Source organism: Dama dama, chromosome 19 (genome assembly GCF_033118175.1).
Source record: "Dama dama isolate Ldn47 chromosome 19, ASM3311817v1, whole genome shotgun sequence".
Classification (NCBI taxonomy): Eukaryota; Metazoa; Chordata; class Mammalia; order Artiodactyla; family Cervidae; genus Dama; species Dama dama.
In genome coordinates, this window is record NC_083699.1 from 19,419,495 (window position 1) to 19,563,673 (window position 144,179).

Here is a 144,179-nt window from a genome sequence, read left to right on the forward strand (position 1 = left end):
GATGGTGACTGCAGCCATGAAATTAAAAGACTCTTGCTCCTTGGAAGAAAAGTTATGACCCACCTAGACAGTATATTAAAAAGCAGAGACATTACTTTGTCAACAAAGGTCCATCTAGTCAAGGCTATGGTTTTTCCAGTAGTCATCTGTGGATGTGAGAGTTGGACTATAGAGAAAGCTGACCGCCAAAAAATTGATGCTTTTGAACTGTGGTGTTGGAGAAGACTCTTGAGAGTGCCTTGGACAGCAAGGAGAGCCAACCAGTCCATACTAGAGGAGATCAGTCCTGGGTGTTCATTGTAAAGACTGATGTTGAAGCTGCAACTCTAATCCTTTGGCCAACTGATGCGAAGAGCTGACTCATTGGAAGAGATCCTGATGCTGGGAAAGATTGAGGACAGGAGGAGAAGGGGACGACAGAGGATGAGATGGTTGGATGGCATCACTGACTCAACGGACATGAGTTTGGGTAAGCTCCAGGAGTTGGTGATGGACAGGGAGGCCTGGCGTGTTGTGGTTCATGGGGTCGCGTCGCAAAGAGTCTGACACGACTGAGCGACTGAACTAAACTGATGATGGTTAATTTCATATGTCAAGATGAGCGGCCTAAGAGATGCCTCAAATCTGAAAAGATAGCATTTGATTCAGGAGACTGAGAAAAGAGATCCGCCCTTACAAATGCAGACAGGCATCGTCTAATTTAAGGGCTCGAATAAAACAAAACACCTGGGGAAGGGGAAATAGATAATCTTTCTCTCTTCTTGACATCCTTCTTTGGTTGTCCAAGATCAAAGCTCATGTTTCATGGGCCTTTAGACTCCAAGACTTACACCAGCAGCATTCTGCTTCTCAGGCTTTGGGACTCAGACTGAATTATACCACCTGCTTTCATGGTTCTTCAGTTTGTAGATGGCAGACTGTGGACTTCTTGGCCTCTGTAACTGCATGAGTTAATTCCTATAATAAATCTCTTCATATATGCATATATATATATATATAATCTAAGTTATTTTAATCATTCTTGCCTAAGAGGAAAATGAAGTTTATAGAGATATATAAAATTGCAAAAAAGAAAATAGAAATATGTGAGCAACAACTAAGCAATAAATTAAACAAAAAACATTTCAGTACAAAGCATGTACATTAATTGTGAAAAGCAAAATGCAGTAGTAAAGTGTAACTTCCAAATGTTTATCGGTATGCATATCTATAGCCTATTTGTTTTTATGTTTTCAAAAATTATGTATATAGGTTTATAATATACTAATGCAGATTGTTCCTCCACAATACATTATGGAATCCTCTTAGATCAGTATATATAGAATTGACTCATTTGTTTACTTTTTAAAAAGTTCTATTAATGTTTAAGTTTAAAATATATACAGAAAACTTCACATGTAATTGCATAGTGAGATAAATGGTCACAAAGCAAACTTTCCAATAGAATCAGATCCCAGATCAAGAAACAGAAAATTAACAGTGCTCTAGAAGTCCCACCTAGAGTTTCTTTAAGGTCTAAGTTGTAAGATTTTGAAATTTAATTGTATCTGGCTCCTTTTGCTCAACTTTATGCTTATGAAGCTTATTTGTAATATTATGTATCACTGTAGAACCTTCTCATTACTGTTTTAATATTATTTTGTGTGATTATACCATAATTTATTCATACAATTTACTGTTAATGACCAGTGTTTCAGTGTTTCAGTTTGGAAATAGTAGTAGCTCTGCTGCTATGAATACATTTGTTCATGTCTGACACACATGCATAGATACATATATAAATACACACATTTCTATTTCTGTTGGAATAGAATTACTGGACCTTGGTATATTCATTTATTCAGCTTCAAGTTACTGCCAGACTGTTTTCAGAAATGTTTATACAATGGAATCACCCCACCAAAAAAGTGTGAAAGTGCTAGTTGATTCACTGCCACTTTAACACTTTATTTCTTCTGTCTCTTTTACTTGACATCTTCCAGTGAGATTGTGAAACTATTTTGGATTTATTTTGCATCTACCTGTTGGCTTATAAGATTGAGTACTATTTCCTATGTTTATTACCATTTGATTATTCTCTTTTAAAGTTTGAACATATCCCGTGAAATTTTTTTTTTAAATTAGCTCACTTGCCTTTTACTTGCTGAAAAGTATTGTAACAGTACTTTACATATTTGCATATGGTACCAATATTAAATATACTGTACAGTGAAAATTTTTCTTTAACTCTGTACCTTGCCTTTTTACTTTAAGTTGTGTGTGTGTGTGTGTGTTTGGAATTGAGTGGCTATTGCCTAAAAGGTTTCTGACTTGCTAGGCTTTCCTGGTAATTTTGCTAGAGAGGCCAAAGTTTGGTTGGATCTTGGTTTGTCTGAGTCTCTTGGCATTTGTGGGATCTAGGAGGCAAAAAGAAAATACATGGAACACTACTACATTGTTCTTACATCCTGAGGTCCCTAACCTGTCTGTCTTCTCATCATTTTTCAAAGTCTTCTTATGTTCATTTTATGTATACTGTACACATTTGACAATTGTACTAAATGGAAAGAATAGGGAAAAAGTGTCTACGCCATTATCCAGAAAAGAGAGTGCAAAGTGAATACCTATTTTTAAATTAGCAGCTTTCAAGGAATTTAATATTAATAATATGTCTTTTATTTTTAAAAGATCTGTTTTTAGAAGAATGTGGATGACTTGTCTTTTTCAAGAAAATTCAACCACTGTATATCACATCCTCACCCTGGAGACCACAGGTTTGGAAGAATGATTTCAGCAAATATATGCTGTTATTTATCCATCTGTAGCAGCTTAATAAATCCAAGGAAAGAATTCCCATATACTTGAATCAACTGAGATGCTGAGGGAGTTTTTATTAATTTGTCGGCTCTAAAGCACTTCAATAACCCAAAATATTTGTTTATGAAGATTTTGTGCATTTACTAATTTTATCTTACTTTTCTTCAAATGTAGCTTTATATAGAATAATTATCGATCTCATTTAAAAGTGGATTTTAGGCTTACTATTATACAAATTCAACCTAGATATATTTAACTCTCACAATTTAAGAAACCATTGACAAGATATTGTATTTTTACAATTTGAAATTTGTAGATAAAATTGAATACTCTTTTGATTTGCTAACACTAAATATTTTTGCCATCATCTTTTATAACATTCCAAATCTTGCTTAGCAGTATCTTGTACATAGTTGATACTCAAAAGTTTGCTGATTTTTATTTCTATACATTAAGGATTTCACTCATGTTTTACTAATACACTTGTTTTGCTGTCAAACTGTGTGGTATTTTTGTTATACTTTATTTTAAGCTACACTTTTTAAAATTTATTTTAATTGGAGGCTAATTACTTTACAATATTACAGTGGTTTTGGCCATACATTGACACGAATCAGCCATGGGTGTACATGGGTTCCCCATCCTGAACCCTCCTCCCACATCCCTCCCCATCTCATCCCTCAGGGTCATCTCAGTGCACCAGCCCTGTTTTTTATAGAGTCAGACTTTTCAGTGTATTTTTAACACAAATGATATGACAATTCCACAGCTGACCCTTCAGCAGAGGGCTGGGTGTATAACTATTTTTATATAAAACAGTAACCCATTTGGGTAAACAGTTTTCATCAAGCATTATTTTCTAAAAATTCACGATATATATTGTAACTCATATATACAAGTTTTATGTAATTAAATGCTTATTAATGTGAAGGCAATAACCATTTAAATGCAAAGGAGATAATTCTTTCCTTACACATTTGGGAAGATAACAGCAGCTATTTTCCAAACCCATATACCTTTAATTCTATAGACACAGACTTTTAGACTGATAGACTCAGTCTCTTTTAAAACTGAGTGTGATGATTTAACTAAGCTCTCAAAATAGAAAGTGAATGAAAGTGACGTGGGCCAGATTCAGGTCTGGTCAAAATATCTTGTTTGTGATATTCACTGCTCTTTTCTTTCTTGGATGTGCAGTTATGATAACCAAGCAGCTTTATAAGTCATCCCTTGGAAATGACATAATCTTTTTTGATCCTTCAGCCTCTGTGTGAAACAATCATTCTTTTCCTTGTTTACATTGTTGAAAACCCATCCTGGAAAGTTACATCAGAGAAAAAATAAACTTTTATTGAGGTCTATTTATTAGAGCAGATCAGTTTAACTTAACAGAATATTTAATTCAAAATTGGATTAGATTCTAAATAAATGCAAAGGACAGTTATGTTTTTGCATTGCTGTTTATATAATACAACTACTTAAAAAGGGAATTCTAGAGATGTTACCATGGTATAGTGTAATAATTCCTTTCACATATGCAGATTTTTGAACTTTGCTTAAAATGGTAGATGGCATTGAGAGATAATGGAAAGTCCTATACAGATGTGAATGGATCTGCTAAATGATCTTTTTCATTGCAGCAGGATTATGAAATTTTATTTTTTCTTCTTTTTCAGATTTAACACAATGCACATTTTATATTTTGTAAACCAAAATATAAACAAACTTACATTTAAAACTAAATATGTCCATCATATCTTTAAGAGAAAGCCTGCTGCTTTTCCTTCTACATACATATTTGTTGATGCCCTCCTGTCAAAAACAGGTAAGGGTTGAATAAAACTGGACTTATTGGCTTATTTCTGAGAGAGAAAAATGGGTAACTATGGGGCTTCTCACTAAGAGATATCCACAAAGTCTATTACATATATGACTTGTGCTTCTGTTAGGTAATTTGGGGAAAGGGTAAGTGATGCAGAATTTTGCTCCATACTAGACACACTTAGAAAATAGGGGTGATTTTGTGTTTGAGTATCTTAAAAACTTTTACTTAGAATATGAGAGTAACAAAGTGGGGTAAAGCTACAACTTTTAAAAAGGCAGCAGTTATATATATTAGTAAGGAAGTTGGTGTCTAGCTGTTGTTTCAGGTTATAAAATGTTATTGTTTTTCTTTATGCTTAGACATGATTACACTTTTGTTCTTTTTCCAACATGATCACAAGTGACTTTGCCTGATGTTTTTGTTTGGTACAGTATCTTAAATGGTTTGGTCTCAAAGAGTCAGAAACAGCTTAGCAACACCATGGACTTAGTAGCCTGCCAGACTTCTGTGCTCATGGGATTTCCCAGGTAAGAATACTGGAGTGTGTTGTCATTTCCTTCTCCAGCAGATCTTCCCAACCCAAGGATCCAACTTAGGCCTTCCTGCATTGTAGGCAAACTCTTTATGGACTGAACCACCACAGAAACCCAAACAGGAAGTCATCAGGGCGTATCTGTATCACATCAACTTTTAGGAACATCAAAGCTTAATCGTCCGGGCTGAGCCAGCTACTTACTGTCAGGAGTTGCTTTTCTACTTCTCAGGCCCTGCTTTTGTCCAAGGGTAGATGAAATGAGGATTCAGGATATTAATCTTTGACCAAGATATTCACTCTTGCCAAGATTTTGCTCCTTGGGAGGTTGTTCAAAGCACATTGTCTTTTGTTCAAATAGAAGTAGTTTTTTCCATTCATTTTTGGTGGATTTGAAATGATAGTAGAATTTAAAAGATTGAACAAGATACTTTAGTGAGCTTCAAGAAAATAGTTTTTAGTCTTTGTGATAGTCTTTGAAGATAGAGGCCTGAATTATCCAACTAAAGCAGTAAAAACCTGTCATAAATCCAGCTGTGCCATTTCTAAAGATCCAGTAAGCTTTCCTTTTGGCTTAATCACAGTTTATTCTATGTGACCTGTGGTATTTACATATGCACAGCAAGAAATTTTTATTATAGTATTTTTTTGTTGTAGTATGATTTCTTCCTTGGTTGTTGACCTAGGTCATATCTGACTCTTTTTCAACCTCACTGGACTACAGCATGCCAGACTCCTCTGTCTATGGGATTTTCCAGGTAAGAATACTAGAGTGGGTGGTCATTTCCTTTTCCCAGCAGTCTCCCTGAACCAGGAATCAAACTTGCATCTCCTGTTTGGGTAGGTGCATTCTTTACCACTGAGCCATCAGGGAAGACCCTCCCTTGGTTATGTAAATAGAAATCAAGGTTATGTATTTGTTCATGACAACTTTGACTAATAAATTCAAATTTAAATTGGTTTATTAAACTTCCAGAGCTTAAATTATATTTTTAAAAGAAGACTAATGGGCACATAATATTTATCTCATTCGTAGATAACCAATTACTGATTATTTTTCTGAGAAGATTCTTTGAATAAAATTAAGCAGTTCCTGCAGGGTAGCCTGGAATGTCTCCAAAGAGAATAATATAACTGGTGTAACAAAGGTAATCCCAATACTACTGTTAGATAGTTAGAATAGGAAACAGGAGTCCAGAATGGCTGTGGCTAAAAAACAAGGAAGGAAAAAACCTGCAAAAATAGAACAAAGGAAGGTCTAAGGACCAGAGTGAAGACCTCAGGTAGAACACTCTTCCCTTCATGTCTTCTGAGTCAGCATGCCCTCACGCCTCAAGGATGTATTTTCCTTTTATTTTCTAAATAAAACTGAGCTGTAACACTGATCTGTCCGAAAGCCGAGAGCTATAAAATAGTCTGTCTGAGAGCTGTGACATGCAGAGGGTCTTAATGTACATCGTCTCAAATTTTTGTTGAGATGAGACAGAACTGAGGAAATTACCCACTCCCCTGACATCTATGGTGCCATGACTCTGATTTAACCTGGCTGAAACAACCTCAACGCAGCCACTGCAAGGAGGAGGCCACGCACAGCAGGAGCCCAACTCGGCAAAAGCTCCTGCGGTAGAAGTGGAACATGAAGAAAACCCAGCGCAGGAGAAGTGACAAGAAGCCTAGTGTGCTGGAAACCGGGACAGCGAGAAATGAACTCAGCAGAAAACTCATGCCCTCAGCCTCAGATTCAAGAAGACCTTCAGTTAAGGTAGGAGGTCCTCGCTCCTATGGCTGGAGGGACATATGCCTAACAAAATCTTAATTCCTTTGCAATCTCTCTTTTCTTGTTTCCTCAAACCCCCCGCGAACAGGTGAGCAGCAGTGGGTGTGACTGTCATGTGTCACTCAGTGTGACTCTGGAGAGGCTACTCCTCAGTATGTCCCAAAGGCACTATCTGCTGAGCCCCAGTAGCTGCCTAGGGATCTGGTCCTTGAAAGGTTGTCACACCTCAACCTGCTCAGAGATCCACCAGTCCAGGGTTCCCAGGAGGTCATCACACCCCGCCCTTCCTGGGGGTGCAATTTCCAAGAGGCTGTCATGCCTCAGCCTGCCTGGGGATGATCTACACCCTGACCCAGGGATGCCTGGCTCTCAGGTTGCAACAGTACTGGGTAGGATAAGCTTCAGCAAGACTCACCCCTAAGGAAGTCCCCCCATAGAGATTGAAGGAGTCCTATTAGTCTTTTCCTTTTCTTTTCCTCCCTGTCATGACTGTCTTTCAGATGGCAAATAACCAATCCACTTCTTGGCTGATGCCCTTGAGATGCATCCTTGATAACTGGAAGCTGTTTGATCCTCTAACTAAGGAGAAGTCGCTTAAAATTCTTTTGTGCCACTGCATGGCCACAGAATCCTCTGGGGGATGAGGAACACTGGCCTGAGGATGGGAGCTTAAGTTACAATACCATCCTGCAGCTAGAATTATTCTGCAAAAGACAAAGGAAATGTCCAAATATTTTTTCCAAATAAGAGATATGAAGAAACTCTGTCTGAAGTATGGGATTGTTGTGTGCCCTAAAAGTGAGCTTACTAGGCAAATTGTGTTAGACACAGACAACCAAGAGAAGGAACCCCTCCAGAAAGGCTCACCTCCCACACCCCAGAAGAGACTGGAGCCTCCCACAGCTCCTGAGTTGCCTGGTGCTCCTTCCTTGTATCCAAATGTGCCCCCATGTCTGGGAGCATCCCCTCCACAAAAGCCAGCTTGAGTACATCCCTTAGCTGAAACTGGAGGAGAATTCAGACCAAACTGGGTCCATGAGCCCTTCTCCCTTTTACAACTAAGACAGATCAAACAAGACCTGGGAAGCTATACAGATGACCCAGGCAAATATATAGATACATTCTAACACATTACCTTGGCCCTTGGCTTGACGTGGAAGGACATCATGGTCATATTTAGTCAAACTTTGTCTAACCCTGAGCATTCTAGGGTCATAAAGGAAGTCTGAAGGTATGCAACAGTGCTTCACATGTCAAGTGATAAATACACAGTAGGGGAACTGCAGCCCCCTCCTCAGATCTTAATTGGAATTATGATGACCCTGAGAACATCTGGGAAAGTGATCATTTTCTAATCTGTGTGAAGGCAGGACTGAAAGCAGCCCAGCAAAAAGTAATCAGCTATGCCTGGGTCTCAGCAATAACTCAAGAGCCCAATGAGCATCCCATTTTCTTTCTGGAAAGCCTAAAAGAGGCCCCCCAAAAGTTTACCAATCTGGACTTAGAGTCTTATGAGGGACAGGTGATTTTAAAGGACAAATTCCTGTCCCATTGTGCATCAGATATCAGAATAAAGTTGCAACAGCTATGGCAGCAGGACCTTGCTTCCTCTTTAGATGAGATGGTCCAGACAGCCACCAATACCTTTTGTAACACAGAACAGGAGAAGGAGGCCAAGGACTAGGAGAGGGAGAAAGGGAAAGAGATAAGGCATGCCCAGATGCTGGCTGTCCTCCAGGGAAGCCCTCTGGCAAACCCGAGTCCTTGAAGGACAAGGCATGAGGCAAATGCCTAATCTATAGACAGGCAGGGCATTGGACCAAGAGGGTCCAAACCATGACAAGTCTCCTAAAACAGCTTGCTATAAATGACATCAACTGGGACATTGGGTAGCACTCTGCCCTCAGGAGCCAAGAGCCTCAAGGTCAGCACCAAGCCTTCCCTCACGATGGTTCAACAGGACTGAAGCAGCCTGCTCCAAGCAGCCTGCCTGTCGCAGATAGCCATCACGGGGCTAGAGCCAAGGGTGCAACTGGATGTGGCAGGTAGGTCTGAGAATTTCTTGGTTGACACAGGGGCTACCTAGTCTGTCTTGATCTCCTACTCCGGAGCCTTCTCCTCCCAAACCTGTACCATTTTGGGTGCTATAGGGAAAACAATTACTAAAAGATTCACCCGAGCACTTATTTGTTGCTGAGATGGATAAATATTTTCTCACAAGTTTCTGGTGGTCCCTGAGTGTCCTACTTTATTGGGAAGAGATATGCTCACTAAACTGGGGCCCATCCTTGTGATGGGAAGCTTTTCAGCCCCTAGAGCCCTATAGCTTCCGGTTACTACTGAAGAACCCATAACACCCTCTCCAATAGAAAGGGACCAAAAACTATGGGAGGACAAAATTGACCCCCAGGTGTGGGACCAGGGGACTCCTGGACGAACCCACCAAGCTGAACCGGTCAACATTGTCCTCCAAGATCCCACTCGGTTTCCTAATGGGAAACAATATCCCCTCAGAAGAGAGGCTCGGGAGGGACTACAGCCTTTAATAAATAAATTACTTGCTTGTGGGCTATTGGTCCCCACCAATTCGCCATGTAACACACCGATCCTCTCAGTAAAGAAAAAGGATGGAACCTGGTGAATGGTTCAAGATCTCTGGATCATAAATGAAGCTGTAGTCTCCCTCCATCCCACAGTACCCAATCCCTATATAATCTTGGGAGAAACCCCACCCTGTGCCAAGTGGTTTACAGTCTTGGATCTCAAAGATGCATGTTTTTGCATACCACTGACTAAAAAATCACAATATCTTTTTGCCTTCGAATGGGAGGTCCCAGGAGAAAAACACCAATAGATGACTTGGGCAGTATTACCTCAGGGGTTCAGAGATAGCCCCCACCTGTTTGGACAGGCCCTTAGCCAGGATCTCCTAGATCTGCACCTGGGACCTAATGGGAAAATATTACAGTACATAGATGACCTACCGATCTGCTCTCCAGATGATAAAAATGCCCAACAACAAGCAATTCAGGTTCTAAACTTTTTGGCAGAGAGGGGATATAAAGTCTCCTGTGCTAAGGCACAGATGGTCGAGACAAAGGTCACTTACCTGGGAGTTCAGATTACACATGGGTCCAGGAGGCTGTCCTCTGATTGGGTACAAGGAATCCTCCAGTTGCCCTCCCCCACGACTGGAAATCAATTGCAAGCTTTCATGGGGCTAATTGGGTACTGTAGAATCTGGTTACCCAACTATGGTCTAACTGCCCAGCCCTTATATGAAGGCTTAAAGGGACAGGATGATTCAATCCCACGGACGTTGAGAACTTCTCAAAAGATGGCAGAGGCTACACTGAAACAAGCCTTAACTCAAGCAACCACCTTGAGGTTGCCAGACCCAGAAAAAGCATTCCAGCTTTATGTCCAAGAAAGAGAGGGAATAGCCTTGGGAATGTTAACTCAAAGGTTGGGATCTGAGCCCTAGCCTGTCACTTACTTATACAAGAGGCTCGATCCAGCTGCCCGAGGCTGGCCTCCTTGTCTTCGAAATCTTGTGGCTATTGCAATCATGATAGAAGATACTTTAAAACTCTCTTTTGGGGGTAGACTATTTTTACAAGTCACCAAGTGAAACAACTCCTGAATGGGAGAGACCATTTATGGATGTCTGATCAAAGGATCCTCAGATATCAAGTAGTGCTGATGGAAAATCCAGGCCTCAATATACAAGGGGCCTGGGATACCCTTGTGAGGTTCTTAACCCAGCCACCCTCCAGCCTACTCCTGAGGGCTCTCTCCCTTTTCACTCTTGCCTAGAAACCTTGGACCACTGGACAAAACCCCAAGAGAGATTGTCAGAAGATCCTCTGACCAATCCTAAGGAAATCTGGTACACTGATGGAAGCAGCTTTGTCTTGGATGGAAAAGGAAGAGCTGAATATGCAGTAGTCTCCAATTTTGAGACCATAGAGGCTAAACCTTTGCCACCAGGTAATCCAGCCCAATTACTTGAGCTCATAGCCCTGATTCGAGCTTTAGATCTGGGAAAAGGTAAAAGAGTAGCCATTTACACTGACTCCAAGTATGCCTTTGTGATGCTACATGCGCATGATGCTATTTGGAATAAAAGGGGCCACTTGACCACCCGAGGGTCCCCAATCAAATATGGTGATCAAATTCTTAGACTCTTGGAGGCAGTCCATCTGCCCACTGAGATTTCAGTCTCCCGCTGTAAAGGACGCCAAAAAGGGAACACGGAAGTGGCACGAGGGAACCAAGCAGCTGATCAGACAGCTAAGAGAGCAGCATTACAGAACAGTGACCTAATAGGGGTTGCCACCTTAGTTCCACAGACTAATTTGCCAGAAACTCCTTCATATACTGAAGGTGAGACCCTTAAAGCTAAGAGTGAAGGCTCTCAAGAAGATCATATCTGTGATTCCAAAAAGAGAGACTCCTTTTTCTGCCTGGGAACCTCCAATGGAAGTTTATTAACTCCTTGCATGCCACCACTCATTTAGGGGAAAAGGCCCTCCAAAGATTACTAGAAAGGTCTTTCAGAGGAACAGACTTCCAAACAACTATAAGGCAAGTGGTGTCCTCTTGTCCCACTTGCCAATTAAATAACCCCCAAGGAACTCGAAGACCCCAGCTGGCCCAGCCCGTCCAACATGGAACCTACCCAGGAGAGGACTGGCAGATGGACTTCACCCAGATGCCAGTTTCTCAAGTGTATAAATACCTATTAATCATGATAGATACATTCACAGGATGGATTTAAGGCTTTCCTACCCAGACTGAGAAGCCTGAGGAGGTGATTAAAAAATTGTTCCATGAAATCATCCCAAGATATTGTCTTCCCAAGTCATTACAAAGTGACAATGGGACATCATTTACTTCTAAGGTCACCCAAGGGGTCTCTAAAGCATTGGGAATTACTAATTATCTCCATTGTGCCTGGGGGCCTCAGTCTTCAGGAAAAGTAGAAAGAGCCAACCAATTCTTAAAATCAATGACAGAAGTAATAACCCAGGAGACCTCCCTGGGATGCAAGGAGGCTTTACCAATAGCTCTCCTCCACACCCATATTTCCCTGAAGGAACAGGTTGGTCTTAGTCCTTATGAGATGTTGTATGGGAAGCCTTTTGTTTATGTCAATGACCTCTTCCTAGATCCAGAGGCTCAGACCCTCCAGTCTTATACCATGGCCATTGGGCAATTTCAGCAGGATATACACTTGTGGGGTGTGAACCAGGACCCAAAAGATTCTAAGGAGTCACCACTATATGCTCCAGGGACTCAAGTCCTAATTAAAGTCTGGAAATATGGGTCCCCAAAAATTCAACTCCAGCCCACATGGAAGGGCCCCTACCTTGTAATACTTTCTACCCCCACAGCAGTCAATGTACCAGGACATGACTCCTGCATTCACTACTCATGAGTCAAGCCATGGAAGAAAAGAAAAGAGGACACTCAATACACCTGTGAGCCCTTTGGAGATCTCAGATACTTATTCAACACTATAAATAAATGCCAGTCTAATGAACACCCCCAAAATCTAGTTTCTGGGGATAAGATTTCTCAGGACGGCTCTAAAGAGCCTACACAGCTTGGCAGGTGTTGTACTCCAAAACAGACCAGAGATATCTGGTCTTCTTATATCTTGATATAAGATATAAGATAAGATATCTTCTTATCCCTGAACAAGGACGGTCTTGAGCCATTCTTGGGATGGAGATTTGGAGTTGACTGATGCCCCTAGTAGTTCTTGTTATGCCACATTGATGCTCTTTATGATTGCTTCATGTATTATCAATTGTCTAACCCATTTTGTCTCTCTCCATGTCAACAAACTACAACATGCAGCACCAGTTCAACAAGGATGTATAAAATTATAGCCGATCATGGAAAATATCACTCATCCTCAGATGGACACCACTATAAGGACTCTGAGGCCTGAGACTAGCAAGAGGGGGAGGCCCAATACCCCTTGATGTCCCAGTTCAGCAGGAAGTAGCCAGAAAGACCTCAACACCCCTATTCCCAGAGAATTGGGCATCCCATCTCTTGAGGGGGAAATGTTAGATAGTTAGAATAAGAAACAGGAGTCCAGAATGACAGTGGCTAAAAGACAATGAAGGGAAAAGCCTGTGAAGATAGAATAAAGGAAGGCCCAAGGACCAGAGTGAGGACCTCAGGTAGAGCAAACAGCACTTCTGTCTAGCCCAGTTTACATAGGGCAGGCCCAGGGGGAGTAAAAGACATATAAAAAGAGGAGCCAAAAGGACAGGGCTCTCTTCTCTTCACATCTTTGAGTTGGCATGCCCTCACACCTCAAAGATGTATTTTCCTTGTATTTTCTACATAAAACTGAGCTGTAACATGGAGCTGTAACACGGATCTGTCCAAGAGCTATAACACAGTCTGTCTGAGAACTGTGACACATCGAGGGCTTTAATGTCCATCACCTCAAATTTTTGTTGAGATGAGACAGAACCAAGAAAATTACCCACTCCCCTGGAACTACTTTATATTCCTGGTGGTGGGCTAGATTTTGCTGGTAGGATTGTAATTCTTCAGCACAACTATCTGTTGATATGGACCCAAAGTTCAATATTAATAAGATGGAAGTTTGGGATTATGTGAGAAAAATTTAAGTATCTAAAGAGATGTTTTATAGATATTTATCTCCTAAAATGTTTAAACGAACAGCTATTAAAATTTTAGTCAGTAAGATTAGGTAGAGCATGAAATATCCATTATTTGGTTAATTTCAGAGCAATCACAGAAAATCATAGTGTTTAAAAGCAACAAGGTGAAGGTAACAAAGAGTACATTGATAAAACTTTGTTAATTAAGAGAGCATGTCAAATGTAATAATATGTAAGATTAATGATAGAATAAAAAGAAAGAGGCTACTGAAGACTTAGAAAATTAATCTTGTTATCTTATTTTGCTCAGAAGCTGCCCACTTTTGCAATCGTTAACCTGTTCTGTCGTCTTCAGTGAAAGCAGATAACTTTTACAGCTACTTTCCAGTGAATTTCTAATAATCTTCAATTTGAGGTTTCCTAATGCAATCGTCATATAATAGTCATGAAAAAATTACTTATGTCTTGTTAGCTGGAAATCATAAGTCAAAGGATAAATATGATGGAGTTTTACTGTTATATCAGTTATTAATAACAGATAGTCTTATCCATTGTATTCAAGATCGATTTTTCTTGATATTTTGATTGAAAGAGCAAATCTCCATGATTTAGACCATGTAAGGGCTATTTTGGTGATAATTTTGGATAAGCAATTTGAATAAATTTGTACAAAAACTAGAGGTATCATAGGGGTTTCTGGCAGTATTTAGTCATGTTGGCCAGTAAAACAGGAGAATCTTACAATTCTAAAATTCTTGTGTATCTAAAATTCTTGCCATGTCTGACTTTTTGCTACCCCATGGACTGTAGCCCACCAGACTCCTCTGTCCATGAACGTTTCAAGGCAAGAATATTGGAGTGGGTTGTCATTTCCTACTCCAGGGGGATCTTCCCAATCCAGGGATCACTCCCACATCACTTATGTCTCCTGCACTAGCAGGCAGGTTCTTGACCACTAGCTCCACTACAAATGAAGGTTATTATGCAAAAATATTTTTCAAAATCATAAAAAGATACAAAAATGTTTAATTACCAGTCTTTCATTCTTTTAGGCATTATTGACTGCTTTGCCAGATTAGATAATCCTAGTGTGCCTATAGGGCTTCCCAGGTAGCTTTAGTGGTAAAGACACATGAAATTATCATTTAATTATCATATGAAATTATCATTGAAAAGCACCAGTGTTCTTTCTTCTGCCAGTAAAAGGCAGAAAATTTAGATGTAGTAAAAGGCATTCTAATATGTAAACACAAAAAAGAAAAAGTGTGCTTGAATTAATACATTGAACTCTTAAAATTTTAACAAGCTGCATACTTAAGAAATAATAATATTTATTATTCCCTAAACAGACACATGATTGGAGTATTTCATATGCTAAGCAAAATATTTTTCTTCCTTCAAGGCTGTACTTTGCTTGCACCTCTCAGTAAAACAATTCTGTTAACCTCAAAATTCTAAGAAGTGAGCATTGCAAGTTCAAATTATTCTAATTAAATTGTGCCAGTCTGAGAAATAAACATAATTTAACATTGTAGTGAAGAAATAGGAATAAAGAAATTGTTTGGCCTGGAAGAGCTATATTTTATATTAAGCAGGCAACATGAGAACAGCAATGACCAGTTTAATTGATGTTTATGTACTCTTGTGTCTCTAGAAATCAACAAAGGACCAATTGACAAAACTTTTGATCCTGAACAGATAAAATTGAACAAAGTTCTTGGAAACATTAAGACAAGACTGAGAAAGAAGTTCCATGTAAGGTTTCAAATGATGAGCAGAGGATATATTTCTCAAAAATCTGGTCTGAGAAGACTTAAGAATGCCTCGACCTCAGGGTTAATTCAAGGAAGCTGATCATGCTATCATTCTTTCACTTTTTCCCTTCAAAGATTACAAAATAAAACACTCAAAGGACAAATAAAAAACCATGGGAGCAGAAATTAGAAGACTAAGAAAAAAAAATCATTAACAAACAATAGAAATTCAATAAGATAATCAAACTCCCCAGAGGACTCTATTCCTTGGCAAAGAAACAAAACAAAATAAACCCAACAACAAAGGCCTCAGCAAAATACTGGTGCTGCATTAAGCATAAGCTTACCATCCAACTATGGACCTGGCCTCATTTCAGTCTATCCCCAGGGATTGCCCATGCACACAATATTGATGTCTTCATTGATGGCAATGAGGAATTTAGCTGGATCTTGGAAGAACCATCATTTCTCTCAGAAACCTCAAGAGACACATCTATAGTCAGACAAAATTGGGATTATGGCATCACTGCAAAGGGGGAGACTGTACATCCTGGGGAACCATAAGGTGTTTCAGGGAGAGAACTTACTATGAGTTTGTTAGGTGATTTTTCAAACTGATTTCTGCACAGGGGATGGATTCTTTACCAGCTGAGCTACCAGAGAAGCCCAAGAATACTGGAGTGGGTAGCCTATCCTTTTGCCAGGATATCTTCCTGACCCAGGATTCAAACTGGAGTCTTCTGCCTTGCGGATGGATTCTTTACCAGCTGAGGAACCAGGGAAGCCCTAGATTGCAATGGGGCTGTAATAGTCTCTTGACAGGTTGTGGAAAACCACAAAATCCTAGAAAGAAAACAGAATGATGCCTTATTTTAACAGTTACAGATAAGGCACTTCCTTTAATTACAGGAGGAAATAGGTTAAAAAATAGATGCTGATAAGAAATACGTTGCTGAATGTTTCATGGGTTGCTCATCACCAATGTGTATATTCCATTTTTAAAAGTTAAATTCATGTGTACAGAAAATATTTAGAGCAATATACTTCCTTTAAAATATCATAATGTATATATCTATCCTAATTTTGCTTTATACCTTGGCCACTATTTTGGGTGCATATTTTTAGTTGGACTATTTGTATATTCATATATATATATATATATCTTAATACAAATGTAGTTTATTCCTTTTTAACTCAAATTTTACTTAGGAGAGTTTTGTTTTTTTTTAACTCCAAGCATGTAGATTTTTAAGTGCTTAAACTTTTGTGCTTTCAAATCAGTTTCTATGATTTATAAAATTAGCAAAATATTTCATGTCTTAAAACTCAGCATTGCTTATAATATTCTAAAACCAGATTTTTATTTTTTATTCCTATGAAAGTCTTTGTTTTAGTGGCACATTTCCCTGGAGAACTTTGGTTAATTGACCTTTAAAAATTTCGGGCTCAACAATATCTTCCCTCAAAAATTAAATAGTCTCCATTAGTAGAACTAGAAGAGACCTTAAAGTTCCTCTAATTCTCATCTTTCCTTTCATGTGCATGTGCCATGTGCTCAGTTGTCTCCAGCTCTTTGTGACTCCAAGGACTATAGTCCACCAGGCTCCTCTATCTATGGGGTTTTCCAGGCAAAAATACTGGAGTGGTTTGCCATTCCCTCCTGCAGGGGATCTTCCTGACCCAGGGATTGAATTTGCATCTCTTGTGTCTCCAGCACTGGCAGGAAGATTCCTTATCTCTGTACTATCTGGGTAGCCCTACTTTCATAGGTGGGTTTAATTTACATTTTCAAAGACACATGGCTAGTAAATGTTCAGTAAGGACCAGAATTTACGTCTCATAATTCTCAGAACACACTCTTTTTCTATTCATTTTTCTTTCAAATCGCCAAGCTTTTCTTCTGTGTGGGTATGCATATCTGTATGTGTGTGTCTTTGGACATTTACTCCAACCCAAACCAATGTCTTAATTCAATAATACTGCTGTATCCTTCTATCTGCTTCTTCTTTATTCAACAGAACCTTTCTATCCCAACTTTTTTCCACCTAGTAGTTGGATGGAAAACCTCAAAGTGAAAATTAGATGTTATAATCCATTCCCAGGCTCATAACACATCATTTTCTATTGTACTTGAGATAAAATGTAAAAAAAAAAAAAAAAACAACTTAATACTATTTTCAAGATGCTGTTGAGTTTGATTCTTGTCCTGTTCTCCAGCCCCCTCTGGTACCATTCTTATTCTGTCAGTGTTTTCCAGGCTCAGTCACTAGTCTTTCTCCCATCATCAAGAACATCTACCTCTTTCTTGTCCTCTCTGCCTGGAATGCATTTCCCCAACACTATTTTTTTTTTTTTTTTACCAAAGTAACTCCCCCTCCATTTACTTGCTCAGTTACTCATTTATCAGTTACTTATTGGACATCAGTTCTGTACCAGACCTAGGCACTGGGGGTAATTTGATAAGTGAAATTCACAAAATCTGTGTTATTTCACTATTGACCCTCCACTGAGTGCTGTTGTATCACTTGCTCTGTGTTTCATGGGGTGTAAATTACAATCTTTACCTGTATAAAAGGAACATGTTGCATAATCTGTGTCTTTGGCATGTGCCTGTGTGTGTGTGTGCTTGGTAGTGTCTGACTCTGCGACCCCATGGACTGTAGCATGGTAGGTTCCTCTGTCCATGTGATTCTCCAGGCAAGAATACTCGAGTGGGTTGGCATTTCCTTCTGCAGGGAACTTCCCAACACAGGGATTGAACCTACACAGTCTTCTGTGTTTCTGGCAATGGTAGGTGGATTCTTCAACACTGAGCCACCTCGGAAATTCCTATCTTTGGCATATTTCCATCAATTATTTTCACACTTGTTCAGTTAAGTTCAGTTCAGTCGCTCAGTCATGTCTGACTCTGCAATCCTGTCAACTGTACCACACCAGGCCTCCTTGTCCATCACCAACTCCTGGAGTCCACCCAAACCCATGTCCATCGAGTCAGTGATACCATCCAACCATCTCATCCTCTGTCGTCCCCTTTTCCTCCTGCCCTCAATCTTTCCCAGCATCAAGGTCTTTTCCAATGAGTCAGCTCTTTGCATCAGGTGGCCTAAGTATTGGAGTTTCAGCTTCAACATCAGTCCTTCCAATGAACACCCAGGACTGATCTCCTCTAGTATGGACTGGTTGGCTGTCCTTGCATTCCAAGGGATTCTCAAGAGTCTTCTCCAACACCACAGTTCAGAAACATCAACTCTTTGGTGCTCAGTTTTCTTTATAGTCCAGCTCTCACATCCATACATGACCACTGGAAAAACCATAGCCTTGACTAGACAGACCTTTGTTGGCAAAGTAATGTCTCTGCTTTTTGATATGCTGTCTAGCTTGGTCATAACTTTCCTTCCAAGGAGTAAGTGTCTTTTAATTTCATGGCTGCAATCACAATCTGCAGTGATTTTGGAGCCTCCCAAAAATAAAGTCAGCCACTGTTTCCACTGTTTCCCCATCTATTTGCCATGAAGTGATGGGACCAGATGCCATGATCTTAGTTTTCTGAATGTTGAACTTTAAGCCAACTCTTTCACTCTCCTCTTTCACTTTCATCAATAGGCTGTTTAGTTCTTCTTCACTTTCTGCCATAAGGGTGGTGTCATCTGCATATCTGAGGTTATTGATATTTCTCCCGGCAATCTTGATTCCAGCTTGCAATTCATCCAGCCCAGTGTTTCTCATGATGTACTCTGCATATAATTAAAGAAGCAGGGTGACAATATACAGCCTTGACATACTCCTTTTCCTATTTGGAACCACTCTGTTCCATGTCCAGTTCTAACTGTTGCTTCCTGACCTGCACACGGATTTCTCAAGAGGCAGGTTAGGTGGTCTGGTATTCCCATCTCTTTCAGGATTTTCCACAGTTTATTGGGCTCCACACAGTCAAAGGCTTTGGCATAGTCAGTAAAGCAGAAATAGATGTTTTTCTGGAATTCTTTTGTTTTTTTGGTGATTCAGCGGATGTTGGCAATTTGATCTCTAGCTCCTCTGCCTATTCTAAAACCAGGTTGAACATCTGGAAGTTCACGGTTCACATATTGCTGAAGCCTGGCTTGGAGAATTATGAGCATTACTTTACTAGCGTGTGAGATGAGTGCAATTGTGCGGTAGTTTGAGCATCCTTTAGCAGCAGTATTATACTTCTGTTGGATATTTCACATATTCTTAAAGACAATTTATAAAAGATTACTTCTAATTTTATTTTATATCACTAGTGTTTACCTAATATTCATTTCTTCTATGAAACTTAACAACTGTAGTCTTTTGTTAAGCAGCATTGTTTTTTCTCCTGCTTTTTTTTTTTTAATTTCCTGTCTTGTGGTGTTTAATAACACTGACCACAATATAGATTTATTAAATGAGTTAATATGTATTCATTTTCCTCTATATTGAAATAAATTATTTATTTGACAGTAGTAAGGAAATATTATGGATACATCTAAATAAAATTAACTTATTTCCTTTTATTATTTAGGATACATAATAATTATATTAACTCTAGAACATGAATTGGTTAGTGTCCAATATATTTTATCACTGAAAGCAGATAAATATAGATAGTTACATTTGGCTTCAGTTCAAGTAATAGTGACATTTTATGCAAAATGATGTGCTTTTAATCAATACAAGCAACTTTAGATAATTTGTATCTTTGTCTTTTTTTTTTTCATTTATTTTTATTAGTTGGAGGCTAATTACTTTACAATATTGTAATGGGTTTTGTCATACATTGACATGAATCAGCCATGGAGTTACATGTATTCCCCATCCCTATCCTCCCCCCCACCCCACCCGATTCCTCTGGGTCTTCCCAGTGCACCAGGCCCGAGCATTTGTCTCATGCATCCAACCTGGGCTGGTGATCTGTTTCACCATAGATAATATACATGTTTCGATGCTGTTCTCTCGAAACATCCCACCCTCACCTTCTCCCACAGAGTCCAAAAGTCTGTTCTGTATATCTGTGTCTCTTTGTCTTTTTTAAAAATAAATATCAGTATGCTCCAATAATTAGAAGTGAGTACTATAGGCTTCCTACCCATACCCTTCTGTCAGGACACATTCATCTCCACAGATGCTACAAAGAAGCAAAGAAAAGGAGAGAGAATTAATATCTTTAATCTGCTCACCATTTGCTAGCTCCATCATTCATGAACAGTGTTTAGTTTGGTCAAACCCTAGCACAGGAATTTGGGAAATCTTATTTGCATACTTCTGGCTCCAGCAATTCAGAGAAGGGCATATTTAAGATCAATATGTTATTGGTACATAACTGGACTACTGGAAGTTAACAACATGAAAAGGTTGTTAAGATATTTATGAGGATGATTCTAAAAAATTTCTAGTCAATACCACAAATGTCACCAGTAAGAGTTTATTTTTGACTCTCATTACGCTAATGATACAGAGAGCTGAAGGGTATTTGCTGCCTCTGGTACCTGGTCTTTGAACCCCTTAGTGTTATATTCTTCATTAGGGAACAGGCTTCCCCAGATGCATAGATTACAACTCACCTCTACTGATATCACACTGCCTTTACTAAAAGAATTTTAAAATAAATTAGAAAATATTAGCATTATAATTTTTTTTTCTTGTTCTCTTGGTATTTCATTCTAAATTTGCTTTTTTACCATAGGGGTAAGATTATATATACAGCAAAACCAATTGAATCATGGAATCACTTAATTCTGTTTCTATAGATGTTAGCAAGACTTCAATGTACTTGTCTTCTACTTTACTGATATTTCACTGACTTCCTTCTGAGAAAATGTGAAGAGATAGCTCATGTTAACTCTAAAACTTCTTCAGGCTACAATGTGTTCCTTTGCTGGTTCCTGCTTTGTGTTATCTGCACCAAAGATAGCAATATCACTTTTATGCTGAAATAAATATATGTCAAGTGACTTCTTACCTTGGTAATTTGTTCAGCTCCATGTGGCTAAAACTGCCAATGTTGATTATTTATTATTAATACCCAGTGGAACTATTACCAAAAAAACAGCATTACTCATTTTTTTTTTTTTTTTTTTTTTACATCTCATCTTTCTAGAACATCAGTTAAGAGTTCATGAGAGGAAATGTGAGGAGTCTGGGCATCTTCACTCACGACTGAATCCCTAGTTAGACTGAATTTTGAGTCTCTAACATATTTACATAGTTTAATATCCCATAAAAGCCCAAAGTGGAAACCTGAGTTTAGTTGTTTTCAGAAGTAGCCTACTCCAGTTTTTATGTGAAAATGTTATAATAATCAGATAGTGAGCAACGTGTGCTGTGAAGAATAAAGAAGAAAGTGTTAATATAATTGCTAGTGGAGAAGTAGAAGGGACAAGGGCATTGGATGGAATTTTACATCTTCTCTCCCACCTGGCCAAAATAATAATTCTTTATTTTACTTTTTCATGTGGAGGATGAATAAAGCCATTAGTGGAGGGAACCTGTATTTATGAGAGATTTAGTGTGTTTCTTTAGGGTCCAGGTGACAAACGCCATGGCAGAGTTGAGGAAGGATTATTAAGCCACTTCACATTCCCCCACTTCCAGTAAGACAGGGAATAATTGTGGCACTTTGACCTCAGGGTTGTGGCTTTCCCTTAGGTTTTGTTGTTTTCACACAGGACACTGATACTGACTTTATAAACAGTTGAGAGCTTTTTACTGAGGAAAACAAGATGGAAGATGGAATAAAATAACTCAAAATCACTTGTAAGACATTTAGTATTGGATAGGGTTGGGGTACTAATACACCACAGACATCAACATTACTGTTATATTGTTTTTCTTCCTTTGCAGGTAAATCACAATGAATGGATTTCCAAGATTTAGATAGGTCACAGACATAAACTATAGTAATTCTAAGTGTCCTATATCAATCTTACTGTTTTGCTGGTGTCTTAAAATAGAGTGCTTTACCAGTTTCATAATTTGTATGCACAGAGTGCCTCCTTCTGGAATCAAATCAATGAAATTAATTTTTTCTAGACTGTGTTTGTGGAAAAAAGAATTAGAAATTCCATGTAAGTCCTCTAAAAAAAAGAAAAACATCATTGATGTGCAATGAGGCAAGAAACAAACAATAGTTATTGAAGAAAATTAAGTCAATCATTATGCCATAAATATATAATAAGATTTTTATTTCTAACCAATGTACTAATCAAATTACCCAATTAAAAGCTTCTGTAGGAAGATATTAGACTATTTTTGGAAAGGCTGTAGCAATGTTTAAGGAAAATCCACTTTATAAGGCAATTTAGCAAGAAATGCTGTCCTTTCCCTGGATATAATCAGGGTCTGTTATTAACTTCTTTCTTTCTTTAGACTATTTGCAAGATATGAAACTGTTTTACATGTCTCTTAGGTTGGCGTTAACACAAAAACATGATCTATACAAATTTCCCCTAAAATAGCATTGTCTCTTCCCTTTAGAAACTCGTCTTTCAAAGATAATACAAATACAATTAAATAAAATAACTGTGGTCCACAGGGCATTTTACCTGAGAAGCCAGATTATGTTGGATCAAATTAGGCAAAAGTGATTCTTATTCAACCCAGAATTCTTTTTAGATCTGTGAGTGTGTGTATGTGTGTTTTTGCACATGAGGTGAATTTCCATGTAATTGAGCAGCTTTAATGGACCTAACAGAAGCAGAAGATACTAGGAAGAGGTGGCAAGAATACACAGAAGAACTGTACAAAAAAGATCTCCATGACCCAGATAATCACAATCGTGTGATCACTCACCTAGAGCCAGACATCATGGAATGTGAAGTCAAGTGGGCCTTAGAAAGCACCACTACGAACAAAGCTAGTGGATGTGATGGAATTCCAGTTGAGCTATTTCAAATCCTGAAAGATGATTCTGTGAAAGTGCTGCAATCAATATAACAGCAAATTTGGAAAACTCAGCAGTGGCCATAGGACTGGAAAAGGTCCGTTTTCATTCCAATCCCTAAGAAAGGCAATCCCAAAGAATGTTCAAATTACCACACAATTGCACTCATCTCACAAGCTAGTAGAGTAATGCTCAAAATTTTCCAAGCCAGGCTTCAGCAATACGTGAACCCAGAACTTCCAGATGTTCAAGCTGGTTTTAGAATAGGCAGAAGAACCAGAAATCAAATTGCCAATATCTGCTGGATCATCAAAAAAGCAAGAGAGTTCCAGAAATACATCTATTTCTGCTAATTGACTATACCAAAGCCTTCGACTGTGTGGATCACAATAAACTGTGGAAAATTCTGAAGGAGATGGGAATACCAGACCACCTAACCTGCCTCTTGAGAAACCTGTATGCAGGTCAGAAAGCAACAGTTAGAACTGGACATGGAACAACAGACTGGTTCCAAATAGCAAAAGGAGTATGTCAAGGCTATATATTGTCACCCTGCTTATTTAACTTATATGCAGAGTACATCATGAGAAACGCTGGGCTGGAAGAAGCACAAGCTGGAATTAAGATTGCCAGGAGAAATATCAATAACCTCAGATATGCAGATGACACCACCCTTATGGCAGAAAGTGAAGAAGAACTAAACAGCCTCTTGATGAAAGTGAAAGAGGAGAGTGAAAAAATTGGCTTAAAGCTCAACATTCAGAAAGCTAAGATCATGGCATCTGATCCCATCACCTCATGGGAAATAGATGGGGAGACAGCGGAAATAGTGTCAGACTTAATTTTTTTGGTCTCCAAAATCGCTGCAGATGGTGATTGCAGCCATGAAATTTGAGAGTCCCTTGGACTGCAAGGAGATCCAACAAGTCCATCCTGAAGGAGATAAGTCCTGGGTGTTCATTGGAAGGACTGTTGCTGAGGCTGAAACTCCAATACTTTGACCACCTCATGCGAAGAGTTGACTCATTGGAAAAGACCCTGATGCTGGGAAGGATTGGGGGCAGGAGGAGAAGGGGATGACAGAGGATGAGATGGCTGGATGGCATCACCGACTCGATGGGCATGAGTTTGAATAAACTTCAGGAGTTTGTGATGTACAGGGACGCCTGGTGTGCTGTGATTCATGGGGTCGCAAAGAGTCGGACACGACTGAGACTGAACTTAACTGAACTGAATTTAGTTCAAAAACAAAGAAAAAGTTAATGGGGTTTCCATTTACTGAACTATCATGTCTCAGTCACTGTGATAGATGCTTCACATGTATTTACTCTTTTTTTAATTACTTAATTAAATGATGAGACAAGGTAGTGTTTTTGCCTATATAGATATCATAGGAAACTACAATACATTGGTTATAATCTTGCTCAAAAATGTGTATCAAAATTTTTTAGTTCATGAATTACTATAATAATTTGCCATATTTCAATCTATTAAGGAAGCCTGTATTAGATTAACTTTCATTAAATGAAAATTGTTATGAAATGGCCTATCTCTTGTAGCATATACATATATCTCTTACTTATACATATGCCATGCTGTCAAAGGAAATTAAGAGGTGTAGCACCAACAGAACAATGATCTTTTGGTACTTCTTGAAGATTAGGTCATACAGAAGATGAGATTTTTGCTAAAGAAAAGATGGCTTTAAGAAATCTTCTAATTGGTTCTCAACTTGCTGGTTCTCATTATGAATAACAAAACAGAAACTACACTGCAGATGAAATTTCAGAAAAGTGAGAAAAAATGAAAATTTAAAAATCTTGAAAAGAGGAAAACAATTACCCACAAGTCAAGTGTTATCAGATTTCTCAGACTTAAATGTGATGAAAATGAATCTCTACCCAGCCAATGCAAGATTTAATTCAAAGGATGAAATAAAAAATGAGTGCTGATATAAGGATTCAGTGTAGGCAATCTACAGATACTCTTCCAAATGATGTCATAGATGACATTTCCAAGCCAAATTAAGATAATAAATACAAAAACAATGTTTGGAGTTTAACAAAATAGTGACCACGAAAAAAAATAACGTGATGGAGCATGTTACTTTTTTAAAAAAACATGTTACTTAAAAATCAGTTTATCTTAAAAAATGGAAAGATCAAAAAAATGGAAAAATTAAAGCATGCCACAAGTCTTGAATTTTTGAATGAGAGAACAGAGATAGTGATTAACTTCACGCCTTTCATTTAAAGTGTATTTATAGGTGTGATAAATGTGTCCAGGTTGAAGAATTCAAGAAGATATCTGGAATACACTGCTTTCAAAATATTAAGGAAACCTATGTAGTAAGTTGACCAATGTAATAAATCTCAAAACTATGGAAATGTATACATGTGTATCTGTATATATGCATGTGTGACCAGAAATTATCATGTAAATACAAAAATAAGAACATAGGAGTAATTCCAAGCATGGCTGTAATCACAATCAGTTAAAATTAGTTTAAATATCTTATTAACACACAGATACACTAGGATTAGATAAGAAAACAAATTCTAGCTAGATAATAATTTTAAGGCTTATATCTAAATAAAACTCATTAAGGAAGATGGAAAATGAATGTATGGATAAAAATGTTAACCAGAAACAAAAGGAGGTATGGCAAAATTCAACAAAACAGCTGAACAACAGCCAAATAATTATAAATGATATAAAATCATTTAGGCTATGTAATAACTATATGCTTAGGTGTTACAACAATTATAACAACACATTTTAAAACTCATATGAAAGTTTACATGGTGCCAATTAATCAAACATTTTAAATTCTATGATGCAGAATTCCACATCTCTAAGAATAAAGGAAAAATGTTAGAGCAACAACAAAAGCATAGTTTAGGGAAGAAAAAATGCTGTTTAAGTGGAATTTAAATGTCACATATGAAAGAAATCAAACATCAAAACATACAGATTATAAGTACAGAAAAAAAATGAATACCAAATGGAGAAAATTTTTATTTCATATACAGCAGTTTAGTATCACTATAGAGCATTTAAAAAATTTCTAGAAAACCTCTAACAATATTCTAATAAATAATCATTCAATTTCAAAAGACATGTAAAAATTCTAATAGACTACACATTTGTTTTCAAGGTTTAAAATTACTGCAGTTGGTAGAAATACTACATAAAATTTCATGTGTTCATAATGATATTAACAAAATAATCCCATTGAAAACTATTGATAAATCCATAGTGCTCAATAGGCAACATCCATTCTTTCTACACGCTGAGAAGAAACAAGGGATAAAACAAGTTTCTTTCTTTACTGTATGAACTGTATATAACAACTAAATAATTGAAGTGAGGAGATCGTCTACATAGAAAAAAAAAAAAAAAACAGCTAATAAATACTAAATACATAATAAATCCAGAGCATCATCATTTTGTAGCCTTTAGGGAATGATTTAGACAGCAATTATCATTGGTTGCAAAGAGCACTATATATAAGGTAATAGAAAACTTTAGAATGGAGGATCAAACAGACAATGTATGAACTCACTAAACAATCTCAATATCACTAAAGTATGATTTTTTTTAGTGACTAGATAGCATATGCATTTTCTTATATATTGCAATAGATAATACACTGTATAAAGTGAAAGTATTAGTTGTTCAGTTGTGTCCAACTGCTTCCTTACAACCCATGGACTGTAGTCTGCCAGGCTCCTCTGTCCACGGGATTCTCCAAGCAAGAATACTGGAGTGTATTTCCATTCCCTTCTCCAGGGGATCTTCCTGACCCAGGGATCAAACCCAGGTCTCCTGTATCGCAGGTGTATTCTTTACCATCTCCAGAATGCAGAATATTCTACTAACAAATCCAAATGGAAAGATGATGAGAGGAAGTAGAGATTTAAGGCTTCACCAAACTCATTGTATGGCACTTACTTTATTCTGACTTAAAGAACTATCTAAGAAAAAAAATAGGTTAATCATGGAAATTAAATATTATCTGATATGTGCTAATATTAATAATCAATTTATAACTTTTCCTGTTAAAGTCAGAAATCAAGATTCCAGCTATCCTTACTTCTATTCAACATTATACTTAAATTTCAAGCCAAGTTAATAAGACATATGAGAAGAATTAAGATGGAAAAAACTTTTCACTGGTGGATGAGTGCATGAACTGCCTTAAATTTCCTGGAGAATCTATGTCAGAATTAGAGTAATAGAGTTCAGAAAGATGACCAGATACAAGATAAATCTTAAAATATATATCCATAATCTTCCAGTTTCTAGTTCTGTATGTAAGGGGCTTGGAAGTTGCTACTCCATCCTACCAACAAGTAAAGAGCAGACAGACTGAAAAATCAACAGCTCTTCTCAGACCACTGAGAGACTGGCGGCCACGGGGCAAACCACTGCTATCTTAACCAGAGATGCAGAATAGTGAATACTCGGCCACATCTAGGAACAGAGTCTCACAAGCTGAATCCATCCGAGAAACTAGTTCTCTGGTAGGAAAATATCAACTATAGCTGAAAAATGTCTGGGGGCTTTAAAAACTCCACAGAAATCCAATCTTGGTGGAAAAATATTGTGAGATTTACCTCCAGGAGTTTGACCAGCTCCCTACAGAAAAATATCGGAGAAAAATTCCTTCATGATTTCATGAAGGCAGTGAAAAAGGAACCATCTTGAAATATGTTAGAGCACGCTGTTCTTAGTGTTTCCGTCGCGGCTCAGATCGTAAAGAATCTGCCTGCAATGCAGCAGATGTGGGTTCAATCCCTGGGTCAGGAAGATCCCCTGGAGAAGGAAATGGCTACTCACCCACTCCAGTATTCTTGCTTGGAGAATTCCATGGACAGAGGCGACTGGTGGGCTGCAGTCTGTAGGGTTGCAAAGAGTTGGACAGGACTGAAGGACTGATACTTTTTCACTTGCACAGTATTCTTAACAAGACCTGCCCTCAGGAGAAACTATTCAACCAGAGCCTAAAATCAGGACCAAGTTGAACTGGGGGAATAGAAATACCCAACTTCAGTAGGCTGTAGCCTTCCAGGTAGGAGAAGATAAATACCCACCTCTAGCCCTCTTCGGGCGTCTCTCATAGCTCAGTTGGTAAAGAATCTGCTTTCAATGTAGGAGACCTGGGTTCGATATCTGGGTCGGGAAGATTCCCCTGGAGAAGGAAATGGCAACCCACTCCAGTATTCTTGCCTGGAAAATCCCATGGACAGAGTTGCCTGGCAGGCTACAGTCCATGGGGTCGCAAGAGTCGGACACGACTTAGTGACTAAAAAGAGAGATAGAGCCCTCTTTAGCCATCCTGTCCTACCTAAGACAAGGAGAAAGAAAAAAAAACAAAACAAAACAAAACTGAGGCACTCTTGTGAAGATTGTCGTCTAGAAGCATAGGTTCAGTACTATTTGAATGATTGATTTAAACCATATAAATGTTTTCTAAATTAAGCACCATTGTTGTCCTAATTTCATAGATGAGGCAGAGAGAGAGACACTAGTTGCCCGATATCATCAAGCATATAAGTAGCTAAGCCCAACCTTGAATCCATATCTGTTTGTCTCCAGGGCCATGCCTTATCTTCAAAATGGTTAATGGTTAATTGTCGAGTAAACATGCTACAATTGAGACCTCAAATTCATAACAGAAGTTTTTCCTTTCAGAATGTAAAAGATTCCAACATCCAAACAAAAGTAAAATTATTTTGGAGTCTTTTACTCCGAGAGAATGTTCCACATTAGCATTGCTTAAGGAACCCTGAGCAATGGTATTGCAGTAAATAACTTCGAATAAGATTGAACATAACTCTCTCAATATTTTTAGTAGAGTGATTATAAACAGAAAATGTATACAAATGTCAATAAGCATATTTTATTACAGAATATATTTGACAACATATTTGAGATATCATTCATATACATTTTACTTTCAGAATTCAGATAACACTAAAATTTAAAATAATGCTTGATGTTCATTATTTTTGAGCAACAGTTAATATGCTAAAACATATTTCACATGAAATAAACATTTTTCAGGTTTTCAGCTCTTATAATGGTGAGCATGGCTTAAAGTGTCAGTTTATATGACCCTATGATCTGTTGTTTTTGAAGAGAAAATTGCTAATTTATTAAACTAAAAATGAGTTCCTTCATATTTAATTATGATAATTATTGGAAAATAGTTTTACTTTTCATTTAAAATATACTAATGATTATATAGTAAATTTTATGTATATGTACTGTACTGTGTGTGTGCTCAGCCATGTCTGACTCTTTGCAACTCTATGGACTATAGCCCACTAGACCCCTCTGTATATAGAATTTTTCAGGAAAGAAAAAACAGTGGAGTGGGTTGCCATTTTATACTCCAGGGGGATCTTCTCAACCCAGGGATTGAACCCACTTCTCTTGCATCTCCTGCTTTGGTAGGCAGATTCTTTACCACTGGGGCTACCTGTGAAGCCCAAATTTCATGTATAGCATAAAATAACTGTTCAATTATATATTTATGTATGTTATATGATTTTATAGCCAACCTTAGTTTCTTATATAAAGTGGAGGTTTCAAACTTCCTACCTTTTAAATTGGGCTAAAACTCTTCTTATCATAATTTTCATTTATTAATTATATATCATCCATGTTTATTGTTTTAAGTCAATTTTATGTAGAAAGGATTGATAAAGAAATTATACTACATAGAAGTATTTAGAATATATGATAAGAGAAAAAAATAATGAAAGGTTTTTCCCATTTTTTTCTTATGCTTATACTAAAAATCTACTTTTCTATAAAGATATGTCTATATTTTGTATTAATTTTTATTGGGGTATAGATGCTTTACAATGTTGTATTAGTATTTTGCCGTACAATAAAATGAATGAGTCATATGTATACACATATCCACTCCTTTTTCAGTTTTCTTCCTGTGGATATATGCATACATATGACTCTATTTACCACGAACATTAAGTAGAGTTCCTTGCGCTACAGAGTAGATTCTTATCAATTATCTATTTTATACATAGCAATGTATATATGTCAGTCTCAGTTCCGCAATTCATTCCACCCCTCCTTTCCCACTCTGGTGTCCATATGGTTGTTCTCTATGTTTCTGTTTCTGCTTTGCAAATAAGTTCATCTCTATACCATTTTTCTAAATTCCACATATACACCATATTATACAATACTTGCTTTTGTCTTTTTGACTTACTTCACTTACTTCACTCCATGACAGTCTCTAGGTCCATCATGTGTCTTCAAATGATACTATTTCATTGTGGAACTGGAACACAAAAAAAGACTTGTGTGGTGTATGGGAAAGGTGCTGTGACTGACTGAGTTTGTCAAAATTGGTTTGTGAAGTTTCATACTGAAGATTTCTCACTGGATGATGCTCCACAGTCAGGTAGACCAATTGAAGTTGATAGCGATCAAATCAAGACATTAATTGAGAACAATAAACATTACACTGCATGAGAGATAGTTGACATACTCAAAATATCCCAGTCAAGCACTGAAAAATTGTTTGCATCATCTTTGTGCAAATGGCTTTGATGTTTGGAGTCCCCATAAATTAAGGGAAAAAAAAAAAACACCTCATATTTCCACATGAAATTCTCTACTAAAATGTAACAAAAATGCTCCATTTATAAAATAAATTGTGACAGGTGATGAAAAGTGGACATTGTACAATAATGTAGGGTGGAATAAACTGTGGGGCAAGTGAAATGAACCACTACCAACCTCACCAATAATCCATCTTCATCCGAAGAAGGTGATCTTGAGCGTATAGTGGGATTAGAGGAGAGTCCTCCATTATAAACTCCTAGAAAACCAAATGATTACTTTCAACAAGTATAGCTCCTATTTAGACCAACTGAAAGCAGCAACTGATGAAAAAATGTCAGGAACTTGTAAACAAAAAACATATAATTTTCCATCAGGATAATGCAAGGCCACATGTTTGATCAAACACCAGGCAAAACTGTTATAGTTTAGCTGGGAAGTTCTCATTTATCCACCATATTCACCAGACATTACATCTTTGGATTTCCATTTGTTTTGGTTTTCACAAAATTATCTTAATGGAAAAACTTTCAATTTCCTGGAAGACTGTAAAAGGCACCTGAAACAGTGCTTTGATAAAAAAGATAAAAAAGTTTTGGGAAGATGGAATTATGAATTTGCCTGAAAAATGGCAGAAGGTAGTGGTACAAAACTGTGACTATGTTGTTCCATAAAGTTCTTCGTAAAAAGGAAAAATATATCTTTCATTTTTACTTGAAAACCAAAGGGACTTTTTGTCCAACCCAATATAATCCTTCTTATAGTGTATTAAATTACCACATAGGAAATAATGGATTTATCTATCTAAGGCATGTTCAAAGTTATGATTCTCTAATCATTTCCCACTATTCTGTACCACATATTTCTCACTTCAGAAAGACAAGTCTTCATTTACCTTTAATATGTCATGTTCTTTCACAATTAAAACTAATTATTTCTATTGTTGCCTATCCTGAAATGTTTCTGTCCTTTTACTCTTTATATTACTGTTCACACTTAGCCATAGCTGCTAATAAAAGGTTTCTCTCCATTGATTTATTTTCCCAACCTCCTCAGGCTGACATTAGAGTCTCATTCTCTGAGCTCTGTGATAGATCTCTGTGTTATGGCACCCACATAGAAACTCGTCTCTCTGAATTGATTTTAAATATATAGAAAGCAAGCCCTGAATCTAATTTAGAAAATGAAAATTCTTAAGTGCTTAGAAAAGATAGACTATACACATGAATGGGCTCGATAAATACCTGTGGAATGAATGTACATGACTTTCAAATTATAGAGGAATAGAGAAATGTATTCTTTTTTTTTTTGTCCGTTATGTATATAGCAAAGGCTTGGGTTTTGTCTACTTCTAAACGCACCATTGCCACAAGAACTGGTGTATTCCAATTCCTGTGCTTATGACATTTAATATTTTGGCTTCTAAATTGATGTAACATCACTATACATATCATCATTAGATTATTTTTATTTTAAATAGAAAGTACTTTATTTTTGAATTTTAAAAGGTCATTTTCCCTTTAACTAACTAAACCACATCCTGTTCAAGTAATTTTATTTCCAGTTCCTTCTCCTGGAAATTGAATTAATTGAAATACTGTTCTTTTATAATGTATGATAGGCTTTGAAAAAAATGGCTGCAACTTTATTGCAGTTGGGGAAAAAAATCTATAAATGAATCAGTGGCAGCTTCCTCAGCCAAATATAGCTGTATGTCTTTTAAAATTTTAGTGAAGATTAAAACCTTGTCATTCCAGTGCCTCACTCAATTTAACATGTAGAATAATGTTCTCTGGTGAATGATGCAGGATAATGATATAATAACTAGAAAGATGTAATAACAAATGTCTGTGGGTAGAAGCTATCCTGATTTGAATTTTTTTTTTTCTTTTTAAAATGAAAGGATCTTATGTATAGGCTTCCAACATTGTTCTGTGATAACTAGCTAATAAAGGTTTAGCTTCATCTGCTACCTGGGAATGATGATACTTCTGATAAAAAGTTAAAGACACCATCTATGTCAGATGTTTAATAATATGAATAATTCTTCAGTTTTACAGTTTTTGTACTGAAGCTATACTGATATTTCAGCTCCATTAATGAATCTAAAAAAAATAAGCCTCAACAATAGTAATAAAGAAAATCAGTTAGGACATACCCTAAATTCATTTAAACCTTAAAAAGTTACATATATGTATACATATTTTTTCCTAAATAGAAGATTTTGATTATATGCAAGCACTAACATTTGATTTTTTTTATTGAACTTAGCTATCTGTTCAATAAGCTTCTCCTATGATATCAAATACTATACTTCTTTATATTTCTTAACCAATATATGTGCTGAGTTCTTCCTGGTATACATGGAAAGTCACTGAACTACAAAATGAACTACAAAATTATTAAGACTGAATATCTTCTTATTACAAAAGAGATCTTCAATTAATGTGGATTTATCCTTCACAAAAACCACAAAATAAATCCTTTTGTAGGCCAATGGGATAACATTTTGAAGGTGAAGTTCATGTGTGAAAAGCAGCTTTCCTTTCTCCTTTTTATCTTTACAAACTCACTCATTATCTTCCCTACCCCTACTATATTCCCACAAGAAATTTTATTGTAGTATTGCTACACTGCTTATCAATTCCTCTCTCATCCTCCCTCATTTCACAGGTTATAGATTTTCAATCCTTCATCCTGGACTGATACACTAGAATTTGACTAAATATGATGTTCAATATCAAGAACTGAAGGAGAGATTTCCTGGAATATCAAAATGAGCTGCTCCAATGTCTACTGGATTCACATATAATTTTGGGGTACCCGCTGCTTGATATCTTATGCAGCAGTGAACAGAGTGTCCTTTCCGGTTGAAAAATGATCTGTACCTTACCTCATTATATTTTATTACTATAATGTACCTTACCTGTGGCAATGGCAAAGAACCCGAAAGACACTGTTATTTTAACCACAAGTGATTCTCTACTTATTCTTCTAACCTTGGGAAGTCATGCTATGTGATACTTATGTCAATTACTAATGGAATGCAACATATACAATCTAGATGCTTAATATAAGATCTAGTTTTGTGACTTAGTTAACACAAAATGAATGCAAGCTGATGACAATAACATTGCTACATTTCTAATTGGCTTATTGGCTTGCAACCTCCTTGGGAGGTTGTGTAGTCTGGAACCATCCCTGTATGTGGAGGATAGAGACAGACTAAAGAAAAGGCAAACCATGTCAGATTGGTAGGTGGCAGGTTTAACAGGCAAGGGAACTTATGATGCTTGTTTTGGGTAGTTGCAAGGTTAATAGATTTCTTCACCAACCTGCCAGAATCTTAAAAGTTTATGTAGAGGTCTTAACTGGATTCAGTCAGATGTCCAGTTCAGACAGCTTCAACATCACATTCCAATTTCAAGGCTGTATATGGGAGTAGCTTCTGAGAGTGGGGAAAGCAAGCAGAACTCACATTCCAAGGATGGGGCAAAGTAAATGTGACCTGGAAACATATATAAGAAGCTATCACTGTCTAATATTGCCTTGAATATGAATTATGAGATATGCATAACAGACAAAAATTTATTGTGTATGCATGTGTGTGTGTTTGTCATAAAACTCCTATTCAGCATTTTGCATTTGAAAATATCTTGTTGATTATCATATTTAGAGATCTTATCATGTAAAAGGGAGGAATACTAGAAAAATATGGAATGTTCTGCCTCTTTGCAATTCTGAGACAGTCTTCCAAAACCCTTATGATTCAGAGGAATTCAAAGAAAGAACATCTTATAAATGAGATCAAATGATTAAAAAAATGGATGGTGATGAAGAGATATCAGAAAACCTGAGAATCTTGTGACACCCAAGACGCAGCTGGTAACTCTCTGGAACATTGCTATAAACTCTCATTTCCCTAGCTTGATGACAATTGTTCACGCTTTTCACAGCTGTTTGAATTGCCAGAGCAGCTGTTACCTGCAAAAGATTATTTGAAGAGATTAGTCTCCTGTAGACCATCCAACAGCCCTCTTAAAAAGACTGACATGCACAACACAAATCATTCAGCAACAGAAGGCAAGCAGATACTAAATTAGATCTGAGGTGTCAATTGAAGAAACATTGATAATTCATGGGGATTAGTGTTTGGATTCCTCAAACTTGTCTCTCTCAAACTACTAAAGTGATTTCTGCAGTTAGTTTTTCCCTCCTTTGAAGGAAAAATAACTTTGGCAAATTTATAATTAATCATGATTTGGTATCTTATGTAGATAAGTTGTCTTAATTGCTTACTATTGTCCTGATAACTCTTAAAACTGAATATTGATCTTTTTATACCTTATGGAAAAAGTCCACAAAGAGTCAGACACGACTGAGTGACTGAACTGAACTGACACTTTGTGAAGGAAATATGAATCTTTGCAAAGTTCTTTTTAGATAATTTTTACATATTTTAAAAAATTCTTTAATTTTTAGACCTTCAGCATTCAACAGATGTTCATGATCTGCTGAAAGTTCATTGGTAATTTTCCACCTGTCATGGAACTCTGTTTTGAAGACACTATAAATGGCTAATTGCTGCTGAGAGCGGTATTTTTTACCTTATTCAGAATCAGTAGATATGGAATTTGTTTGAATGATCTTAATGAAGTTGAAAACACTGTGTCAAGTCCAGAGAATTCTATTGTTCTCTGTGCCCTATAGATTTATGTAAATTAGATCTCTTTTCTTAATGCCTTAATGCTAAATGTCTTTCATGCAAGAGTATTCCTTTTAATCTCTCTAATAATACAAGTGTGGAAACGTACTTTGGAAGGCTTTTTAAGAGTACTATTCACTTTCTAGTAGCCTCTTCAATTTTGTACATAAAGGATGATCTAGACAAAAAAAATAAAAAAAGAAGAGGTTTTCTCTTTACAATATTAAAAGATGGCAATTTGTAACATTTAAAATAACACTTCAAGTGACTGAGTTTGCTATTTATTAAGGCATCATGTTTGGTTAAATATAGCTAATTTACACCCTCACAAAGTAATCTTATTATTATGATCATAGTTTTTGTCATGAAATAGCTAGTTTATTTGTTCCATCTTTAAACTTTGCAACTATTTTTTCTTCATAGTATAATGTTTATAAAATTTAAAGTAAATATGTAAGAATAATGATATAATCTAATCCTTATATATCCTTGTTATGGGGCATTTATACCTCTATATGGCTTCCCTGGTGGCTCAGTTTTAAAGAATTCACCTGCAATGTAAGAGACATGGATTCTATCCCTGGGTACCAAAGATCCCTTGGAGAAGGAAATGGCAACCCACCCTAGGATTCATGTCTGGGAAATCTCACGGCCAGAGGAGCCTGGTGAACTATTGTCCATAAGGTCACAAAAGAGTTGGACACAACTTAGCAACTAAACAACACAATCTTTTAAAAAATAATAGTATCTCAAAAATTTTGAAAATAGTGTATATTGGAGAATAGATGTTTTGAAGATCTAAAGATGTAATCTGATGATTTGATGCTTACTGCAAATAATTTATTCAGTCATTCACATACACTTAAATTTAGTAGAATTTGCCAAAATGTGATCAAAACCCCAATGAATTGTTATGTTATCATAAAACCTAAAGGGCAAATTTCAACTAAGTTACATTCTCATGTAGACAGCATATAGTACATTTGCATTCTTTTTCTGACCAGAAGAACATTACTACAATAGTAAATTTTTTGAGAAAATGAAGCAATATCTTATATGCCTTTGATTGATGAGTTACATATACTTTTTGAAATGAATAAGACTGATTTTAGTTATTTATCAGAAGTTTCTATTTTTCAGTTACATTTTGGGTAATTTTATTGATTTCCTTATTTTTTTCACTTTTTTTTTCTATGGTAGACTGTGAAATTTTTCTTGAATACTTAGACTAATTATGCATTTTATATACTGGTAAGGTTATTTAACAACATTTAAGGCCATATTTAGTGGAATACTTACAGGACAAAATTTGTGAGTAAATTTCATTTTTCAGTTGACATTATTAGTTTCCAGAAAAAATAAGATGAATATTGTTATCAGAAATAAATCTCTCAGGAATATCAATTTATGTTTTTCAGTTTGTAGAAAGAAGACAAAGGAACTCGATAATTTCTTATAATCAGGTAAAATCATACCAACCATATAATGGTGGAGATGTAAACCAATGAAAACACAGTGTTTTTTTGATAGGTGTTATGTGAATCAATTCCTTTTCCCACAACAAACATTAGAGAAGCCATGCAATGATCATAATCTTGTTATTTTATTGAGAATAAAATAGTAATTTTTTGTTATTGCTAAAAATATGAACAAGATATCCCGTTTTCCTTTCCATATACTCATTGCACCCAAAAGTGGACTCATTTCACCCAAACTTATTTCCCTCCTATAACATGAACCTTGTTAATCATACATCTCCTTTACCAACACTTTCATCTAACTCTTTTTATTTATCCTTAACTTCTGTAATGGATTTTTATCCAGAGTTCTTTGTTGTTATTCTCTTTTTTTCACACTGCTCTTAGAGATGCCTTCCAAATCTTGTCTCTTTCCCTCTCAAAACTTTCAGTGACTCCCTACCACCATAGGGTAGGTGACAAATTCTAAATCAAGACAAAGTCTAATTTCCTTAGCAAAACCTGAGATGACAGTCTTTGTTAGACTACTGTATTCAAGTATACTGATCAAGTTGTTCATTCTAAAAGAAGCTTTACATAAAGAAAGCAGGAATATTTATTTGGGTTTAGTGTATAAGAGGAAAAGCATGTTACTTCCTTCTTTTAGTCCTTCATGTATCTCTTACATTTAGTTCCAAAGTCAGGTGATTTTTTATCCTAGTTTAGGATAGATATCCATTCTGCATCAGGATAGACATGGTAATAGATATGTTAGGGAATTCTGTTAGATCATGCCTCGACTGAGAGTGAAAAGGCTGGATTGAAACTCAACATTCAGAAAACTAAGATCATGGCATCCAGTCCCATCATGTCATGGTAAATAGATGGAGAAAAAGTGGAAGCAGTGACAGATCTTACTTTCTTGGGCTCCAAAATCACTGCAGATGGTGATTGAAGCCATGAAATTAAAGATGCTTGCTCCTTGGAAGGAAAGCTATGATGAACTTAGACAGTGTATTAAAAAATAGAGCCATCATTTTGCTGAGAAAGGTCTATATAGTCAAAACAGTAGTCATGTACAGATGTGAGACCTGAACTAGAAAGAAGGCTGAGCACAGAAGAATTGATGCTTTTGAATTGTGATACTAGAGAAGACTCTCATGAGTCCCTTGGACTGCAAGGATATCAAATCAGTCAATGCTAAAGGAAATCAACCCTGAACATTCATTGAAAGAACTGATCCTGAAACTGAAGCTCCAATACTTTGATCACCTGATGCAAAGAGCTGACTCACTGGAAAAGACTCTGATGCTGGGGAAATTGAAGGCAAAAGGAAAAGGGGATGGCAGAGGATGAGATAGCATCACTTACTCAATGGACATGAATCTGAACAAACTCCAGGAGATAGTGAAGGACAGGGGTGCCTGGCTTGCCACTGACCATGGGGATCACAAAGAGTGGGACATGACTTAGTGACTGAGCAACAACAATAGAAACAAATTCTCCCATATAATGGTGACTGTTTAACTTTATTCATAGTACATATTGTCTAACTTCCATTCCCAAGCTTTTAGATTGTTTTCAGAATTCCTTTTTCAGCACTGTGACTGGTAGATTATTATAGAAATAGAATGTTTATAATTTGGAAAAAAGATTTTAAATTATAATAAATAACATTATAATAAAACTTTTGCTAAAATCATGGCAAAAACCCTGATTCATATAAACAGCACTTGTTTCAAACTAAGCTTTCATAGTTTGGTTGCTATTTTATGTTTGACAGCTGAAGGAAGTTGAATAGTATATATGTAGCTTCTAGTGATTTGGTCTGACAATCTCTAGCTTATGCAATTATAGATAAATTTTCAAACAAAATTTGGATTTGCATTTATTCAAACTTTGTGAAAAACAGAGATATGACAGATCTATAATACAATATATTATATTGTATTATAATGTGCTACAATTTCTTCTCTAAAGTTTGCTGCTCAATATTACTCTCTTCTTTGTACTTACTGCTCTGTGTGGGGTCAGTTTCCTATTTCATTGTATCTGCATTGAACTTGCTTTGACCATTCAAATGGGCAGAAGTAACATGCTCCTATACCTTGTATAGCTCATAAGATGTCTGGTAGCTTCTGAGGGATGACCATCTATGCTTCTAGAGGAAGAGGGATCATGAAAGGAAATCAAGGCTCACAGCCAGCATCAGCTGCCAGGCATATGAATAAAACTAAGTAGTCATCCAGCTCCAGTCAAGTTACAAGCTCATCGCAGCCTCATGCATAATCCAAATAAATCATGTGCATCAGAACTCTGCAAGAATCTTGACCCCCAGGATCATAAAAAATAACATTTAATGGTTTGAAGATTCTAAATTTCTAGGAAGTTTGTCATAATTTGATACATGCATTATAAGCATTCACTTTAAATGAGGCTATGCTGTTTCTGCAGTTCATAAAAATATTCTTTATTTTCTTCTAGTGTATATATTCAGAAAAAATTATAAGTAATCTAATTTATATTCTTTCCTGATAACTATTCACAATATTGTCATTCTTTTAAAGTATTTCATCTTCTCTATTATTTTCTACCTAGGTTTATGTTAGTCATACAGTTTGCATCCCTTGAAGGATTACACCCTAGCTGTTCTTTAACTTCTGCTTCCACTTCTACATGAATGTAGTCTACTCCTCAATAATCATCCCCTTAATTCATCCCATTGAATAATTTCTTCCTCTATACTTTCTCCATGTTCAGAAATAGAAGTTATCCTATTTTTGTGATTTGCTTTATAACTCTGCCAGCTGTTGCCAAAGCTAAGCAGTTAGTCCTTGTTTTCTCTATATCAAGAATCAGGTAACTATTTGATAAAAATTTTTGAAGAAATGTATTTCTTCCCTTTCTCGGCAACCCATGTGTGTACAAAGTATACAAAAGCAATCTACAAACTGTATGTTCCCTGCTGACATTGGAAGGATAAACAACTCTTGCATAAGTAGATAGCATTTTTTTCAAATAATTTCACTTATCATTTTGCTACCTGCAGGTAGAAGCCATCTTCTTTTAAATCCCATAGTCATCAAAGGCAAAAATCCCACAGTAAAAATTAAATTAACTTACATGGATCAATGTCTGTATATATATATATATATATATATATATATATATATAGTATATATCCTCTTCACAAAATTAAAAAGAAAATGTGAATGACTAAATATTGCTCTGTTGCTGTCTCCTCTAGAAATTTTTGTCTTGTTATTTTCTATTAAGCCTTAGTTGCTGGAACAGCAATAAGACTTATTTATATTAGCCACTTTTATTATGTGCAGATAGGTGATTAACAAGCCAAATACACATTAGTGTTGATGGGACAGTATATATGAATGTGATTCTAAACAGAAGGGATCATATTGTAATGATGTAATGGTAGTGTTATTGCTTTTATTGTAGTTATTTTTTAATATGAGTTCCTTAGTTAAAATGTTGATTAAAAAGTTGACAGTTATCTGCATAAAAACAAAATAAATATTTGAAGGGGTAGATTATGGATGGATGCTTTTAACACTAAAATTTTCTAAATATAATAATCTTGCTTCACTTGTAGTAAATTGTGGAGACTAAGAGAACAGTAGCTGAGTGACTAACGCTTACACTTTTCTAACATTATTTTACATTTTAGGAATGACAGCTATTTCATATGTTTTTCAGTATCTCTCCAAAAATACCATCTCTATACTGTGTTTTACATACTAGCTTATCTGACACTTTGATTTCTTAAATATTATAATGTGCATTTTCCAAATGAAATACTGTTTTCTTTTCATCCCAAAAATGTATCAATCAGGGACCTGGCAGTCAAGGCTTATCTTTTTAGTCAAGGATAATCTAAATGGGAAAAGAACTTGAAATAGAATAGATACACGCATATGTATAATTGAATCACTTTGCCATACACCTGAAAGTAACACAACACTGTACTCCAATATAAGGTAAAAACATTTTTTAAAAAGGATAAGAAAACCAACAAGGAAAAGTTAAGCATCTCAGGATCAGAAATATCCAAGTATGTTTTAATACCAGTGATTCTTACTGTCATTTCAGCCTGGATGCTTACAGTGTCTAGAAAGAACTGTAACAATGGAAGAAAAGCTATCCAATGAAGACATGGCCATTGGTAGAGGAGAAGCTCAAGACAGAGGGATGGGAGTGGAGAGATATTACTATATCTACCTCCTTCCTCTCTCTGTGTCTTGTGCTCCCTATATGTCAAAGCTAATCAGATGACAGAGAGAAAAACAAGTCTGAACGGTAAAATTCAGAGGAGAACCTCCCAGGATGCAGAAAAGGCCAGAGAGCAGTGGAAGATGGACTCAAAGGACAGAAATCTGTGTTTGTCCTTTGTTTAGATAGTAGAAAAACTGGGTAAGCAACTCGGACGAAATAAAGAAATCACATTAGTCTCTGTATTTTTGCAGGGGTTTATCACAGTCGAGAAGATCCCCTGGAGGAGGCAATGGCAACCCATTCTAGGTTTTTTTGCCTGAAAAATTGCAAGATCAGAGGATCCTGGTGGGCTACAGACCATGGGTTGGCAAAGAGTCAGACACAACTGAGTGATTGAATATGAACACACACACAGATTTCAGGTAAGGTAGCAGGAAAAACTAGGAGATAAAAAAAGAATCCGCCTGCCAGTGAAGGAGACATGGGTTTGATCCCCAATCTGGGAATACTCCACATGCCCATGGAGCAACTAAGCCCGTACACCACAACTGTTGGGCCTATGCACCCCAACAAGAGAAGCCACTGCAATGAGAAGCCTGCACACCTCAACTAGAGGGTAGCCCCTGCTCATCACAACTAGAGAAAAGCCCACACAGCAGTGAAGACCCAGCACAACCAAAAATAAGTAAATAAATAAAATCATTAAAAAAATAAATAAATAAAATAATTATTACTACAATCTCCACTTCTGTCCTTTGTCTTGAAGTCTAAGATGACATTAAACAGTCCCTCTATCAACATTCCAGATTTCCTTACTCTCACTGGTCTCTTGGTATGTCGAGGAGTGTAATTTGGTATGCTTTATTGGCATAAGATTAACAAGAGGCAGCCCAAAGAATGATTAGAATCTTAAGATAGTCTTACAGCCTTCATTTCTCTCCTTATAATCAAGCTGAATCACCTATGTCAATACTTGGAGAATTTCTCTTCTTGGTTCTTGAACTGCAAGCCTTGGAAAATTCAATAGCTGAAAAGTAGAGAATGTCTGATTTGTTATAGTTACGATGCCACATCTGGAATCACAGTTGTGATTAGTACCACTGCCTGAATAAGTCTGTGATAACCCACAGTTATTCTCAAAGACCTATCTAATTTTTGCAGTGGTCAGATAGGCAAATTAAATAAAGATGTGATAGGAAGACCCTATTATCACCCTAGCACAATTCAGGCTTTCTTATTGCACTAACATCTATAATTTTCTCAAGTATTCTGTGTTGCTTTTGTCTACTATTTCAGTGAGAGATGGGAGGCAGTTCTACTTGCCTCTGACTACAAAATTAGCCTTCACCATTACTGTAAGATTTCTCAGTTAATAAGTTTATGTATCTCCATTATATATGTGGAATGAGAAAGCAGTAACTTATTTCTACAGTCCCACCAAACCTTCTGTGAGATGTACTAATGCTGATTCCATCTATCACCTGAATTCTATTACCCCACTCTAAATAGAAGATCACAGTAGAATTTTGGTCTAGGAAACAGGAAATTGTGTCAATTCAAAGACATGATATCTGAATATTTTCCTTTCCAGAAGAAAAGTTCATCCCAATATGTGGCCAATACTCCCTGTAGAGGTGTAGCTTAGACTAAAAGGAGGAATTAGAGTGTACATTTTAGTGTTTGCATTGCAGAGTTCATTAAAAAAAACAAAAACAAAAACAAAACACTACTCTTATCTTTAAGTATCACAGCATCTCTGAACTGGTTTAGTGTTCCAAGAGATATGCCAAATGTGGGCCAAAACTGTGTGACACTCTGAAAAAGTATATTGTGGAATGGGCAGGGCTGGTGAGTAAATGACATGAGCTCTCCTTCCTTCCTCCCTCCACTATCTTGCTGGTGCCTCCATTTGATTAAATTCAGTCAAAGGATAGATAGTAAGAAAATACCATTGATACAGACCTTAGAGATTGGCCTCATAAAACACTGACCAGAGTAGAGTAGACAGACCTGGAGGAAAAAAATCAACAGCAGAAAAGCAAGTCAGTTATACAAAGTTTTCTGAGCCTGGTGGGCTACCGTCCATGAGATCACATAGAGTCCACCTTGACTGAATGACTGAGCATGCATGCATGCTTATCTTAAATGTGAGATGGAAACTCCACTATACTGGTGAAGAAATGGCTTAGATAGATCTTTAAACTTCATAGAACCACTAATCATAAGCTCTAAGAAAGTGAGAAAATGATTTAGTCAGATTTCTAGGAAATTTCTTAAAAACCTGGGAACATGGACATTTTTTTCTTTAGAGTTGTGCAGATTGAATATTATAGCATAGAATAATATTAATAATTGAATAATTTTGTTAATAATAGACTACTACATGCAATTGAAAATAAAATGTGTAGTGCATGAACAACCAAAACCATCTATAGCAATGTGTTTACTTATAACAAAAATTCTACAAGATTGCTATGGATTTCACAGGTGTATATTATATGTTACTACATAGAATTTGAATGCAGAGTTCCAAAGAATAGCAAGGAAAGATAAGAAAGCCTTCCTCAGTGATCAATGCAAAGAAATAGAGGAAAACAATAGAATGGGAAAGACTAGAGATGTCTTCAAGAAAAGTAAGAGATGCCAAGGGAACATTTCATGCAATATGGGCACAATAAAGGATGGAAATGGTATGGACCTAACAGAAGCAGAAGATATAAAGAAGATGTGGCAAGAATACACAGAAGGACTGTACAAAAAAAGATCTTCATGACCCTGATAATCACGATGGTGTGATCACCAACCTAGAGCCAGACATCCTGGAATGGGAAGTCAAGTGGGCCTTAGGAAGCATTACTCTGAACAAAGCTAGTGAGGGTGATGGAATTCCAGTTGAGCTATTTCAAATCCTAAAAGATGATGCTGTGAAAGTGCTACACTCACTATGCCAGTAAATTTGGAAAACTCAGCAGTGGCCACAGGACTGGAAAATATCAGTTTTCATTTCAATCCCAAAGAAAGGCAATGCCAAAGAACGCTCAAACTACTGCACAATTGCACTCTTCTCACACGCTAGAAAATAATGTTCAAAATTCTCCAAGCGAGGCTTCTACAGTACATGAATCATGAACTTCCAGATATTCAGGCTGGATTTAGAAAAGGCAGAAGAACCAGAGATCAAATTGCCAACATCCATTGAATCATTGAAAAAGCAAGAGAATTCCAGAGAAACATCTACTTCCGCTTTGTTGACTATGCCAAAGCCTTTGACTGTGTGGATCACAACAAGCTGTGGAAAATTCTGAAAGAGATGAGAATACCAGATCACCTGACCTGCCTCTTTAGAAATCTGTTTGCAGGTCAGGAAGCAACAGTTAGAATTGGATATGGAACAACAGACTGGTTCCAAATAGGGAAAGGAGTATGTCAAGGCTGTATATTGTCACCCTGCTTATTTAACTTATATTCAGAGTACATCACGAGAAACGCTGGGCTTGATGAATCGCAAGTTGGAATCAAGATGCCAGGAGAAGTATCAATAACCTCAGATACGTAGATGACCCCACCCTTATGGCAGAAAGCGAAGAGGAACTAAAGAGCCTGTTGATGAAAGTGAAAGAGGAAAGTGAAAACGTTGGCTTAAAGCTCAACATTCAGAAAACTAAGATCATGACATCCGGTCCCATCACTTCATGGCAAATAGATGGGGAAACAGTGGAAACAGTGAGAGACTTTATTTTCTGGGGGCTCCAAAATCACTGCAGATTGTGATTGTAGCCATGAAATTAAAAGACGCTTACTCCTTGGAAGAAAAGTTATGACCAACCTAGACAGCATATTAAAAAGCAGAGACATTACTTTGCCAACAGAGATCCATCTAGTCAAAGCTATGGTTTTTCCAGTGGTCATGTATGGATGTGAGAGCTGGACTATAAAGAAAGCTGAGTGCTGAAGACTTGATGCTTTTGAACTGTGGTGTTGGAGAAGACTCTTGAGAGTCCCTTGGACTGCAAGGAGATCCAACCAGTCCATCCTAAAGGAAATCAGTACTGAATATTCGTTGGAAGGACTGATGCTGAAGCTGAAACTCCAATACTTTGGCCACCTGATGGGAAGAACTGACTCATTTGAAAAGACCTTGTTGCCGGGAAAGATTGAAGGCAGGAGAAGGGGATGAAAGAAGATGACATGGTTGGATGGCATCACCAACTCAATGGACATGAGTTTGGATAAACTCCGGGAGTTGGTGATGGACAGGGAGGCCTGACATGCTATCGTCCATGGTCACAAAGAGTCAGACACGACTGAGCAATGAACTGAACCAAACATAGAATTTACATCATTTTTAATAAGTACATATTCTCAGTACATCTTAGTGAAAAAACTATACAGTCACTACCATTCTTTCATTTTTAGATAGAACCTAGTGGTACTATGACTTTATCAAAACCAATCCACTTTCCTAACCCTTCTTTTTCTTTTTTTTTTTTTTGTTTTTTAACAGTATATGTTGGTTATGCTCTGTCTCATGTATTTTAGCAAACATTCCTCAGCACATGATGAGATCAGTCTAACCTACTATTCCAGATTTTAATAATTCTTCATAATTCATAATATGAGAGCCACTGATCCTGTCTAGATAATATGGCATGCAAAATTTTATAAAATATGTTTGAAGATAATTTAATATCAAGATGAAGATTCACATTTTCTACTAGAGCTGGTGCTTGTGGGAGTGATTATGAAAGAAAGAGGCATGAAGTGAAACAAGATAAGAACTGGCACACACAGTGATTCATGAAATGACTCAAGAGTAGGAAGAAACCTATAAATCATTCCCTTTCCTTCTAAAAATAAGTGTTACCAGATTTTTATTGATGCTATTCAAAGTTCTCCATGTGACAACATCACTATCTAAACTTAGAAGAAATATTGCTGCAAATCAAATAGGGGAAATGCCAAAATAACTTTGACTCAGTTTTGTTGAACAATCCCAACTGAAGGATTCTTTTGATCCTTTGAGTCTTTTGAAGCAATAGCACATTGGAGTTCCATAAACTGGAAAAATGGAGCCCACAGAGGATATTGCTGAACTCCTGAACTAAGGTGTCCCTTAAAGAACATTCCTGGGACATTTTTAATTTCAATGTTGAGGTAACTTCAAAAAGCATTTAGATTTGTTCCTGACAGTGGAATGGCCCTGGCTTAGAGATTCACGGAATCACCTTTTCATATAAATATGGGGCTTAAATTCTGTTTTTAGATATTTTCAAAAGAAAAAATCATCTATCACTCTTCTATAAATTATATGTGAATTTATACTACTGGTTCATCTAAAATTACATGTATCCATCTTTAAAACTAAATCTTGATCTTCCTGGATGACAAGGGAACTTCTAAGATTCATATAATATACCTTCCTATTGTCCATATTGGTCTTAGCTCAAAAAAATACATACTGTTCTCAATATATGTCTGTCATTTCTGTGATCAAAGAGGATGTTCCTGTGGTAACTCCCCACTCCCCTAACCTCTCAGAGAGTAATAAGGGGAAGGAGAGAGTGAAGCAGCTGGCTTTGCTTTCAAAGATGTGAAAGTATGTCTCATATACTTTCAAAGAAGTTGTAAACCTCACTTTTGCTTAGTTCTATTGGCCTGAATTTAATCACGTGGCTACATGTAGCTTCAAGGGAGGCTAGATGGTGTATCACCACCTTGAAGGAAATATATTCTGCTAAAACTCAAAGTAGAAAGAAAGAGAGACAGGAAGAGAGAATAGCTATTTAGAAACACTAAGAAATTTCTCATACATTGTGCATATGTTGAAATAAGTTATTGGTAATCTTTATTTAAAAATAAACATATTCATGGCCCTGTGTGAAAGTTTACTTTACACTTTATTGACATACATTAAATTATCCCAGGTGGCACTAGCGGTAAAGAACTCCCTGCCAATGCCAGAGACTTAAGAAACGTGGGTTTGATCCCTGCGTCAGGAAGATACCCTGGAGAAGGAAATGGCAACCAACTCTAGTATTGTTGCCTGGAGAATCCCTTGGACAGAGATGCCTGGCGGGCTACAGTCCATAGGGTCACACAGAATTGGACACAACTACAGTGACTTAGCACAGAGTTACAACTATAGGCCCTCATAATTTTATAAACAAATAGTCTATTTAAAGATTTTGATTAATTTTGAAAGTATTTATTTATTTGGCTGCATCATATCTCAGTTGCAGCGACCTGGCCCAGCTGCCCTGTGGCAAATGGGATCCTTGTTCCCCAATCAGGCATTGAACCCTGTCTTCCACACTGGAAGGCAGAATTTCAACCTCTGGACCACCAAAGAAGTCCCAGGAACTTTGAATTAAATTATGAACTACATATTCTTCAACTGTGACAAAAATTATATGTGCATTGGCATATGCTTTTATATTTTAATCTCCTGTTATGTCTGTACATGTTGGTTAAAGTCTTTGAAGAAAAAAAATATTTCCAATACAGTTTCCTAGAGTTTCAGTTTAAATTTCATACAACAATGGCTTTTAATTCAGTTGGAATACTACCCAGGGGAATACAGAGAATAAACTCTGAAGATAATACTTGCTATATTATCTATTTTATGAACATAAACACTTACAGCCCAGATCTCAAGCATATGGTTATAGGAAGACCCTAGTAAATAAAATATCTTTGGGATGTAACTTTAAAATTCCTACTGATCTCCTGTATGAAGATTTAGTGAGACATAGAAAATTGATCCAGAAAAAGTGCTTGAATCTCATTCTGAGGATGTTGTTGCTCAGAGAAAGCATTACCCATATTATACTACAGTGATAGCATTGTCAGAAAAGAGGTGGCTTAAGACTAGCATAAAGAAAACATTTGAAGCTGACTTTAAAATATTTTAGGAATGACCCTTAGAATATGCATGTGGCCAACTTCTTCAGCTCTATTGCAAGACACAGAGAATATTGGATTGAAACGTAATGAATCTATAGGGACTCACTGGATCCTGTACTTTGCATGTAAGATAGATTCTTCTTTTCCACAGACTTTGCAGAACAGTTGGAGCAATTTAGACTTAAATTCTGTGAGACCAGAGTACAGAGTTGGGAACCAAGAGTTAAGAGTTCTGGTACTTTTTCTTTCACGCAGTAATTGTGTAACCTTAAAATCACTTAAGTTCTTTAGGTTTAACAAAAACATTGAATGCTTTGCTCAAGGATCTCTCCAAGGGTTGTTTTAGCTCTAATAGTCTGTGATTATAACCATCTCCTCTCCACATTACAGTGTTCCTTTCTGGCCCAAATACTTTGCTTGCCTCCATTTTTCTACCTCTTCTTTTAGTTTTTTTTTTTTTTTTTCGGTCTTTTATTTTGTGCACAGATATGCACTGAGTCTTTTTACCAATGGATTTTACCAAATAAGGGATACAACTAACTACATTTTCTTTGTATAAGAAGGGTGAATTTTTCATAGAAATATATTTCATATCACTCTAGAAAGCAGACAGTGCAATGTGACAAATCACTGCTTTCTTCTCCATTCAATACAATGTCTTTTTAAAATATCATCAACAACTTCTTTATGACCCTAGTACTACTGATTTTACTGTGCTATTCTTCATTTGCCTCCTCTTTTATGTTCTTTTCTTTATGTTGAGGTTGGGCTATATTTTACTAAAATAAGGATGTAGTGTTCAAAATAATTAGTTGTAAACACTAATTTTATGCTCTTTTTTAAAATTTTTACTCAAAAAGAAAAATTATTCAATGAATTGTCACATAAAGATTGACTTTAAAAAAGAAAAAATGTTTACTTTATATTGGAGTATAGTTGATTAACAAATTTGTGTTAGTTTTAGCTGTAAAGCAAAGTAACTCAGTTATATATATACAAGTATCTGTTGCAGGGAGGAAGCCAATTCTGACTCCGTGTGGGAAATTGTTTCTTTGACTTGCTTTTGTTATTATAATCATGCTCAATGGCTTGCCTGGAGGACCCTGCCCCTCTGCTTGACTGTAAACTAAACTGCCTTTGTTCAGCTCTTGGAGAGATAGTCCCTGCCCACCTGTGAAAAGAAGAGATTAACACACTCCTCTCAGAGATTGGACATTCCCTTGGAGATGTTTTACAAAACTGAAGACCCTTTCACTTTACTTCCCCACTGCATCTTCCTCTCTATTCCACTTTTTTACTTTAGTTTCCTCATTGCTTCTTTCTGTCAGATCTATAAGAAAAATCAGGCATCCAGACCCCAATAAGATGGTTATTTTGAGGTGCTGGCCAGCCATTTTCTTGGTCTGCCAGCTCCCGATTAAAGTCTTTTTCTTGCTTCAACACCTTGTCTTTTGGTTTCATTGGCCTATTGTGTGATAAGCAGAGTAAACTTTGACATGGTATCAAATCCATCATTTCTCAAATTCTTTTTCCATTTAGGTTGTTACATAATATTGAGCAAGGTTGCCTATGCTATAAAGTAGATCCTCATTGATAATGCATTTTAAATATCAGTTCATTTCATTTCAGTCACTCAGTCATGTATGACTCTTTGGGACCCCATGGACTGCAACAGGCCAGACCTCACTGTCCATGACCAACTCCAAGAGTTTACCCAAACCCATGTCCATTGAGTCAGTCCATCCAACTGTCTCATCCTTTTCATCCCCTTCTCCTCCTGCCTTCAATCTTTCCCAGCATCAGAGTCTTTTCAAATGAGTCAGTTTATCATATCAGGTGGCCAAAGTATTGGAGTTTCAGCTTCAGCATCAGTCCTTCCAATGAATATTCAGGACTGATCTCCTTTAGGATGGACTGGTTGGATCTCCTCCCAGTCCAAGGGACTCTCAAGAGTCTTCTCCAACACCACAGTTCAAAAGCATCAATTCTTCAGCACTCAGCTTTCTTTATAGTCCAGCTCTCACATCCATACATGACTACTGGAAAAGCCTTGACTAGATGCACCTTTGTTGGCAAGTAATGTCTCTGCTTTTTAATATGCTGTCTAGGTTGGTCATAACTTTTCTTAAAAGAAACAAGTTTTTTTTTTTTTTTTAATTTCATGGCTGCAGTCACCATCTGCAGTGATTTTGGAACCCAAAAACATAACGCCTGTCACTGTTTCCATTGCTTCTCCATCTATTTGCATGAAGTGATGGGACCGGATGTCATGATCTTAGTTTTCTGAATGTTGAGCTTTAAGCCAATGTTTTCACTTTCCTCTTTCACTTTCATCAACAGGCTCTATAGTTCCTCTTCGCTTTCTGCCATAAGGGTGGGGTCATCTACATATCTGAGGTTATTGATATTTCCCCTGGCATCTTGCTTCCAGCTTGCGATTCATCCAGCCCAGCGTTTCTCATGATGTACTCTGAATATAAGTTAAATAAGCAGGGTGACAATATACAGCCTTGACATACTCCTTTCCCTATTTGGAACCAGTCTGTTGTTCCATGTCCAGTTCTAACTGTTGCTTCCTGACCTGCAAACAGATTTCTCAGGAGGCAGTCCAGGTGGTCTGGCATTCCCATCTCTTTCAGAATTTTCCACAGCTTGTTGTGATCCACACAGTCAAAGGCTATGCCATAGTCAACAAAGGAGAAGTAGATATTTCTCTGGAACTCTCTTGCTTTTTCAATGATCCAGCAGATGTTGGCAATTTGATCTCTGGTTCCTCTGCCTTTTCTAAATCCAGCCTGAACATCTGTAAGTTCACGATTCACCCTTGAAGCCTGGCTTGGAGAATTTGGGGCATTACTTTACTAGCATGTGAGATGAGTGCAGTTGTGCGGTAGTTTGAGTATTCTTTGGGATTGGAATGAAAACTGACATTTTCCAGTCCTGTGGCCACTGCTGAGTTTTCCAAATTTACTGGCATAGTGAGTGTAGCACTTTCACAGGATAATCTTTCAGGATTTGAAATAGCTCACCTGGAATTCCATCACCTCCACTAGCTTTGTTCATAGTGACACTTCCTAAGGCCCACTTGACATCCCATTCCAGGATGTCTGGCGCTAGGTTGGTGATCACACCATCGTGATTATCTGGGTCATGAAGATCTTTTTTGTATAGTTTTCCTGTGTATTCTTGCCACATCTTTTTTATATCTTCTTGTGTTAGGTCCATACTATTTCCATCCTTTATTATGCCCATATTGCATGACATATTCCCTTGGGATCTCTTAATTTTCTTGAAGACATCTCTAGACTTTCCCAATCTATTGTTTTCCTCTATTTCTTTGCATTGATCACTGAGAAAGGCTTTCTTATCTTTCCTTGCTATTCCTTGGAACCCTGCATTCAAATGGGTGTATCTTTCCTTTTCTCCTTTGCCTTTTACTTCTCTTCTTTTCACAGCTATTTGTAAGGCCTCCGCAGACAACCATTTTTCCTTTTTTGCATTTCTCTTTCTTGGGATGGTCTTGATCCCTGCCTTTTGCACAACATTCCAGTTTCAAATTCCCTAACTAGCTCTTCTCCCCACGCTTACTCCCGGTCACCATAAGTTCCTTCTCTAAGTCTGTGATTCTGTTTCTATTTAGTAAATAAGTTCATTTATATCCTTTTATTTTTTATATTCTGCATATAAGTCATTGACTTTCAGTTTCATTACATTCAAGTAACATTATTCTTGTCAGCCTAGGTCTGTCGGTTGTTTCCTGACATTTACCTGGGTCTCACTTTCTTTGTATTATTTAACTTAAGAAAGGCAATGCAAGCATTTTTCCCCTCATCAGTTTTCCAAGTTTTTTTCTGCTCTGTGCTCCCCCAATACAACACTTCTTTCCCAACATTTCTTCCTAATACAGTTTGATGCTACTTCTAAAGCTGTGAGATTAAAATAAAATCCACAATTCCTTTTAATTTAGCGTAATCCTACATAAAACAAAATTGTCTCTCTTTTTTTTTTTTTTCTTTTTTTGAATGCTACTATTATACTACTCAAGGGACTTCCCAGGTAGCTCAGTGGTAAATAATCTGTCTGCCAATGCAGGAGATACAAGAGACATGGAGTTGATATCTGGGTTGGTAAGACCCCATGGAGTAGGAAATGGCAACCAGATCTAGTATTCTTGCCTGGAAAACTCATGGACAGACGAGCCTGGTGGGCTACAGTACATGGGTCACAAAGAGTCAGACACGACTGAGCACAAGCCCAGGCACTATAGCAATAAAAGCAAAGATAGTTATAAATGACTGATTTCTATTCCAGAGTTTCTTTCTTTTGAAACTAGATGTAGCAAAATAATGTTGTGAGAGAAGAGGGGCAAGTTCCCTGATAGTTCCAACAGTTAAAATTTATTCCTATTTCTAAAATGTTATATATCATTACATTCAATATTTGCATTCCATTTTCTCAGATTAAGTTTGTTAAGGATTCTATAGAATCACAAACTTCAAATTCTGGGACAAGAGATATGCTATATTTTCAAAGTTAAGACTCTAAATTTTATTTTATCCTCGTAGGTTGCTAATGAACTAAATTAAAAACAGAAACGATTATATTTAGTCCTGATGTGAAAATTTTCTGTGCTGTCCACATCAAGCAGTTATTGGGTATAGTCTTCCCCCCATCTTCCCTGCCCCAGGAAGGAGCACAACCAGGAGTGAGGTGTCTCTCTTTAGCTGAGGAAAACCCCTGGAAAGCTTTACAGCTAAAGGCACTCAGCCTGGAGCACCCTTGCATCTCTGGGAATAAGCCCAGGTAATTACCTAAGGGAATCTAGAGAATGGATCACAACATCACTGACGTTCCACTTTACATTTCCCGGAAACATTTTTAAATAAAAACTTCCAGAAACAGCAACTACAGGATTCTGATGGACTTTTTTCTCCTGGGAGGAAATTCACAAGTGGGAATTGGGTGGAAAAAAACTACAGTATCTGTCATGACAGCTGGTCTTGGACCACAGTCAATACTAGAATTTTCTTACTTTACAGTCCATTTCAGAATCCCCTGGTTTTCAGCGCATTTCTCTAGGGTCTGGGTGGCTTCTCTAGTGCAACTACTTCAAACTTTTATCTCTGAGGAGTGTTAGCCACTGACTCTGTGTGTGTGTGTGTGTGTGTGTGTGTGTGTGTGTGTGTATGCATGCACTCAGTTACTCAACTGTGTGAGACTCTTTGCAAGCCCATGGACTGTAGCCCACCAGGCTCCTCAGTCCATGGAATTTTCCAAGCAATGGTAGTGGAGCAGGTCTCATTTCCTCCTCAAGGGTATCTTCCCAACCCAGAGTGTGAACACGGGGGTCTCCTGCATCTCTTGCCCTATAAGGTTAATTATTTATTGCTGAGCCACAAGGAAAGCCACTGGCCACTATGCCATTATTAAACAATGACTGCTGAACTTGTCTATTTACTGTCAAAATCAGGCAAAGTGGTATTAAGAGGTGACCATGTGATTATTTAGAAGAAAACCGATTTCTTTCTATGCCACCCAATCATTATGTGACAGCAACTATACCTCTTGATTATCAAGGGTCTGGTTTTAAAAGGTTCAGATATAAATTTCAGCAACATTTCTGGTTTGACACAGTTTTGTGCTTTCTCAAAAAAACAATATATGGGGAAAAGGAATACATTTAGATTTCATTTTTGCTATACATTTAAGCTAGGAAACCAACCTGTGAAAATAAAATTACCACCACAATAAAAATTAGTGCTTTTGATAAAGAACACATACATGTAGGGGAGCAGAACTTGCCACCCCCAAACATATCTCTTTGGTATATTAATTTTTTAAAGCTGGTTACTTTCCAAGAAACAACAGACATGGGCGAACTCAGAAAATTTTGTGAAAATTACTTCTGTAATAGTCACTTACATGTTTAAGAGGAATCTCCATTTGCAAGAGTGTGTTTCTGTCTGTAACAGAAAGAGAAAGAGGACCAAATCTTTATTAGAAACTCCTATCAGTGGAGAAGGCAGTGAATTAAATCTACATAACAGCTTTACATTTTTTTACTTTTACTGTGCTTTTCCTGGTAACCATAATTGACTCTCTCCACCCTAAACACCTTGGATTTCTTTTTTTTTTTTTTGTCTTTAGCAGAGGAAAGTATGTAAAGTGAAGTCTTCAGCCATTTTGGCAAGTTACTCAGTTTCCTGAATCTTACTCTTGTATTACATACAAGTTATTAAACTTTTGTTTGATTTTTTTTCTGTTAATCTGTCTCAGGTCAATTTAATTTTTAGACCATCCAGAAGAATCTAAAAGAGGAGGGGTAAAATTTCTTCCTCCCTGAAACACACAAACAGGTCATGATTATTAATAAAGCAGGAGTGTAAAAGCTGTTAATGCAGCTTTAAAAATGATAGGGATTGCGGAACAGGTGGAAGGAAGAGAAATATCCGTTAGAGGAGCCCTCAGCCAGAATGAAGACTGACTCCCTGATGAAATGGAAACACAAATATATTTATTCACCAGATAAACTGTTTTAGGCATTTGGCAATGATTTTTTCATTTGTGTCTGGAAAGAGATATTTTAAATATTAAGCTCTGGCTATTTCCTCATGTGGCTTGATCAAAGTTGTTGCAAAATGTTTTTGTCTTTTGCCTCCTCAGTGCTGTTGCCTACTGTTTAAAATAATCCGAATCCTTGTAAGGCAGAGTAGCTCAGCAAGATCTTTGATATTTTGTGTAGCCAATTACCAAGATTCACAAATTTTTTAGTGTATAATTTCACAAATAGACAGTTGTGAAAGTGAAAAAGGTAGTCACTCAGCTGTGTCCCACTCTTTGCAACCCCATGGACTGTAGCCTGCCAGGCTTATCTGTCCATGGAATTTTCCAGGCAAGAATATAAGAGTGGGTAGCCAATTCCTTCTTCAGGAGATCTTCCTGACCCAGGGATTGAACCTGGGTCTCCCGCATTGCAGGCAGATTCTTTACTGTCTTAGTCACCAGAAAGCCCCTGGTGTGTGTATAATTTCACAAATGGACAGTAGGCATAGCTCTAAAATCATTGGTAGGAAAAAGAAATTTGTATTTTAGAAGAGTTAACATAAAATTCTCCATTACAAATGCCCAGGAGTGGAGTTGTTGCATCATATGATAATTCTATTTTTATTCTTTTGAGGAACCTCAAAAGAGGTTCCTATGCTTTCCATAGTGTCCTCACCAATTTACATTCCCACAAGCAGTGTATGAGGGTTCCCTTTTCTCCATTTCCACATCCCTGTCAACATTGATTATTTGCTGTCTTTTTGAAAATAGCCATTATGATAGGTGTGATGAGATATCTCATTGTAGTTTTGATTTGCATTTTCCTAACTATTAGTGATATTGAGCACCTTTTCTCATCCCTCTTGACATCTGTATTGATTTAAAAAAAAAAAATGTCTATTTAAGTCTTCTGCCCATGTTTCAAATTAAGTTGGTTGTTATTTGTTATATTGAGTTGTATGAGCTCTTTATATATTTGGGATATTAACTCCTTATCAGATGTATCATTTACAAATATCTTCTCCCAGTCCATAGATATTGCCATTTTATTGATGATTTCTTTCACTGTGCAAATGCTCTTAAGCTTGAATATTTTATTAGGCAAAATCATTTAGAAACTTTTTTACTGGAAGGCACACAAAAAGAAACCATAAAAATAATTTACTAGGACACTGAGGGAAAAACTACTCTGGTTGCAGAAGACTTGATGTATCATTACACCAACCAGCTCAGTTGAAACAAAATACCCTGAAACCAAAAATGTTGTACAGGGAACAGCTGATGTTCGGGGTTGGGTAAAAGTGTTTGGAGTTCTTGTTAGTGTGTGGTTCATGCAGTAAAAGCACTCTCTTTAAAACGGAGCACAAAAAGCCTATGTGTGCAAATTATGTTAAATTGCAGGATATAATACAAATATGTACTATTGCAGCACACCATGGGGGAGATAAAGTTCATTGTGCAGCTGAACATTGTCCAGCAGCACTCAGCATTATGAAGTTAACCAAAGAGAAAAGACAGATTGTTATAAATTTCATGACAACTTTTCATTGGTTATATATCCATAGTTTGCATAAAAGTAAACAGTAGGCATAAAATAGCAAATTTAAACTTTGAAATGAATGGGGAAAAGACAGTATTTTACTTTTAAGCATTTAGATTGTTTAAATAGGAGCTATATTATATCCATAACCAATAAAATCTCAGAGTTAGCAGTAAGCATGTAAATACAGGTTGATGAATATTTAGTATTATAAGGTTTGCAAGAATCTACAAGGTTTTAAGGCCAGCATTCTCAGTGTCACTCCTGGCTGTTGAGGCCCTATCTTGCTGGGCATGTGATGCTACCAATATTTTCCTAATTTTATGTAACTTCCTTTCATTCAGTGAATACCATATTTTTCTTTTGATGCAACTCTTTCCTAAATTGAAGTTGAATTTTTTTTTTGGGGGGGGGGTGTCTATTTTGGACTTTGATCACTTCATCCATTACTTGATGCTTTAACCAGTGTCATTTAGGTTTTTTTGTTTTTGTTTTTGTTTTTTCCTTTTCTGCTTTGTGGGCTAAAAACTTACTGTTCTCCAAAACAATCATATCCATTTTCAGAGTAGCAATCTCAGACATTTTCCGAGGAGCCATCAGCTGCATTTTGAGGATCACATCTGTAGATGACATCCTTGTTTGTCATATATGATCCACTCGAATGAAGGTACATTTCTGCTTGGTGAGTGGTAAACACACTAAAGCATGAGTATCAAAGAAGAGCAGCTTCTTCTCTGAGTAAGAGCTCTCCTTTGGTGCTCCAGTGCAGGGGCTGACAGAGGAATTAGCTGTCATGGGGGAAGCAAGAGCTGCAGCAGCCTCCAGGAGACTACATAAATAACACCAGACAAGACGGGCACAATTTAGGCCACCACTTCCTTGGGGAAGGGAATGGCTACCCATTCCAGTATTCTTTCGATGCAGAATTCCATGGACACAGGAGACTGGTGAGCTACAGTCCACGGGGTCACAAAGAGTCAGACACGATTGAGCATTTCTTTTCACTTTGCCTCTATTTTCTGGATATATTCACTGCCGTCCCTATCTAGTTAGATGGTTCCCAGTCTTCAAGTTCTAATAGGCTTGGGTCTGGTAATGCAGATCTAATTGATGGCCTTTGAAACATAGTGACACAAAAGCCTGGTGGGACTGTTTGAAGAATAAGAATCAAGCAAGCTTCTCACAAAGTTCTTTGTAAATTGAAACTGAACATTTGCCCAGAAGATAAGATATCCAAGGGAGGTTTTTTGTTTGTCATAAAAAATATTGTGGTGTGCTTGTATAGGGAAGTGATATAACTGAGGAGGAAATTAATTATTAATTAAGGAAAGGAGATACTTTAATAGTTAAAATCTCTTAAGTATTTCAGAGAGCTGGGACCTAGGTCAGGACTGGAGGGGTCAGACTTGGGAATGGGAAAAGCTAGTCTAGGTATTGTAAAGGGGATGGCAAGCCTGGGCATGTGGGTTCTGATGTTGTTTTATTGTTTTAATCTTAAATCTTTGTGTTTTTGTTACTGGTACTCTTTAAGAGTCTTACAGATCTTGGATTTGTGTTCAGACTATGAAGAGATGACTATATTAATGGCAACAAGTCTTTTAAGTGTATTCCATTGGAAGGAAAGGCGGCCTGCTAGCTATCTAATGCTGATGGAATATAGACTAGATGTCTCACTGACTAGGGTGTTGGCAGATAATAGAAAAAAATCTGCCTCTCCACCAGGCCTCTATAGTATGAACAGGAGAGCGCACCACACTCATTTTGATTGTGCGCAAACTCCCCAGCATCTTGTTCATTATCTTTGGCAATGGATATGTTCAGTTTCTACTTTGGCCAGATTTACTACTTCTTCAAGTCAGAGGAAGTAGGGAGAAGGATACCACTGACCTGCCATCAGCTAATCTTCTCAGGTCGATGTAACGCAGCTGCTGTGTGATAAATCCACTGCATTTTATTCTCAGAATTGATACTTCCCTGCAAAGCTTTTATATTGAAAGCTTCTTTCTTTCTCTAATTGTTAACATTTATTAATAGCTTCATAATCCTGCTTTACATTGCTTTGAATGTAAAGTGAAGTGAAGTGAATTTGTTCAGTGGTGTCCGACTCTTTGCGACCCCATGGACTGTAGCCTACCAGGCTCCTCAGTCCATGGAATTTTTCCGGCAAGAATACTGGAGTGGGTTGCCATTTCCTTCTCCAGGGGATCTTCCCGACCCAGAGATTGAACCTGGGTCTCCCACATTGCAGGCAGACGCTTTACCGTCTGAGCCACCAGGGAAGCCCTTTGAATGTAAAGACTGGTTTTAAGTTTGAGTAGAGATTTCTTATTAGGTTGCTAACTCATCATTTTCTCTTAAAGTTGTGCATTAAGAATCTGCCTTCTATGCAGAAGACGCAGGAGATGCAGGTTCGATCCCTGAGTTGGAAAGATCCCCTGGAGGAGGGCATGGCAACCCACTCCAGTATTCTTTCCTAGAGAATCCCCATGGACAGAGGAGCCTGGCAGGCTACAGTACATGGGGTCACAAAGAGTTGGACAGGGCTGAGTGATTAAGCACATAAGGTATAATATAAAATTATCTTTAGTATTTTCATAACTTTTTTGCAGTTAAAACAATGTGTTCTGGGGTTTGATTTTTTTATATTTTGAAAAGCTTAGTTGATTACTTTAAAATTTTTTCTTTTCATGTGTAGAAGAATTTCTAAGAAGATTTTCTCCAAATGAAGCAATTCTTTTCTTCATTCCCAACAAATGCTAAAAATGGTAACTGGCCCTAGTGTCAGTAGAAGTTTTGCTTGTGTAAACTGCCAAATCAGGTCCCGTGGGTGGAATCTGACAGCTGTATAATGCCATACTGCAAATTTCTCGACAGCTGAGCACAGGAAGAAATTCCATTTGAAGATCTGAAAGTTCAGGAGAAATTTAGTTGAGTGGAAGGAAATTTCACACTTGGAACATACATCGGCTTTTGAAACTATTTTTGTTTTTTCTTTGAAAAGTATCAGATTATTTATTTAAGTATTTATTATCAGATAATAAATCGTTAAGACCTCAGTTTTACATTGCTAAGCATATACTGTTCTGCTTCTTTGCCTGTCTAATCTTCTAGTTTAATGACTGGAATGGTTTCATGGTTTCAATAACAATTTAAAAATATTTTATGGTCAGGAATTTATTACCTAAGAAAATAATTTTGTATATTAATGTAGAATCTTGGAAAAAACACAAATATTATACTTATACATACCTTTTGATGTTAGAATTAAAGATTTCAATAATTTTTTTTCAAATAAAGTACTCAATTTTTTCTCTGGTACTGCTCAAATCAAGTACATTGCTTTTTCATTCATTTGTTAACTATTAAATATAATATATCTGCCAGAAATAGTTAAAAACTAGTAGTTCTTAACCATAATAGATAAGATTTATACTCTAGGGTTTTAGTTTACTTCAGTCTATTGAAATAAGTTTTCAAATAATGTGGAATAGGAGCTGTTACATAGGACAGTGTACAGGATTCTTAAAAAATCAGATAAATCCAGATTAAAATGGTAGTATTACCACTTACACACATAGTAAGTTTACCTATTCAACAATACTATTTTTTAAATTAAAAAGAGATAATGCTTTTTTGTGTTTAATACATAAGCATTCAATAAATTTTACCTATTAATTTAGTGTTAGAATCAGCTATAATCGTCCACAGATATATGCCATGAGAATACAAAAAAATATATCCTTATGATTATCTTGGAAAGGTTAAAAAATTCAGCTTTATTTCCCTAGACTTCTAAAGATTAATACAAATTTTCTAACTATTCAAGGGTATAGATTTTCCAAATGTTGAAATAACCCACTAAGAAATGTCTTAGTGGTTTTTAAGGAATTATATGTGTGTGTGTACAAGTGGATGAATGAGAGTCCAACAAAAAATAGAAAATTAGCTTGGCTTCAGATAAATGAAATAGTTTACATGACATAATCATTAACACAGGAAATGTCAGACCCCCTAACTGGAATAAGGAAGATCATGAAAGTCTACCTACTAGGTTGATCTTGAGAGACTACTAAATATATTTGACCAACTTTATTAGATATCTTATTTTAAAAAGAGATGGGGACTAAAAAGTAAAAAAAAAGAATTTTTGATCCTATAAGAAAATAATAAAATATTAATATTCAAATTAAAAAACAGATAAAAAGCACCCATATGTATACATCTGGGTGAGATAAACAATAAAAAAGAGAAGATTTATGTAAATTTCCAATCCAAAAATGTAGAGGAAAGTGAGTTTGCCATCAATATTTTGAGGAGAAGAGTAGTATATAAATCTAAGTTGACAAGGTTTGGAAAAGAAAAAAAGAAATGTTTGGTTAACATTTGGTAGAAACAAATGGTGATCTTTCTGTGGCATACAAATAACTTTTGAAGAGTAATATTAAACCTCAAGGGACAGTGAGACAGTTTTGATCTCTATCTTTTAGTACAACCCAGGATATCTAGGGGCTTCCCTCGTAGCTAAATCGGTAAAGAATCTGCCTGCAATACAGGAGACTTGGGTTCGATTCCCAGGTTGGGAAGATACCCTGGAGAAGGAAATGGCAACCTACTCCAGTATTCTGGCCTGGAGAATCCCATGGACAGGGGAGCCTGGCAGGCTACTGTCCATGGGGTCTCAAGAGTTGGACATGACTGAGTGACTAAACCACCACCAAAGCATCTATTGGTGATACATCCTGTCTCAAATTAAGAGAATTTCTGTTACATTTTAATTCATGCCAAATTCTTCCAGACAAAAATTAACCATGCCTCTCTAATGTTTCTGTGTTTCTTGAAAATTTCTGAGTTCCACCTTAGCTGTCAAACTGACTTTGTTTATGAGTGAATTCTGCAGAGGGGTTCACAGGCACAGGAATTTAACATTGTAATAATTGCATTAAAAGGATTTTTTATTATGTAGTTTCAGCTAAAGTCATGGTTATTCACACATGCTGGAGTGTCATTTTCAGCTGTCTACAAATGGGTTGTACTGGTTACATATCTTTATTTTATAGCCAGAGGGATGCTAAGCCCACTGTACCTTCCCAATCCACCAAGTACTTAACATTGACACTGAACAAAACTTGGCATCCCCAGAAATACACTTAGGTGCCCCACAAGTCCTTTTAACAATAATAAACAGTGAAACCACTCAGTTTATAAAGGCAGAACAGCTATCAGAGTGAAAAAAAAAATCATTATTTTCTTTTGGCTTAAATTTTACTTGAAGAATATATGTTTTTTAAAAAAGAAATTTGACTTTGTGCAGAGGGCTACAAATTTGGAGCTTACTATTACCAGCACATCAATGTGAACTTTCTTCAGCCCACGGTTTCCTTCTTAAAATTGATGTTTTGTTATGTCACAGGCTTGTGACATACGAAACAGGCTTCTGTTCTTATAAAATTCACAGGTTGTAGACTGTAAAGGGCTACTATAAATAAGCAGAGAATCATTTATGTCTCTGAAACAGCAAATGTTGCCTTAATAGACCAGTGTGTTACCTGATTCAAGGTCACACCTAATTGTGAGAAAATTATAACTAAGTGATAGTTGATCTAGAAACAGCAATTAATGTATTAGCATATTATTTATTAACCTTTTGAGATACATATATTTTATTTATATAATATATATTCTCCAGGCATTAATACTGGAGTGGGTTGCCATGCCCTGCTCCAGGAAACCTTCCTGACCCAGGGATCTAACCTGTGTCTCTTACCTCTCCTGCATTGGCAGGTGGGTTCTTTAACTCGTATACACATACTTACATCTATATACATAAATGGGCTTCCCTGGTGGCTCAGAAGGATACATAACCCCTGGTGGTTAAGAATCTGCTTGCAATGCAGAAAACCCAGGTTCAATTCTTGGGTCAGGAAGATCCCCTGGAGAAGGGAATGGCTACCCATTGACATCCACTCTAGTATTCTTGCCTGGAGAATTTCATGGACAAAGGAGCCTGATGGGCTACAGTCCATGAGGTCACAAAGAGGTGGACACCACTAAGTGACTAACACTATATACATATGGATACACATATATTCACAAGACAAAAGTACAGAAGTGTATTGGTGTATCAGGACCATGATGATCTTCACCTTACTGGCAATAAAAAATACATGTGGTAAGCATCTAAATGGTGATGCTAAATGTGCTACAATAAAGACACCAGTCTTATCTTTCAGCTATTTTATAATCTGGCCTTTACAGATCTTCCAACCTTTCCTGAAACCTCTTGATATAAAGGTGCCAAATACTGTAAATGCTGATAGCCTCTGCAGAATAGAAAATCTCCTTTAATAGGTTCTGCCCTCAACTGTTCATAACAGATGTATCATGAAAGCAATGAGATGTATTTTTTATCAACACAGTTCAGAAAAAAATGAGATATTTATTAAGCAGAAAAATAACTTAAGGACATACTTAATTATCCTGCAAATTTTACTTAAATATAAGAGGCAACAATTACACAGTCAGATAACTAGAGGGACTCATGAAATTCCACAGGGTATATTCATGTAAGGTTTCAATAAAGAAAAAGAATGTCGTATAGCAAGAAAATAGAGCACAGACAAATCTCAGAGAAGCCCAATACTTCCTGTTGTGTTACAAAGTCCTGTTCTCAATTACACAGAATGCACTCTGTCTTCCAACCATCAAGACACATGCATAATGCCTTGATTTCAAGGCATTCACAGTCTTAAATGGGGAGAGGTCTCTTAATGTATCATGTAGCCACCATCAGGCTTCATGACCACATAGAAACCAAGCAGTGGTAAAGAATCCACCTGCCAATGCAAGAGACATAAAAGATGCAGGTTTGATTCCTGGATCGGGAAGATTTACCTGGAGTAGGAAATGGCAACCCACTCCAGTATTCTTACCTGGAAAATTCCATAGGCAGAGGAGCCTGGCAGGCTGCAGTTCATGGGGTCACAGAGAGTTGGACATGACTAAGCATGTATGCACATAAGACATGAAAATGGAAACTATGTAAAAATCATAAATGTGTTTACTTTCTATAAATAATGTTAACAAGCTGGTTTAGCAGGCCATCTGATCTCTCAGACTTTAGTGGAGGATTATATTAATCATTAATTAGTTCATACCAATCAAGTTTGGCCAAGGTCAGCACCATGGCTCTAGGCCTCTCTTGAGATAAACTCCAGCTTGCCACAGAGCAACTGATACTAACACCATACCTACAGAAAGGAAAATCAATGTGTCAAACATTTTAATATGACAAAGGCAGAAACAAAATTTATAAAAGGAATACAAGATTCAAAAGATAAAACCACAAGCAGTTTGGAAAGACTGAATTTTGAACATTTAGAAGGGTGGGAAATAATAAGTATCATTTAGTAGAAGAGTCAGTCTGAACATTTTACTCTTGATTAGGCTGACCAAGCATACACAAAACGCCCCAAAAATTCAGTTGTTTACAAATTCTGCATATAAACATGATGTGTAGAGATGTTACCAGAAATATATACCAATATTTCGCTAAACTTTTTATCTTGGGCCAGACCTATACCAGTTTCTTTATCAGTTCTTTTTTAAACTTTATTTTTAATTGGAGGATAATTGCTTTACAATATTGTGTTGCTTTCTGCCATAAACCAACATGAATCATCCATAGATATACATATGTCCCTTCCCTCTTGATTATCTCTTCCATCTCCCACCCCATCCCAACACCTCTAGGTTGTCACAGAACACGGGATTTGAGCTCTGTGAATTATACAGCAAATCTTAATGACATCAAGGAGAAGGAGAGAGAGTATAAGAGGGAGGGACTGAGATTGACTGGGTATCTTTCACATTTTGGGGTGCACAAGTCTAGACAGATCCCAGTATATTCAATTATAGACCCATCTTAGACATTGACTATACAGAAAACAGTTCTTTAAGGTAAATTACATCCTTGTGATAATTGTATCTTGGACTTTCTGATGGCTCAGTGGTAAAGAATCTGCCTGCTAATTCAGGAGACATGGGTTCGATCCCTGGGTCAGGAAGATGCCTCAGAAAAGGAAATGGTAAGCCACTGGGAAATCCCATGGACAGAGGAGCCTGGAGGACTACAGTCCATGGGGTCGCAAAGAGTCAGATATGACTTAGTGACTAAACAACAACTATATCTAAGAACAGAAACTAAAATAGTATTAAAAGCTGTTGCAAATTGCTAATTAAATTTGTGAGCATTTTTTAATTAAAAATTCTAGAATTGTTATCATACACTGTTTCCCCAGTCAACTACTGTATCTTCATTTCATATCCAACACAGTTTATAGGCTTCAGCAATGTAAATACTTTCATTTGTGAAACATGTTTCCTGCTTCTTTGTTTAACATAATAGAAATGTATAAGAAATACATTTTTTATGTTATAAACAAGTTCATCACACTGACCAATTTTAGAACCAAAGTCATTTAAAAATAGCCTGCAGAGGAGAAATTTCACTGGTTATCTTTATGTTTCTTGCTTATTCTTGAAACATTACGATAAGCAGTTAATTGGGAAGACTGGCAAGCCTTTATAATATAAATGCTGTTTCATTAAACCTCATTTTCTTTGTTTCTTTACAATATTGTGCTGCTGTCTGCCATACATCAACATGAATCATCTGTAAGTATACATATATTTTCCTGGATTCACACCACTATTGAAGGCAAAAGAAGAAGGATTCTTTTTTTTTTTTTTTAATTTACTTTTTTCTTGAAGGATAATTGCTTTACAGAATTTTGTTGTTTTCTGTCAAACCTCAACATGAATCAGTCATCATTATACATATATCCACTTCCTTTTGAACCTCCCTCCTATCTCTCTCCCCATCCCACCCCTCTAGGTTGATACAGAGCCGCTGTTTTGAGTTTCCTGAGCCATACAGCAAATTCCCATTGGCTATATATTTTACATATGGCAATGTGAGTTTCCACGTTACTTTTTCCATACATCTCACCCTCTGCTTCCCTCTCCCCATGTCCATAAGTCTATTCTCTATTTCCATTTCTCCATTGCTGCCCCATAAATAAATTCTTCAGTGCCATTTTTCTCGATTCTGTATATGTGTGTGTCAGAACATGATATTTATCTTCCTCTTTCTGACTTACTTCAGTCTCTATAGCAGGTTCTAGATTCACCAAACTCATCAGAACTAAGTCAAATGCATTCCTTTTTATGGCTGAGTAATATTCCATTGTGTATATGTACCACAACTTCTTTATCCATTCATCTGTCAATAGGCATCTAGGTTACTTCCATGTTCTAGCTATTATAAATAGTGCTGCAATGAGCAGTGGGATACATGTGTCTTTTTCCATTTTGGTTTCCTCAGGGTATATGCCTAGGAGTGGGATTGCTCGGTCACATGGTGGTTTTGGAACAAGCAACTGTGAGGAGATACCCCACGTCTAAGGTCAGGAGCAGCAAATGCACTTTGCTGGAGTGGCCATGAGGAGATACCCCAAGTCCAAGGTCAGAGAAACCCCTGTAAGATGGAAGGCTGTGAAGAGATACCCCATGCCCAAGGGCAAAGGAGAAGTCCCAGCAAGTTGGTAGGAGGGGCGAATTTGCGTTTAGAATCAAACCCAAGTCCCACCAGAGACACTCAGAGGGCTCAAACAAACTTTGTGTGCACTCGGACCCAGGGAACTCACAGAGACTGAGACAAAACTGTGAGTGTCTCTTGTAGAGGTAAGGATCAGCAGTGGCCTGCCACAGGGACAGGGGCTCTGGGTGCAGCTGACTAAGGTATGGCATAAGCCCTCTTGAAGGAGGTCACCATTAACCCCACCATAGAGCTACCAGAACTTACACAGCACTGGGAAATAGACTCTTGGAGGCCACAAACAGAACCTTGTGTGCACCAGGACCCAGGAGAAAGGAGCAGTGACCACACAAGAGACTGACTCAGTCAGTCTCTCCCATCAGGAAGCTTCCATAGGTTTTTTGTCCTTCTCCATCAGAGGGCAGACAGACTGAAAACCACAGTCACAGCAAGCTAACCAATCTAATAACAGGGACCACAGACTTGTCTAACTCAATGAAACTATAAGCCATGCTGTGTAGGGCCACACAAGACAGACAGGTCATGGTGGAGAATTCTGACAAAATATGGTCCATTAGAGAAGGGAATAGCAAACCAGTTCAGTATACTTGCTTGAGAACCCCATGAACAGTATAAAAAAGGCAAAAAGATAGGACACTGAAAGTTGAATTCCCCAGGTTGGTAGGTGCTCAACATGCTACTGGAGATCAGTGGAGATATAACTCCAGAAAGAATGAAGAGATGGAGCCAAAGCAAACACAACACCCAGTTGTGGATGTGACTGGTGATGGAAACAAGTTCCAATGCTGTAAAGAGCAATATTGCATAGGAACTTGGAATGTTAGGTCTATGAATCAAGGCAAATTGGAAGTGGTCTAACAGGAGATGGCTAGAGTGAACGTCAACATTTTAGGAATTAGTGAACTAAAATGGACTGGAATGAGTGAATTTAACTCAGATGACCATTATATCTACTACTGTGGGCAAGAATCCCTTAGAAGAAATGGAGTAGCCATCATAGTCAACAAAAAAGTCCAAACTGCAATACTTGGAAGCAGTCTCAAAAAAGACAGAATAATCTCTGTTCATCTCCAAGGCAAGCCATTCAATATCACGGTAATCCAAGTCTATGCCCTGACCGGTAATGCTAAAGAAACTGAAGTCAAACGGTATATGAAGACCTACAAGACCTTCTAGAACTAACACCCAAAAAACATGTCCTTTTCATTATAGAGGACTGGGAAACAAAACTAGGAAGTCAAGACACACCTGGAGTAACAGGCAAATTTGGCCTTGGAATACAGAATGAAGCAGGGCAATGGCTAAGAGTTTTGCCAAGAAAACGAACTGGTCATAGCAAGCACCCTCTTCCAACAACACAAGAGAAGACTCTACATATGGACATCACCAGATGGTCAACACCAAAATCAAACTGATTATATTCTTTGCAGCCAAAGGTGGAGAAGCTCTGTAAAGTCAGCAAAAAAAAAAAAAAAAAAAAAAGACCAGAAGCTGACTGTGGCTCAGATCATGAACTCCTTATTGCCAAATTCAGATGGAAATTGAAAAAGGTAGGGAAAACCACTACAGCATTCAGATATGACCTAAATCAAATCCCTTGCGATTTTACAGTGGAAGTGAGAAATAGATTTAAGGGACTAGATCGGATAGACTGAGTGCCTGATGAACTATGGATGGAGGTTCATGACACTGTACAGGAAACAGGGATCAAGACCATCGCAAAGAAAAAGAAATGCAAAAAAGCAAAATGGCTGTCTGAGGAGGCCTAACAAATAGCTTTGAAATGAGGAGAAGTGAAAAGCAAAGGAGGACAGGAAAGATAAATCCATTTGAATGCAGAGTTCCAAAGAATAACAAGCAGAGATAAGAAAGCCTTCCTCAGTGATCAGTGAAAAGAAATAGAGGAAAACAAAGAATGGATAAGACTAGGGTTCTCTTCAAGAAAATTAGAGATACCAAGGGAACATTTCATGCAAGGATGGGCACAATAAAGGATGGAAATGGTATGGCCCTAACAGAAGCAGACGATATTAAAAAGAGGTGGCAAGAATACATGGAAAAACGATACAAAAAAGATCTTCATGACCCAGATACGCAGGATGCTGTGATCACTCACCTAGAGCCAGACATCCTGGAATGCAAAGTCAAGTGGGCCTTAGGAAGCATCGCTATAAACAAAGCTAGTGGAAGTGATGGAATCCCAGTTGAACTATTTCAAATCTTTAAAGATGATGCTGTGAAAGTGCTGCACTCAATATACCAGCAAATATGGAAAACTCCGCAGTGACCTCAGGACTGGAAAAGGTCAGTTTTCATTCCATTCCCCAAAAAAAGACAATGCCAAAGAATGCTCAAACTACCACACAATTGCACTCATCTCACATGCTAGTAAAGTAATGCTCAAAATTCCCCAAGCCAGGCTTCAACAATACATGAACCATGAACTTGCAGATGTTCAAGCTGGTTTTAGAATGGCAGAGGAACCAGAGATCAAATTGCCAACAGCCGCTGGATCATTGAAAAAGCAAGAGAGTTCCAGAAAAAACATCTATTTCTACTTTATTGACAATGCCAAACCTTTTGACCATGCCAAACCTTTTGACCATGTGGATCACAACAAGCTGTGGAAAATTCTTCAAGATATGCCAGTACCAGGCCACCTGACCTGCCTCCTGAGAAATCTGTATGCAGGTCAGGAAGCAACAGTTAGAACTGGACATGAAACAACAGACTGGTTCCAAATAGAAAAAGGAGTATGTCAAGGCTGTATATTGTCACCCTACTTATTTAACTTATATGCAGAGTACATCATGAGAAATGCTGGGCTGGATGAAGCACAAGCTGGAATCAAGATTGCTGGGAGAAATATCAATAACCTCAGATATGCAGATGACACCACCCTTATGGCAAAAAGTGAAGAAGAACTAAAGAGCCACTTGGTGAAATTGAAAGAGGAGAGTGACAAAGTTGGCTTAAAGCTCAACATTCAGAAAACTAAGATCATGGCATACAGTCCCATCACTTCATGGCAAATAGATGGGGAAACAGTGGAAACAGCAGTAGACTTTATATTTTGGTGCTCCAAAATCACTGCAGATGGTGACTGTAGCCATGAAATTAAAAGATGCTTAGTCCTTGAAAGAAAAGTTATGAACAACCTAGACAGCATATTAAAAAGCAGAGATATTTCTTTGCTAACAAAGGTCCGTCTATTCAAGGCTGTAATTTTTCCAGTAGTCATACATGGATGTGAGAGTTGGAATGTAAAAGAAGCTGAGCACTGAAGAATTGATGCTTTTGAACTGTGGTGTTAGAGAAGACTCTTGAGAGTCCTTGGACTGCAAAAAGATCCAACCGGTCCATCCTAAAGGAATTTAGTCCTTAGTATTCATTGGAAGGACTGATGTTGAAGCTGAAACTCCAATACTTTGGCCACCTGATGTGAAGAACTGACTCACTTGAAGAGACCATGATGCTGGGAACGGTTGAGGGCGGGAGGAGAAGGGGATGACAGAAGAGGAGATAGTTGGATGTCATCACCGACTCAAAGGACATGAGTCTGGGTAAACTCCGAGAGTTGGTGATGGACAGAGAGTCCTGGTGTACTGCATTCCATGGGGCTGCAAAGAGTTGGACACGACTGAGCAACTGAACTTAATTGAATTGATGATGGTTTTATTCCTTGTTTTTTTAAGTAATGTCCATACCGTCTTCCATAGTGGCTGTATCAATTTACATTGCCACCAACAGTGCAAGACTGTTCCCTTTTCTCCACACCCTCTTCAGCATTTATTGCTTGTAGACTTTTTGATGATGACCATTCTGACCAGTGTGAGGTGATATCTTATTGTGGTTTTGACTTGCATTTCTCTAATGATGAGTAACGTGGAGCATCTTTTCATGTGTTTGTTAGCCAACTGTGTCTTCTTGGAGAAATGTCTTCTTAGGTCTTTTTCCCACTTTTTGATTGGGTTGTTTGTTTCCCTGGTATTGAGTTGTATCAGCTGCTTATATATTTTGGAAATTAATTCTTTGTCAGCTTTTTCATTTTCTATTAGTTTCTCCCATTTTGAGGGTTGTCTTTTCACCTTGCTTATAGTTTCCTTTGCTGTGCAAAAGCTTTTAAGTTCAATCAGGTCCCACTTGTTTACTTTTGTTTTTATTTCCATTATTCTAGGAAGTGGGTCATAGAGAATCTTGCTTTGATTTATGTCATCAAGTGTTTACTGCCTATGTTTTCTTCTAAGAGTTTTATAGTTTCTGGTCTTACATTTAGGTCTTCAATCCATATTGAGTTTATCTTTGCATATGGTATCAGGAAGTGTTCTAATTTCATTCTTTTACATGTAGCTGTCCAGTTTTAACAGCACCATTTATTGAAGAGGCTATCACTGCTCCATTGTATATTCTTGCCTCCTTTGTTAAAAATAAGTTATCCACAGGTTTATGGGTTTATTTCTGGGCTTTCTATCTTGTTCTATTGTTCTATATTTCTGTTTTTGTGCCAGTACCATACTGTCTTGATGACTGTAGCTTTTTAGTATAGTCTGAAGTCTTGAAGGTTGATTCCTCTAGATCCATTCTCCTTTCTCAAGACTGCTTTGTCTATTCAGGGTCTTTTGTGTTTCCACATGAATTGTGAAATTTTTTGTTTTAGTTCTGTGAAAAATGCCATTGGTAATTTGATGGGGATCGCATTGATTCTGTAGATTGCATTTGGTACTATAGTCATTTTCATGATATTGATTCTTCCTACCCAGGAACATGGAATACTCTCCATCTGTTTATGTTGTCTTTGATTTCTTCATCAGCATCTATAATTTTCTTTGCACAGTTCTTTTGTCTCCTCAGGTAAGTTTATTCCTAGATATTTAATTCTTTTTGTTGCAGTGGTGAATGGGATTGATTCCTTAATTTTTCTTTCTGATTTTTCATTGTTAGTATGTAGAAATGCAAATGATTTCTGTGTATTGATTTTGTATCCTGTAACTTTGCTAAATTCACTGATGAGCTCTAGTAATTTTCTGATACTATCTTTAGGGTTTTCTATGTACAGTATCATGTCATCTGCAAGCAGTGAGAGCTTTATTTCTCCCTTCCAATTTGGATTCCTTTTTTTCTTTTTCTTCTCTGATTGCTGTAGCTAGGACTTATAGAACTATGTTGAATAATAGTTGTGAAAGTGGACACCCTTGTCTTTTTCCTGATCTTAGGGCGAATGCTTTCAGTTTTTCACCATTGAGAATAATGTTTGCTGTAGGCTTATCATATGTGGCCTTTATTATGTGGAGTTAGGTTCCATTTATGCCCATTTTTTGAAGAGTTTTAATCATAAATGGGTGCCAAATTTTGTCAAAGGCTTTTTCTGCATCTATTGATATTATTGTATGGTTTTTATCTTTCAATTTGTTAATATGGTGTATCACATTGATTGATTTATATTTATTGAAGAATCCTGGCATTCCTGGAATAAACCCAACTTGATCATTGTTGGTGTATGGGCTTTTCAATGCATTGCTGAATTATGTTTGCTAAAATTTTGTTGAGGATTTTTGCATCTATGTTCATCAGTGATATTGGCTTGTAGATTTCTTTTTTGTGTTGTCTTTCTCTGGTTTCGGTATCAGGGTGTTGGAGGCCTCATTGAAGTGTTCCTTCCTCTGCAATTTCTTGAAAGTGTTTAGAAGGATAAGCATAAGCTCTGCTCTTCTCTAAATGTTTGATAGAATTCTTCTATGAAGCCATCTTGTCCTGGGCATTTCTTGGGGGTAAGATGTATGATCACAGCTTAAATTTCAGTGGTTGTAATTGGGATGTTCAGAATTTCTGTTTCTTCCTGGTTCAGCCTTGAAAGATTGAACTTTTCTAAGAACCCATCCATTTCTTCCAGGTTATCAATTTTGTTGACATATAGTTGTTCATAATAGTCTCTGATAATCCTTTATATTTCTGCATTGTCTGTTGTAACCTACCCTTTTTCATTTCTAATTTTGTTGATTTGATTCTTCTCTCTTTTTTTTTTTCTTTTCTTTTCTTGATGAATCTAGCTAAAGGATTGTCAATTTTGTTTATCTTCTCAAAGAACAAGCTTTTAGTTTTTTTAATCTTTACTATTGTTTCTTTCACTTCTTTTCTGCTCAGATCTTTGGTTTCTTTCCTTCTACTAATTTTGGGTGTCTTTTGTTCTTCTTTTTCTAGTTTATTTAGGTGGATAATTAGGTTGTCTAATTGATGTTTTTCTTGTTTCTTGAGGTAGGATTGTATTGCTATAAACTTCCCCCTTAGAACTGCTTTTGCTGCACCCCATAGGTTTTGAATTGTTGTGTTTCAATTGTCAGCTGTTTCTAGAAATGTTTTGACTTCCCTCTTGATTTCTTCAGTAACCTCTTGATTATTTAGAAACGTGTTGTTTAACCTCCATGTCTTTGTGTTTCTTAAAGTGTTTTTCTTATAATTGATATCTAGTCTCATAGCATTGTGGTCAGAGTGATGCTTGATACAATTTCAATTTTCTTTTTTTTTTTTTTTATTTTATTTCATTTTTTTTTCTTATTTTTTTTTTATTATTATTATTTTTTTTTCCCAGTGGGTTTTGTCATACATTGATATGAATCAGCCATGGATTTACATGTATTCCCAATCCCGATCCCCCCACCCACCTCCCTCTCCACCCAAATTTCAATTTTCTTAAATTTACTGAGGTTTGATTTTTGACCCAAGATGTGGTCTATCCTGGAGAATGTTCCATGTACACTTGAGAAGAAAGTGTGTTCTTCTGCATTTGGATGGAATGTCCTGAAGATATCTATGAGATCCATCTCATCTAATGTATCATCTAAGACGTGTGTTTCCTTATTAATTTTCTCTTTTGATGATCTGTCCATTCGTGTGAACGGGGTGTTAATGTGTCCTACTATTATTGTGTTACTGTCCATTTCTCCTTTTATGTCTGTTAGCATCTGTCTTATGTATTGAGATGCTCCTATGTTGGATGCATAGATATTTACAATTGTTATGTCTTCCTCTTGGATTGATCCCTTGATCATTATGTAGTGTCCTTCCTTATCTTTTGTAATCTTCTTTATTTTAAGGTCTATTTTGTCTGATATGAGGATTGCTACTCCAGATTTCTTTCTCTTGCCATTTGCATGGAATATAGTTTTCCATCCTCTAAAATTCAGTCTATATGTGTCTTGAGGTCTAAAGTGGGTTTCTTGTAGACAGCATATTTATGGGTCTTATTTTTGTATCCATTCAGCTAGTCTGCATCTTTTCGTTGGAGCATTTAATCCATTTACATTTAAAGTAGTTATTGATATGTATGTTCCTATTGCCATTTTCTCAATTATTTGGGGTTGAATTTGTAGGTCTTTTCTTCCATTGTGTTTCTTGTAAACAAATCCCTTTAACATTTGTTGTAAAGCTGGTTTGGTTGTACTGAATTCTCTTTTACTTGTCTGAAAAGCTTTTTATTTCTCCACCAATTTTGAATGAGATCCTTGCTGGATACAGTAATCTTGGTTGTAGATTTTTCTCTTTCAGTACTTTAAATATATCTTGCCATTCCCTTTTGGCCTGCAATGTTTCTGCTGAAAGATCAGCTGTTAAGCATGTGGATTTTCCCTTGTATGTTACTTGTTGTTTTTCCCTTATTGCTTTTAATATTCTTTCTTTGTGTTTAGTCTTTGTTAATTTGATTAGCATGTGTTTTGGCCTGTTTCTCCTTGAGTTTATCCTGTATGGGGCTCTTTGCACCTCTTGACATTGATTGACTATTTCCTTTTCTATGTTGGAGAAATTTTCAACTATAATCTCTTCAAAAGTTTTCTGATATCCTTTCTTTTTCTCTCTCCTTCTGGGACCCCTATTATTTAAATCTTGGTGTGTTTGATATTGTCCCAAAGGGCCCTGAGTTTATCCTCTGTTCTTTTTTATTCTTTTTACTTTATTCTGCTCTTCAGAGTTATTTCCGCTGTTTTAACTTCCAGCTCACTGATTCATTCTTATGCTTCAGATATTCTGCTATTGATTCCTTCTAGAGTATTTTTAATGTCAGTAATTGTGTTGTTTGTCTCTGCATGTTTATTCTTTAATTCTCCTATGTCTTTGTTAATTTTTTCCATGTTGCTTTCAAGGTTTTGATCATCTTTACTATCGTTATTCTGAATTCTTTTTTTAGGTAGTTTGCTTATTTCCTCTTCATTTATTTGGACTTTTTTGCTTCTAGTTTATTCCTTCATTTGTGTAGTCTTTCTCTGCCTTTTCATTATTTATTTCTTTTTTTAGCTTATTGTGTTTGAGTTCTCCTTTTTCCAGGCTTCAAGGCTGAATTCTTTCTTCCTTTTGGTTTCTGCCCTCTAAGTTTGGTCCAGTGGTTTGTGTAAGCATCTTATAGCATGAGTTTGGGGCTGAATTTTTGTTTATTTGTTTGTTTGCTTTTTCCTCTGATGGGCAGGCTGAGTGAGGTGGTAATCCTGAATGCTGATGATTGGGTTTGTGTTTTGTTTGTTGCTTAGATGAGGCATCCTGCACAGGGTACTATTGGTGGTTGGTTGATCCTGGGTCTTGTATTACAGTGGTTTCCTTTGTAAGTTCTCACTATTTGATATCCCCTAGGGTTAATTTTCTGGTAATTTTCTAGGGTCTTAGAGTCAGCGCTCCCATTCCAAAGGCTCATGGCTTGATCTCTGGTCAGGAACAAAGATTCCACAAGTGGTTTGTTATTTCATTAACTGACATTCAAACAAATATCCGAAACCAAGAAATCACAGATGAACCCCAGACAAACGGCAATTACAAAATCAGGCAAATAATGATTAAAATAATGGAATATACACATATACCTATATACCCGTGAACAAAATCAAAACAGTAGTAAAAAATAAAGTAAAATAGATTGACCCAGAGAACAAAGGAAATTAAAGATTATATTTACTAGTTAAGAACAAAACTAACTAAAGCACAAACTGGAAAACAAAACTAAAGCAAGGTGCCAAGTGGGAAATAAAGCAGTGAAAACAAAGCTCTCAACAAATATGTTGAGAGCAAAGAAAAGAAAGGAGGGAAGGAAAGAAAGAAAAGAAAGAATAGATACACAAAATTAAATAGAGGCAGATGAAGAAAATTTATATATATTAAAGATTACTTGCAAGGGGAAAAGAACAGAAGGAAAGGCAAATAAATCAATAAATTTAGAAAAAATATAATAGGTTTAAAAATTTAAAAGTTAAAATTACAAAAAAGAGAAAAGATAAAAATAAATGGAAGAAGGAAAAAAAAGAGAAAAGAGGAAAATTCCACAAAACTGCAAACATTCCACAGAACTACAAGAGCCCAACGTAGATCCAGAGGTCTACAACAACATAAAAAAGTGTGACTGAATATACACATACATATATATATTTATATACATACACACCCATAAGCAATATCAAAACGGTTCAACAAAAATAAAGTACGATAGATTGACCCAGTAAACAAAGGAAACCTAAAATTATATATCTATCAAAACAAAACTAACTAAAGCACAAACTGGAAAACAAAACTAAAGCTAGGTTCCAACTGGAGTATAAAGCAATGAAAATAAAACTAACAAATATGCTGAGACTAAATGAAAGAAAGAAAGGATAGATATACAAAGTTAAATAGAAGTAGATAAAGAAGATTTATATATATTAAAGATTAACTGCAAGGAGAAAAGAACAGTAGGAAAAGCAAACAAAGGAATACATGTAGAACAATAATAATAGCTTTAAAGAATTAAAATTAAAAAAAAGAGAGAGAGAAAGAGAGGGAAAAAAAAAAAAAAAAAAAAAACCCTCTGGAGAACTGCAAAAGCCTGATACAGAGGCAGAGGTTTATAACAACAATAAAAAATGTGAATGAGAAAAAAAAGCTCAAAAGCTTAGATTTTACAATGCCAATAAAATTGACAACTACAACAGAGAGGGTAAAAAGGGAAAACAAATCCAAAAGAATCTACAGAACATGTCAAAACATAAGAAAAATACATGTTTTTTCTTGAATCACTGCTGTCAGAGTCCTTTCCGTCACTGGGAGTCACAGTCCACTTCACTGCCCTAGGATGCCCTCTAATGCCATGCTGATCTCTGGACCCACTGAGAGGGCGTTCAGATCTTAATCTGCTCCTACTCCTGTGTGTTCTTGCCTCCAATGTCCACAGTTACCAGAAGTAGTGCCTTTTCTTTTGTGGGAGTTCTCAATGACCTTTTATATATTCCACAGGCACAGAGTCTGCCTAGTTGACCGTGTGGATTTACTTTGTAGCTGTACAGCTGGTGAGAGGGTTTTGGGTCTTCTTCCTGAATCACACTGCCCCCTGGGTTTCTTTTTCTTTTTTTCATTTATTTTTATTAGTTGGAGGCTAATTACTTCACAATATTGTAGTGGGTTTTGTCATACATTGACATGAATCAGCCATGGATTTACATGTATTCCCCATCCTGATCCCCCCTCCCACCTCCCTCTCTACCCAATCCCTCTGGGTCTTCCCAGTGCACCAGGCCCGAGCACTTGTCTCATGCATCCCACCTGGGCTGGTGATCTGTTTCACCATAGATAATATACATGTTTCAATGCTGTTCTCTCGAAACATCGCCTTCTCCCACAGAGTCTCTCTTCATCGCCACCCTCGCCTTCTCCCACAGAGTCCAAAAGTCTGTTCTGTACATCTGTGTCTCTTTTTCTGTTTTGCATATAAGGTTATCATTACCATCTTTCTAAATTCCATATATATGTGTTAGTATGCTGTAATGTTCTTTATCTTTCTGGCTTACTTCACTCTATATAATGGGCTCCAGTTTCATCCATCTCATTAGAACTGACTCAAATGAATTCTTTTTCATGGCTTAGTAATATTCCATGGTGTATACGTACCACAGCTTCCTTATCCATTCATCTGCTGATGGGCATCTAGGTTGCTTCCGTGTCCTGGCTATTATAACCAGTGCTGCGACGAATATTGGGGTGCACGTGTCTCTTTCAGATCTGGTTTCCTCGGTGTGTATGCCCAGGAGTGGGATTGCTGGGTCATATGGCAGTTCTATTTCCAGTTTTTTAAGAAATCTCCACACTGTTCTCCATAGCGGCTGTACTAGTTTGCATTCCCACCAACAGTGTAAGAGGGTTCCCTTTTCTCCACACCCTCTCCAGCATTTATTGCTTGTAGACTTTTGGTTGGCAGCCATCCTGACTGGTGTGTAATGGTACCTCATTGTGGTTTTGATTTGCATTTCTCTGATGATGAGTGATGCTGAGCATCTTTTCATGTGTTTGTTAGCCATCTGTATGTCTTCTTTGGAGAAAAGTCTGTTTAGTTCTTTGGCCCATTTTTTGATTGGGTCATTTATTTTTTATTTCCACCTCTGGATGTGGGTCATCCACTGGGGTTTATTCCTGAGGCTGCCCTGGAGGACTTGGTTTTGCCCCTGTGAGGACCAGGTGTGGAGGTGGTGCAGCTGCCTGGGTTCCAGGGGTTCTGGCAGCACCAGGTACTCAGGGGAGTTGGCGGCTGGGGCAGCAGGAAATGTAGTGCTTAGGAAGGTTATGGCAACAGTATTGGCCAATATGCTCCAGTATTCTTGCCTGGAGAACGCCCTCTCCCTGACAGAGAAGCCTGGCAGGCCACAGTCCACAGGGTTGCAATGAGTCAGATGCAACTGAAGCGACCCTGTGAGCACAGGTGAAAGACATTTTTTTGCCTGTGGCAGCTCTGCCCCGGTGGGATTTGAACGTGAAGGCAGTGCAGCTGCTTGGCTTGCAGAGGCCCTGGCAGTGACACGTGTGCAGGGACACAGGCTGCCCCTCCTGCAGGAGTTACGGCCCTCTCAGAGGCTTTTTTCCAGCTTCTTGCAGCTGGCGGTCAGAAGGCCTCTTTGGGCAGTCTTTCCCCGTAACTCCACCCATTCAGGCACTTAGAAGGCTTCCGTGCCTGGGGTCCTCTTCTGTAGGTCGGTGCTTCAGGCACTTAAAGGGGCACCCTGGGTGGGGTTCGACTCTGGGGTTCAGTGGATCAGGCATTTGATGAGCCATCCTCTCTGTTGTTCAGCTGCCCATGCTGGCCTGTGGGGAGAGAGAGGCTATGGTGAGGCTCCACCCCCTGCGCATGACTCAGCAGTATCTCTTTGCTTCCATGGCTGCTGGGCTTTCCTCCACAGGCATTTCCCACCACAATCTCCTCACTCACGTCCCCTCAATCCGCCTCTCTGCAGTCAACAGCAGGCCTCACCCTGGGATTGCTCCACAATCCCTAAATTCCAGCTCCCAGCCTCTGTACCATCTAGGGGATATATGGCTGGAGCAAGGACTGTCTGATTCTCATTCCATTTAGGCTGCTACAGATCAGCTGTTCCCCTCTCAGCCTTAAATGTTTCTCCTCTGACTCAGACAATCCCGGTGTGGGGATCCGACCCCTGCTCCAGTTCCCCCACCCACAGAGGGCAGGTCCAGTCCTATTAACACTCCCGGTTTGTCCCCTAGTTCCTTCATCCTACCGAGTTTTTCGTGGGTCTATATATTCTTTTCTGCTGGTCAGGTACTCCTGCCCGCTCTCAGCTGGTGTTCTGTATGCACTTCTGTGTCTGAAGGTGTATTCCTGATGTATCCGTGAAGAGAGATGTATTCCATGTCCATCTACTCCTCCGCCATCTTGCTCCTCCAAAGGATTCTTTATAAATCTAAGAATCTAATGTAAAGCACGGAAAATATAGTTGATAACACTGTAGTTATATAATTGAAGTTTCCTAAGAGGGTAGAACTTAAATGTTTTTCAACAAATAAAGATTAAATATATAATGGCTGGGTTAATTAACTAGGTGATGGGGGTCTTTTTACAGAGCACATGTTTACCAAATCAAAATGTACACTTTAAGTATTTACAATTTTATATGTCAATTACACTCCAATAAAGCTGAAAAAAAATACTTTCTAAGATATTGGCCTTAGAGGGTTAATTCTAAAGCAGATGGAATTTAATAAAGTGGAATTTAGCTTTCATTCAAAAATATTGTCATTAATTTTAAAAGACTTGTTAAAAGTAAATCTGAGCTCCAGTATATGAATCACTGATATGAAAATGACCACATATCATGTCTATTGATGGTATATGCACTTGTACTGCTACCACTGACCTCCTGTAAAGGTTATTTGGCCTTTTGCTTTCTGAATAACCACCTGTAAAGTCTCCTTATGCCTTTGCTGTTAAGTAAAATGAATGATAAACAAATATTCTCTTGAAACACTTGTGACCCACAGACAAGCTCTAAGAAAATATAAATCTGTTATTATAATAGACCAAGCAACAAATACCTTCACTCAATAAAACTATATCCTGTAAAATCCCACATCTTAAAAAAATAACTTTACCAGAAAAAAAAAAAAAAAAGGCAGATTTTAGTATAGATTAGGACTATACCATTAGTTAATATTTTAGAACCAGTTCTCCTACTATAAGTAATGGACTTACCTGTGGCTCAGATAGTAAAGTATTTGCCTGCACTCAAAAGACCTGGATTTGATACCTGAGTTGGGAAGATTCCCAGTCCATAGAGTCGCAAGGAGTTGAACATGACTTAGCAACCGAATGATGAACAACATATATATAATTACATTTATAATATATATGTAAATCCGTGTGGGTCATAGGCAGGTTATCCACTGAACAAATAAAAAAGACAAATTGTGAAAACTGTCACTACTTCATTGCCAGCTTGAGTGTGTCTTATGTTCCAAGATAGATTTTCTTAAGCTAAGTTAAAGTGTGCAAGCCCTAAGAAAGGCCTTTCTTCCTCCTGAGTTTATTTTTGTTACCAGTTTGCTAGCAAAAACCAAACATTCTGTGCTCTCAAGGAATAAAAGCTGACTGGGATCTTGCAAGAGGAGGCAAGTCTCTATCAATTTCTTCTTTCTTTTGTATGAAAGGGTAGGGTTGGGAGGGAGCAAGGAAAAGAGAGAGAATAGTGAGAGTGTGGAAGAGAGAGAGAAGATAGGGTGTGAGGGTGAAAACAAGAGTTCAAGAGAAGATTTAAGAGCAAAAGACAGTGAAAGTGAAGTTTTGGAAAGTCTGAGTGAGAAATACTGAATGAGAGGGAATCAGAGAGGTAAGAGAAAGAGAGAAGTTAAAGGATGCTATTTTAAAAATAGGAGAGGATGTGGAAGAGAATGAGAAAGAGGGGGATAAACAAGAAACAGAAGGTGTGCATGAGCAGAGAGAAGAGTTAAGGATGTGGGGGTGAGTGAGAGCACCAAGAAGAGGGAGTGTGTGTGTGAGAGAGATTGAGAGGTTGTGAGAGCAAGTGAGAAAGCCAGGCGAGGTGGAGAAGAATCAAGAGAAGACATATGTGTGAGAGGGGAAAAAAGCGTGAGGGAAGTGGCAAAAGAAAGGAAGTGCTAGACAGTGTGAGAGACAAGGAGAAATCTGTATCCTAATGGAGAACAAAGAATTTAAGTCTATTTGGATTTTTTTTTTTTTTTTTTTTTACAGCAATGGAAACCTAATGAACTATTACCATACCTAGCAGCAAATGATGTGTGTGTGTGTGTGTGTGTGTGTGTGTGTGTGAGTGTGGTGGGGGATCCTTTAGAGGATCAAGATAAGAGTTAGTACAAAACATTACTTTCTGGATGGAAGAGAAAGACTAAGTGCTCACTTCTCTCCAAGAAGCCCAAATACATTTACCTCCACAGTAGTCCCTCGGCATCTATAAGAGATTGATTCCAGGACCCCAGTGAATATCAAAATCCATGGATGCTCAAGTCCTTCATGTAAAATGGCATAGGATATTCTGCTCTTGATATCTATGGGTTCCGCATCCATGGACAGCAAGGGCCAATTTTATCATTCTTCTTCCCGGATAACTCACTGAAAACCAAAATTTAAAGAGAAATAAACTCTTGTCTATATAAATACAGTTTCAAATGTTACACATGGGTGTTGCCACCAAATTTTCTCTTTAATCTATTTCTCTTTTGTTTTCACTTCCTTGATAGCAGGTGATCATACTTAAGAAAGGCACAACTCATTATGTCTGAAAATGTATCAGTTTCTTGCTGCAGAAACTGTCTAGAAGTATTATAGGATTAAAATCAAGTGGTTGAAGGTCAAACTATAAAAAATGACAATAAAATCCCTTACATAATAATGGCACAAAAATATGCCTAATTCCTTATTCTGTTTGTCATGCCTCACCCGCCTTTTCCATTTAATTTTGTGTGTACTCTCTGAACAATAGTAAATATGAATCCATATAACAGTTGATCATTGAAATATCCAACAATGCAGTTACACTATATTTGATGATTTCCAGCTTTATATTTTTTATTTGCTTTGAAATTGCTATAACACTTTTAACTTTAATTTTATTGCCTTTTATATCCTTATATTGGTGGGATATTTAATGTTTCTCATTCCAGGAAGATATATTCAAACTTTTAAGAATAAGGAATGAAAAATCATAAATGTTAAAACTGCCAGGGAATGATTCTAAATTTAGGGAAAGAAATAAAGATAATACAGGAATTGGATTTTATGTTAGAAACAACATTGTGACTAACTTGTGATCATGACTAAGATATAAAACAGAGTTTGTAGCATGGACATAAATGATGTTTGTGAAAAGGAAATTAGTTTTATTTCTTTAAATATCTCACTATGCTAGATTGTAGCCAAACTCAAGAATTTTGGCTGGTGAAATTTTTTCTCTTTTCTTTTTTGTTTCCTTTCCTTTTTCTATTTTTTTTTTATTAGAATAAAGTGTAATTATTATGAAGCAAAAGAAAAAAGAAAAAACTCAAGCTAACATAGTAAACACTTCGCTCTAAAGCAGGTAAGGAACTATTTTGACTTACAGTGTAAATAGGGGAAAATGTCTTTTTTTTCTGATCACTAATGATTTGTTCCTTATATTGAAAATGCTAATACCTTACACTCAATATAATATATGATATTTCTAAGAAGGGTATTTTGCATCTCCATTGATATGACTATTGATGGCATATTTTTAATGTTTCCTTTTGCTGACGATCTTCATACTTAGAGGGACAAAAAGGCATCAGACTTTGTGAGTTTTCAAAGTAAGGGGCTACCTTCTGTACAGGAAGGGTTTCCCACACATGAGTAAAGAAGGTTTATTAGGGAGTGCAACTGAGAACAGCCTCTGTGAAGTTTAAGGAAAACAGAATTGTGCAGAGAGAGAGTAAACTGTGATACAGCTGTGACAGATGTGTCAGTCAATCCTGCAAATTCAGGTTCTTGTATGACCTCTGAGCCATAGGGGCCTGGCCTTTCACATCAATATCAACAGATGCAGGCTGCTCCCAGCAAAAAGGTATCCTTAGGTGTCCTTCAGTCAGGGCAATTCCTGGGGAAGAATTTAACTGTGAGCTTTCAACAGCCAATATGATTTAAGGATAAGTTCATTTTTTATAGCATATACTTTACTTAAGCATTTTCTTAGAGTCTGGTCCTGGCATAGGTGTGGGGGATAAGTCAGAAAGAGTGATGCTTACTCTCAAGGGGAGATACTATCAGAGGAGATGATAAGCCTCTGAGCAAGGAAGTGCAACAGAAAAAATAGATCTAAATCAGCGACTTCAACCAAAGGTAATTTTGTCACTGGGGGTGATTAGCAACATCTGTAGGCACTTTTTGTTGCCAGAACTTGGTGGGATGCTACCAGCATGCTAGAGAGTAGGAAACTAGGGATGTTTAATGCATCTATGGTCTTACAATACACAAGACAGTCCTCTCAAACAAGCTTCATCCTGTCCAAAATGTGAATAGTGCCAAGGCTGAGTAACTCTGACTTAGATGCTTTGATAGAAACATATGTTGAATGCAGTGGGACAAAGTAATGGACATAGAAATGTTAAGTAATTTTTTTTTAGGAAGTGACTCAAGCAATAGGTGATAGAAAGGTGTTTATTACGTGGGAAATGTGAGGGATAGAATTCCATGAATCTATTGTATAAAGACAAAGATGCATGAAATAGAAAATATGTTAGTATTTGGTGACCACAAAAGTAGTTCAAGCTAAAGTTTATTTCACACAGTCAGGGTGAAATAAAATAATTTAAGTATCATTACTAAGTGTTAAGCAAAGTCACTGGTTGGTTTAAAGCAAACTGGTATGTGTCCTTTAGCCTATCCTTACCACCCATTCACTAGGTCCATTCCTTTGCACTTCTTGTCGGTTCACTTACCTCATTCACCCCCTACTTCATTTCTAGATAGGCATTTGATATCTCTGCTCCTAAAGTAGGTACTGGCATAATCTTTCTTTCAGATCTCCTCGGATCTGCCATTGATAGAAGAGAAAAGAAGGTAATTGATAGGTCTGAGAAATCAAATGTAAGAGAAGTTAATCAGCTATTTGTAGGATGGTGTTATGCTAATCCTTGATATACCACACTGAATCAAAGACATCATTCATTCTTTGAAAATTGGTATGGAGAAAGACAAACAGGCAAAGAAAAAAATAGGTGAGGGTGATTAAGAGGCATATATTTCTAGGTGCAAAATCAATGAGTCATGGGTATGAAATGTACAGTGTGGGAAACAGAGTCAATAATTATGCAATTACTTTGTATGGTGACAGATGGTAACAGGACTTATCAAGGTGATCATTTGGAAATGTATAGAAATATTAGATCTGTATGCTGTATAATAGAAACTAACATAATATTGTAGGTCAATTATATCTCAAAAATAAACAAACACCTCATAGAAAAATGGATTTGTGGTTACTATAGGTAGTGTGTTGGAGAAGGGAGAATTGGATGAAGGTGGTCAAAAGTATAGAACTCCAGCTGTAAGATAAATAAGTACTAGGGATGCAGTGGCAGTGCGTGCTTAGTCACTCAGTCATGTCCGACTCTTTGCAACCCCAAGAACTGTTAGTCCACCTGGCTCCTCTGTCCGTGGGATTCTCCAGGCAAGAATTCTGGAGTGGGTTGCCATGCCCTCCTCCAGGGGATCTTCCTGAGCCAGGGATTGAATCCGAATCTCTTGTGGCTTCTGAATTGCAAGTGGATTCTTTACCACTGAGCCACCAGGGAAACCCATGGATAAAATGTACAACATGAGAAATATGATGAACACTGCTGTATGTCATATATGAAAGTTGTTAAGAGAGTAAATCCTGAGTTCTCATCACAAGGAAAAACAAAATTGACATGGGACACATCATCTTGACAAACTAAAGTTTCTGTTCCCATCCCACTTATGGTTTTTATTCCCTTTATTATTTGAAGTTGCACATGATTGTCTGGGGGGAGAAGGGGACCCATTTCAATAAATCAGTGAGATGAAGTGTTACTATTTTAAATGAACTGTCATCGTCCCTCTGAGGGATAATGTGTTGATTCATTATCAACAGTAAAATTTCTTAAAACAGTATTGTTCTTTGGGATGGAGGTCAACTTCAGATTTCTCTTCAGGAAATTGAAGAGAGGTCTGGATCTAATGTAGCCCCAAAATTCATTCCACTGATTGGCATGACAAATTTTTAAAAATTTTTATAAATCAGTACACCCTTCTGATAATAATATATATCATCCTCTTAAAAATTGACATACCCTGTGTGTGTGTGTGAGCACGTGTGTGCTTGTTTGCACAGTTGTTCAATTTTGTCCTACACTTTGTGACCCCATGGACTATAGACTGCCAGGTTCCTCTATCCATGGAATTTTTCAGGCAAGAATACTGGAGCGGGTTGCCATTTCCTATTCCATGGGATCTTCCCGACCCAGGGATCAAACCTGTGTCTCTTACACCTCCAGCATTGGCTGGTGGATTTTTTACCACTGTGCCACCAAGGAAGCCCTTACATACCCTGGGCCACTATTAAAACTTCATAGAACTTGAGTAAATAAGGTCCCATTGTATATTACAGGGAACTATATTCAATATACTGTAATAAACCATAATGAAAAAGAATATGGAAAAGAATGTATAGATGGACAACTGAATCACTTTGCAGTACAGTAGAAATTACCACATTGAAAGTCCACCAAACTTTAATTAAATAAAGGAAAAAATCTATAGATCATAATGTGCCTTACTTTTAGAGATACCACTCTACATCAAATATTTAAAAATGCAGTCATTTTACTTTAATGATAATACATCTGCTATAAATACTTGTTACTATAAAATGTTACTAATAAACTGACTCGCCTGTGTGGAATGCAACTATTATGCCTACTTAAACTTTCTTATGAAGTAAGAGACTTTCAGTAAAAAAGTGTATCTACAATATGAAATTTTAGCAATATTACATGTAATCATTTTATTAAATTGATAATGCTACCCTTAAGGTAATTATTCATTTTTATTTTGCTGCTTCAAACATTTTTAAAACTAACTCACTATTCCCTTTTGATTTAATTATTTTTACAGACCCTTGAAAATCTTATGGGAATTAGGTACCTATATGTGTGAGGTGGCCACAAAATTTCATATATAAAATGGCCTCATACATACCCTCTGCTATGAAAAGTCACCAATAAATTTTATACTACATAATCAGTAAAAATTAGTACAAAAATTTGTTTATAAATATAATCATTGTAGAATATTTATTGTTTATAATAGCAAATAGTATTTTAACGAGATGAGTTCAATGCATAAATTTCATGTTTACAATAGAATAACATGTATGTGTTGATTGTGACTTTTGCAGAAATTGTGTAGTAATAATGGAAAATAGTATGTTAAAAATTTAAACACAATTTATAAAATGGTATCCACACTGAATCCTTTTATAACATACGCATAAATATAACATCTGAAGAATACAGACTGACACACATAAAAAGAGTGTTTTCTTCTAGTCAGAGATTTTGGAATTTTCATTTTCTTTAGTTTTATTATCCTATTTTCTACTTTTCCTATGAGAGTGCTACTTTTTTTTTTTTCAACAATGATTCAGTAAATATTTATTCAACATATGCATTGCCCCATGTCAGTCCCCAAGAGAGATTCAGATATACTCTCTAGGCATTTATGGCTAAGTATGTACAGTGATGTACATACGGAAATGTAATAGATCTGTTTGATGAGGGTGCGCATAAGTCAAGTGCTATGACAGTATGTATGAAAAATGAAAACAATCAGCTATAACTGGTAAAACATACAGGAAAGTATTCCATTGATATAAAAATAGCACATAACACTGAGCAGAGTGCCAGCCTAGATGGGAGGGGCTTTGAGGGAGAATAGACACATGTGTATGTATGGCTGAGTCCCTTTGCTCTCCACCTGAAACTACCACAACATTGTTAATCGGTTATACCCCAATACAAAATGTTTTTGGTGTTAAAAAAAATAAAAATTAAAAATATATATTATTGTAAAAAAAAAAAAAAAGATGACTCAAATAAAAGTATATATATCCCAGTTCATTGGCTTCTAAAGCTAGTGTTGTATAGTATTTGTACTTTGATATTTATGTTATTTTTAATAAAACATTTTTCAAACTACAAAAAGCACCCACCCACTAACCACTGAATAAAAATAATAATTAAAGATAAATAATAAAGTAGAAAACTGTAAAGAAGTATCAGTTAAGTTCAGTTCAGTTGCTCAGTCGTGTCTGACTCTTTGCAACCCCATGGATTACAGCACCACAGGCTTCCCTGTCCATCACCAACTCCCAGAGCATACTCAAACTCAGGTATACTGGGTTTCATGTATATGTTCTAATAATTTTAACAAGTCATTGGATTACATATACTATTTTTTTTTTAATTTTCTTTTTTAAATTTAACTTTTTCCTGCATTTTAAATTTGAAAAAATAACATTACAAAATTGCCATTTATTGATTACTTACTCATTCAATTTTTTGTCTTGCCATAGTTTCCTAATTATAACTGTTCATGACTTTAGTTTATGAATGTTTGTTCCTTATGGAAAGTTCACACTTTCCCTCAGGAATGTGATGCAAGTAAGATTCTACAAAGGGACTATATAATAATTAATATCTATAGATTTGTTCTTTAGTAATTTTCCAAGTCAGGGGCCATGGGAGTGAACATTTTATTACTAACATTGTTTAGAATCAATAAACATGGTGATAATGAAAAGTAAACTGAAATTAGTAGGTTTATTATTGCTTTTAAAAGGTCCACAGATTATGCTCCCCTCACATACCACAGTGGCTGCTTCCCTACCTCACTCCTTTAGTATGCTGCTATGCTCCTTCAAAACATGTATGAATTTTAAAATGTAGAGTAAAAATATTACATATTAATCATGTACTAATACATAAACTTGTAAGCTTTCTTGGGAAGCTAAATTAGACACCTGTGGAAATAATTAAGTACTAATCTAATAAATCGTGAATTAAGATTTATGATAAAAATACCAATTTAGCTTTAGAATCCTACTGGTCTGGGAGTATTCTGCCATTCAATAAGTCTTCATTGGGCATTCAATTTGTTAGGTTTGAATTTAAGTATCAATATTATAGCCATGGCCATTGCTCTCAAAGAATCTCTTACAGTGAAATAATTGGACTATAAGTGAATAACTCCAAGAGTTTTGAGGGCTATTTATGAGAAATATTTGGTGCCACAGTTATAAATGAGGAAAATACCAAAAGTGAAGGATTAAATTTAAACTTCAGAGAGAATGACTAACTTCATGACATAAATATAAGAGATGCTATTAAATGGTGAATAATCCAAATTTTTCTTATTCATTGCTGAAAAACATATTTTTATTTATGAGTGTGCATAATGAATTACTGCCACAAAATAATGTAAATAATGAGGGAATGGAAAACTTGAAGTATTTGATTTCCCTAATTATATTCCATATATAAGAATGCGAGTGTCCTTTTCCTTTCTCAGAATAGCTCTTTTTGAAACAAATATTAACACAATATCAATCTAAGCACTCATTTTGTTGATTTGTATTATTGTCTCTATGGCTCACACTTCCCTGAGGCCACAAAAGTTCTTTGTTTGAAGAGATTTCATTTCCATGGTCTGCCTGATAACTGTAGATAGTGATAGTGCTATGGACTTAATCAGAAGAGGTGACTTAAAAAACATTAGAGCAAGCTTTGCAATTTAGATAGTCTGAATGTTGATACAGGAGAATGAACACTTTCTCAGATGGGACAAAAACAAAACAACACGCTCACTGTAATGACTTACTAACTGGAAGTAATTTTAGCAGACCATTTTAAAAAATAGAATCACTTGCAATAAATAAAAAATTAAGTGAAATAACTACTTAAAGTTAAAACCATCTATCAAATGTTCTCTTTCCCTGCACCGTGTTACATGATAGGAATTTACAATTTTTTAAATTTACTCTTACCAGCATATATTCCACATTTTCATATCTCTATCAGTTTTAGGTTTGAAATACGATGCACATCATTAGGATAATGCATATCCAAATGGACAATAGGACATGCTTGTTTGGAAGCTGTGGAAAACAGCCTTCCCCATGCACACAAACACACATACACCATGTCCCATTTAGTTTTCTCATTGTTTCTCTGTGTCAGTTGAGTACCCATCAAATTCATATATTTAATACAGAACCCCCTGGGTGGCTCAGTGATGGGGAACCCATCTGCTAATGCAGGAGACTTGGGATCTCTCTCTGGGTTGGGAAGATCCCCTGGAGAAGGAAATGGCAACCTACTCCAGTAAGCTTGCCTGTGAAATCCCGTAGACAGAGGACCCTGGTGAGCTACAGTCCATGGGGTCACAAAGAGTTGGACACGACTTAGTGACTAAGCAACAACAACAATCCCAGTACCTTAGGATGTGACTGTGTTTGGAAACAAGATTTTTTAAGAATAAGTTAAATTCAGCTTTTTAGTATGGGCCTAATCCAGTACACCTGTTGTCCTTATAAGACGAGGAGACTAGCAGACACACATAGAGAAAGGACCATGTAAAGACAGGAGAAGACAGCCATCTATGTGTCAAAGGAAGAGGCCTCAGAAGAAACCTAACCTTGATCTCAGACTTCTACCTTCTGGAATTGTAAGAAAATAAATTTTGGTTGTTTAAGTCACTTAGTCTGTGGTATTTGTCATTGCAGCCCTAGCAAACTAAAATAGCATCCAATTAAAAACTGTGACATAAATGAAACTTACAACAAATGGAACAGAATGGTATAGGGAAAAAATGATTTTATGTGGAATATATTTTAAAACTATATCTTTATCCTATGCTACTCAAGGCGCTCTAAGCGCTATAACTAATATATACAAAACTTTTTAGGATATGACCTAATTTTGTAAAAGAAAAATTTTAATATTTAGTGAACATTATGCCACCTACAACTGATTTGTTCTCTCTATAGTACAAATTCAAATATCGGTCACTCATATTACAGTCTGATTGAATTTAGACAAGGTGAAAAATGCATAAAAACTAGGCAAAAATAAATAATGATCTTAATAGTGGGAGAAATTGTATATCACATTTCCCCCATAGATCCATTTATGCCTATTTATGCCTATTTAATCTTAATTTTAACTCTTATATTATCTTCTTATTAAAAATATCAGTCCCTTCTTTCCTCTAAATAACTGACCATGTATCTTCACTCATAGAAAACCTTGAAGAAATTAAAAGAATTTAAATACCTTCCCATCACAACAAACTACTTGTATTAACATCTGTATGTACATACTTCTTTTCACTCCAATCACTATCAATGAAATATGCTTGCTTTTAAACATTTTTCTCTACTTGGTTACTACAACCTGTCTAATCTCTTCAGCATGACACTGATATATTTTAGCAAGTTCCTTTTACTTCTGTAATATGAGTTTTCTGCCATAAGGAATCCTTCCCATCAGAGTACAAACATGCTGTAAATCCTCACCTTAAAAAACCCTCCCTTGAATTAATATCTCTCCACATAATTCTCCTAAATATTTGCATAGAGCTTTTCCACACAGCCCTTCCACTTAGTCAGCTCTCACTATCTCCTGAACCCATAAGCTCATGTTCCCAATAAGGGAACAGTTCATTTTTGTATTGACAGTCCACACGTATTCCTTAAACAAGCACTTATGCATCGTTCATTACTTATAAGAAAACAAGGTGGACAATAAGGGTACAGCAATGAATTTTAAAGACCACGCCCTTGTCCTTCATGAGATGAGGAGTAGCTTTTTTATTGTAATGAATAGAAATCAGACAGCAGGAAAAAATGAGGGCTATAGAACTCAGGACTCACAGTATAGTCTGTGGACCACTAGTTCACGTGTTCTGAGATTGACATGGCAAAGGAATGAGAGAAACTTCCAGAGGAGCCAGAAGAGAGGAGCCAGCTCACCTGGGAGCTTGTGAGAAATGTAGACTATCATTTCCCATGCCAGTCCTACAGAATCAGAATGTGCATTTGGCCAAGATCCCCAGAGGATGCAAATAAACTTCTGGAAAACAGAAGTCACCTACTGGGAATTTGTATAACAGACCTCTTTAACAATTTAAACATCAGCATTTATCAATGTCTGAATGCTATATTTTCTTAGTGTTATTTCTATGGTTTACATTATAAATTCTCTTTGTTAAAATTTCATTTAGCTCCAAGAATCTAAAAACTCCTACTGATGTAAAAAGCTATTGCCATCCTGTCAGCTGCTCAACAGCATGACTACTGACATTTCTCTGATTATCTTAATTATTCAACAATGTTGCAAGATGGTTTTTGCCTTTAAGCTAGAAAAGAGAGAAGGAATATACCAGGTATGGTTTTGTTTTAATTAAAAAAAAAAAAAAAATAGTATCTTTCCACAAAGCACTTCCATCCCCAAACTTACCTGCTTATTTATTGTGTGGTAAAACTGAGCCATTTGCCCACAGTTAGCCACAATGGGACTAGGAAAATGACTCTATGGCTTTCTAGGTGATATAAAGGGAAGTAGTACAAGAGATGTGATCAGAAATGTCTTTGGGGTAGAAAAGCAACAGTGTCTGCCACAATATTATAGATAAACCCACTGTGTTTTTATACCTGAAATAGATAGTAATAGTTATCCTCTACTAGAACCACCGCCACCCTGAGCATCTCCATGCTCCTTCAGAAGTACCACTGTTAATTCTCTTAGTAGTAAACAACTCAGTATGCCCCAAAGGGATCAGTGGTTTAGGTAATTCTTTGGAGTTATGTCATACGCTAGAGACAAAGGTTCCAGACAAACAATATATTCTTCACCTTTAAAGGGAAAAGAAGGAAACACTTTTGTGGTGGACAGGTTCTCTCTTCCTGTCTTTGAAGAAGGTTGCTGACATGTTCTGAGATCGGCATGGCAAAGGAATGAGAGAAACCTCCAGAGGAGCCAGAAGAAAATGAAGGCTTCATCCAGACAGATGGCAAAGTCAACACTTGGACTGCAGCCTTGCAGAAGTCCAGTCATAGTATGGACTGGACTAAACACATATTTAAGGCTTAATAAGACACTGTTTGGGCTTAGACAGAAAAGAATCAGCCTGCAATGTGGGAGGCATGGGTTCAATCTCTGGGTTGGGAAGATCCCCTGGAGGAAGGCATGGCAATCCACTCTAGTATTCTTGCCTGGAGAATCCCAAGGACAGAAGAGCCTGGTGGGCTATATAGTCCTTGGGGTCACAAAGAGTCAGACACAACTGGGCAACTAAGAACAGGACAAAGAACACAAGGCACCGTTTGGTGTTGTATAAACTACAAAGCCACAAAGATGCTAAAGGCTCAGTGCATGAATAAAGGGTCTCTTGACTAAACAAAGGGATAAATGGAACATGCAAAACCCAAGTATAATATGGTTCTCCTTCAATAAATAATCTACTCTTCTAGTGTTTCAAAAGAGCACAATTGAATATTGCATTGTTAATGAATAACTATGTCCCCAAATAAGCATTCATATAAATACAAAATAAGTATTAATGTGGTGTTTCAAATTTGCTGGCATAATGAGGACAGTACTTTCACAGCATCATCTTTTAAGACTTGAAATAGTTCAACTGAAATTACATGACCTCTGCTAGTTTTGTTCATAGTGATGCTTCCTAAGCCCCACTTGACTTCACATTCCAGGATGTCTGGCTGTCGATGAGTGATCATACCATCATGGTTATCTGGGTCATGAAGATCTTTTTTGTATAGTTTTCTGTGTATTGTGGCCACCTCTTAATATCTTCTGCTTCTTTTAGGTCCATACCATTTCAGTCCTTCATTCAGCCCATCTTTACATGAAATATTCCCTTGGTATCTCATTTTCTTGAGGAAATCTCTAGTCTTTCCCATTCTATTGTTTTCCTCTATTTCTTTGCACTGATCACTGAGGAAGGCTATCTTATCTCTGTCTGCTATTCTTTGGAACTCTGCATTCAAATGGGTATATATTTCCTTTTCTGCTTTGCCTTTAGGTTCTCTTCTTTTCTCAGCTATTTGTAAGGCCTGGTCAGACAACCACTTTGCCTTTTTGCATTTCTTTTTCTCAAGTATGGTCTTGATCACTGCCTCCTGTACAATGTCACAAATCTCCATCCATAGTTCTTCAGGCACTCTATCAGATATAACCCTTGAATTTATTTGTTACTTCCATTGCATAATAGTAAGGGATTTAATTTAGGTCATACCTGAATTTGGAAAACTCAGAAGTGGCCACAGGACTGGAAAAGGTCAGTTTTCATTCCTATCCCAAAGAAAGGCAATCCCAAAGAATGCTCAAACTACCACAGAATTGCACTCATCTCACATGCTAGCAAATGCTAGTAATGCTCAAAATTCTCCAAGCCACGCTTCAACAGTACATGAACTGAGAACTTCCAGATGTTCAAGCAGGATTTAGAAAAGGCAGAGAAAGCAGAGATCAAATTGCCAAAATCTGTTGGATCATTGAAAAAGCAAGAGAGTTCCAGAAAAAAAATCTACTTCTGCTTTATTGATTACTCCAAAGCCTTTGACTGTGTGGATGACAAAAAGCTGTGGAAAATTCTTGAAGAGAGGGAATACCAGACCACCTTACCTGCTTCCTGAGAAATCTGTATGCTGGTCAAGAAGCAACAGTTAGAACTGGATATCGAACAACAGACTGGTTCCAAACCAGGAAAGGAGAATGTCAAGGCTGTATGTTATCACCCTGCTTATTAACTTATATGCCCAGAGTACATCATACAAAATGCTGGGCGGGATGAAGCACAAGCTGGAATCAAGATTCCCAGGAGAAATATCAATAATCTCAGATATGCAGATGACACCACCCTTATGGCACAAAGTGAAGAGGAAATAAACAGCCTCTTGATGAAAGTGAAAGAGGAGAGTGAAAAAGTTGGCTTAAAGCTCATCATTCAGAAAATTAAGATTATAGCATCACTTCATGGCAAATAGATGGGGAAATAATGGAAATGGTGACAGACTTTATTTTCTTGGGCTCGAAAAACACTGCAGATGGTGACTGCAGTCATGAAATTAAAAGACACTTGCTCCTTGGAAGAAATGCTATGACACACCTAGACAGCATATTAAAAATCAGAGACATTACTTTGTCATCAAAGGTCCGTCTAGTCAAAGCTATGATTTTTCCAGTAGTCATGTATGGATGTGAGAGTTGGAGTATAAAGAAGGCTGATTGCAGAAAAATTGATGCTTTTGAACTGTGGCATTGCAGAAGGCTCTTGAGAGTCCTTTGGACTGAAAGGATACCCAGCCAGTCAATCCTAAAGGAAATCAGTCCTGAATATTCATTGGAAGGACTTAGTTGAAGCTGAAATTCCAATACTTTGGCCACCTGATGCAAAGAACTGACTCATTGGAAAAGACCCTAATGCTGGGAAAGATTGAAGGTGGGAGGAGAAGGGGACAACAGAGAATGAGATGTTTGGATGGCATCACCAACTCAATGGCATGAGTTTGAGTAAGCTCCTGGAGTTGGTGACAGACAGGGAAGCCTGGTGTCTTGCAGTCCATGATGCAGTCGCAAGTAGTTGGACATGACTGAACAACTGAACTGAATGTGGTGTTCTCAGTAACAGTTTTTGCAATATATCTATATCAGCATAATTCCTTACAGTGACTGAGTCTGGTCTTTGGTAGCTCAAATGGTGAAGAATTTGTCTGTAATGAGAGAGACCTGGGTTTAGTCCTGGGTCAGGAAGATTCCCTGAACAAAGGAATGGCTACACACTCCAGTATTCTTGCCTGGAGAATCACATGGACAGAGGAGCCTAGAGTGCTACAGTCCATGGTGTCTCAAAGTGTTCAATTGACTGAGTGACTAACACTTTCACTTTCGCTTTTGTACTCTGTGCTTACAAGGTGAACAGAAATAGGTGATTAGAGGAAGTATCTGTATATTAAGAATTTTCAGTTCACTTAATTTATGCCCAATAATGGTCACTATAAATCCAAAGCAAATGTAACAGCTGAATCAGAGAACAGCAGTATGAAAGTCACAAAGGCTAAATTCTACTGAAAGATTTTATAAAATACTAAGTTCCACATGGTAAATGTGGGCTTCTCTGCAGGCTCAGCCATAAAGAATATGCCTGCAATGCAGGAGATGCAGGAGACACAGGTTCAGTTCTTGGGTCGGGAAGATCCCCTGGAGGAGGGTATGGCAACCCACTCCAGTGTTCTTGTCTGGCAAATGCCATGGACAGGGAATCCTGGAGGGCTATAGTCCATAGGTTTGCAAAGAGTTGGATACGACTGAAGTGATTTGACACACATGCAGGCACATGATAAGTATATGATTCTGAAAGGTTTCAGATCAGCATAGGGAACAGTCTCCATCTGGAAAAAAATATAGGAACTGAATGGAGAATCACAAGAGGGGGAGTATTTGCCATTTTTAAAATGTAGTACATGTACACTAAGGTGGATTTCCCAAGTTTTCACTGACATTTAGACAGAAAACAGTGGATTTAAGTTGCAAAAAAGTTGGAGATTAAAAATACTTACTGACTTTCATGGTTATGAAATTGAATAATATTTTTTTTTACAAAATAGCTATAAAAATTATTACTTTCAGTATTCAAGTGTTTTCAATACAAATTAGACAAAATACCAAATCATCTTGGTCTTATTATCTTTAAATATCACTACATTCATCAGCAAAACTAAAGAAAACTAATCCTGCTAAATGTTCTCAGTTTTAGAGATATCTTAGGTAACAGACATTTATTAAACTATATTTAACACAATCAAAATATGATGATCATATACAAAGCAGTATGCTTGACATTTAGGAAGTCAAGTTTTGCATACTTGGAAGAAAGAAAACTGAGAATAGGAGACCATGTTATTTATGGGGCAAGATAACTTCAGATGAGCCAGAAACCTCAAAATGAGCCTAAATAAAATGATGCTGCGAGTAGAGTAGAAGAAAAACACTAATATGGGAGGAAAAACTATAAGAGATACTCAAGGAATAATTAAACTCTTCTTTCTGAGCCAGAGAATATACACAGATGAAAATATGAGGTGGAAAATATTGAGAATTAACAGCCTTTATTGATGTTCTAACTTCTTGTCAGAAAAAATTCTATTTTTTTAATAAACATGTGATGCTAGGAGAGTGGATAAGTGTCCTTGTTAGTAACTGCAATAATAATGAACAATAAATACATTGTACAATGTATATAAGATAAGGTAAATTTAAATTAAAATTTAAATGTGTGTCTCCAGTAGCCCAATATTTCTACTTGCCAAATTTTACATTATGAAAATACTCAACAAGTACAAGAAAACATATTTAAGAATATCCAGGGCAACAGTATTTGCAACAGCAAAAATTAACATAAATAATTAATGCCCACCAGTAAGACCACAGATAAATAAGGTTTGGTTAACCTTGGAATACTATGCCGATTTGTGTAGCTCTATGTATTCTAATATGAAAACATTACTGAGATGCACTGTTAAATTTAAAAAATCATAGTAAAGCATGAACCATTGCTCAACTATTTATTAAGCATTTATTATACATTATTCACTATTTGGCAATTTATTTCTCTATTGTAGGAGCATTTTTAAGGGTTTTTAAAGCAGAAATAACTTTTCATACTAATATGTGGGCTTAAAATCACACAGTAAATTCTGCTCAATTTAGATTTTGTTCTTATTTTTATATTTCTTTACACTCTGACTTTTCATTATAGCCTTTGTGTGGCTAAAATGATGAAAATTCCTGGAGTCCTTTTCTCCATCTGAAGTACCTTTCATGCCCTATTCAGTACAAATGATCTGCTGAAAACATAGATAAAGAGATACATCTTTAATCTTACAAGCTGTCTCCTTGCACAGGATCAGGAAAATGATTTTTCTTTTAACAGTTGTCAGCATGCTTGACATCTGTCACAGAGGCTTAGGTTCTATTTTTATTTTTCCTATTGAAATCATCCTCCGACACCTGCCCCTTTGATACTTTTAGACTGATGCCATGAAGAACTGAGTGCTTTTCAGTCAAAGAACTCACCATATTTCCTTCCTTTTTGTTTGGTTCAAAAATAAGATAAAAAATAAAACTTATTTTCAATATCATAGATGTGTATAAATAGCTAAATTAAAGAAATATATGTCATTATGCCATGAACAATGAAATTTTCTTAAAAAAGATAAAGCTGATCTTAACATATTCAGACTTCTCAAAAAAGTTTTAAACAACATATTCGAAGTTATCTTCTCTATTTATCAGAATACCATTAATAGCACCTAGCATAAAAATTAAGCATGTTCATGTCAGCTGTTTCTGAGTAAAACCTAATGACAAATGCTATAGCAACCATTTATACAGATGTAATAATAGTGCAAGTATGTTTTTAAATTTTAGAGTGGTACTTTGTACTATTTGGGAAAAAGTTACTGTTTTATGTGAAATGAAAGGAAGTATAGAGAATGTGGATGTCTCCATGAAAAAAGGTAAGACAGTATTAAAGGGCAAAGGTAATAGCCTCATCTTCTCTTTACACAACTGTCCAAAAAAATACTCCTAGTAAAGGAATCATTGCATACGATGCTTCCATTTTACCCTAAAAATAACAGAAGATGTGTGGGATAGGAACATCAGAAAAGTAAAGAGTAAGCATCTCTAAATGCTCATGTTCCACAGAAATACACACACACACACACACACACACACACATACATTCATATGGTGAATGGCAGAATCCATCAGAACCTTGTCAGAACTCTGGAAGACAGAGATTTACTGCAACCCAGCAAATACTGAATCAAGAAAGAGCAACTTGAAAAGAGTAAGAAAATTGTGGATATTTTTACTTGCAGTTGTACACCCAAGTCCAAGTGTGATTGCAGTCTTGAAATGGCTACAGACTGTTCCTAGTGTGGAACCCAGATCCTTGATTTTGGAGGGAGCATAAGAAATCTTATTTACAAATTACTGTAAATGTTGTACTATCCAGACTAAGAGCTACCTGAAGGACTAATAGAGGCACTCAACTTGGTTTGGTCTAATTAGAACTCAGGCCATAAATGGAAGGCCTTGTGTAACAAATGGTAGCAGGCAAATTTACAACCCATAGATGTTTATGATTAAGATGTGTACTACACAAAATAAGGCCTGGGAGGAAAAGCTGGGGGGTTGGTTTTAGAGAAATCAGAGTATTCAAAAACACCTGAGTATTCAAGGAAATTTAGAAAACCACATGCAAGCACAGGGCAATATACATGCTCAGAAAACAATTAAGAATAACATAAGCTTTTACTCTGAGCTAATCATTAGGCTCAGTTCAAACCTACTTAATGGTAAAGAAATGCATGAGAACAGAACTAATCTGCAAAGACCAGGAGATATTTGTTTTTTATTGCTTCACTTCCATTTTTTTTTTATTTGGTATTTTTATTGCTGTTTTAATGTTTTATTTTGTTTCTTTTTAGCTCTTCCCTGTTAAAATATCTGTGAACATATTAGCTAAGCCATGAGCTAAGCAACAGAATTTAATGGCTTTAGTGACTACACATGACAAGGAATACTGTCTTGGCAAAAATAATTCTTGAAAAGTACTATACAAATGGATTACTAAAGCATTTTAATGTTCAAAAAAACCTAAATCTTGAGAAGGGTGAACTTGATTTCCAGCATTACCACATTATAATATTTCAATGTACATTTTTCAACAATAAAAAATCATAAAGGAATACAAAGAATCAGAAAAGTATTGCCTATTCATAGAAATGAAATGCATTGATAAAAATCATCCATGAGGAAGCAAACATCAAATTTACTAAAGTACCTTTAAAACAGTAATCTTAATTCTATATCTGGCAAAACTGTCATTCATAAAATTTTTATATTCCCAGACAAAATCTGAGGTGGTTCATTCCACTTAGACAAGAACTCTGAAAGGAATTTTTCCAGTTGAAATAAAATGACATGACAGGTAATTTGAAATTTTATAAAGAAATAAAGATCTCTGGTAAAGGTAAGTGACACAACTTAGCACACAAAGGTAAATACATGTTCAAATATAAAAGCTAGTATGAATTCAGTAATTTTCAGGATAGAAGATCAACACACATTAATCAGATGTGTTTATAGTCATCAGCAATGAACAATCCAAAATGTATATTAAGAAATTTCACTTGTAATAACTTCTAAGAGGATAAAGTTATTGTTGTCATTTAGTGCTAAGTCATGTATAAGTCTTTTGCAACCCCATGGACTTTAGCCCACCAGACTCCTCTGTCCATGAGATTTCCCAGGCAAGAATACTGGAGTGAGTTGCCATTTCCTTCTCCAGGGTATCTTCCTAACACAAAGACCAATCTCACATCTTCTGCATTGCAAGCAGATTGCTTACCACTGAGCTACCTGGAAAGCCCCAAAAGAAAAAATAAATAAAAAAATAAATTACCTAGGAATGAATTTAACCAAAGAGATGAAAGACTAGTACACTGAAACACTGCAGAAAATAAAACTAGACATGTTGCTGAAGATCTAAATAAATGGAAGGGCATTCCATTTTCATGGATTGGAAGACAAGATCTTTACAATGCCAATGCCATCCAAAGTGACTTACAGAATCAGCTCATCTCTTTCAGAATTCAAACAAAATTTTTTTTCAAAAATGTATCCTTAAATTTATACAGAATTTCAGGGGACTCCAAATAAGTGAAATCACCCTGAAAAAAAGGAAAATTTTGGAGACTCCCTCTCCCTGATTACAAGTTACAAAAAACTATAATAATTGAAACAATTTGGTACTGACCTTGGATTGATTTACAGATTAACTAAATAGAATGGAGAGTCTAGAAGTAAACTCACAGCTCCATGGCTAATTGTTTTTGACATGCCTAATGCATTGAATAGGGAAACAATAGTATCTTCAACAGATGGTGCTGGAACAACTGGATAGTCCCATGCAAATGAATGAATTTGCACTCCTACCTCACACTACTTAAAAAAAAAAAAAAAAAAAAAAACTTGAAATGAATCAAACAACAAGTGAATGGATGAATGAAAAAAAAGTAACTAAATGAATCAATGACCTAAGTTTCAGGGCTAAATCCATTATACTTATAGAGGAAAACATATGGGTTAAACTTCATGACTTTGAATTTTGCAATGAATTCTTAGATGTTACACTAGAAACATGAGAAACATACTAAATATTGGTGAGATCTACAAGTGGCCAATAAGCACATGAATAGAATCAACATCACGAGTCATTCAGTTCAGTTCAGTCACTCAGTCGTTTCCGACTCTTTGCGATCCCATGGACTGCAGCACGCCAGGCCTCCCTGTCCATCACCAACTCCCTGAGTTTACTCAAACTCATGTCCATTGAGTCAGTGATGCCATCCAACCATCTAATCCTCTGTCGTCCCCTTCTCCTCCCGCCTTCAATCTTTCCCAGCATTAGGGTCTTTTCAAATGAGTCAGCTCTTCACATCAGGTGGCCAAAGTATTGGAGTTTCAGTTTCAACATCACTTCTTCCAGTGAACACCCAGGACTGATCTCCTTCAGGATGGACTGGTTAGATCTCCTTGCAGTCCAAGGGACTCTCAAGAGTCTTCTCCAACACAAGATATTTCTTCAAAAGCATCAATTCTTCAGCACTCAGCTTTCTTCATACTCCAACTCTCACATCCATACGTGACTACTGGAAAAACCATAGCCTTGACTAGACAGACCTTTGTTGGCAAAAGAACATCTCTGCTTTTTAATATGCTGTCTAGGTTGGTCATAACTTTCCTTTCAAGGAGTAAGCATTTCTTAATTTCATGGCTACAGTCACCATCTGCAGTGATTTTGGAGCCCAGAAAAATAAAGTCAGCCACTGTTTCCCCATCTATTTGCCATGAAGTGTTGGAACTGGATGCCATGGTCTTAGTTTTCTGAATGTTGAGCTAAGCCAACTTTTTCATGCTTCTCTTTCACTTTCATCAAGAGGCTCTTTAGTTCTTCTTCACTTTCTGCCATAAGGTTGGTGTCATCTGCATATCTGAGGTTATTGATATTTCTCCCGGCAATCTTGATTCCAGCTTGTGCTTCCTCCAGCCCAGCATTTCTCATGATGCACTCTGCATAGAAGTTAAATAAGCAGGGTGACAATATACAGCCTTGACATACTCCTTTTCCTATTTGGAACCAGTCTGTTGTTCCATGTCCAGTTCTAACTGTTGCTTCCTGACCTGCATACAGGTTTCTCAAGAGGCAGGTCAGGTGGTCTGGTATTCCCATCTCTTTCAGAATTTTCCACAGTTTATTGTGTGTTAGGGAAATGCAAATCAAAACTGCAGTGAGATAACATTGCACATTCATTAGGATAGCTATAGAATTTTAAGTGTAAATAACATGTTTTGGCAAAATGTGCAGAAATTGGAACCCTTTTGTATTGCTAGTAGGAATGAAATGTTACAACAACTTTGGAAAGCAGTTTACTTTTCCTCAAAAAGCTAACCCCAAAATTGCCATTTGCCTCAGCATTTGCAATCCTACATATATAACCAAAATTATTCCAGCAGGACTCAACCAGATACTTGTAAGTGAATGTTTCTGTGCGTGCATACTAAGTTGCTTCAGCTGTGTCTGCTTCTTTGTGACCCTATGGACTGTGGCCCACCATACTCCACTGTCCATGAGATTTTCCAGGCAAGAATATTAGCTTGGGTTGCCATGCCCTCCTCCAGGGAATCTTCCCCACCCATGGACTAAGCCCAAGTCTCTTATGTCTCTTGCACTGGCAGGCAGGTTCTTTACCATTAGCACCACCTGGGAAGACAAGTGAATGTTCACTGCATCATTATTCAAAGAAACCAAAAGATGTCCATCAGCAAGTGAATGGATAAACAAAATGGGATATTTATAGATGATGTAATATTATTTAGCTATTAAAAGAATGAAGTTCCAATATATGCATAACATGGATGAACCTTAAAAACATGCTAAGTGAAATAAGGCAAGCCTAAAGGACAAATATTGTATGATCTCACTTATAGAAAATATCTAGAATCAACAAATTAATAGAAACAGAAAGTAGATTAGAGATTGCCAGAGGCTGGGAAGAGGGGAAAAAAAAGGAATTGCTACTTAATAATTTCAGAGATCTTGTTTGGGGTGGTGAAAGACTTGTGGAAATAGACTGTAGTGGTCATTGAACAAAAGTGTGACTGAAATTATGTCATTGAATTGTACACTTAAAATGGTTAAGTGGCAAATTTTGTATCATACATATTTTAGCACAATAAAAAATATACCATATGATCTACCAAAAATTATATCATAATATTTTTATTTTACTTTTTTAAGTTATCACACAATATAGTTGATATTTTTTTTCTTTTGGTGAACAGTTTTGTGTAATTTCCTATTGCTATATAATAAGTTACCACACTGTTGGTGACTTAAAAATTATACACATTTATTATTTCAGTTTCTAAGGTTTAGAAACCTAGCTTATTTGTATCTCTTTTCAAGGTCTTACAAGTCTGCAGTCAAGGTGTTGGTGAGTGAAGGGGACTTAATTGAAGATTCAAGTAGGGACAGATCTACTCTCAAGCTAATGTGGTTATTGGCAGAATTTTTCACTTCCTGAAGATGTATCACACAAAAGGTATTAGTTCCTAGCTGGTTATTTCCCAGAGACTACCTTCATTTTTGTGGCCACATGGGCCTCACCAACACATCAACTTACTTCAAAAGACACCAAAGAAGAGAACATGCTATTAGAACAGAGTCAGTGGCAATCTTATATAATCTAAATATGCAAGTGACATCTCACGTATTTGCCACCTGCTATGAATTTGAAGCAACTTACGAGCTCATTCCTTATGAAAGGAAAAGAGATTACACGAGGAAGTGGTTACCTAGGACCTGAGATCATTGGTACCATCTTAGCAACTGCTTCCCATCATTTCTATGACATTTAACATACATAGATTTGTGCATCTACTGCAACAAATGAAAGAGAGAAGTTTCATCACCTCCCCGAAATTTCTGCATATTCTCTCTTAATAGTCACAACCAGCATCATACTTACCATTGGTAACTACTGATCTGTTGTCTATTGTTAGAATTTAGTCTTTAAGATGTCAAAATATATATGGAATCATTACTGCATATTTTTTTTGAGATAGACGCTTCTATAACTCACATAATGCCTTTGAAATTCATCTAAAATAGTGAATGTGTAAAAACTTTGTTCCTTTTACTTGCTGAGTAGTACTCCATTGCGTGGATATGACACTATTTCCTAATACATTTACCATTGAAAGATGTCTGGATAGTTTCCAGTTTTTAACTATCATGTATAAATGTGATATTAACATTTGTGTAATTTAAATTCTCATTTTTGAAACTTTTTGATTTTTTTGGTTTGGCCATAAAAATTGCTTTGGAAAACTGATATTAGCAAATGTCATATGAACACAGACTTGAACTGTGCTCACTCATTTGGGATATATATATATATATATATATATATATATATATATATATAGTGCTCCTACATTTAAACAAACAAACAAAAAACATGTCTCAGATTGTTCCTGATAAAAGGAGAATGGGAGATTGCTGGGGCAGATCTGAACTTAACTTCCAGATTGCAGACAAATCTACCCTAAGTCATTCAAAACTTGACTATCCAATCAGTTGACAGGAAAGTGACATTAATGCAGACAACTATGTACCACTAAGTTTGTGGGCCGATTTCTAATATGGCATTATTGGGGCAACAGCTGAGTAATCTTATGAATAAATGGAAATTTTATAAATAAATAACATGCCTAAAAGGAAACTCCTTTATAATAAAATATCTATTTCCATACATAAATACAGAGGCATGAGTGTACAGTAACAACAGATGGAATTGGATACAAATATGTTGTATCACCAGCTCTACTTAAAAAAGAAAAAAACCAAAAAACTCTAAAATTTCAAAAGAACTACAACAAACAGAGTCATATAATCTTCCTTCAGTATTTATATCCTGAAAAGATCAGTGTATTTGAAATTATGTAAAATATTTTTCATTAATATATGAAAGATTTAAGTCTTGGGCTGAGATAAGCTGTAAATGGGTTTATCATTTACATTCTGTCTTGTAGTCCATTTGAAAGTCCTGTGACACAGTGCTTATCTGTGTAAGACAGTTATTATGCATACCAAACCTTTTAACATCCTTGTTCCCTAATCATTTATTATAAGAATTCACAACTGTTCTGAGGGGGAAAAAAAAAAAAAAAAACACTTTCATTGATTTTTAAGGTGCCTTTCTGCATGAGTGCATGCTCAGTCACTTCAGTTGTGTCTGACTCTTTGCGACCCTATGGACTGTAGCCCGCCAAGCTCCTCTTGTCCTTGGGATTTTCCAGGCAAGAATATAGGGATGGGTTGCCAGGCCCTCCTCCAAGGGATCTTCCCAACCCAGCAATCAATCAAACCCACACCTGCTGCATTGCAGATGGATTCTTTACCCAGTGAGCCACCTGGAAGACAAAAATGTCTTTCTAGTGGAAAGTAAAAACACACATGAAAATCACTGCTTTAAATGTATAGTCAGTGTGAGAACAACTGAGTCACTTGAAGGAAATCTGGGTATATTTACATCAACAAATACTTACAACAGTATAGAAAGGAGTATTTCCATGACTTAATAAAGGGAAAACTCGAATCTTAAAGTATTTGCAACCTGAAGTACAAGAGGGCCCCCAAACTACAAGTAAAATACCCTCATAGAGCATCAGGTATACTCCTGGCTGTTGCAAATGTAAAAGAAATATGTATCAATGAATAAATTCATTGATCTAAATAAAAGAGGATAACAAGGAAAATAAGAAATAATTGGAAATGATCCTAATGAATCCTAATTCAACTACGTAGACCTACAAAACCCTTCTGTTCCATTTATATGTATCTCAAAGTAGAAGCTTCATAAGGAAGTGATTAAGTGTTCTCCAACACATATTTCAATTATAGATTCATATTGATAATTGTATCATAAATCCAAATAACTATCTTAGCAAATGCTCTAATGTTAATTAAAGCACACTTAATGGATATATCTCAACCCTCAGTAGTGTCGACAGAGCTACTCTCTCATGCAGTTAAAGCAAATTGGATAACAGAACTTCACTGTAGTCTGACTTGAGATCAGTTTAGTTGAGTTGCTCAGTCATCTCTGACTCTTTGCGACCCCATGGACTGCAGCACACCAGGCTTCTTTATCCATCACCAACTTCTAGAGCTTGCTCAAACTCATGTCCGTCAAGTCAGTGATGCCATCCAACTATCTCATCCTCTGTCCTTCCCTTCTCCTCCTGCCTTTGATCTTTCCCAACATCAGGGTCTTTTCCAGTGAGTCAGTTCTTTGCATCAAGTGGCCAAAATATTGGAGTTTCAGCCTCAGCATCAGTCCTTCCAAAGAATATTCAGGGCTGATTTCCTTTAGGATTGACTTCAGATACACATGAGGTAAGGGAAATAGGGCATTTCAGAAAATAAACATACAAAAGGAGAAAAACTATAAAAATACTTCTTAATTCAGGTTAATTGTTTAGAATGCTGAAAAAAACTTCTGGTTGAATAGCTAATTATGCCTACAAATCAATATTCAAAGTGGTGAGAGGTCCAATTTAAATTTAATTTAGTACAGTAGGGTAGAGGATGACAGGTAATTTTAATTATATTTATTAATAGTCTTTTCCTCAATATTAAAGTACTTCTTTTGCTTTTTTTTTTTTTTTACAAATTAACATCTCTAAAATTAGACTTATTGGAAAAGACCCTGATTCTGGGAGGGATTGGGGGCAGGAGGAGAAGGGGACGACAGAGGATGAGATGGCTGGATGGCAACACCGACTCAATGGACAAGAGTTTGAGTAAACTCCTGGAGTTGGTGATGGACAGGGAGACTTGGCATGCTGTGATTCATGGGGTCACAAAGAGTCGGAGACAACTGAGGAACTGAACTGAATTGAACTGAATTGAAAATTAGATTGTGTCTTACAAAAATACAATAGTGTGTCAATCTTTTCTAATTCAAATAATCTATTCTAAATACTCTTCTAGGTAAGAGTCCATTTTTTCTGAGATATTCTTTTGTGCCCCAAAGGGGCGTTTGGCTTACTCAGGGTAAGCTTGAAATTGTACTAGAAGGAGGAGGAACACCTGGGACCCACACAAACAGGATCAACTATTTTCCTCTTCCCCTTTGGTTTCCACATTAGTGTCTTTTTCAGGTTCCTGTATTGTTTGTTGGCATCTGATACTAAAATACGTGTGAAAAGGCAAAGACATCTTTGCCTTTCAGTTGTATTCTCCATAAATCTATGGGGTGGTTAGTCCTACATAAAGCCTCTGCAGTCTGGTACTTCTTCTGCCACAGAGAATCTCCTCCATGGTGTTGATCTCAGTTGTACTATCTTTCATTCCCTGGGCTTTGGAAAACATATGCATATATTCCATGCTACCATGAGTGATGGCTCTGTTGGTCAAGAATCCACCTGCAATGCAGGAGGTACAGGAGACATGGGTTCCATCTCTGGGTCAGGAAGATCCCCTGGAGGAGGAAATGGCTAACTAACTACTCCAGTATTCTTGCCTGAAAAATCGCATGGACAAAGGATCCTGACAGGCTACTGTCCAAAGGATGGCAAAGAGTCGGACATGACTGAGCAGCTAAGCACATGCACAACAGAGCTATTCCATACATTTTCACTGCTGGTCTACTCTTGTGTTGACAGTAGAGTGCCCTGGTAAATATATGCTTTATTGATACGGATCCATTGGTGCAGCTCTCTCCACTCATGGATACAAACTGAGAGCTGGTACCAAAACCCGTCCCCTCGTTTTTTGCCTTTTCTACAAACATATTCAAAACTCCATTCTGTTTCCAAGAAACAAAGCAGAAGAGTAATCTTGGTGAAAAAAAATTTTTTTTCTGATCAATTCTGAGAAATAGATTATCAGAAAGATTTAAAAATTGCTTTCACTTCTGCTTTAGAGATGGATATATCTTATTGTCAGAGATCAATGCCATACAAATTAAATCAAGTAATACAATTTTTTTCTCTAAGTTCTTTCTCATCAAGGGATTTTTTTTAATATAACTTTCTTTCTTGTAAAGTAATCCGCTCAGAAAACATCATATATGAGCATAGTCAAAGAACACATTTCTTAAGTCCTATATTTGTAATTTAGCCAAAGTATGGAATATATTATATAGTCTGTATATTTTCAGTACTTTGTAGGTTTTGTTCATATGAATCAGTATGCTCCAAGACTCTCAGCGATTTCAACAAGAAAGAATTTATGAAACTACAAGTCTGGGATCAAAACTGGGACTATAATGACTTCAAGATTATATGACTCTTTGAGGATATATCAGAATAGCTATTGAGATTTCTGTAAGTACCATCTCCCTACTTGCCTGAAAATTTTAATTAGCCTTTTGCATCCAAATGTTCACAAATATTTCTTATCTCTGCCACATAGTTTGCCTCAAAATACTGAGGCAATATTTAAAATATTCCATCTAAAATATTCCTAAAGATTTAAGCAAATAAGATTTAGGCTACAGATTAAGCTTTTACTATGTTAGAACAATTGCTAAAAAAAAAAACAAAAAAAAAAAAAAAAAAAAAAAAACCAGTTCCTAAAGCATACTATTGCCCACGATTAGTAATAAAATGTTCATATCTCTAAAGTTTTAAGAATGATTTTTAAGAGCAAGTAAATGTAAGCTAATTCATAACTTACTGTAAGATAGTTTACTTATAAAATGCAAACTTGAGATATCAATATAAACTAAATATTGTTAAAGAGGTTGGCTTTTTTTCCATTGTATATTCTTGCCTCATTTATTGAAGATAAGGTGTCCATAGGTCCGTGGATATATCTCTGGGCTTTCTATTCTGTTCCATTGATATATATTTCTGTCTTTGTGCCAGTACCATACTGTCTTGATGACTGGCTTTGTAGTATAGTCTGAAGTCAAGCAGGTTGATTCCTCCAGTTCCATTCTTCTTTCTCAAGATTACTTTGGCTATTTGAGGTTTTTTGTATTTCCATACAAATTGTGAAATTATTTGTTCTAGTTCTGTGAAAAATACCATTGGTAGCTTGATAGGGATTGCATTGAATCTATAGATTGCTTTGGGTAGTATAGCCATTTTGACAATATTGATTCTTCCAATCCAGGAACACGGTATATTTCTCCATCTGTTTGTGTCCTCTTTGATTTCTTTCATCAGTGTTTTATAGTTTTCTATGTATAGGTCTTTTGTTTGTTTAGGTAGATATACTCTTAAGTATTTTATTGTTTTTGTTGCAGTGGTGAATGGTATTCCTTAATTTCTCTTTCTGTTTTCTCATTGTTAGTGTATAGGAATGCAAGGGATTTCTGTGTGTTAATTTTATATCCTGCAACTTTGCTATATTCATTGATTAGCTCTAGTAATTTTCTGGTAAAGTCTTTAGGGTTTTCTATGTAGAGGATCATGTCATCTGCAAACAGCAAGAGTTTCACTTCTTCTTTTCCTATCTGGATTCCTTTTACTTCTTTTTCTGCTCTGATTGCTGTGGCCAAAACTTCCAAAACTATGTTGAATAGCAGTGGTGAAAGTGGGCACCACAATGAGGTGCCATTACACGCCAGTCAGGATGGCTGCTATCCAAAAGTCTACAGGCAATAAATGCTGGAGAGGGTGTGGGGAAAAGGGAACCCTCTTACACTGTTGGTGGGAATGCAAACTAGTACAGCTGCTATGGAGAACAGTGTGGAGATTTCTTAAAAAACTGGAAATAGAACTGCCGTATGACCCAGCAATCCCACTCCTGGGCAGACACACCGAGGAAACCAGATCTGAAAGAGACATGTGCACCCCAATGTTCATCACAGCACTGTTTATAATAGCCATGGAAGCTATAATAACATGGAAGCAACCTAGATGTTCATCAGCAGACGAATGGATAAGGAAACTGTGGTACATATACACCATGAAATATTACTCAGCCATTAAAAAGAATTCATTTGAATCAGTTCTAATGAGACGGATAAAACTGGAGCCCATTATACAGAGTGAAGTTAGCCAGAAAGATAAAGACCAATACAGTATACTAACGCATATATATGGAATTTAGAAAGATGGTAATGATAACCCTATATGCAAAACAGAAAAAGAGATACAGATGTACAGAACAGACTTTTGGACTCTGTGGGAGAAGTCGAGGGTGGGATGTTTCGAGAGAACAGCACTGAAACATGTATATTATCAAGGGTGAAACAGATCACCAGCCCAGGTTGGATGCATGAGACAAGTGCTCAGGGCTGGTGCACTGGGAAGACCCAGAGGGATTGGGTGGAGAGGGAGGTGGGAGGGGGGAATCGGGATGGGGAATACATGTAAACCCATGGCTGATTCATGCCAATGTATGGCAAAAACCACTACAATATTGTAATTAGCCTCCAACTGATAAAAATAAATGGAAAAAAATTTAAAAAATAAACTAAATATTGTGAGGCAAATACTACCTTTATACTTTGAGACAAATATTCATTTCAGTTCAGTTGTTCAGTCGTGTCTGACTCTGCGACGCCATGGACTGCAGCACGCCAGGCTTCCCTGTCAATCACCAACTCGTGGGGCTTGCTCAAACTCATGTCCATCATGTTGGTTATGCCTTCCAACTGTCTCATCCTCTGTTGTCCCTTTCTCCTCCTGCCTTCAATCTTTTCAGCATCAGGGTCTTTTCCAATGCTTTGAGACAGATACTAGCTAAATTTAAGTTTTTTTTAGGGCTTCCCAGATGGCACCAGTGGTAAAGAACCCACCTGGCAATGCAGGAGATAAAAGAGACGCAGATTCAATCCCTGGGTCAGGAAGACCCCCTGGAGTAGGAAATGGCAACCTACTTTATTATTCTTGTCTGGAAAGATTCCATGGACAAAGGAGCCTGGTGGGCTACAGTCCACAGGGTCGCAGAGTCTGACACGATTGAGTATGCACACATACACATACACGTCTTTCACATTTAAGTCCCGTGAAGTTTAGGAATCTCCACAGTTTCTGGAATTTTCAAGTCAATGCACAATTTCCAGATTTTTCAAGAAAACTCATTATTATTTTTACCTGAACACCCAGGATTTTAATCCACGGTCTCAATGAGATGTTAATTTGGCTTGGAGTTTATCTCATCCTGCTACTCTCTTTGTTCCATATCAGTTGAAATGTTGTCTTTTATTTTTAATTTTTTATTTAGACTGAGTGATAGTGCTAGTGGGCAACTTACAAGGTGTGTGTACCAAACAGAATTTACTCTATGGTTGTGTGAGCAGAGGGGATATATATTGTAGAAAGAAAACTATACAAGTGAATATTATCCATCAATGCTTATAAAAATTCCTGTTCACCTTGGCAGCTATTCAGGTTTAGATTGGCATGAAGGTGAAATCTTGATGGGATTAATGTCCTTATAAAATGAAAAAGAGATAAGAGATATCTCTGTCTTTCTCTTGTTCTAGCCACTTGTACCCCACCATGAAAGGGTACAGCTGTAAGACATCTATCTGCAAACCAAGACTTTCACCATGAACTGAATCTGACATCACCTTCATCTTGGATTTCCCAACCTCCAGAACTGAGAGAATGTTTTTTAATTTAAATCGCCCAGTCTATATTTTGGTACAGCAGTCTGAACCAAGACAATTATCTTTCTCCATACACTCCAATATTCTGGCATATTATGTAGACTGTATGTTCTCTTCTTTCTTTGTTCTTAGATGATTTCCAAATCATTTTCATTACTGATCCTGAGCAGGATATATTTTACTTTTGACATTGTCCCTAAGGCTTAACCTTAAACCCATAATGATAATTTTTCCCATAACCATCTGGGAAATTAGTTGTGTATCATATGTATCATATTAATTTTGTATCATATAAAATTATTGACATACAAGTTTGATTTCTCAATTTATCTTGATATCATTGGACTTTGGGCAATTTAGCTATACTGCAGGATATAATGGATCTATCTTGGAACTGTATTATAAAATAAAGGGGAAAAAAACTAGCAGAAAAGAGGAACAATTTAAAAAAAAGTTGATGAATTTAAATATCTTGGAAAAATGAATATTTTTAATTTTTATTTTTGACAGTAGTCCTTTTCTATGTATGTAATGAATCAGTGGAAATTTAGAATTACAAATGGGTAATAGAAGTGATTAAGTTATCAACTGGACTAACTTAATAACCATGCTTTAAATGTGAATGTATTAATCAGTTTCATTGTTAAAGAGGGCTTCCCTGGTGGCTCAGATGGTAAAAGTGTCTGCCTACAATGGGGGAGACCCAGGTTCGATCCCTGGGTTGGGAAGATCCCCTGCAGAAGGAAATGGCAACCCACTTCAGTACTCTTGCCTGGAAAATCCCATGGATGGAGGAGCCTGGTAGGCTACAGTCCATGGTGTTGCAAAGAGTCGGACATGACTGAGCGACTTCACTTTTGTTAATGAAGAAAAAAATATACTCTAAAACTTATTGGCAAAAAAATCAATATTAAATATGTGAATTAATTTTCTGTGTCTTTCTGTTTCCAATAAAATCTTTTTCATCTGAATTGATCTTCCTATCACCTATTTTTCATCTGAAAATACTTTTTTCTAAAGTGAAGAAAAGTAGGGAATATTCTATACAACATGCACTTATGGACCACATGGTGACGGTGGTTTCGTTGCTAAGTCGTGTCTAACTCTTGGGACCCCTTGGACTGTAGTCTGCCAGGGTCATTTGTCCATGGGATTTCCCAGGCAAGAATACTGGAGAAGGTTGCCATTTCCTTCTCCAGAGGATCTTCCTCATCCAGGGATTGAACCCACATCTTCAGTTTTGCAAGTAGTCTTCTGTCTTCTGTCAGGTAGATTCTTCACCTGACTAGGCCAGTAGGGAAGCCCTGTGCCATGCTAAACTGCTTCAGTCATGTCTGACTCTTTGCAACCCTCTGGACTGTAGCCCACCAGGCTACTCTGTCCTTGGATTCTCCAGGCAAAAATACTGGAGTGGGTGGCTGTGCCCTTCTCCATGGGATCTTCCAGACCCAGGGATCTAACCATTATCTCTTAGGTCTCCTGCATTAGCAGGTGGGCTCTTTAGCACCACCTGGGAAGCCCGGGGAAGCCCTTCAGTTCAGCTGCAAAGTAGTGTCTGACTCTTTGTGACACCATGGACTGCAGCACCCCAGGCCTCCCTGTCCATCACCAACTCTCGGAGTTTACTCAAACTCATGTCCATTGAGTCAGTGATGCCATTCAACCATCTCATCTTCTGTTGCCCCCTTCTCCTCCCACCTTCAATCTTTACCAGAATCAGGGTCTTTTCAAATGAGTCAGTTCTTCACATCAGGTGGCTGAAGGATTGGAATTTCAGCTTCAGCATCAGTTCTTCCAATGAATACTCAGGACTGATTTCCTTTAGGATGGACTGGGTGGATCTCCTTGCGGTCCAAGGAACTCTCAAAAGTCTTCTCCAATACCACAGTTCAAAAGCATCAGTTCTTCAGCACTCAGCTTTCTTTATAGTCCAACTCTCACATCCATACATGGCTACTGGAAAAACCATAGCTTTGACCAGATGGAACTTTGTTGAGTCCTGAAAGTAAATACATATACTCACATAGATACCCTTTGAATGAAATTATTTAGCCACTTCCAAGAAATTGCATTTAGAGTATACACAGAATGAAGATTACATGTGAGGTCTCTTCTCCTCTAAATGAATCATTTTCTTTGATCAGAAGATTAAACCCTCTACCAGTTGAATAGTTAGTTGGCTGCTTCATTTCTTCATGAGTATATGTACTGCCAACAACAGACACATGTTAACAATCAGAAGAATTATCCTTCAGGCAAACGTTGTCAAATGACTACACTTCCCTTATAGGAACTTATTTCTCTTATTTGAAACAAAATTACATGTTTTTTTTTGTTTTTTTTTTTTAATTTGCAAAGCAATTTTTAATTCAAAAATGATTTACAAACTATTATCAAATATATTTCCTTTATAACATTTATGTGCATAGTTCCATTTTAACACAAATAAGCTATCATTCAATATTTTGTACTATTATTTGACCAATGAAAACTCGTTTCTCAAAGAATGTCACATAAGTTGGCCAGTTATGTTTGCTTCTCTTTTAGTTAATCAGCTAGCAATTCTTCTCTATTGACTATCACAACCATTTTTTCATGCACATATCATTGAAAAATTTAAAAAGTTACTTAGCACATAGTGACAAATTTAAAATGACTTCATTCTAAAACTGCCATTTTAGGGCAGTTGTTGTAGTGTGATAAAAAACACTGTTGCAAGATTTTAAGTGCTTTGGCCTTTTCCAATTCTTAAAAATAGCCTCTAGATTTCCCTCTGACTTTTAAGAAGTGACCAAGATGATCTCTCCTCAGAAAAAAAAATTGTCTATTAAAAGGTCAAGAAAACCATAGAGTTCCCTTAAGAAATTGTAGATTTTGTAATTGTAATTTTAGGAACTTTATTAAGAAAATGATCTACCTAAGATGATACATTTACCTTAATTTACAGGAGTTGTTGAGACTTTTTGAGGGTTCTTTGAATAATATTCTCTGTTTTTGCAAGAATAAAGAAACTGTAATTGAAATGGAGTTTCAAAAATAAATAATTTATAATTTACTATCAGAATTTAAAATTTGTTTATTATTCTGGACTGTAGCAGAGTTTAAATATAGTTATCAAATCTTTAAAATTGCTATCCACCAATAATTTAAATTACTGAAAAACTTCAGACTGATCCATCTGATTCTCACTGCACAGTGCACAAGTGCCTATGTTCTAATAGCAAGCCATTTCATGAAAAATGGTTCATTACCTTTCTTATGTTGTCTCCAACACATCAAAAATGGGTTCAGCTGTGCACGTAGACTGCTAGAACATTCGGAAATTTGTGCTAATTTTTTCATTTATTTATTTAAACTCTTGATAGAGAAACTAAAACTTGTTTTCTCTAAGAGTTTCTATCTACTTTCTTCTTTTTGTCTTCCTCTACATCATTCTATAAACTCCAACTTTCTCTGAGTCACATGTACTAATCTTTTAGTCACAACTTAAGCATTACTTTTAACAAAACCACATAAATAACACCCAAATTATGCTTACGCATTCTCACAGCATTCTATTTTTTTACCTTTTTTGGTATATATATCACTGTGAGGCATCTGCCTGCCAAGCAGTAGATGTGAGTTTAATCCTTGGGTCAGACAGATTCCCTAGTGGAGGAAATGTCAATTCCCTCCAATGTTCTCGCCTAGAAAATTCCATAGTGGACTACAGTCCATTGGGGTTGCAAAGTGTCAGACACAAGTTAGCAACTAAACAATAAAAAACTGAAGCAGAAGTGGGGAACAGATGGGGGAAGAGAAATCAAGGATCATAGTAATCATATATCATAGGTAATGAGGGGGATCAAGACAGTGTCTGAAATTAGAAGAATAAAATATGGAAATTGAAATAATTATGGAAATATTTAAAAGGTTTAAAGTAACAGGGCAATAAAGTTATGTAAGAGAAATCTACAACTATCCTATTGTTTAATTAATAAATAATATTTATAGCTAACAAAACCAAGAAAGAGATCCATTAACATTATTTAGACCTATGTAAGGAGCCTAAATGGGAAAAGAGTGAGTTTAGGAATGTTGGGGTATTGATCGCTATTTTAAGTTTCCACTGTTGTTTAGTTCTTAAATCATGTCTGACTGTTTGTAATCTCATAGACTGTAGCTTGCCAGGCTCCTCTGTCCATGGGATTTCACAGGCAAGAATACTAGAGTGGGTTGTAGTTTCCTCCTCCAGGGGATATTTCTGACCCAAGGATTGAACTGAGGTCTCCTGCATTGCAAGCAAATTCTTTACTGCTGAGCCACCATGGAAGCCCTAAGTTACTCTGGGTAGAATTTTTTTTTTTTTTTTTTTTTTTTTTACCATATTATATTACTTGGTTACTTTCTTTTATAATACTGTAAAAAAAAAAAAAAAAAAAAAAAAAACCTTGCAAATCAGTGGTATAAAAACAATAAGTACTTATTTCTTGTTAACATAGTTGCAGTTTAGCTAGAGTGACTCTACCCTAGGCTCTGCTGGGCTAAAAGTGTCTCACTGTAGAGGCCAAATTGCAGTCACCTGCTACCCACGGCCTTTTTTCTTACTAAGATGGCAGAAGCTCAAGGGAACACCACCAGTCAAATAAACACATTAGCAAACCTCTACAGACATCAGGTCCACAAATATTCCTTTGGTCTGCACAAGTCAAATAACCTAGGCTCCTGTCAAGTAGCTGGGAAGTGCATTCTGCAATGAGATTCTGAAAGCAGTGTGTACATGTAATTTTACATAGGGAGTAAAGGACCAAGACATTAAATTTACTATACATGTCCACGAATTACTTTGAAGAAAATAATACTTTTTAAAATGTAATTTTAAATAAATATAAAGAAATATGTCTTGGTATGTCCCTACTTTGAAAATTTTCAATGTCTTCAATTATCTGAATTAAAAACTCTAAAATGATTAATATATACTGAAAGACATTTCATGGTGGCTTTCATATATCTTATCTCATTGGAGAAGACTTAGCCTTATTCATCAATCGTGTTGAACTGCTCTTTAGTCTTTCTTTACACATATGCTCTTTCATTTTGTCCACACATGTTTTTGGTTAGTTAAATTTTAGTCATCATTTGAATACTAATTGGGCTTCAGTTTAATGATTTGTTATGATTGCTGTTGGTTTAGTATTACTCTATACTTCTCATATGAAATGATCAACCATCATGAAATGATTTGTTCAGGGACTCTTCTTCCTTGTTAAGCTCCTGGGTACACAAGGAAATGACTTATCCTGGATGATATATCACCAGGATGAAATATATTGCCTGATACATATTTATACTATCACAAGATATCACTTATATTTGGAATCTAAAAATAATGGTACCAATGAGCTTATTTAAATCAGAAACAGATTCACAGACATAGAAAACAAACTTATGGTTACCAAAGAGCAGAGGGAAGTGGTGGGGGCAGGGCAGATAAATTAGTTTAGGATTCAGTTCAGTTCAGTTTGGTTCAGTCGCTCAGTCGTGTCTGCTCTTTGTGACCCCATGAAATGCAGCACACCTGACCTCCCTGTCCATCACCAACGCCTGGAGTCCACCCAAACCCATGTCCATTGTGCCGGTGATGTCATCCAACCATCTCATCCTCTGTCATCCCCTTCTCCTCCTGCCCTCAATCTTTCCCAGCATCAGGGTCTTTTCAAATGAGTCAGCCCTTCGCATCAGGTGGCCAAAGGATTGGAGTTTCAGCTTCAACATCAGTCCTTCCAATGAACACCAAGGACTGATCTCCTTTAGGATGGACTGGTTGGACCTCCTTGTAGTCCAAGAGACTCTCAAGAGTCTTTTCCAACACCACAGTTCAAAAGCACTAATTCTTCAGCACTCAGCTTTCTTTATAGTCCAACTCTCACATCCATACATGACCACTGGAAAAACCATAGCCTTGACTAGATGGACCATTGTTGGCCAAGTAATGTCTCTGCTTTTTAATATGCTGTCTAGCTTGGTCATAACTTTCCTTCCAAGGAGTAAGTGTATTTTGATTTCATGGCTGCAATCACCATCTGCAGTGATTTTGGAGCCCAGAAAAATAAAGTCAGCCACTGTTTCCACTGTTTCCCCATCTATTTGCCATGAAGTGATGGGACTGGATGCCATGGTCTTAGTTTTCTGAATGTTGAGCCTTAAGCCAACTTTTTCAACCTCCTTTTTCACTTTCATCAAGAGGCTGTTTAGTTCTTCACTTTCTGCCATAAGGTTGGTGTCATCTGCATATCTGAGGTTATTGATATTTCTCCTGGCAATCTTGATTCCAGCTTGTGCTTCTTCCAGCCCAGCGTTTCTCATGATGTACTCTGCATATAAGTAAAAGAAGCAGGGTAACAATATACAGCCTTGACGTACTCCTTTTCCTATTTGGAACCAGTCTGTTGTTCCATGTCCAGTTCTAACTGTTGCTTCCTGACCTGCATACAGGTTTCTCAAGAGGCAGTTCAGGTGGTCTGGTATTCCCATCTCTTTCTGAATTTTCCACAGTTTATTGTGATCCACACAGTCAAAGCCTTTGGCATAGTTTAGGATTTGAAAATGTAAACAACTATATATAAAATAGATAACAGCAAGGTCCTACTATATATCACAGGAATTATATTTAATACCTTGTAATAAACCATAATGGAAAAGAATATGGAAATTCACATTTCCATATGTGAATATGGAAATTCACATTTCCATATGTGAATATGGAAATTCACATAACTGAATCACTTTACTGTACACCAAGAATGAACACACAATTGTAAATCAAATATATATCAAGAAATAAACCTAAAATGAATGATTCCATCCCAAATAACTCACTTCACCACAACATATTCCTATATTACAGTTATGCAGTACACAATTTATTTGTTTTTTATCTTAAACACTATTATAAAACTAAACTGGAAGTTTACTTTCTTTTCATTTTCTCATCTGTTTAATATAGATTTACTGAGTACTGCCTCCATAGCTTTGCCGACCGTTTGAGATTAGGTGTAGAGTGTTAAAATGGACAAAGTTCCTACCCACAGAGAACTCTTATTCTAGTGGGAGAAAGAGAAGGGAATATATACACTATAATATTAGTAAGCAATAATTACTATGAAAGACAATAAGATCTATTTAGAGTGACAAGAACAATTTTTGATAGAGACAAATGGAAAGGCTTCTTTGAGATGATATTCTAATGAAGATTCTGAAAACAGGAGGGAGCTATGTGAATAAATGGGGAGTGGCACTGTAAAACTGCTAAAGAAACCACCTGATGAGAAACTAAAGAATTAAACCTTGTGCATATCATTGATATATTTACTAAAGAAAGTTATTAAACTTTGAAATAAAATGGCAAAAGTATTATATATTCATCCAAGAGTGTTATTGAATAAATAAAAGTATTTTTATTTTATGAGATTGTAAAATACTCATAACTTTTAAAATAATTTATTTTTTAATTGAAGGATCATTGCTTTACATATTTTGTTGTTTTCTGTCAAACCTCACCATGAATCAGCCATAGGTACACATATACCCCCTCCCTTTTGAACCTCCCTCCCATCTCCCTCCCCATCTACCCCTCTAGGTTGATACAGAACCCCTGTTTGAGTTTCCTGAGCCATAGAGCAAATGCCCATTGGCTATCTATTTAACATGTGATAATGTTAGTTTCTGTTACTCCTTCCATACATCTCACCCTCTCCTCCTCTTTCCCCATGTCCATAAATCTATTCTCTATGTCCGTTTCTCCATTGCTGCCATGTAAATAAAATCTTCAGTACCATTTTTCTAGAGTCCATATATATGTGTTAGAATATGATATTTATCTTCCTCTGATTTACTTCACTCTGTATAACAGGTTCTAGGTTCATCCACCTTATTAGAACTGACTCAAATGTGTCCCTTTTTATGACTGAGTAATATTCCATTATGTATACATACCACAACTTCTTTATCCATTCATCTGTCAGTAGACATCTAGGTTACTTCCATGTTCTAGCTACTGTAAATAGTGCTTCAATGAGCAATGGGATACATGTGTCTTTTACAATTTTGGTTTCCTCATGGTATATGTGTAGGAGTGGGATTGCTGGGTCATATGGTGGTTTTATTCCTAGTTTTTTAAGGAATCATCATACCATCCTCCATAGTGGCTGTTTCAATTTGCATTCCCACCAACAGTGCAAGAGCATTCCCTTTTCTCCACACCTCCAGCATTTATTGTTTGTAGACTTCTTGATGACGGCCATTCTGACTGGTGTGAGGTGATATATCATTGTAGTTTTGATTTGCATTTCTCTAATAATGAGTGACATTCAGAAAACCAAGATCATGGCATCTGGTCCCATCACTTCATGGGAAAAAGATGGGGAAACAGTGGCTGACTTTAATATTTGGGCTCCAAAATCACAACAGATGGTGATAGCAGCCATGAAATTAAAAGACGCTTACTCCTTGGAAGGAAAGCTATGACCAACCTAGATAGCATATTAAAACGCAGAGAATTATTTTGCCACAAAGGTCCATCTAGTCAAGGCTATGGTTTTTCCAGTGGTCGTGTATGGATGTGAGAGCTGGACTGTGAAGAAAGCTGAGTGTAGAAGAACTGATGCTTTTGAACTGTGGTGTTGGAGAAGACTCTTGAGAGTCCCTTGGACTGCAAGGAGATCCAACCAGTCCATCCTTAGGGAGATCAGTCCTGGTTGTTCATTGGAAGGACTGATGTTGAAGCTGAAACTCCAATACTTTGGCCACCTCATGCGAAGAGTTGACGCATTGGAAAAGACCCTGATGGTGGGAGGAATTGGGGGCAGGAGGAAAAGGGGACGACAGAGGATGAGATGGCTGGATGGCATCGCCGACTTGATGGACATGTGTTTGAGTAAATTCAGGGAGTTGGTGATGGACAGAGAAGCCTGACGTGCTGCGATTCATGGGGTCACAAAGAGTCGGACACGACTGAGCAACTGAACTGAACTGAACTGAATAATGAGTGATGTTGAGCATCTTTTCATGTATTTATTAGCCATATGTTTGTCTTCTTTGGAGAAATATCTGTTTAGTTTTTTTTTTTTCCTCACTTTTTGATTGGGCTGTTTGATTGGGTTTTCTATGTACAGTATCATGTCATCTGCAAATAGTGAGATGACACTGTCATCTGGATGAAAAACATCTTCTTTTCTTCCAATCTGAATTCCTTTTATTTCTTTCTGTTCTCTGATTGCTGTAGCTAGGACTTCTAGAACTATGTTGAATAATAATGGTGAAAGTGGACACCCTTGTCTTGTTCCTGATTTTAGGGGGAATGCTTTCAGTTTCTCACCATTGAGAATGTTTGCTATAGGCTTATCATATATGGCCTTTACTATGTGGAGATAGGTTCCTTCTGTGCACATTTTTTGAAGAGTTTTAATCATAAATGGGTGCTGAATTTTGTCAAAGGCTTTTTCTGCCTCTATTGAAATTATCATGTGGCTTTTACCTTTCACTTTGTTAATATCGTGTATCACATTGATTTGCATATACTGAAGAACACTTTCATCCCTGGAATACACGCAACTTGATCATGGTGTATGAGCTTTTTGATGTGTATTTGAATTCTGTTTGCTAATATTTTGTTGAGGATTTTGATCTGTGTTCATCAGTAGTATTGGCTGGTAGTTTCCTTTTTTGTGCATTGTCTTTCTCTGGTTTTGGTATCAGGGTGATGGTGACCTCATAAGAATGAGTTTGAAAGTGTTCTTTCTTCTGCAATTTTTTGAAAGCGTCTTAGAAAGATAGGTATTAGCTCTCCTCTAATGTTTGAGAATTATCCTGTGAAGCCATCTGGTCCTGAACTTTCTTTGGGGGGAGATGTTTGATCACAGCTTCAATTTCAGTGCTTGTAATTGGGTTGTTCATAATTTCTATTTCTTTCTGGTTCAGTCTTGGAAGATTGAACTTTTCTAAGAATCTTTCCATTTCTTCCAGGTTATCCATTTTATTGCCATATAGTTGTTCATAATAGTCTCTGATAATCCTTTGTATTTCTGCATTATCTGTTGTAACCTCACCTTTTTCATTTCTAATTTTGTTAGTTTGATTCTTCTCTCTTTTTTCTTGATAAGTCTGGCTAAATTTTGTCAATTTTGCTTATCTTCTCAAAGAACCAGCTTTAGTTTTATTAATCTTTACTATTGTTTCCTTCATTCCTTATCCATTTATTTCTGCATAGATCTTATGCTTTTTTTCCTTCTACTACTTTTGGAGTTTTTTTGTTCTTCTTTTTCCAGTTGTTTTAGGTGTAAGATTAGGTTGTATATTCAATGTTTTTCTTGTCTCTTGAGGTAGGATTGTATTGCTATAAACTCCCCTCTTAGAACTGCTTTTGCTGCATCACATAGGTTTTGAATTGTTGTGTTTTCATTGCCATTTGTTTCTAGAAATGGTCTGACTTCCCTCTTGATTTCTTCAGTAACCTCTTGGTTATTTAGAAATGTGATGTTTAATCTCCACGTGTTTGTGTTTCTTAAAGTTTTTTTTTCTTGTAATTGACATCTAGTCTCATAGCGTTGTGGTTGGAGTGATGCTTGATACGATTTCAATTTTCTTAAATTTATTGAGGTTTGATTTTTGACCCATGATGTGGTCTATCCTGGAGAATGTTCCATGTGCACTTGAGAAGTGTGTTCTTCTGCATTTGGATGGAATGTCCTGAAGATATCTATGAGATCCATCTCATCTAATGTATCATCTAAGACTTGAGTTTCCTTATTAATTTTCTGTGTTGGTGATCTGTCTATTGGTGTGAGTGAGGTGTTAAAGTCTCCTACTATTGTTGTGTTACTGTCCATTTCTCCTTTTATGTCTGTTAGTGTTTGTCTTATGTATTGAGGTGCTCCTATTTTGGGTGCATAGATATTTACAATTGTTATGTCTTCCTCTTGGATTGATCCCTTGATCATTATGTAGTGCCCTACCTTATCTTTTGTAATCTTCTTTATTTTAAGGTCTATTTTGTCTGATAAGAGGATTGCTACTCCAGCTTTCTTTTGTTTGCCATTTGCATGGAATATAGTTTTCCATCCTCTAATTTTCAGTCTATATGTGTCTTGAGGTCTAAAGTAGGTTTTTTGTAGACAGCATATATATGGGGCTTATTTTTGTACCCATGCAGCCAGCCTGTGTCTTTTCATTGGAGCATTTAATCCATTTACATGTAAAGCAGTTATTGATATGTATGTTCCTATTGCCATTTTCTTAATTATTTGGGGTTGAATTTGTAGATCTTTTTCATCTCTTGTATTTCTTGACTATATAAATCCCTTTAACATTTGTTGTAAACCTGGTTTGGTGGGACTGACTTCTCTTAACTTTTACTTGTCTGAAAAGCTTTTTATTTCTCCACCAATTTTGAATGAGATCCTTGCTGGGTACAGTAATCTCGGTTGTAGATTTTTCCCTTTCAGTACTTTAAATATATCTTACCATTCTCTTTTGGCATGCAGAGTTTCTGCTGAAAGATCACTTGTTAAACGCATGGGGTTTCCCTTGTATGTTACTTGTTGCTTTTCCCTAGCTGCTTTTAATATTCTTTCTTTGTGTTTAGTCTCTGTTAGTTTGATTAATATGTGTCTTGGTGTGTTTCTTCTTGGATTTATCCTGTATGGAACTTTTTGAACTTCTTGAACTTAATTGACTATTTCCTTTTCCATGTTGGAGAAATTTTCAACTATAATCTCTTCAAAAAATTTCTCATATGTTTTCTTTTTCTCTTCTTCTGGGACATCTATAATTGAATGTTGGTCATTTGATATTGTCCCAGAGGTCTTTGAGACTATCCTCAGTTCTTTTTATTCTTTTTACTTTATTCTGCTCTTCAGAAGCTATTTCTACCATTTTAACTTCCAGCTCACTGATTCGTTCTTCTGCTTCAGATATTCTGCTACTGATTTCTTCTAGAGTATTTTTAATCTCAGTAGTTGTGTTGTTTGTCTCTGTATGTTTATTCTTTAATTCTTCTAGGTCTTTGTTATTGATTCTTGCATTTTTTCCCATCCTGTTTTCAAGGTTTTTGATCATCTTTACTGTCCTTATTCTGAATTCTTTACTGGCAACTTTCCTATTTCCTCTTCATTTATTTGGACTCCTATGTTTTTATTTGTTCCTTCATTTGTGTGGTATTTCTCCCTTTTCATTATTTGTTTATTTATTTTAACTTATTTTGTTTGAGGTCCCCTTTTCACTGGCTTCAGAGTTGAATTCTTTCTTCCTTTTGGTTTTCTGCCCTCCTACGCTTGGTCCAGTGGTTTGTGTAAGCTTCATATAGGATGAGATTTGTGCTGAGTTTGTTGTTGTTGTTTGTTTGCTTGTTTTTCCTCTGATGGGCAAGGTTGAGAGAGGTAGTAATCCTGTCTGCTGATGATTGGGTTTGTATTTTTGTTTTGTTTGTTGTTTAGGTGAGGCACCCTGCCCAGAGTGCTACTGGTGGGTGGGTGATACCAGAACTTGTATTCAAGTGGTTTCTGTTGAGTGAGTTCTCACTATCTGATACTCCCTAGGGTTAGTCTAGGGTCCTGGAGTCAGTGCCCCCACTCCAAAAGCTCAAGGCTTGATCTCTGGTCAGGAACAAAGTTTCCACAAGTGGTTTGTTATGGAATTAATTGAGATTAAAACAAATACCTAAAATGAGAAACCAAAGATGAACCCCAGTCAAATGGCAGTTACAAAATCAGGGAAATAATAATTAAAGAAATGGAATATGCACGTATACCTCTACACCCATAAGCAACGTCAAAACAGTCCAATAAAAATAAAGTACAGAAATTTACCCGGCAAAGAAAGGAAATCAAAAATTATATCCACATTCATAACTCTTAAAGAGCATTTGCTGGAATAAGAAACATCTGGCATGTGATCCTCTCTTATCTTATGTGGTGAGCAATAGAGAATAGAATGGTTTTTGAAAGCTACTTGAAGATGCTAACAGTTAATTAAAATTCCAGAGAAAAATAGGTCTTAAACATTGAACCATTAAAGCATTAGGTACTTGAAACTGAGTAAATATAAAAACACTGCACACTGTCATCTAAAGGAATGAGAAGCCTTATTAAAGCTGCTATCATCTTTGACATTCTATCACTATTGAGAATGATGTTACTTGTGGATATGTTATACATGGCCTTTAAAGCATTGCATAATATTCTTTCTGTCCCCAATTTGTTAAGGATTTTTATCATGAAAGGATAATGCATTTTGTTAGATACTTTTTATGCACCCTTTGAGATGATCATATGATTTTTTCTTTCATTCTATTAATGTGATGGAGCACATTTACTGATTTGCCTATGTTGAACCATTCTTGCATCTCAGGAAAGTTGGTTGTGGTGTATGCCCTCAATAATGAGTTGTTGACTTCATTTTGCTAACATTTGGTAGAGAATTTTTGTATCTATTGTCATGAGAGTTATTCGTCTAGTTTTATTTTCTTCAGAGAAATAGAAAAAAAAATCCTAGAATTTGTACAGCCATAAAAGACTCCACTGAGCCCAAGCAATCCCAAGAAAGCAGAACAAAGCTGAAGGCATCACACTTTCTGATTTCAAGCAATATTACAAAACTACAGTAATTGAAACGGTATGATACTGACATAAAAATGGACCTATACACCAATGGAACAAAATAGATAGCCAGAATTAAACCATCATGTTTATGTTATATATATATATATATATATATATATACACCTGTGTGTATATACATGTCTATGTGTGTGTGTGTATCTATCTATATATATATACACTAATATACCAATATACAATTAGCTATTATTCAGTGTGAGGAAGAAGGAAATCTTGCTATTTGGAACAGTAAGATATGGTTGGACTTGACAGCATTATGCTAAATGATATAAATCATATAGAGAAAGACATACTATATATTAGTTACATATGTAATCTTAAAAACCTGAACTTAAGGAAGGAGAATGTAGAATGGTGGTTACCAGTGCTGGGGTCTGGGAAAATTGGGGAGATGTTGCTATGGTGTACAAACTCATAACCAGTACATAAAAAAGTTCCAGAGATTTAATACAGAGGATAGAAATTATAGTCAACAATATCAGATTACAAACTTTAAAGCTGCTGAGAGATCTGGTTTTTATCATATACCCACAAAAAAATTATAATTATGTGATGTGCTAGAGGTGTTAGTTACACTAGTAATCAAACTGCAATACACAAATGTATCAAATTAACACACTATACATGTTAAATGTACACAATGCTTTATGTCAATTATATATCAATAAAAAAAATAAATAATTATTTCAAATATACAAAGTATCTTTGAACTGGACAATTAAAAAAAAAAAAACTATAAAAATGGGCCAAATGCCTCAACAGACAATTAACAAAAGAATATAGACAGATAGCAAAGACACAGAGAAAAGATGTTTTACAACATATGTCTTTAGGGAAATGTTAATTAAACCAGTGAGACACTACTACAAAACCTGTCATAATGGCCAAAATCCAGAACTCTGGCAATACCTGGTGCAGGGGGTAGAGTGGTAGGAATGCAAACTTGCACAGGAACTTTGGGTGACAGTTTGGTGGCTTTTTACAAAACTTGCCATATAACCATACAAATGTAAACCTTGGTATTCACCCAAAGGAGCTGAATACTTCTGTCCTCACATAAATCTGTACATGGTTGCTTATTGCAAGTTTATTCATAATTGCCAAAACTTGGAAGCAAACAAGATGTCTTTCAGTAAGTGAATGGATAAACTGTGACACATTCACAAAATGGAATCCTATTCAGTACAAAAATAAATGAGCCAAACCAAATCATAAAAAGACATGAAGTCACCTTAAATGAATAGTGTGTGTGTGTGTGTGTGTGTGTGTGTTGTCAGTCAGTCGTGTGTGACTCTTCGCGATCCCATGGACTATAGCCCAACAGGCTCCTCTGTCCATGGAATTCTGCCATTCCTTTTTCCAAGGGATCTTCCCAATCCACATTGCAGGCAGAACCTTCTGACTCAACACAGAAGCCCAAAATGCATATTACTAAGTGAAAAAAGCCAACATTTCAGGTATATATAATGTTTATCATATAGTTTAGAGTTTAAGACAAGAAGAAAAATTCTGCAATATGTTCAAATATAGAATCATTATGTTATAAACCTGAAGCTAATAAAATGTTATTTGTCTATGATACATCAAAAAATTAAGGAAGAATAAAAGCTTCTTCCTTTCAATTTTATACATGTATTAATTAAAATTTAAACAAATTTAAGAAATATATTAAAAACATTCCAGGAAAGACTGATAGCTAAGAAGTCCAAACTCTATTGTATATGCAAATAACATTTCATGTACTTATATTATTTGCATATATTCTGTTATTAAACTTGAAAATTTGACCTTAGTTGAGCTAACGTATCATTTTGACAAAAAAAACTGACTTAATTGAATTAATAAAAGTTAGCTACATAGTTTCAACTTTGTTGAAACCAAATGTGGAACTCAATTAAACCCTCTAAAATAGTTTACCTTGAATAATCTTTTATACAGTTTTAAATAATCCACACACTAAATTTTTTTAAATCACAAAGAATTTAGATATGGGAGGAAAAACAATAAAGCATTTGATCTGAATAAAATATCTTATTTCAAGAATAAGTATACTGTAAGTGAATCATGTTTTGAAAATATGTCAAATATATTTTAAAGTATTACTATACTTATTTTCTTGAGTTCTAGGTCAAAACAGGTATCTGAATCTTATTAAATTCATTTTGTTGTGAAAATTATGTTTGCTACATTTTAATACTTAAGCCACTCAATTTTAGAAAATAATGCATTTTTTCCCAGTTTTCAGAAACAATTACTTTTCATGACTCAACACAGTTTTTGATTGAGTCTGTCAGAAAAACTTGTATAGTTCTCTTGCTGTAATAAATAGGATATTCAGGCTCTAATTTCCATAAAAAATAGATTTTTGAAAACAACAATTCTAGGATTTATTAGATTTTCCAGCAAAGCACTGTAATTATCACATACATCAACCATAACTAGTGTTTAATACAAGTGCCAGTTGTGATCATTTGCTGATTTTCAAGAAATACCAAAGATGTATTTGCAGTTTATCTTAAAATGATGAGTTCAGAGGACTAAGTTTTTCCTTAAATTTTGAATAAATAATTTTATAAAGAATGTAATAACTTTCTATCAGAATTTACAAAGCTGCATGAAAGTTTAATTTATTTTTTCCCTTTGATCCTAGTAGGACATTAGGTATCTATCCACTGGGATGTGAAATTCACCCCAATTTCTTTTCTGTTGTTTCATATACTCTGATTTTTCTGGCTGTACACTTACTTGACTGTTCTCAAATTTTCTGAACTGATACTTGAGAGCAGCTCACACTGTATAAATGGGAAAGCTTAGATCAAAGAAAAATATAAAAAGACATCTTGAACATGATAAAACATTTAATAAATAATGAGTTAAAAAGCACAAAAATAAAAAGTTTCATTTCTCACCAACTCAATTCAGAAACATAAGCTACTATATAATCACTCAATATTCTACAAATTCAGGTGTGATATGCACTATTCCAGTGATATTTAAAGTTATACATTTGTAAAAGATGGAATAAAATTATGCATTAACTATTTTACTCTTGATGAGTGATTTATTTGATATTTTTCTCAATTGTATGTCTATTTTCAATGAAATCATGCTATGTGATTCTGGAGTGATTAATGATTAATAAATAGGAGGATGGGCTTACCAGGTGGCTCTAGTGATAAAGAACCTGCCTGCCAATGCAGGGGACATAAGAGATGCAGGTTTGATTCTTGGGTAAGGAGGATCACCTGGAGGAAGGCATGACAACCCACTCCAGTATTCTTGTCTGGAGAGTCCCCATAGACAGAGGAGCCTGGCAAGCTACAGTCCACAGGTCACAAGGAGTCAGACACAACTGAAGTGACTTAGCATGCAGCATGTACGCAGGCAAATAAGAGTATAAAACTTAAATGTTACTACAAAACTGACAAAATGATTTTAATATATGTTATTGATATAAACTATGGCTCCTAGTTACACATAAGTGAAGATAGTTTAAGCAATATTATTAGAGGCTTTGACAACACAACAAAAATCAAAGTTATTGCAGATTATCTCATGCTTCTATAGCTCCCTCTCATAGATTTCCAACTAATAGTAGGTGATTATAGGACCTGAGGGGCTTCCCTGATAGCTCAGCTGGCAAAGAATCCACCTGCAATGCAGGAGGCCCCAGTTGGATACCAGGGTCGGGAAGATCCCCCAGGATAGGCTACCCACTCCAGTATTCTGGACTTCCCTGGGGGCTCAAATGGTAAAGAATCCTCTTGCAATGCTGGAGACCTGGGTTTAATCCTTGAGTTGGGAAGAACCCCTGGCAGAAGGCATGACAAGCCACTCTAGTATTGCATGGAGAATCTAATGGACAGAGGAGCCTGGTGGGTTACTGTTCATGGGGTTGCAAAGAGCAGACACAACAAGCACAGCAGAGCATAAGATCTGAGATACCCTATAATAGAATATTGCTTACATTTAGTAGGAATTATTTGAAAAATTAAAATAAGATCCACTTTGAGAATGAAATTTTTTTTAAGATTACCTATAGAGACTACTCAGAGCAGATTTTTCCTATCAATAATTGTAGCAAAGTGGGAATTTTAAACATAAGAGAGTTTAAAAATTCAAGGCATTTCATGTCCTCTGTCATCAAAGTCTTCTTGGTCACTCAGTTGTGTCTGATTCTTTGTGACCCCATGCACTGTACCCTGCCAGGTTCCTCTGTCCATGCAATTTTCCAAGCAAGAGTACTGGAGTGGGTTACCAATCCCTTCTCCAGGGATCTTCCTGATCCAAGGCTAATGGATCACAGGTGGATTCTGATCTGATGCCAATTTTAAATATATGATTTAGCAGAATGATACACAGCTGAAACTCTGAAATCATACAAATCATAACCTATGGTTGCTCAAATAATATAATTTATTGCACCAGTTTTATTATCACAATCTGATGAATGACTCAGTTAGATAAATTTGAACTTCCAGAGAACTCCTAACATTTATTTCATTCATTAAGAAGGACAAATAAATTTATACATAGTCCTGTACTATAATATGAGACCACCAGGTAATAACTCATTGTGGTTGGTGGCCCAGATCAAAATCTGTCTTACTTTCTGATTTCAATAATATAAAATAACCCCAAACACTTTACTAAAGATTAAATTTAGTAATCTTCAATCTAGGATAACAATCCTTGGTTTTCATTTCCTCTTTTTCTTCGCCCCTTTCCACTAACCCATTAAGTCAGCAAAAAACAAACAAATCCAAACCGTATGTTGTACAATTTATAACAACTTATATTCAACAATCTAACTTGTATATGAAATAAGTGGAGATTTATTTACAATTCCAGTTGATTATCCAATTTTCCTTCTTATACAGAGTAACTGCATTACATTATAGATGATCTTCCTGAATATATGAATTTGATTCAACTTTAATGAGTTTCTAGAGTATTGATAACATAATAACATAATCTTTTAAAATTTATTTTAAATTATATTGTTAAAAATGTAAGCACAGATTAATAGGAAATACTTTATGGACAATGCATTGGTTTAAAAAATTTAGTAAAATCTTGATTATTCTTTAGGTGATGAAACTGGTTTAATATCTTATTTTTCAGGACATAGACACCTTCAAGGATGCGAAGCTGTCCCCAGTAAATTTTCAGAGTACAAGGATTTAAAGATTGACAATATATATTAGATGGTTAAATTCTTTGACAATCACAATAAAAAAGACTGTCCTCTTAAGGAGGTTTTACAGATTATTAAATATAATAGAAGTTAGATATCTTGATCCTACCTGGTGCATTGATGAGAGCATTTCATTGCAATTATATTCATATCAAATGACTAAAAATTTTCAAACAATCCCAGGCAGCTTCTGGCATGTGACTGATTGCTTCTGAAACATATCAGAACCCCCTGAGCAGAAGTAGCATTAAAAGCTTAAGTCTAGACATGAGGTCACCATGTCATTATTACATTCTATTGAAAGGAAAAAGTGATATACTAGTGATGAAAACATGGTACTTTTGATGGAGATTTCTATTGAAAACTTATTTATTTTTGTTTGAATTCATTTTGAGACCCACTGTCGTTAGAACAACCTGGAAAAACATGTGTTGTTCTCTCTTCAAACAATGATTCCTTCAATTTGCTCGACTCATGACGTCTAGCCTGGAGAAAGAAATGACAACCCACCTCACTAGTCTTGCCTGGGAAATCCCATGGACAGAGGACCCTGGCGGGCTAAAGTCCATGGGATCACTAAAGAGTTGGACACAACTTAGTAACTAAGCAACAAACATGAATTCTAGAAACCTATTAAATTGGTGCTGATTCTTCATAAATCCCTGGAAGCCTATTTATATTTTCTTACCTCCAGTATCAACATGAATAAATTTTACTGTTTCCTTTAATGGAAGTTTGGTCTATTCTACTTTTGAGAAGATGAGAAGGCCTGAGCCTGGCAATTAGGTTAAAAAGCAACTATAGAAACAGTAAAAGCTCAGTCAAGAAGCATGTTTACTATTTGAAATAGTATTGAATCAGCTGAGACTGTTGTTTGCAGGTAGCCAGAGAACTTACTTCTGATTATTGATAAAAAGGGCATTTATTTCATAGATCACATACTTTCATAGATTTCATATTCCACACTGGTTCCTTACTGTTTGCTTTCATTCCTCCCCCTTTATTTCCACTTTCAGATACAGCTCATTCTTCAAATATCCACATGACATCAGCTGTCACCCTATCTACACATTTTAACCTAACTCACTAATGTGAGCAAGGTGAAAACCAGCGGTTAGGCCTACATTTTCCTGGTCCAATAAAAAGAAGAGAGGTTTTGTTTTGTTTTGTTTTGTATCTTCTGACAAACTTTTACATATGTCCAGGATTGATCCTGATTGAAACATCTTAATGGGTATATTTCAACTGATATGGATCAATGTGGCTAGAGTGATCAAACTGCACTGTTTGGACAATGATGTGTCACACTGCCTGGCATAAATACCTGGACTCTTTGACCCTGGGCAGGATCACATGAAACAAACTTGGAGTTATACATGTAGCTTCATTAAGATACATGACCGCCAAATGGGCAAGATTCAGTTGAAAAAGACATTTCAGGCACTCTTACCAGTAGAAAATGAAATGGTGATTGGATAAGGAAAATCAGCCCATCTTCTCCTTATCAAGACATTAAGGTAATTGCCCAGAAAATAAATTTCACAATTTCTTACACAGAGTTAGAAAAAAAAGATGTGCATGATATATATTAATGGAATTAAAAATTACCTAAGTATGAAGTTAAATATGAAGTTAATATATTTATAATATGTTAAATATATGCTTGTCATAGTTTTTATTAATATTTGATGAATATTTCATTTTTCTTCTTGTTGTACTCCTTCTGAAGTGGGGTCATATATAATCCTTGGTCTGGAGATCTCAGGGTTGACTTGCTTGGATGATGCACTGTGAGTAGAAATGCCACATATGACGCTTGACAGAAGTTTTATAAAGTCATTGTGTAATTTTCCATGTCTTTTTTTTTTTTCTCTCAATCACAATGACTTTGAATGCACCTGAAGAGAAGCTGGGAAGTGGAATAAGAATTTAATGCAGCAAAATGAGGCTGATATGATTAGACATGTAGTTTAAATAAAAAATAAACACTTGATATAAGTCACTGAAAGTTTGAGGTTATTTGTTGCTGCAGTATGCTAGTACAAATCCTGACTAATATTTTTTTTCTTATCTTATATCAAGAACTGCATAGTCAAAGTAAAATAAAAAGGTTAAGTTATTACAGTCATCCATTATTTTAGGGTGCTCTTCCATCAATTTTGGAGAATGGAGAATTAACACAATTTAATTATAGATTAAACAGTCAGACACAACTGAGCAACTAAGCACATTGGCACAATTATCATTTGAAAACAAAGATAAAGAAATAAAGATAGAAGAAATTAAACATCACCTATGTCCCTCAGGATTAAATTAACTGAAAATACTATTGTGGAAAATATCCTTTAAAGACAGGTTTTATTATCTTAAAACCAAAAAATAATATTATATTTCTTTATTCGGATACACTCATTTATATTATGCAAGCCTCCACCCTTCTTGACTACAGATTATTTTATGCCATTAACCTTGAGAAACCTTAAGGAATGCTAATGTATAGATATTCAACAGACGAGTCCTTGTCTATTCTTTCACCCCTTAAATCATTAACCTAGCCCACTCAGATAGCTACTACCACCCTGTGATTTTTATATCAAACACAAATAAAAGCCCATCAGCTAATATTCTAATAGCTAAGTGAAGGTCACTCAGTTGTATCCAACTCTTTGCGACCCCATGGACTTTTACAGTCCATGGAATTCTCCAGGCCAGAATACTAGAGTGAATAGCCTTTCCCTTCTCCAGGGGATCTTCCCAACCCTGGGATCAAACCCAGGTCTCCCACATTACAGGCAGATTTTTTACCAGCTGAGCCACAAAGGAATCAGGCAAGATTATTTTACCTGAAAAAAAAAAAATAAAACACAAGCTTCCTAAAAGATTAGGGGATTAAAAATAAGGAACTTTAAACAAAGACAGCTAAAAAACATTCCATTTAACATGATTATTAATAAAGAATTTTAACTACAGTCTCTGTCCATTCAAGATTGGCTTTTATTTTATGTAATTAAATACTCCCAAACTACAAAAAGTTTGCTATGTGCTAGATTCCAAAAGGTTATTTTCCAAAGAATCAATAAAAACAAAACACATTTCTAAGATTAATACATCTTTTTTCCTATTTCTATAGAACAGGATTTTTTTTACAGTGTATATAAGAACCTAGCCTATTCAGAATAATTTTGGCAAAAAAATCAGTCATGAAAGCTATGTGAATCCCATATATCAGTGGGGAAGGAGTGTCTTACCCAAAGCCATCCCTAGTCATTGATCCATGAGTTCTTCCTTTTTGTTATCTTATTAGATTTTTTGGCACTCTTCTTAATCATTTTTGGAAATGTTTAGATGCTCTCATACTTGTCTTTGCAAAGAGGAGACTCAGCTAATCATCTTGGTACAACCAGCTTCCTTGAGACGTTTGTAGTTTCCTCAAGCTTCAGTAGGGAAAAAACAAAGCAGTCTGCTTGACCTCAAATCCTTTTATATGCCTGGGGTTTCTATCTGTGTTTCTCATCCACTGGGATTTCATAGGCAAAAGTCACAACGTTTAAAAAAAAAATGTGCAAAAAGTAATATAGTAGAATCTTAGTTAACATTCTAAAATTCTAAAACTAAGATAAACGTATGAATTTATATATATGTATACATGTATCATGTAGATTGTTTAAAGATTCTAAGGAAACTGCATTATAAACTTAAATTCTGTTTCCTTACGTTTCCACAAAATTCTGTATGGAAATATACCCGTATTTTGATTCATTAGAGTATGTGGTGGTTTTTGTTTTTGTTTTGCTGTAGAACATTTTGTGGTTTGAATATTTCAAAACTTACTTTGATAATTTTGGATTTTTTATAAGTAAATAATCTTCAAATTGCTTTCATAAATAATTAAAAAGACAATTGTAATCACAGTTTGGGAAACATTCTGAAATTCTTTGAGGATAGAGCCCTAAGAAGTAGAATTATTGAGTGAAATAATATGGATATATTTAAGAATTTTGTTATGCACTACAATATTGCCCTCCAAACAGTGCTATACATGTCCTCCCACAATGGATATTTGTGTCTGTTTCAGCACATCTCTTCAACAATATGAATGACATATTTTGCTCTTCATCAATAGGTAAAATGATTCATTATAAAAATGATTCAATTTCTCACAAAGTCAAACAATGTCTCGTAGATATATCTGTATGATAGTCTGCAGATTTTCTATACATGGCCTTTCTATACATGGCCATTTTTAACTTAATGATTTTATTACTAATCTGTAAGAACAAATTATATACTAGATATTTTCTAGATTTTAATCCTGTATAATACATTATAAATATACCTGCTAAGTTAGTTTGCCTTTTAATTTTGTTATTTCAGAAATGTAGAATCTGTTAATTTATAACTATACAAATCTATCAAATTTACATTTATATTTTTTATTAGCACTTATACTCAGCAAAATCTTTTTGCATGGCTAAATATCCAACTATGTATAAGTCTTTTATAGTTTCATCTATTATATTTAACATAGTTGATATTTAGACATAACATCTATCTATAAAATATAGTTAACAAATTATCATAATTCCCTGTGTAAAATCTCTTGATAATATTCCATATCAGAAATCCATTTAAAAAAAATAACCTTTCCTTACGTCTTTTGTGGAAGCTAACCACATACTAGATATTCAAATTCACTTCAAATATCTCTTGGAAGTTATTCTAATATGGCCACATTGGAATATACATATTATGGATATTTCCTTTGATGTAATTTCATAGTATCTTGATATAATCCCTATTAGAAAACCAAAGAATGTACTATCTCCCAATAACCTGATTTTCCCCAGGTTTATATTAAATGCACAAATGAACATTCAAAACTCTGTAGATCTGCATTTTCAATGACATTTTGGAAGTCGGGGGCCAGGATTTTGAAAAGAATGCCATTTTTTTTGTGTTGTTGTTGTGTTGTTCCTCTTTCAACTTCCTATCAGGGTTACATAGACATATCGGTCACAATTTTTCTCGCTCAGAGACTGCATATCTGTTTTATATCAGCAAGATTCTTTTCCATGTCAGCTGCACTCAGGGACATAGAGTGTAAGAAAAATTTCAAACTGTCCGAAATATCAGTAAGACACAGCAGGGTAGACACAGAAAACAGAAATGAGAGTCACGTGTTTCCTTTCTTGGCATAATCCTGGAATCCAGGCATTGATTTCACTTCTATTTTATTGGTTAAAACAGATAATGTGTCCTCATCTAATATCAACAGAGGGGGTATCATCAACAATGAATATGAAAAGATAGGAGCCATTCATAATGGTGAATAGCTCCATCACCATAAGGTAAACAGTTAATCTATGAAAGCAAAAGGAAACTATGTGGAGTCAGGGTAAAAAATTGCCCAACACTGGAATCCAGATCAATGTTAGACCTCAGATATTAAAATTAAATAAAGTAGATTTAAACAATCTAGACAAATGTGTTACTATGAAAGACATTGAAATATATTCCTTTAAAAATGTTTCAAACCCAGATAACTTTATACATAAGTAGTTTATTATAACTTGAGGAGTGTCTGACTTTTTTTAAGATTTCCTCAGCTTTTAAGTTTCTGTACGTATTTTAAAAACATTATATGAAAGAAACAAGTTGTTAGTAAAATCTAACAAATATAGTGTAAAAATGAGAGATTATGCAAAAGTTTTCATAAAAATGCTAGCACATTTGATCCAGCATCATGGTAAAAAATAATATTCCTTGATCAAACGAGGTATACAAATGAGTGCAAGCTTGTCTTATGAACAATAACAAAGGGTAGTATTTTTTACCTCAGCAATTCAGCCACATACACTATTAAGGAAATGAGATCCAGCAAGCCACATGGCAGGGAAGAAAACAAAAACAAAAATGTGATTTTACATATTCCTTTGGCTTCCCAGGTGGCACTGTCAACGCAGGAGATGACAGAGACTCAGGTTAGACCCCTGGTTGGGCAGATCTCCTGGAGTAGGAAACAACAACCTGCTCTAGTCTGGAACCTGCTCTAAACTTCTCTGGAAAATTCCATGAACAGAGGAGCCTGGTAGGCTACAGTTCACGGGGTCACAAAGAATCCCACATGACTTAGAGACTAAACAACAAAAACAAATGATGTTACATATCATCTAATCTAAATGGAGAGCTAAATTGTTGTTAGGCATCCTCCTGGGCTTACTAAAAGGTAGTCAAGTTGGTACTTAAACCAAAAGCTAATTTATTTGCCAAAGGTTGCATAGTAAGTGGCAAGGAAGAGATTTTAATGCAAATCCAGGCAGTATCAATACTCATGACACAGAACACTCTCTGTGTTTTCTAGAAGACAGTGTATGATCTTACAGCTTAGATTATAGTTTCCATAATCTTTCTAGGCAAGATGACAACTACTTTGTGACCCCAGGAACTGTAGCCTACCAGGCTCCTCTGTTCACGGAATTTCCCAGGCAAGATTACTCACACAAGAATTACCTCGCACTGGTCAGAATGGCCATCATCAAAAAGCCTACAAACAATAAATGCTGGAAAGGGTGTGGAGAAAAGGGAATCCTCTTGCACTGTTTGTGGGATACAGTCACTATAGAAGATTCCTTAAAAAACTAGGAATAAAACCACCATATGACCCAGCAATCACACTCCTAAGCATATACCCTAAGAAAATCAAAACTGATAAAGACAGATGTACCCCAGTGTTCACTGCAGCACTTTTACAACAGCTAGAACATGGAAGCAACTGAGATGTCCATCAATAGATGAAGGCATAAAAAATTGTGGTACATATACACAATGGACTATTACTCAGACATAAAAAGGAATGCATTTGAGTTCATTCTAATGAGGTAGATGAACATAGAGCCTATTATATATGAAGTCAATCAGGAAGAGAAAGCTAAATACTGTATACTACTGTATATACATATATGTAATCTAGAAAGATGGTGCCGATGAATTTATTTGCAAGACATCAGTGGAGGAAAAGACATAAAGAACAGAATTGTGGACACTGGGAGAGGGGAGAAGAGGGTGAGGTGTATGGGGAGAGTACCATGGAAACTCACATTACCATGTGTGAAATGGATAGCCAATGGGAATGTGCTGTACATCTTAGGGAACTCAAAGAGGAGCCCTGTATCAACCTGGAGGGGTAGGGTGGGGAGGGGCATGAAAGGGAGATTCAAGAGAAAGGGGACATGTTTTTAAATTTAAAAATGGAAATTAAAAAAATAAAATCTTACCACAATTGCTGCTGTTGTTTCGTCAATAAGTCATGTCCAACTCTTGTGACCCCATGAGCTGTAGACCACCAGGTTCCCCTGTCCGTGGGATTTCTCAGGCAAGAATACTGAAGTGGGTTGCCATTCTCTTCTCCAGTGAATCTTCCTGACCCTGGGATCAAACCCATGTCTCCTGCACTGGCAGGCAGGTTCTTTACCACTGAGCCACCAAGGAAACCCTTACTAAAATTATTAGTTTTCATAAATGCCATTGACAAATATTTTAAAAATGAGGTAGTAAAGGAGGTATAATTCATAGCATAAACAGGAGTACCCAAATACAATTTCAAGTAGATCTATGAAGTAATTAAATGAAGGGGAAAACCAAGTACCAGACAACAGGAAAGAAAGATTTTTAAAAAATTTCCTTCCTGTGTTTTTGCAAGGCAAATCCTAAGGAAGTTAATTTTCTTGTGTCCTCTATCACACACTTTTGACAGGTGTACTAGTCATTCAAGTACATAAAAGAAGACATTAAGAAATTGATAGAATATTGTGTTCCTGAAGAAGATGACATAATATTATAAAGACATTAGTTTCCTATAAAGCTCCATACAAATGTAAATTTATTCCATTTAACACTGATGAAAAAAGTGGAACTTTACAGAAATTATTCTGACATCATCTGGAAGGATACATGGTTAAAGACAACTAAGGAAAATTTTTAAAGAAAAATAATTGGAGGGGATTATCTACCAGGTACTAAAGTGTTTTGTATGCTAAAGCAAATTTAATGAGTATTTTACTGGCTCAAATATATTAAATCAGACTAGTAAAACAAAGCAAAGAGCAAGGAATTAAACTATTTTTTCCGGTTCATATCTACTGAGCTCCTAGTAAAATGCTAAGCTCTGTGTATACATACTGTGAACAAGCTTATGGCTTTTCCTTAAGTACAACTAATAATTTTTCCTAAGGTTTTTTTTTTTTTCTTCAGTATATCGGGCATTCTTTTAAATAAAATGAATCTTTCCCACTGATCTCATGCTTATTATCTTTTAAAATGTTTTTGCTGATCCAACTTTAAGGTTTTATTTTCTGGTCAAATGGTACTTGGGACTATAGTGAATACATGCTCCCTTAGTATTCTGAACTATCACTATCTATTGAAAGCTAGTGAACATTCTTCTTAAACAATAATTTAGAAGGATGGTCTATTTATCCATCCACTTGTCTATTTTTGACATATCCACAGTTGCAAGAAGAGATCAGGGACCCTATTCCACACAAAGGAAAGTTTCATTGATTCTGTAGCAGTCAGAGCACTTATCCTGTCCCAAAGAGTGAAGGTATAATTCTAATATCAAGAATTTTCCACATAAATTTTAGGAACACTTGTTTCAGTTCTGTGAAAATATGTCATGGGTAGTTTGATTGGGATTGTGTTAAATCCGTAGGTTGCTTTGGGTAATATGGCTATTTTAACAATATTAATTGTTACAATCCAAGAGCATGGATAGCTTTCATTTCTTTGAATTATCTTAGATCATAAAATTTATATGTAACCATAAGAGACACAGGATTATCAAAGAAATCCTGAGGAAAATAACAAAGCTGGAGGCATAATCCTCTAAGACCTCAGACAATACTTCAAAATATAGTAATCTAAAGAGCATGATATTTACACAAAAACAAGCATATTAATTAATGGAACAGAACAAAGAGCCCAGAAATAAACCTTCACACTTTTGGTCAATTTCTGACAAAGGAAGCAAGAATATACAATCAAGAAAACATAGTCTCTTCAGCAAGTGGTGTTTGGAGACTGGACAGCCAGGTACATGCAAATCAATGGGGTTAGAACACTCATTCAGACCCTACTCAAAATGGCTTAAGATATGACACCATAAAACCCCTAGAAGAGAACATAAGCAAAACATTTTGACATATGACATGAATAGTAACAATGTTCTTTTACATCAGTCTCCCAAGGCAACAGCAAAATAAACAAATGGACCTAATCAAACTTACAAGCTTTCATACAGGATAAGAAAACATAAACAAAATGAAAAGACAACTTATGGACTGAGAGAAAATATCTGCAAATGATGTGATTGACAAGGCCTTAATATCCAAAATACATAGACAGCTCATGTACAGCTCAGTAACAAACAAACAACCCAGTTGAAAAATATAAGATATATCTAAACATTTCTCCAAAGAAGACATACTGTGAGTTAACAGGCATATGTAAAAATGCTCAACATTGCTAATTATTAGAGAAATGCAAATCAAAACTACAGTGAGATACCACCTCACACAGGTCAGACTGGTCATCATTAAAAAGTCTAGCAATAATAAAAGCTGAACAAGGTGTGGAGAAAAGGAAACACTCCTTTAGTGCTGGTGGGAATGTAAATTGGTATAGCCACTATATAAAACACTATGGAGGTTTCTTAAAAAAAACTAGAGTTGCCATATGATCCAGCAATCCCACTCCTGGGCATATATCTGGGGAAAACTAATTCAAAAAGACATACACACCCCAATGTTCACAGCAACACAATCTACCACAACTAAGACTTGAAAAGTGACCTAAATATCCTTTGACAGATGAATAAATAAAGAAGATGTGACATATACGTACACATTGTGTGTGCATATACATATATATGTATGTGTGTATAATGGAATACTACTAAGCCATAAAAAAGAATGAAATAATGCCATTTTCAGCAACATGGATACACCTAGAGGTGATCATATGAAGTGAAGTAACTCAGAAAAAGACATTTAATACTTTGTGACTTACACATGGAATCTAAAGTATGATGCCAATGCACTTTTTTACAAACCAGAAATAGACTCACAGATACAGAAAATAAACTTATGGTTACCAAAGGGAAAATGGGGAGAGGCATAAATTAGAAGTTTGGGATTAGCAGATATAAATAACTATGTATAAAATTGATAAACACCAAGGTCCAACTGTATAACACAGAGAACTATATTCAATAACTTGTGACAAACAATAATGGAAAAGAATATGAAAAATAATATATATTTATATACATTTTATATGCTTATATATATGTATAATACTGAATTACTTTGCTATATACTAGACACTAACACAACATTGTAAATCAACTACACTTAAATAAAGAGTATTCCAATCATTTATTCTTCTAGCCTTTACCCTTTCTTGCCAGTTTCCTATGTGTGGATTTAAGGAGATACCTTATACCTTATACCTAGATGTGTTAATTTCTTTCCATTTATGAAAATAAGAAATATAGAACTAATGTGTAAGAACAATAGGATGTTCTGATTCTGTTTAGACTAAAAGACAGCATTTAGACAACAGTTTTTGTATCTTTCCTGTCCAATGAGATTTCTATGTCTCTCTAAATAATCTGCCTGCAGTGTGGGAGACGAGGTTCAATCCCTGAGTCAGGAAGAGCCCCTGGAGGAGACCATGGCAACCCAATTCAGTATTCTTGCCTGGAGAATTTCATGGACAGGGGAGCCTGGGGCCTGGTGGGCTACAGTTCATAGGGTTGCAGTGTCGGACACGAATGAATGACTAACACACAGGTGCATAGACACATGGTAATAGGTAGAAATGTTACACCATTTTAACACTTACTTGATCTTCCATTTTGACTGAAGGCAACTAAAAGGATTATTTGAAAGTGAAGTCGCTCAGTCGTGTCCAACTCTTTGCGACCCCGTGAACTGTAGACCACCAGGTTCCTCTGTCCATGGGATTCTCCAGGCAAGAATACTGGAGTGGGTTGCCATTTCCTTCTCCAGGAGATTTTCCCAACCCAGGGATCGAACCCGGGTCTCCCGCATTGCGGGCAGACGCTTTATCCTCTGAGCCACCAGGGAATACAGAACTCTTATTCTGCTGTTTGCCATCTTATTTATCAATATGACTAGTTCCCAAATGGTGTTAAAATGCGCCACCTGGGAAGCGCCAAAGCACCAGGCTATTTCCACTCTATTACAAGTTTTCATTATCTAAATAGCTAAACTCAACTGGTTACAAGCCTTAGAAGTGCTTTAGAAGTACTTCATAGGAAGGAACACTTTGATAGCTCACATTCACGCCTTTGATACTTTGTAAAAATAGGGCCGATATTACATATAAATTAAAAGGTATTAACTGAAGAATAGGTTAAATTAAAATTTTAATATTGAATATCAGACCTCTAAATGGTGTATTTCAAAAATAACTGGTGATTAATGCTAAAAATCATACATTAAATGAGTCATTTCAAATGCAGGATAGATCAACGGATTTTAATGTAACTTAATAAAACAGTTCACTGATAATGTTTCAAAATTTACACTGCAACTAGCTTTTAAGAAGCTAGCAATTGCCAAGTTTGGTATATCATCAAAGAAGAATATCCACTATTATCTCAAAAAGTCATTCAAATAATTATATTTCTAATATCATTTCTGAGTAAGCCTGGATTTTCTTTACACATCAACAAAAAACAAATTCTGCATAGACTGAATAAAAAAGGTATAAAACATACTCCTCTATTAAGGCAGAAACAAGGGAAATAATGCCACTTCTCTCAAAAATAGCTTTTCATAAATGTAGGCTTTAAATGTCTTTTATACAAACCTGTAATAAATTAATACTTTATAAAATTAATATTTTTAAAATAGTTTTCATATTTAATGTGTAAACATTAATAGCTATATCAACCATGTACTAAAGTTATATTATACAGAATGGCACATAAGAACTAATTGTTTAATATTATGGAATTTTGAGAGGCAATTATTAAACTATTGACAGCTAGAAATCTGAGATGATATCAAGATTTAAACCATACAAATCACAAAGGTTACAAATCAAAGTTTTTTATATTTTTTTCCATATATCTGCTTAATCAGCCACCACAGACATAACCCACCTAAATAAAAGCTGTATGGAGTCCTTGATAATTTCAAAGTATAAAGAATTCTTAAGATCAGAAAGTTTGAGAACTGACTTCAAATATATGATATGTATTATGCTCATAATTAATCACAGATTCTAAAACTAAATGTAATTCAAAATCTTTGATAATTATTCATAGTTATGGGGTGATCAAGATGAGTATCTAAATTATGGGCAGAGTTGGGAAAGTAATACTTACCGAACATTGAACATGAGCCATAATATCATGTCATATGATTTTCCATATTTTAGTTTGGATGTGAAATAACCATATCTATAAAGCATATGTGAAAAACATTGGAGATTTAGAAATAAACTGAAAATCTCAGAGATGCTTCTTTTGTGGTACTCAAATTTAAGGGGTTTTGAAAGATGAGAAAGGATAGTTAACTTTGGTGGAAGTTATCAAATGCACCCAGAAATTAATCAGTACTTTTGGTCTTTGATGGTATTACCTCAATTCCAGCTCATCATTCCTCATTTGGATTACTAGAGTGAGTTTGTTAAACTATCTAGAGTGTGTAAATTTTGCTTAAAATTTCCCAGTGGCACTCCATCTCATTCAGAGTCAGTCAGAATCTCAGTAGTAACTTACCTGCCCTACATAATCGGATTCTGATATAACTGAATGCTATTGCTACTGTTCATCCACTTACTTCCACCTATCCAGCCACACATAATCTTATGCTCTTGTTTGAAGAAATCAGACTTAATATACCACCAGGGCCCCTAAATATGCTATTATTCTAGCCTTGAACCCTTGAACTTCTTTCATATTGATGGCTACGTGGCTTAATATTCATTTACTCATATCTCTTTCTCAGCCACTCTCACCCTGATCACTCTACTTAAATTTTAACTGCCTAAGCCACCCTTCTCCATCTTCCCTGTTTTAATATTTTCTAATTTTCTATCTTCTAACAAAATATCATTCATTTCATTTATGTTCTGTCTCCATAACTAGAATGGATGCTCTCTGAACACAAAGATTTTTTTTTTTTTTTTTGGTTATTTTTATCATCTTTGTATCTTCAGGGATAATAATAAAGTCCAACATGTAATTTGTGTTCACAAAATATACTTTGAATGAATGAATGAATGAATGAACAAACAAGGACAGAAAACAGAAGCCTTAATCTAATATTGTGTTTAGTGGATATCTGATAATACAAAGTTGGTAGAACTTAAGAACATAAGTATGCAGAAAGATAGGAAAGAATAGAACTTGGGAATGAAGTAGTCAAGGTAAAATCATAAAGGGTTATTCATACCATGTGTAAGGTATTAAATAAGGACATTTTGAATCATAGGAGTGTGAAATAATCAAAATAAAACATTTTTACACAGAAGAAGGAGGAGAAAGTGAAGGAGAAAAAGAAAAGGAAAAATGTGAATAAGGAGGAGTAGAAAGAACTAGAGGCCAGGAGAAGGGTAGAGGGCTATCTAACTAAACTGAGTAATAAAGAGGGAAGAGATGGAAGCTGAAGTCATGGTTTAATTTCCATTATAACCAACAGAGGATAGTCTGAGAATGGAATGCTTAAAAAATATAAGTGCTTAGTAGATAAGTGAAAAAGTAAAGGTAAAGCTGACAAGACATAATCAGCAGCAGTGGCTTTGTCAGACAACTGGATATTGGAAGAAGTGGTCCACAGGATCCATTTACTTTGGCATCTACAAAGTCGTATAAACCCTTGGCAGCAGAGTTCCTCTAGTGTGGCAGAGGGAAAGCCTGAGTCTCATATTTTAAAATAAGAAACTTACAATATCCAATGGAGTGGCTCGTGCAAGACTCCTCACAGGTTATTCACCAAGATCTCAATTTTGCCAAGATCTGGTTTCTTATCACTTGACTAAAGCTTTTCCCTATATAGAAATTCTTTAGTTATATGGACAATAATAATTACAGCTAGAATCTTCCAATCTTCATTATGTTATATTAACCTCAACTTTTGGGAAACCTAGTAGTAGTAACGGAGAAGGCAATGGCACCCCACTCCAGTACTCCTGCCTGGAAAATCCCGTGGACGGGGGAGCCTGGTAGGCTGTGGTCCATGGGGTCACTAAGAGTCGGACATGGCTGAAGTGACTTAGCAGCAGCAGTAGTGGTAAACATTACTGGTATAAGCAAATTGAAGCCAGTAAATGAAGTAGAAGTAGCAAGACTTGACTTTACTATAAGAAGCAGACCGGAAAAAAAAAAAAAAAGAAACAGACCGGTTACAGGAAGAATAAACAAAAAGTGATATTTTGACAGAAACAAACATTAAATACATTTTTAAAAGCAAGTATGCTTTCCACTATATGTGAAGTACACAATTGCATATATATGAATGTATATGACTGGTAATATGCTGATCAGATATTTCATTCAAAAGAGGAAAGGACACAGTATGGAGTCTCCTTGCCAAATCCTTTAAGTATAATTCTGTTATATAAGAAAGTATCTCATTTGACTGTGAAAAAGTAACATTATTTGCTGAATATATTTCATCTACAACATCTCCTCACAATAAAGCTGGTTATAGGTGTGAGAATTAATGAAGGATCAAGGACAACTTTATTGAACACACTTCACAAATAATTCCTTAGATTGACAAGAGAAGATGGTTCTCATTATCCTGTAAGATCACCAGATATTACTTTAGTGTTGTGCTAATGAAAAATGTAAAATGCAACAGGAGCCTAAGTTCCCAAAACCTAAGTACAGATGGTCAATTGATTTTGAAAAAGAAATGAGCAGTCCACCTTTTGTCCATAACCTGAATTTCAGAGCTGGTTATCTTACCACCCTGCCCCCCATATACAAGGCATATGAAAATACAACAAAACAAAACCTTAACACAGGAACACAAATGTGTAATCACTCTACTATTAATAATAACATTAATTTTCCTCATTTGACACTGCTTCCAAACTGCTAAAAGAGCTATGAAGTAACTACACAGGAAAAAATAAACGTTTATAGTTGCCTTTAGTTCAAAATCCTACTAAAGTTAAATTTAAAAAATCATTTAATATTCTTTTCAATTTTGTTATACAAGCTGTAGCAAAGGTCAGTGAATCTGACCTGTATACAAAAGAAATTTATACCACCAAAAGAATGCTTCTCATGGAAAATTCTATATGATTCTGGACAAAAACTAACTCAGTAGTGACTAATGTTTATTACAAGTCAGTAGTTCCTCCCTCATTTTACTTTTTGTGGTATAAGCCCCAGA